This window comes from Bos mutus, chromosome 28 (assembly GCF_027580195.1).
Source record: "Bos mutus isolate GX-2022 chromosome 28, NWIPB_WYAK_1.1, whole genome shotgun sequence".
Lineage (NCBI taxonomy): Eukaryota > Metazoa > Chordata > Mammalia > Artiodactyla > Bovidae > Bos > Bos mutus.
The window spans coordinates 18,919,889-19,039,312 of NC_091644.1; the positions used below are offsets into that span (position 1 = coordinate 18,919,889).

General features: G+C 51.2%; 1 protein-coding gene across 17 annotated transcripts; it reads right to left on the reverse strand.

Annotated features, from left to right (window-relative positions):
* Positions 1–6,235: 6,235 nt before the first annotated feature.
* Positions 6,236–112,751, reverse strand: PALD1 (phosphatase domain containing paladin 1). Of its 17 annotated transcripts, XM_070364957.1 has the most exons (24): positions 89,888–90,243; positions 89,604–89,781; positions 84,136–84,244; positions 83,234–83,266; positions 63,133–63,306; positions 47,616–47,829; positions 44,955–45,057; positions 43,514–43,693; positions 42,346–42,510; positions 41,327–41,487; positions 41,050–41,125; positions 40,208–40,359; positions 39,765–39,864; positions 39,469–39,561; positions 37,479–37,574; positions 36,946–37,074; positions 36,351–36,467; positions 36,116–36,271; positions 35,624–35,806; positions 34,387–34,527; positions 34,074–34,145; positions 29,551–29,691; positions 9,873–10,028; positions 6,236–8,054 (listed from the first exon to the last, which is right to left on the reverse strand). In XM_070364957.1, the coding sequence occupies exons 6-24, from the start codon at positions 47,798–47,800 to the stop codon at positions 7,902–7,904; spliced, it is 2,559 nt and encodes an 852-aa protein (XP_070221058.1). In that variant the 5' UTR covers positions 47,801–47,829; positions 63,133–63,306; positions 83,234–83,266; positions 84,136–84,244; positions 89,604–89,781; positions 89,888–90,243; the 3' UTR covers positions 6,236–7,901. The 17 variants fall into 17 exon arrangements, with proteins under 17 accessions (XP_070221058.1, XP_070221059.1, XP_070221056.1 ...); XM_070364958.1 differs by lacking the exon at positions 83,234–83,266; XM_070364955.1 differs by lacking the exon at positions 63,133–63,306.
* Positions 112,752–119,424: the final 6,673 nt, after the last annotated feature.

Below are 119,424 nucleotides of genomic sequence, written 5' to 3' on the forward strand. Positions count from 1 at the left end.
TATCCAAGAGAAATGAAGACATATGTCCATACAAAGACCTCCACATGTTCCTAATAGCTTTACGTGTACTAGCTAAAACTGGAAACGACCCAAATACCCAGCAACAATTTGGATTAACCAACTGAAGGTACAGCTATATGATGGAATACTATGCAGCTGTAAAAAGAATGACCAATTGACATATATTAAACATAGATGATTTCAAAATAATCATGCTGAGTGAAAGAAGCCAGATAAGAGTACAGTTGATGATTCCATTTATATAAAACCCTGGAAAAGGCAAACAAATCTATGATTTCAAAAAGCAGATCAAAGTGTGCCTGGTGAGAGGGATGGGGAAGGGGGAATGGAGGAATAACAAATGGACCTGAGCAAACTTTGGGAGATGATGGATATTGTTCATTAACTTGACTTCATTAACCTGAGGATCATTCACAGGTGTGTATATATGTCAACTTAAAAAATTATATACTTTGTGGTTTAGTGTATGTCAATTATACCTCCATAAAGTTGTTTTTAAAAAACTTTATGGAAGTGTGAAAAAAGAAAGATTAGAGTATTTGTAAAAGAGTTTTAAAATGAACGATATTCTTCTCACCTATTTTGTGTATGCTAATTTACATAGGGGGTAGGGTACCTCAGAGTGAGAGATATAATTAGTAGTCACTTGACAAATCTTAATAAACTTTTCAAAGCATATTTTCCAGAAAAGAGAGAGTTAATGACTCCAATATCCAGGTAATAGATCCTTTTGCAATTCAGGTGTTTTCCAATTCTCTGCTTATAAAAAAAAAAATTACAGGAAGGCTTCCCCGGTGGCTCAGTGGTAAAGGATCCGCCTGTCAATGCAGAAGGCAGGGGTTCGATCCCTGATCCAAGAAGATCCCACCTGCCATGGCACAACAAAGCCTGTGCACCACCACAATTGAGCCCGTGCTCTAGAGCCCGGGAGCTGCAACTTCTGAGCCCCCATGCCTCAACTACTGAAGCCAAGAGCTCTATGGCCTCTGCTTTGCAACAAGAGAGGCCATTGCAATGAGAAGCCCACACAGTGCAACTAGAGTAGCGCCTGCTCGCCGCAACTAGAGAAAAGCCCATGCAACAGTGAAGATCCAGCATAACCAAAAATAAATGAACAAAATTATTTTTAAAAAAATTATAGGTGTACTCCCTTGATTGACAGCTAACGAAAAAAATTTTAATGTTTTAAAGAGATATCATGAGGTGATTTTTGGCATATTACTCAGAAGAGGTTCACAGAATCAAGCAGCATTACTGCAGCAAAAATTCACCTCTATTACTTTATGTGATCACAAACTCTCAGTGTTCACATTTATAGGAATGAAAATAGCTTATTTGAAAGCAACAATTCAATAGAAAAACCTGCAAATGTAACCAAGAAAAATATGTAAGATATTCATAAATATTAAAATTGAGAAAGAAGATAATCACAGATGAGACTCTTTGTGACCCCATGGACTACAGCCCACCAGGCTCATCCATCCATGGAAATCTCCAGTCAAGAATGCTGGAGTGGGTTGCCATTTCTTTCTCCAGGGTATCTTCCCAGCTCAGAGACTGAACCCAGTCTGAACCCAGACTGAACCTGCATTGCAGGCAGATTCTTTACCATCTGAGCCACTGGAGAAGCCCCACAGGAGGCTTTTAAATATTTAAGAGAATATTACATATGATTTTACATTAATAAATTCAAAATTCTTGACAGATGTCCATATGTTATTCTGGGGAAATGTTGGCATTTTATCAAAATGGACCCAAGAAAAAGTAAAAGGCCAGAAAAGAGTAATAAAGATTTAAAAAATTAAAAATCCAGTCAAGATTTTTTTTAATTAGAATGGAAAGTCAGAAATGGTGGCTAGATGATGAATGAATGCTACAGGCAAGGGCAACCACACGTCTATCGTATGGACCCATCAAATGACAAGGACTGCAGTTCAAGGAGTAGAGAATCTTGGCTACTCAATAAATTAACGTGGGCCGACTGGATACCCATTTCAAAAAAAATAAATTACATTCTGTACCTCATGTCACTCACAAACATTTATCCCAGGTCAATTAAAGAATGAAACATAAAGGACAATACTGTACAAGTGATCAAAGAAAACCAGAAAATAGATCAATAATCCTGGGTAGAGAAGGTCTGCTGACACAAAATACAAAAATTTGACAAAAGACACTCCAAAAGAATTACGAGACCAGATAAACTAGGAGAAAGAACTGGCTATAGATCTACCTACCTACAAACGAAGCAGATTATGTTAATATCTTACGCCTATTAATTTTTTAAAAAACCCAATAGAAAAATAAGCAAACATATAAAAGAGCAAATCCAAATGGCCAACAAAGGAATAAAAAGATGTTCCATCTCATTCGTAATTGGGAAAATCATATTAAGATAAAAATAAAACAGTTTTCTCCTTTATCAGATGGGCAAAAATTAAGAAGACTGGTGACCTCAAATGCTAGGGTGGGAATGGAGAAATGGGTGTTTTCATAAATTATTGGTGTCTAATTCAGCCCATAAGATGGTCTCATTTAGTTCAAAGAAAGAACGAAAATTACTTTCGGATAGCATGGCCACTCTGTCATGTATGGCATGTCAATGGGTGAGGTGGGCAGATGGTAGGGAAAAAATACGCTAAGGGGAGGCACAAAATGAAACTCAAAAGCCCCTGTCACAGATAATCTATCAGAGTGACTCATAGGAAACAAGCCCTTCTTGTGGGTGTTGAGGGGAACCTCTTGAAAGGACACAGGGTTTGAAAAGCATCAAGTCTGAGAACCGCAAGACCTCATGGGAGGGTTTTCAAAGAAATCATTCTTTCCTTCATCCCCCTCCCAACCCGCCCCAGCAAAGGCATGCTTCCAGAAGGACTGACGTTTCTCTCCTATCACTGAAAATGTCAGAGAGGATTCCAGTACCCAGAGCTGGCACCAATATCCATCTCTAAAATGAGCGCAGGCTTGGAGTCAGATACTCTCTGGGCACACAGATGAGTGGAACAGAACAGAGAACCTAGAAATAAGCTCATGCACTTATGATCAATTAGTCTTCAACAAAGGAGGCAAAACTATCCAATGGAGAAAAGACAGTCTCTTCGATAACAGTATGGACGGTCCTCAAAAAACTAAAAACAGAACTACCATATGATCCAGCAATTTCACCCCTGAATATATGTCCAGAAAAAGAACAAAAACACTAATTCAAACAAATGTACCCCAACGTTCATTGCAGCACTATTTACAACAGCCAATGCTGCTGCTGCTGCTAAGTCGCTTCAGTCGTGTCCGACTCTGTGCAACCCCATAGACGTCAGCCCACCAGGCTCCCCCGTCCCTGGGATTCTCCAGGCAAGAACACTGGAGTGGGTTGCCATTTCCTTCTCCAATGCAGGAAAGTGAAAAGTGAAAGTGAAGTCACTCAGTCATGTCCGACTCCTAGCAACCCCATGGACTGCAGCCCACCAGGCTCCTCCGTCCATGGGATTTTCCAGGCAAGAGTACTGGAGTGGGGTACCACTGCCTTCTCCAACAACAGCCAATATGTGGAGGCAATCCAAGTGCTCATCAACAGACAACCAGATAGAGAAGATGCAGTCCGTGTGTGTGTGTGTGTGTGTGTGTGTGTTTATACACACACACACACACAATGAAATATTACTCAACCATAAAACGAATGAAATTCTGCCATTTGCAGAAACATAGGTGGACCTAGAGAATATTATGCTTTGTGAAATAAATCAGATAAAGAAAGAAAAATAGAGTATGATACCATTTATATGTAGACTCTAAAAAATTACAACAAACCGGTGAATATAACAAAAAAAACAAAAGCTGACTCATGGACATAGAGAACAAACAAGTGTTGCCAGTGGGGAGAGGGAAGTGAGGAGGGGGAATACAAGGGTAGGAGAGTAAGAGGTACAATCTATTAGGTATAGAAAAAGCTACAAACATATATCGTACAACACAGAGAATATAGCCAATATTTTACAAGAACTCTAAGTGAAGTATAAGCTTTAAAAATTATGAAAACTAATATAACATTGTAAAGCAACTATACTTCAGTAAAAATTTATTTTAAAAATTATGAATCACTATATGTCTTAAGTGTATAATACCGTACAGCAACGATACTTCAATTTTAAAAATAAGTAAATATACAAAATATAAAATTAAACACGTATGAAATTCTATTTTGAGCTACAAAACTATCAAGAACTTTTTAAAAAAATGTAATAGACCTGGATGGGAGGGGAGCTTGGGGGAGAATGAAAACACATGTATTCATGTATGGCTGAGCCTCTTTGATGTTCACGTGAAACTATCACAACACTGTTAACTGGCTAAACCCCAAAATAAAATAAAGTTAAAAAAAAAAATGTAATAGCAGTGCTGGCCAGGCTGGAGAAATGCTAAGCTCATTAACTGCTATTTGAGACCATCAAATAGGACATTTCTGGAGGACAAATGAGGTACATCTTGAAAACCCCTTATAATGGGCATTCCCTTTATTTAGAAAATAATCAGAGGTTGGCACTGCCACATGCAGATTTGGGGGTATCCACCCAGATCACACTGAGTGCCTGAGTCCTGCCTTCCCCACCCCACCCTCATCTATACGGAAGATGAGCAATCATTTCCTGCCCTTCCGGCCACAGTCCACAGGCCCAGTGGCCCCACACTCAAGATGGAAGGGCAGAGCGATGCAAAGAAAGAGAAAGACAACTGATTCTGGCTGGAACTATACATATTAAGTTGGAAACCGGGCTGGTGGCTTCCCTAAGCAGTGCCAGAGAAGGCTGCCTTCACCAGAAAGAAGGACCAAGCAGCTGCCCAGAGAGACAAAGATGAGGGTGAGGATGTGTCACTGAGATCCTAGAGCATCAGACACTAGGGTGGGATTTGACTTGCAAGAGGTTTATTTGTGGAAACCCCTGTGAAGGATGAAGGAGGAAGCAGAAGAAGGCAGGAAGAGCCTACAGAACCACAATGCAGGTCTGACACCCATGAATAGAGAGGGGCAAGGAAGAGCCCCACATAGCAGGGTGGGTCTGAGGAACGCCCAGCCAGACCAGTGGGGAGGCTCCAGGCAAAGCTGCCACAGACAGAAACAGTGTAGCTAGTGGCTCAGAGTCCTGCTGGGCTCGGTCATCATCCGGGAGAGCCCGAGTGGGGAGAGTGCTGTACAGGATTGAAGCTGCAATGGCTGGAGGTTATGCCAACTGCTCTTGCAGCTGGTCCTCCTGGGGGGGGACCAGAGCAGTGTACCCCGTGGATGCTGCAGAGGGCTTCTGGGGCTCCCTGGGCAGTTTTCCAGTTCCCAATCCAGGTCGTCCCAAGAGCCTGCCGCATCTCTATCAAGGATCCCAGATTTTTGTACTGATCATATTTTTATAATCCCTTCATCCCAGTCAGAGAAGTGCAGAACCACCCCTCACACTTACACACACACACGTGGGTGTACACACCACTGCACTCACATTCAGAAGCCACACAGAGCATCCTTGGACTCAGGGTGCTGGGAAGTAACCCAGGAGGTCTCCCTTCACCCAGGCTGGGGAGAAAACCAACCCTAGCGCAGTAGGGGCTCTGGATTCCATTCTGACCTTGAAACTTTCATTCCAGCTGACCTCAGAAGCACAGCCCAGAGTTCTGATTCCCCCTAATCCTGGAAGAGCCTAGGGAGAAGACTGGGTCTGCACTCTGCCTGCCTCATTCTCCCTCCTGCCTCTTTACACATCCATTTCTCAACACAAATGTGTTCGAGCCTTTGGGGGCCTAAAGGGACCAAGAAGAGTCTGCAGGGATGAGAAAAGGAAGTAGAGGCTGAGGACCACCCTGCTTTCACTCTGCTTCATAGCCCATGAAATTCAATTTTGCTCCATTTCCCTAAATATAACAGTCCTTCCCTAAATATAACAGTCCTTCACACTTTAGTGTGAATTAGCCTGTTACATTACTTTCTTCAAGGAGAGGCTCCTCAGCACGTCAGCCCTGAGCATCCAGAACGAGATGGTCATACATGATTGGGGATGTGAAGGAAAGAGAATGATGTCCAGGAAAACCCACCTTCTCTGCGAATCAGGTGCACAAAGGGCAGGTGCTCTTGGCTCACCCTGCCCTCCCACCCTTACTCTGAGGGAACAGGGACCCCAGCTTGCACCAGTTCTGTAATACCTGCCCCACTAAAGACATTGGCAGCCAAACACACTTCACTTTTAGCCATTTTTAATGCTCAAAAGATCTGTTAAAAAAAAAAAAATCACAAATGAATCCTCACAACACCCCTGTGAGGTAGGTAGGCAAGTATTATTCTCCCATTTTACAGATGGGGAAACTGAGGCAGAGAGGTGATGTGACCAGCCAGTAGTCCCAGCACAGCTGAAAGTCAGGGCCAACCATGAGAACGCAAAGGATCCCTCCCAGTTCAGCCCTGATCTCTGACCCCTCATCTAGACCTTGTCTGCAGAGAAATTAACACTTTTTACTACATGCAAAAATAAAACCAAAAACAACAAATCTAAAAAGGTAGTGAAAAGACTTACAGTAGATTTGCAAAAGAATTCAGCCAAAATGGTCATATATTTTCCAATACTAGGTAGACGTGAACAACTTTGGCCTCATCTGCCTCTTCAAAATACCACGACCAGTGAGTGATACATCATCTGTTTTTCTGCCCAAGTGCTGGTGTCCAACCAAAAGAGGCCTGCCTGGCCCCAAGGAGCCAGGCCAGGGGGACAGAGTCCATACCCTTCAGCCCCTGCATTTTAGGGGGAGACCAGTCCCCAGAGGGAGCGCCACAGGCTCAGCTCAACACCTGCCTGCGTCTCCGAGCAACCTTCCCACCATCCACACAGTTGGTCCCAGCAGCTGCCAACTCGGCAGGCCTTGGCCTCTTCTGCTCCCATCACAAGGCAACTCGAGGGTGCTCAGCAAGGATGGCCTGCAATCCAAGTGCCCCCTCGTGCCATCCCTGGCCCACTCTCACACACCCCACTGCTCACTCCGGGTCACCCAGGAGTCCCCACGGCTCCTGCCACACCAGGTGGGGGCTCAGACCACTGTTGGGGGGCCAGGCAGAGCAGAGAGGAGGTCCTTCCCCAAACCTCCCCACCATGCTTCCAGGGAAATGGAGCAGGCCTCTCCCACAGGGTGGCATGCACCTTCTGGGAGCTCTTTCTTGCCCCCTCCAACCCCAAGAGGGGTTCCCTTTTGTTTTCAGCTCCATGGAAACCTCTACAGTCCTGCCAGCCCAGGGGAGGGGGCAAAGGCAGGAGGGGCAGAGGCCTCCACTGAACACACAGGGAATGTGGTTGTCTTTCTTCATGTCTTGAGGTTGAGACAAGGAATGAGAGGCAAGAACACTGCGGAAAACTGCCTTTAAGGTAACAAATCTAGCCAGAGTGAAGTCCATCTCCCAGGGAGCCCAGGGCCACCAGGGCAACGCCCAGGCAGCAAAAGGGGAGAAGCCATGTGGGAGAGCTGTGAGAGAAGGAACCAACACTGGCCAGGACTGCTCTAGGCCAGGGGCCATCAGAACTGCTCGGGGCAGAGGGGAGGACGGAAGTGGTGAGAGGTTTGGCTTGGCACCTTGGGGAGTGAGTGCCTTGGAGAGCTGATGCCACACCGGGCCTTCCTGCAGGCCCTCCAGGAGCAGCCATTCACGAGACATCACAGTGGCCACCTATGCTATAACAACTCTTTCAAAAAGGGGATCCCCACCCACCCTGGTCTCTGGGAAGCCGAGGAGTCGTTTCTCAGGGCCACTGCCACCGAAGAGCATCGGGTACCCCCAGACTACGTGGGGAGGGAGGTGGCCCTGCAGGAGGCGGTGATAGCAGAAGCAGGGGCAGCGTATCCCACAGGAAGCCCCCTTCCTACAGGAAGTCCCCTGATGCGGAGAGCTCAGGGCCACGGTTCTGCTCCTGCCACCGGCAGCGCAGCCTCGAGAAGGGCTGGTCCTCCACGGTCTCGAGCTCGGGGAAGCCCAGCTGGTTGAGGATCTCGTAGATGCCGGCCTTGGCTGCCACCTGGGGAGGACAGGAGAGACTGGGGCAGTGCTCGAGGGAAGGGAGAGTGTCATTTGGGTCCCGTGCCCTCCTCTGTCACACTCCTCACTGGGCTCCACTGACACATGTGTGAGTTTGGCCCAGCGCTGCCTCCCACCAGCTCAGCGACCTGCACAAGTTTGCATCTTGATTCCTATTAACTACTCCGAGCTTCCGTTTCCTTGTGATGGCAGAGCACAGCATGGAGGGCTGCGCTGCACAGAAAGCGCTCGGCAGGCAGTAAGGGCAGGTAGGAAGCGGAGAGCAGAGGGGGAGGCCAAGCACGCCCCATGCCTTCAGCCCCAATGCGCCCATGGGCGCACACAGGAGCACAAGCCCAGCTGCTCCTGGTGTTACAGCTGGGCCCGCGGGGAGCTCTGGGGAAGCCAGCGTGGAAGCAGCAGCCGGCAAGAGCTCTTTTGCTATGAGTTCCAACTGAGGACCCGGCAGGTCCACCCAGGGCCTCAGCTCAGGCAGGTTGACTGAGGCCTCCCTAGACATTCTCCATACAGCCATAGGGCCCAGGCCCTGGCCCTAGACTCAAACCACTCAACGACCAGCCTTCTTCTCTCCCCACCATCCTGGGGATGGGGAGGATGCAGGCTCCACTCCAAACTAACATCCGCAGGCAACCCTCACCCCCTGCCCCTCTGCTCATCCCCCGAGGCTAGAACCTCGACATCTCCCACGACCTACCACTCAGCTTCAGCTGGGGAGGGGATCAAGCTCCTTCCCCCTATTTCAGCTCTTCAAGCAGAAGTGTCCTAAGTCCCCTACTACCACCAAGAGGAAGCTGAGCCCAGGCCTGCTCAGGAGGGTGGCCCCACTGTGACCTTGGTGTGACCCACCCGCACCTCAGGACCACCCTGAAGGCCTGTCTTCGGCACAAACGCCCAGCAGCCACCCGTCCTGGCACCGGGCCCTGCAGGGGCCTCCCAGCCTCTGTCCCCTCGCAGCTCGGACCCCACCTGCACACCTCCCGAAGCCCCACACCCTTCTTACACCTATCACTCCTGCCTTCCCGTCCACCCTGCCCACGGGAGCTAATTCCAGCCTGGAGTCCAGATGCCAACCACCAGGACAGGCCGGTGAGGTCAGCAGGGGCCAGCGTCCCAGCGGAGGGGTAATTACAGGCCACTCTGCCAAGCAGGAAGGGAGACCTTTCTCCTACCCTAGAAGAGCCGAGGCGGCAGCTCTGCCTCTAAAACTAGCCAAGCCGGGAAGAGCCAAGCGGAGGGGAGAGAGGAGGGGGCCCGAGACATGTCTGTCCTAGGCCGGAAATGGTGGGCTCTGGAGCCAACCAACTGCTCTAGCGCTGACTATGGACATGGCACTGAACCCCTCTGCACCCGGACTCCTCCTCTAGAGCAGGAGCGTACAGCGGCCACGTGAGGCAGCCCTGCTGACACGAGCTGGGGCAGACGGCAGTGCACATACCTCACAGAATCCCCGCCACGCCTCCTGAGGTGGCGGCCCACTGAGCCAAGAGTACTTCCGTGGTAACTCTGAGGGCAGCGGCCCAGAGCGGCTACGTGCCTTGCTCATGGCTGGAGGGCGGCAGGGGCGCGGGAAGCCAGAGGGCACAGGCGAAGGATGAATACGGCCTGGGGCGTGAAGCACCCAGGCGACGTTGCCTGGGGACGCAGGGAGCAGGGGCTCAGCCCAGCCCCCACCAGGCTCTGTCTGCTCCTCGCATCCCCGGCTCACGGCCTGCCGAGCACAGACGCCGTGCTGGGCCCAGAGCTGAGCGAGACACGACCTCGGCCGCTCGGAGGAGCCTGTCCCCGGCCCCGCCCTCACCTCCCGCATCCAGGCGCTGAAGGGCCTCTGCCAGGAGCCGGCCTTCTCCAGGTGCAGGTAGGCGCTGAAGAGCACCAGGTAGATGTAGCGCTCCAGGTACTGCAGGCTCCGCAGCCGCAGCCTCCGGGCCTCCTGCTCCGACTTGGCCGCTTTCGCCTGCAGGACGGACGGCACGGGACGGGGGTCAGACTGGAGCTCATCCCCACCCCAGCACACTGCACACCCACACGCTCCAGACAGGCACACACGCACCACACACACCACACACGCTCCAGACAGGCACACACGCACCACACACACCCCACACGCTCCAGACAGGCACACACACACCACACTCACACACACACCACACACACCACACAGGCACTACACAGGCACACACTGCCCCCACTCACACCACACACGCTCCACACAGGCACACATGCCCCACACTCACACACACACCACACACGCTCCACACAGGCACACACGCCGCTCTATACAGGCACACACGCCGCCCCACACTCACACACACACCACACACGCCCCACACAGGCACACACGCCCCACACTCACACACACACCACACACGCCCCACACAGGTACACACGCCCCATACTCACACACACACCACATACACCACACAGGCACACACGCCCCCCCAGTCACACACACACCACACACACCACACATGCTCTACACAGGTACACATGCCCCACACTCACACATACACTACACACACCACACAGGCACTACACAGGCACACACTGCCCCCACTCACACCACACACGCTCCACACAGGCACACATGCCCCACATTCACACACACACCACACACGCTCCACACAGGCACACACGCCCCACACTCACACACACACCACACATGCTCCACACAGGTACACACGCCCACACTCACACACATACCACACACGCTACACAAGTACACATGCCCCACACACACACACACACCACACATGCTCTACACAGGTACACACGCCCCACACTCACACACACACGACACACGCCCCACACAGGCACACACGCCCCACACTCACACACACACACCACACACGCCCCACACAGGCAACATGCCCCCCACTCACACACACCACACATGCTCCACATAGGCACACACGAACCACACACACATGACACACACCACACACGCTCCACACAGGCACACACGCCCCACACTCACATACACACCACACACACCACACACGCTCTACGCACACACGCCCCCTACTCACACACACACCACACATACTCTACACAGGCACACACGTCCCACACTTGCACACACACACCACACACAGGCACACACTACACACATGCCCCACTACACACCACACACCCCACACAGGCACACACGGCACACACACACACACACATGACACACCACACACGCCCCACACAGGCACACACGCCCCACACTCACATACACACCACACAACCACACACACTCTACACAGGCACACACGCCCCCATTGACACCACACACGCTCCACACAGGCACGCATGCCCCAAACTCACACACACACCACACACGCTCCACACACGCACACACGCCCCACACTCACATACATGCCACACATACCACACACGCTCTACACAGGCACACACGCCCCCATTCACACCACACACGCTCTACACAGGCACACATGCCCCAAACTCACACACACACCACACATGCTCCACACAGGTACACACACCCCACACTCACACACACACCACACACACTCCACATAGGCACACATGCCCCCCCACTCGCACACACACCACACACACCACACATGCTCTACACAGGCACACACGACCCCCACTCACACACATACCACACATGCTCTACACAGGCACACACGCCCCCCACTCACACCACACATGCTGCACACAGGCACACATGCCCCAAACTCACACACACACACCACACACGCCCCACACAGGCACACACGCCCCCCACTCACACACATCACACATGCTCCACACAGGCACACACACACCATACACACACACCACACACACAACACACGCTCCACACAGGCACACATGCCCCACACTCACACACACACCACACATGCTCCACACAGGCACACAAGTCCCCCACTCACACACACCACACACGCTCCACATAGGCACACACATACCATACACACACACCACACACACCACACATGCTCCACACAGGCACACATGCCCCACACTCACATACACACCACACACACCACACACGCTCTACATATGTGCACACGCCCCACTCACACACACACACATGCTCTACACATGTACATATGCCCCACCACACACACCATACACATGTACACATGCCCTATCCTCACACACACACACTACTACATGTACACATGCCCCATTCTCACACACACACCACACACTCTACACATGTACACACACCCCATCCTCACAAACGCCACACACAATCACATACACCACACACTCACACATACCCCAGAGGAACTCAGTCACACACCCCACACACACTCACGAGCCTCACTATCACACACACCACATACACTCATACACACATACCATACACACTCTACACATGTACACACATCTTAATCTCACACACATACCACACACAGAGCCTCACAATCACACACACCATACATACACACACACCCCACACACACTCACAGACTCTCACAGTCATATATACCATACACTCCACACACACTCTACACATATACAAACACACCACTCACATACTCCACACCCACAGACTCTCATAATCACACACACCACACATACACTCACACACAGACCCCACTCACACACCACATTCTCATATACACACCACACACAGATCCTCACAATCACACACAACACACATACACTCATACATACACACCCCTCTTACACACCACATGCACCCAGTCACACATACCACACACACTCACGGACTCTCACAATCATATATACACTATACACACTCTACAGATATACAAACACACCACTCACATACTCCACACACACTCAGACTCTCATAATCACACACCCTACACACTCAACACACATACACACATCCCACACACAGAGACTCTCACAATTGTACACACCACACCCACACTCATACACATGTATGTATACACTCACAAATACCTCACTCACATACCAGACACCCTCACTCACACACCCTACACAACCAGAGTCACACACACACTGCACACGTACACACACACACACAATCTCTCTCACACACACACTCTCTCCAAGGCTGGGGACAGGTCATAGAAAGACCACAGAAACAGAATTAGCAAGAGGTGCAGCGCTTCAGGGAAGGAAGAGGCTGGGATGGGACACAGACCCTTTTAAAGAGTGATCCCCGAGCACATTCTAGAAGAGCACAAGGTCTCTGCTAAGGGGAGAAGAGACTGCCAAGGGATTAAAGATAGTTTCCCAGACAGCGTGGATGCAGCTGGACCGTGAGGGCTTCCGTGGACTTGGATGGACAGTAAGCACCAGAAGGGGAAGACAGAGGTGAGGGTGGTATGAGGCAGGTGGGCATCGGGAAGGTGCCAGCTTGGCTGGAAGGAGGGTGCAAAGGGATGGGTTAGCACCCACTGGCAGCTGCCCTGGGCTGAGACGGCCGCCCTCTAATCACCTGCCCTGCATGCAGATGCCTGGGCCCCACCCCAGGCCAGACGAGCGTCTCCACAGGCTGGGCCTGGGCCTTGGATTGTGAAAAGTTCCCTCGGCATCTACAGAGCTTGGGCTGAGACTTCAGCACTGGGGGGCCACTGAAGGTCTGAGAGTAGGGGTGACCTGTTAATGGAGGACTCAGGGCAGACTGATGCTCAGGAGGAAGGAGGCTTACTCGGGGGCCTCTCCAGCTTCTCCTCAGCATGGGGGTCAGCGGGCAGCCGGGGGCACAGGCCCAGGACAAATAGGGCCAGCTCCCTGCCATAGGGTGTCCACCCCAACACCTGAGTGTGCCCCTTAAGCCCACCACAGATGGATCGCCACCAGGGGGAGCCCCAAGGACTGAACACCCCACCTCACCTCGCACCCTCCCTCTTCTCACCACCGCGCCACTGTTCCAGGCCTGGCCACCATCCAGGGCCCACAGCAGCCCTCTCTGCTCCAGGAAGAGGGTGCGGCATAGCGGCTGTACCTTCAGGCACCGGGAGCACCCAGGGGAGGGCACAGATGACTCCCAGCCCCCAGGAACCAGGAAGGGCGGTCTCCTAACAGCTGGGCCACAGCTGGAAGCCTTCCCACGCAGGCACACAATGTCAGTCTCATGCATCTCCTTTGGGAAGGCTCCCAGACGGGCCCTTACCCCGGACGTGACACAACCCACAGCACCCTGAACAGCGAGCTGGAGGAGACAGGCTCGCGGGGCCTGTGGCCCCTCCCGCATCTGCCTCGGGTGATTCGGCCTTTGGGGCCTCTGTCATCATTGCTCCCAGGGTCGGGAGTGGACGATCACTTGCACAGCTGGCCCCTCCCATTACCTTCCAGAAGCATCTCTGGAGCTTTGGGAACGGAGCAGGAGTGGAAGGCGGACAGTGAACGGGGCCCTACTGGGGTGAGGGGACCACGGCCAATGCCTTGACTCCCTGGGAGACGGGACTGGGTTCCGGTCCCAGTTCTGCCATTTAAACTCAGCCCCACGTCGCCAGGGATCAGAGAGCTCAGTAAAGTATGGTACAAGGAAATACCTATAAGCCCTGGGGAGCCACACGGGTCCAGCCATTCATGGAACGGGGGGTGGGGGCCCGGCACAAAGGTGGGGCACACACAGGCCCTGCCCGCAGAGATGCCTGTGGTCTGGGGGAGGCAAAGGACAGCCGGCAAATACCCAGAGCAGCCGGATGGCGGGATCGAGGCAAGACGGGTAGCTGGAAGAGGAAGGGGCTCTGAGAGAAGGAGGATTTGAGGTGCATTAGGAAGAAGGGGGCAGGAAGGTGTCCTGAGAGGGGAGGAAAGGGTCAAAGAGTGAGGTGGGTTCAACGGAGGGAGTGGGGAGGAGTTTGTAGCAGCAAGGGACCTAGAGCCAGGGGAGCCCCGGACCCTACAGACAGAGGAGCCAGTGAAGGTTTCCGGTGGATGTGAGGGTGGGAATGGCCCCATGGCTGCTGCCTGGGTTAGATGACTGGGCAGGATCAGGGCAGGATGCCTGTTGTTTTAGGAGTCAGGCAACCCAGTGCTCAAAAAAAAAAAACAAAACTTTTTTTTGTTTAGAAATTAAGCAGTGAACCAAAAATTTAAAAAAATTTTTTTACCTAAATACAAACTGTGGCCAACACAGCACAATTCTGCCTGTCTCTAAGGATGAATACGTCATGCTGAGAAGCACTGGGCATCCACCACCCCATCCCTTACCCTGCTCCCCAATCTCCATCCAAAGGCCAGGAGCCTAGTTCAATACAGTTTCTTAGAGAGAAGGAAAGGAATTCACCCACTGTCCCACCAGGTGAGAGCCACTGCAAACTACTTTCGAGAGCTCAGAAGTAAGGTCCTGGGGTGTGAAGAGGCCCCAGCTCTGGGCGCAGCCCAGGGGCACCACTGCACCAGCCCTTATCCTCTTGGCACCCGCTGCGGCTGGGGGGACACAATCCTGACGTGCCCTGAAACTCCAGCAAGGATTCTGAGGACCATCTGGGGTGGAGAGGTCAAGTGATTCCTTCCGAGTCCTACTGGCAAGGTAGGGTAGAATTATCTCTAAATTCAGACCACCGGGTCAAGGTGACGCCTGACACCCGCCGGAAGGTTCCTTAGGTGCATCCTGCCAGACCGCAGTCTATGATTTGAGATAATGACCCACCTTCCTAGCAAAGCCCTGGTTTCCTCAAAATCACCCCATGTCAGCACTGTCTGGGGAGGAAGACAGGCCAGCTGCCTCCAGTAGATAAAAATAGTGGCTGTTTTTAAGTGGCCTGGCAGGCCAGGCTGTCATTAGCTGTGGCGGAGCAAAGGTTTCCTCATCCACTGGGGACTGAGCACGAAAATAGACAGGGCCCGGGAAAGGTGGCCCACGTGCTGGGGAGGTCAGGTTTCTCACGCCTCCATTCGACCCAGCATCAGCACGGGCCCAGCGGCGCCTGCAGTGGCTCCCCCGAAGCTCTGCTGCTCGCTGGACCACCTGGGAGAGCTCCACAGGGGCAGGGCCGGAAAGCCCCCCAGGTGTGCACAGGGCCCCTGAGCGCGGGTACTGGGTTGAGCATGTTCGTGCAGATCTGATGATGAGATTCTGATATGCCCTCCAGCAACCCCGTGAGGGAAGAGGGACATCTCATGTTGCAGATGGGGCTCAGCAAGGTCGCAGAGTTCTAAGCTGGGACATGAATTCCAAAACTCCAGCTTTCCTACCAGCACCCTAGCCCCCTTCACCACATTCGAGTTCAGCCACTCCCTGCCTCACTCTTGGAGCTGTACTTTTACCCTCTTTCTTCCTCCTGTCTGGAATGCTCTCCCTTCGCCCAGCCAGGTGATGTTCATCTTATCCCTCCAGGCCCTGGACAAGCCCTTGTTTTCCCAAGGCTCTGAACCATCCAGTCCCACAACCTGCCCTTCTTGGCTCCCATTCTCTGCACCAATTCGTTAACTACTACAATACATTCCATCATGAGGGTTTCTTTTTTTTTTCTTAGGCCATGTCATACAACATGCGGGATCTTAGTTCTCAGACCAGGGATTGATCGAATCCATGCCCCCTTCATTGGGAGCTCAGAGTCTTAACCACTGGGCCACCAGCAAGGTCCATCATGAAGGTTTCTGACTGCTTCTCCAAGGCATGACTGGTCTCCTCAAGACAACGATAAGTTGGGGCAGACGTCAGATTATAAGCAGTTTCCATCTCTGCCTCCCCACCACAGCCCCAAGTGTCTGACCAGGACCCGGTGTGCAGAGGGCGCCTGACTAGTCAATGGACACTCACTTCCTAGGTCATGTCACCCTTTCAGTGTCACCGGGGACCGAAAGTGCAGGCAGGACCCTGCGGACTCCCACACACACACCTGCATCGGGACTCAGACGTGCAACCACTGCTCATGAGCTCCACGGGGATACAGTTCAGACTCCACAATTCCACCCGCACCCCAAACGGACCTTGGGAGCCCTCCCCAAACCTGACCTGCCCATAACTTGCCCTCTTAGAGGAAATTCCATCCTTCCTGCTGCTTAGGCCCGAACTTGACATTCCTCCTCGACCTCTCCCTTTCTCAGCCCCAGTTTCGTTTAGTTCAGTCACCGAGTCATGTCTGACTCTTCAAGACCCCATGGACGGCAGCACGCCAGGCTTCCTGGTCCCTCACCATCTCCCAGAGTTTGCCCAAGTTCATGTCCATTGAGTTGGTGATGCCATACAACCACCTCATCCTCTGTCACCCTCTTCTCCTTCTGCCCTCAATCTTTCCCAGCACTGGGGTCTTTTCTAATGTGGGTCTCAGCCCCACATCCAACCAATAAGAAAATCCCACCGACTCTACATCAACAGACTCCCAGAAGTTGTTCCGGTAAAGCCACCACATCTCAGGGACAGCTCCTGCCGGCCTCCCTGCCACTGCCCTCACCCCCGTCCCTGCCGTCTCTTCTCCCCACAGCACCAGTGTGAGCCTGCAAGAACGTGGAGCCATTACTGGAGCCCCCTGCTGCCCTCTCCCTGCCTGCTCCCCAAGAACAAGCCCTCCTTTGGTAACCACTGCTCTCCAGTTGAAGCAGGGTTCAGATTGGTCAGGAGATTGACAGCACTCAAAGATAGTCAGTTTCTAGACTTCCCTGGTGGGCCAGTGGTTAAGACTCCAAGCTTCCAATGCAGGGGACATGGGTTCAATCCCTGGTCAGGGAACTAAGATCCAACATGCTGAAATATGCAGCCAAAATATTAAAAAAAAAAAAAAAAAAAGATGGCAGTTCCTAAGGGGCAGGGTTGCCAAATTCAGACCCCACCCTTCTTCTCAAAGTTCAATGCTACCCTCTCCTTGGGGGCTCCACATGAGTCCCTACAGACTCCATCCTCAGGCCTGTGGGGAAGAGGGGCCTCAAGCCCAAGGAAGCTTTCCACACCTAATCCCCAAGAAGGATTAGGCCCTCAGCCCAGACGTGGGTAACTGGCTTTCCGAAGATGTCATATTTTGATCAGCACTTTCAAAGCATGAAGGAGCTAAACTTGCCACCATGGGCTTCTCTGTGTCCTGTTCATTCAACAAACACTGTCACGCGTAGGCCAGGCTCTGGGATTCAGGGCCGACCAGATACGGTGCCAGCCTCAGGAGCCCACTGTCCCTGCACACGACCCAGGGAGTCTGCCTGGTGTCCCAGCTACCCTACAGCCCACTCCCACATCATCTGTACCCAGGCTGGTGCTCACCACCACCCCTCAAAGCAGGCCGGGCAGCAGCAGTGAACCCAAGCGACAGATGGAAAAACAGAGATCCAGGCAGGTCAAAGTGATGGGCCCGCAGCTGCACCGGAAGTTACCAGCAGAGCCTGGGCTAACACCCAGGTTACCAACCCCCACTAGGGCTGTCAGTCACTGGAGAAGAGCGTCCTCTCCTGGAGACCAACGATGTGGACAAAGAACCAAAAGGCACAGAGATGCTGGGGGCCAGTTTCCTGTTTAATCACGCAGTGACTATCCCCTCGTCCGCCTTCCATCCACTCATGGGCAGACGTTCATGGAGTCCTGCCCGAGCCAGGCAGGGTCTGAGTCAGGGTTTCAGGATGAGCCCTTGTGCATGGAACAGAGACGATCCAGCAAAAAGAGTCAACTCCAGTGACAACCACAAACTTGACAACAACAGCTGTGAGCACACAGGCTGGGTATCAGGCGAGGGGGGAATATGCTGGGGTTGAGATGTGGACCCCTTCTAAACCACTGAAAACCCCAAGTCTGATGGTGCCTGCTCGAAAACCATGCCTGGCACGCCATCCGTGCTCACTGGATGGACGCTGTTGAAGAAACCAGGCAAGTACACCCGGAGGATGGAAGCAGTTCCAGCTCAGCCATATGATGGGAAAGAAGGAAAAGCTAAGGAGGACTCAGACTGAGAGCATGAGCCTACTCACACTCATTCATGCATTCACGCTTACACACAGACCTACAGACACCCACCCCATCTGAAAGCTGCTCACCAATCCACTGGCTCTATTTTAGGCCGAGGTTAAAGAGCCTCAGGAAGGATCCTCTGTCGTGTTTTACGCGACAGCTCACAGCACTCCAGGACTGCTCTAACTGCCGACCTAAGACACTTTACCTACCGGGATGAGGTCTCCAAGGAACAACTCTGGCCAAGCCAGAGTCTTGGAGAGACCGAGAGAGACCCCATGTGGGGGTCAGGGCCAGAGCTGTCTCTCTCTACATTTTTCTTAAGAAATAATCTTAGTCCTTGGGGCGCTGAGCTGGACCTCTCTGACCTCTTAGCAATCCAGGGTGGTGCATCCAGGCTTCCTTGCCAACCCTTTTATTCTGCCACAAAAGAACTGTTCCCTGGGTTGTGGCAGTGAGGAAAGGAATGTGGGCCGAGGAGTTGGGAGACAGGTTCTGATCCTGCCTTCAGCTGGTCACAAAACTTCATTAGGCCTCAGTGTCTCCCTCAGGAAAATCGGTCTAATAAAACCCACCCTCGCCTCCTCCCCAGCTGTTCTGTGAACCCAAGGAAAGAGAAGGAAGTTCTCAGAAAACTCAAAAAGAACAGCTCAAAGTTAAAGCATCAGTCTATAAAATAAACCTCAACTTGAGACCAAGGGACATTTTACATCTCCCTCTGTGGCTACCTTCACCTCAGATTTTCCTCAACCTCTTTCTGAAGGGATGGAAGAGAGACAACCATACTGCTTTAAACACAGAACCAATACAGAATTTACATCACTAGCCAAGGCTAAGGAAAAGTACCCCTGGCATTAATGATTCTAACAGGACTTCCTGCAGGAGCCCTGACCTTGGTTTCTGTCACAAATATTTTCCCTTTCCAGGCCCAGCAGGAAACAACTCATCCACCAGATGGTGTCACCACGGTGGGCTGGTGGCCATCTTGGATTCTCCTCAGTCAGGGGCCCAGCCTTCTCACCTCTACCCCAACTTCATGGAGTGGCTTAGTTCAAAGCATTTTCCCTTTCATTTTTCCATTTGAGGTTTTTTTTTTAAACACCCTGAGCATTCTGGCCCCTTCACATACATGGGGTGATCGGGCCCAGACCCAATCTCACTGACAGTCTGGAATGGAGGAGGCATCATGAGCTGCAGCCCAGAGGCCCGGCAGCCTGAGGCAGGCCTCAGTGGAGAGAGGTGCCCAGGCTGCTATATCAGGGAAGGTCTGTCTCTATGGAAAATGTGTGTGCAGATTTGGTCCCACGCCCTTCTATAGCCATGACCTGAGTCTGAAATGGGTTCTTGTCTTCTGGCCCCCTTCCCCTACACAGGCTGGGAATACAAGGGCCAGGGCCGTGGTTTCCAGGTTGTACTGTTCTCCCAGTGGGGCTGGAGGTGGGCAAGGGAGGGAAAATGGTGCTTCTCCTCCTCGGCAGCAGTGTGGCGCAGCGGCCAGGGCCTGACCTGAGACTCAGGGGCTGGGGTCCCGCCCTCCTCCTGCTGTCATCTACCAGCTGTGTGTTCTTGGGCAAGCCCGGTGCCTCCCCTCCTCAACTGGAGGTAATGTTACAGGCTGCCTTGGTCGGGCACAGGCACACAGTGAAGACTGGGCCAGACCATGGATGTGAAAATGTATAGTCAGCTTGGCAAGGATACCTCCCAGTTGGCCAAGGACACATGGGGCCTGGGTCCTCCCACCTCCAGCAACTCCCAGCCTCCCATCCACCTCCCCTCTCTCAGACCACCCCCACCTAGTCAGCCCCAGACCCTCAACACAGACTCCAGTGCCATCCGGGTCTGCAGGAACATTAGGGCTCACCAAGTCCCTCCCTTCGGCTTCAGGGAAGCATCTCCCAAAGCTCCTCTGGGAATGGCAAATCTAGGGGAAAGCAAGCACTGGCCCTGCCTTCGTGTCCTCGCAGCATGTACGGGGAGTCCCTTTCTGGAAGCGCTGCAATCAATTAATGCAGAGGGAATGAGAGAGCCAAGATATCACCGTTTTGTAAACCCTGAATAAAATAAGGAATCCAGAAGATGAGCGCCAGAGGCTGCCAGCTCACAAGAGAGACCACAGGACCTTCCAGGGCCCTGCGGCAGCACACAGCATCACCCACAACTGTGCCGGCCAAACACCAAGCCAAACCTGATGGAGCCAGGGCTCTAGGTTTACAGGGAGCACAGGGACTGCGACACAGGCTCGACAAACCCTGTGGTGCAATCAGCAAGATCTGGACTACCGGGCGCCCAGGAAGATAACCGGTTACCTCATCACACTCACTTCAGGGGAGGAAAGGAGGGCGAATGTTCTATGTTCATTGAGACTTAAAGTCTCATCAGATAAATGCCACATGTGGATCTTTTGGGTTCTTATACAACTGCAGAAAGACCCTGGGAGACCAGTAAGAAAATCTAACACCAACTAGGTATTGCAGGGTGAGAAATCACTATTGTTTTAGGTGTGATAATGGCATTATGATGGTCTTTTTTAAAAGATCCCTTCTCTAATGTATATGCTGAAATATTTCAGAGAAAGTAATATTCAGTCTAGGACTTGCTTCAGAATAATCCAGAGAGGGTGGTGGGCAGCACTGGCAGGGCTTCAGATGAGAGAAGACTGGTCTTGATTCCTGAAGCTGGTAACACAAGGGTTCATGGAATTATTCTCCCTACTTTGACATTTTCCAAAATAATTACAAAAAATAAGTTCCTACTTTTCAATTCAGTCAATAATCCTACTTCTAAGAATCAGCCTACAGAACCAAGCCATGTGGATGAAAGAGCAGCACACGCCATGAGATCCACGGTACCATCACCTGCTCAGAGAACAACAGGAAGCAATCTCATGGGCCACCTCCACAGGAAGAGCAGGGGACGCTGGGACGTGCCCACTCCACCACGTTATCATGCCAACATTACATTTGGGGATATAAAGGGTATTCAACAGACAGGCTAAAAAGTCCACGAGCCCCAACTATTTATTTATGAGCCTCTCCTCATTCTCCTAGAAAGTAATCTCAGTGAAGCGTCACTCACTATTCCATCCCCAGACACAGGACAGGCACTCAGCAAGCAATGTGCTAACTGAGTACACGTTTCAATCCAAGAACATCATCCAGGTGAACACACAGGACAGCCCGGGCACCTATCACGATCCTCCTGTTAGAGGACATATGTGCACAGGAACACAGACTAGAAAGAGAAGGCAAGCTGAAACCATTCCTGGGAGACTGGGTAATGGTCTGATATCCTTCCCATAACCACAAAAAAAGCAACAAACAGTCCTCATCACTGTTATGTGGCCTCACGGTGCAGATGGAGACTCACACACGCTCTGAGCCCTCCTTCCTGATCCTCAACAGAGCAGCGACCTCCACACCCTCCCGCTTGTCTCCACCGAGGGCCCTGAAATGGTTCTACTGCCGGCAGAAGTGCACTTGCCGAGTTCCAGGAGTTGTTTTCTTACTTGCTTGTGATCAGGGTGTAAGCTGACTGTTGGGCCTGGCCGGGAAGGGAAATGCACTGTTTGAGGGTTCCGGGGTGCAGGGCAGGAAGCCGAGGAGCCGTGTGCTGCAGAGGGTTTCAGAATCCCAAGGCGGTGGGCTCCTGGGAGGAAACCTTGAGGTGAACAGAGTGCGGACTGGATCTGGAATGTTGCCAGGCAAGTGGACAGCTGATGTAGGTGGTACGCCCACTGCCAGGCAGAGGTTCTGGGGCTCTAGCTGGGCAAACAAGCGTATACGTGCAGCACTCTGGCCTGCTCTGAGCAGACGCTGCAGTCTCCATTGGAGAGCACCTCAGGGCTTCTGGCTTGAAACCAGAGGGCAGGGATCTACAAACACAGCCATGTACCAGAAGTGAGACACAGCTGCCAAATTCCAGAGGAGTCAGTCCATCGGGGGAAACGGGAGAGGGAACAGCTGCCTTCTGGAGCCTCAGCAAGCCCCCCGCAGCCCACTAGGGCAACAAGGACCAAGACCTGAGGTCAAGGGCATCAGGGGAGGGGCTCAGGGCTGGGAGGGAGGGTCTTTGCCTCTCACCTCTGCTCTGCCTATGATAACTCATGTGGGAGCCTGGGCATCCCATTCCTCTATTCATCTGTAAACAAAGCGGTCAGATGCTCTCTAAGTCCCCTGGGCACTAAATTCTGAGAGTCTGTTCAGGGGGTTAAAGCTAGGAAGAACATCACAGGATATGCTGCCCCACAAAGATCCTTGGGGCTCCCTTTCTGGAGCATTCACTTTGTACCAGCCAAGCCCTGTGCTTCCAGTCCCCTTGCCATTCCCACACACAGCCCTACCAGGAAGCTGCAAGAGTCCAGTCTGGCAGGTGGAGGACACAGGTGGCCAAAGAGGATGAAGGTGGCCCTGTCAGAACCCAGCTCCCTCCAGCTCCCACATCCTCATTCCTTGCGCCAGTCCACCCAGGACAACCTAACTTGCTTCCTTCTCATCCACACAGGGATTGACGATCATAATTAAGTCCATTCCAGGGTGCATGCACGCACGCACGCACGCACACACACACACACACGAGCAGGAGGCCAGATGCTCCTTCAAGTCTGGAAGCCGCTGGGACAGCTCAGGTCACCCTGCTCCCAGGCAGGACACAGACTCTGGGTCCAGTCAGGCCAGGGCAGGTACAGGGTGACCCTGGAGGAGGCATGCTGCCTTTCGAAGTAAACAGCAGCCACGTTGCCAAAAGCTGCAAGTCCCAAATCTAGGTTCATGACCAGTTCCCCATGTCCACAGGCATTTAGACATACAAATCTCTTCAAGGCCTGTCCTCTATTCTGAGAACACTCACTCTACTTTTCTGGTATTAAAATAACCTTTCTTTTATACAACACCAACCATGTTGGATAGTAGTTGGGTTTTTTCAGTTTTGCTCCTTTCCTTCCTTTCTTCCTTTAAAATGAACACATTTAACAACATCACATATTGGCAACCCTTGAAAGGTCCTTCCCTTTGTTTAATTTGGTGTGTGAAATAAGGAATAAGGTCTTCAGCTCCCGTCTTTGTTCTATAACAGCACTTCTGGGAGTCTATGATTAGATGGCCTCTGAGATTAGTGTCCTCATAAGAAAGGAGACCAGAGAGCCTCCTGCCTTCCCCCATCTCTGTACACACACACACACACACAGGCCATGTGAGGACACAGTGAGAAGGCAGCTGAATGGAAACCAGGATGAGAGCCCTCACTAGAAACCCAATCAGCCAGAATCTTGGTCTTGAACTTGCCAGCCGCCAGAACCGTGAGACAGGAAATTTCTCTTGGTTACGCCATGCCGTCTGTGGGATTCTGGTATGCCAGCCCGAGCTGACTAACACACTCAGGATACCCTCTCTCCCTCTCTAGGCTTCTGTATCCCTCTCTGTAAAAGTCAGAGGGTAACACTGTATGGGTGGCTTCCCTGGTGGCTCAGATGGTAAAGAGTCTGCCTGCAGTGAGGGAGACCTGGGTTCGATCCCTGAGTCAGGAAGATCCCCTGGAGAAGGAAATGGCAACCCACTCCAGTAGTCTTGTCTAGAGAATTCCACAGACTGAGGAGACTGGCAGGCTACAGTCCATGGAGTCACAGAGTCGGACATGACTAAGCAACTAACACACACACACACACACACACACACACCACTGTATGAGGCCAGCATCACCCTGATGCCAAACCACACAAACACATCATAGAAAAAGAAAACTATAGATCAGTAGCTTTTATGAATTTGATGCAAAAATCCTCAACAAACCAAACGCAGCAATACATAAGAAGATCATACATCATGACCAAGAAGGATTTATCCCACAGATGCAAGCTCGGTTTAACACCCAAAAATCAATTCCAATAATACACTCTACCAACAGAATAAGGGCAAAAGCCAAAGAATCATCTCAATGGAAAGAGAAAAGGCATTTGATAAAATTTAACATCTCTTCATTAAAAAAACACACTCAATAAACTAAGAATGCAGAGGAACTTCTTCAGTCTGACAAAGGATTTCTATGAAAAACCCACAGTTGACATCTTACTTAAAGGTGAGAGACAGAAAGCTTTCCTCTTAAGATCAGGAACAAGACAAAGATGTCTGTTCTTGCCACTTCTAGTCAACATTGTCCATGAAGACCTTGCCAGAGAAAATTTAATAAAAAGCATGCATATTGGAAAGACAAAAGTATCTATCTCTATTTGCTGATGACATGATCTTGTATACATAAAATTGGAGGAAATTCACTAATAAAAAGTATTAAAACTAATAAATGAGTTCTACAAGATTGTAAAATAGAAGATCCATATATAAATACCAGTTGTGTTTCTACACAGTAGCAATAAACATCCTCACTATTACTGGTGATTGGCCTTCTTTTTTTAATTAAAAAAATTATTTATTTGGCCATACTGCATGGCTTGTGGGATCTTAGGTCCCCAATCAGGGACTGAACCCACACATTCTGCAGTAAAAACATGAAGTCCTAACCACCGGACTGTCAGGAAATTCCCTGGAAACTGTCCTTTTTGAGTCTAGCCACCCATGATAGCTGTGGTCCAAATGATTAGGTGGCTTCTTACCTGGTCACTGAGGACTTCTGTGGGTGAAATAGGACCTGAGGTCCTTGCCTCCTGCATGGGAGACTGTGTATCTCTCTGCCCCTCTAGGAGGCAGTGGCTGGGTGCTCTGGCAGAGTGTGGAGTGATGGGTTTCCCTAAGGTCCCTGAGTGGGGGTCAAGCAGATCCAAGAGGAAGGGGAGGTGGGGTGCACTTGCTGACAGAGTCAATTGGGAAGAGGCAGGGAATCAGTTTGGGGAGTACTGCCATCTTAACAATAGTTACTCTTCTAACTCATGAAAATGAGGAGAGAGCAAGGAAACTCCAATGCATGAAAGTGAAAAGTGAAAGTGAAGTCGCTCAGTCGTGTCTGACTCTTAGTGACCCCATGGACTGCAGCCTACCAGGCTCCTCCGTCCATGGGATTTGCCAGGCAAGAGTACTGGAGTGGGTTGCCATTGCCTTCTCCGGAAAAATAATATATACATACATGTATAACTGAATCACCTTGCTAGGCACCTGAAATGCTTTAAGTGAACTATACTTCAATAAAATATATATATATATTTTTAAGCAAAGGAGAGAGCAAGAGGGCAAGACAGGACATGTTAGACCCCCCGTGTGGCCCCCGCCCAGGAGTAGCAGCAGCATCTAGGAGCTTGCTAGGCACCCGGACCTACAGAAGCAAAGGTCAGGCTGGGCCCAGAAACATGGATCTAACACCCTCCAGGTACTCCGGAACCTCCTAAAGCTGGGGGCCCTGGCTTAGAGTATGTAGTGCTCAACCTTAACCGCTCTTCAGAATTACCTAAGTTACTTTAGGAAAAGATCCATGCCCTGGCCACCCCCATCCCTAGTAGACCAATGGAATCAGACTCTCTGGGGATGGAGCTCAGGCATGGGCCTGTTTTAAAGCTCCCAGGTGAATCTATTGTACAGCCAGGGTGAGAATTGAATTGGAGGGTGTCTCAGGCCCCTCAGTCCTTCAGCTCTTTTCAGTTTAGCCCAAGCGCAGCTCACTGGGGCCACCTGGTGGCCACACTGGGGAATGACTCTGGACCCTGCTTCTGTCCCAGACCCTTATTCCCCCAATCACCAACACCAGGGATGGGGTTCAGGGGTTCTTCCCACAGCAGAGGTTGGCACCATCCTGGCCTTTGGAATAGGGGTAAGTGGCCAGATCTTATGGGGAGGGAACGAGAGTCCTCTGCTGGTTCTGTTTCCATTAAAACACGCCAAACTCCAAAGGCAGCCTGAGCATCTACTGCTCTTAGTCCCAGCCACCCCACCCTCCCCTCCCACTGCCAACAGAGCAGAGCCAGCTTACCCATCCAGGCTCATCTCTGACAATTTCCAACACAACTGTGTTCGTGGGCACCGAAGCACCTTCACCACCTCTGAACTCTCTGCACTTTTCCAGCTCCTGGCCTTTGCCCATGCAGTCCCTCCCATCCGAAGCAACTCCCCCTGGCTCTCATTACATCAGGACGGTTCAAGGGCTGCTCTGTGGGACCTTTCCTCTCTCCCCGAGGCTCATGCCCCCCTGCTGCCCCCTGCTGCACCCTCTGTGTGCCCCACAGTGAACATCCACGGCTGCAGAGCTCAGAGGAGGGGAGGGTCTATCAGCTTTCGTGGGGTGGGGAGACCCCTGGATTGCCCGAAGGCAGCGGAGAGCCAGCAGGGCCAGAAGGAAGAGGCTGTGAAGAGGGGTACTCTGACTGAGTGTGGTCAGCGTCGGGAGGGGACCTGCGGTACTTTGAAGCAGAGCTAGGCATTCCTTTCCTACTACTCAGGCCTCTAGCTTCAGAGAGAAGTGGAAGCGTGGTTCTCTGCGCTCTCAACGTCTCCTGAGCAGGAGGCGCTCAGGCTCTCGGCTCACTGCTGCCACCTGGTGGCAGAATACCAGATCGCCATGAGGGAGACCCACAGGCAACTCAAAGGGAGCTGCTGGCCGTGGGGAAAAACTACTCCATCTTTCAAAGCTCAGCAAAGTCTGAAACTCCTTAACCACTTTCCCCACCCCAAATTTGGTATCCCTTCCAACTGACCACTGACCCCGGGCATAACCCAGGTGGCCTGCCTCCAGCCAAACACCCTTTCCCCCAACCGTGATCTGATCCGTGACCCTGAGCAAAGGTTGGCCTGGATCAGCCATTCACAACGCGTGCCCAGTGCAGGCCGAGCGCGGGGCTGGCTCGGAGCCACCCCTTCTTGGGGACCGCTGCCCCACCACAGGTCAGCACCCAGGGGGGTGCTCACTCACTTGGGGCACAGTCTTCTCAAAGCTCCCGCTCCCTTCACAACTGTCCCCTCCCACGCCAGCACCCTCCTCTGCCCAGCAGACAGTCAAGTTCACTGGGTCAGAGAGGAACAGAATTAGACAGGTCGGACTGTGTGGATCACAATAAACTGTGGAAAATTCTGAAAGAGATGGGAATACCACACCACCTGACCTGCCTCTTCAGAAACCTATATGCAGGTCAGGAAACAACAGTTAGAACTGGACATGGAACAACAGACTGGTTCCAAACAGGAAAAGGAGTACGTCAAGGCTGTATATTGTCACCCTGCTTATTTAACTTATATGCAGAGTACATTACGAGAAACGCTGGGCTGGAAGAAGCACAAGCTGGAATCAAGATTGCCGGGTGAAATATCAATAACCTCAGATATGCAGATGACACCACCCTTATGGCAGAAAGTGAAGAGGAACAAAAAAGCCTCTTGATGAAAGTGAAAGAGGAGAGTGAAAAAGTTGGCTTAAAGCTCAACATTCAGAAAACAAAGATCATGGCATCTGGTCCCATCACTTCATGGCAAATAGATGGGGAAACAGTGGAAACAGTGTCAGACTTTATTTTTTGGGCTCCAAAATCACTGCAGATGGTGATTGCAGCCATGAAATTAAAAGACGCTTACTCCTTGGAAGGAAAGTTATGACCAACCTAGATAGCATATTGAAAAGCAGAGACATTACTTTGCCAACAAAGGTCCGTCTAGTCAAGGCTATGGTTTTTCCAGTGGTCATGTATGGATGTGAGAGTTGGAGTGTGAAGAAAGCTGAGCGCCGAAGAATTGATGCTTTTGAACTGTGGTGTTGGAGAAGACTCTTGAGAGTCCCTTGGACTGCAAGGAGATCCAACCCATCCATTCTGAAGGAGATCAGCCCTGGGATTTCTTTGGAGGGAATGATACTGAAGCTGAAACTCCAGTACTTTGGCCACCTCATGCAAAGAGTTGACTCATTGGAAAAGACTCTGATGCTGGGAGGGATTGGGAGCAGGAGGAGAAGGGGACAACAGAGGATGAGATGGCTGGATGGCATCACTGACTTGATGGATGTGAGTCTGAGTGAACTCCGGGAGTTGGTGATGGACAGGGAGGCCTGATGGGCTGCGATTCATGGGGTCACAAAAAGTCAGACACAACTGAGCGACTGAACTGAACTGATGCTCCACACAGAGACCAGAGGCCCCTGAGTCTGATGGCCAGAGCAGCCCTCGTGGGTTATGTGACTCCACCAGCTGGGCCACGTGCAACAGAGTGCCTGGGACCATGGCTGACTAAAGGGCTTGTTTTTTCTAGATCGGATAAAATTCTGAATTTTTATATGAAATCTGGACTTTTATAGAAAACTTCTGATGTGTATAATTGAATGCTTAGTCCCTCAGGCAGCATCAGCTGTGAAAACACTGGATGGCTTTCCTGCCGGATATTAAACAGCCGCTCCCCAGGACCCATCCACCCACCTGCCTCCTGCCCAGTACCCCCAGGGCCTCCCATGGCCCAGAAACTGGAGGGTGAATGCCTGGCACCACAGGGATCGAGGACAGGGTGTTCATCTGAGCAGTCACATCCTTGATGGGTCCCAGGGCCACAGCAGTTGCCGAATCCTCTGAACCTCACCCCTGCACACCCCACCAAGCACTGCGGAATCCAGCCGGGGAAAGTCAGGGCTGGGCGTGCTTCCATGGCAGGGATCACCTTGACTTCCAGGAGGCATAGAAGGGACTGAGAGCCCCTGAGGGTCCTGTGGGGCGCCCTAGCCGCCTCACACCCAGGTCAGCCCCCTCCTGGGCTGTGCACGCGGGGACGGCACGTGGGCCGGGGCTCACCTGGCGGAAGGTGCAAATGATGATCTCCCGCAGGTGGTAGTGCATGGGCGTCATGGTCTCGCTGACCGTGTCCAGCGCCGCGTCCACCTCCCTCTTCACCCGGTGCCCATCGGGCAGCAGCTGCACCACCTTCATCACCACCTGGGGCCAGAGGCAGGGGATGAGCCAAATGAAAACCAAGTCGGGGGCCTCCAGCGCCAGCAACTGGCTCGCCCACACTAAGGACCGCGCTGGCCCTGATGGCCACTCACTTCTCAGACAGGGACGGGACCCAAGGGCGTTCCCGGATATCTCGGAGGCCACGGCTCCCTAGGGGCTTATTTTTTCAAGCAATAGGAACCTTGCTTCAAATGGAACCTTATCCAGGACTCTAATCCATAAAACGGCTAGTTGTAGTGTAACTGGAGCTGGTGGGGTGAGCAGCGGGTGTATGATAAGCCTCAGGTGGGGCCCCACTGGCTCTTCGTCCACCCTGCAGGCACTTCGGGGACACCCAGCTCTGGGAAACCCAGTGTAGACAGCCTTCCCTTTACCTGGAGAGACTGAGGCCAGTTACGGTCACTCTGCAGTGCAGGGCTCCTCCCACCCTCCCAGTCACTTGCTGTGGATCTCGCTCTGACTCAGTCTACCCTGCACCCCACACCCTGCACCAGCAGCGATCCAGGCCTCCAGCACCCCCAACCCACTGGTAGCCAGAGAGGCCTTACAAGAGTATAAATGTGAGCGTTTCCTATTTGGGTAACTTCAGTCTCTTCCTGGCTCCCTTACACTCAACATAAAAACCAAAAGCTTCCCCATGTCTACAAGGCCACCCAGTGTCTCACCCCGCCTGCCTCCCAGCCTCACTCAGAACTCCTCCTATGGGCCCAATGCCTTCCTGGAGCCTTCTCGGTCTACCCACCCCAAAAGCCCACATAGTCCTTTCAGAGCCCTGAGGTCGACCGCCACCTACTCATCCATCTCACGCACCCATGTGTTCACCTGTTCACATCCATCCCCCACCAGACGAGGAGCTCCCTGACCCCCAAGAGCAAGAGATTTTCCACCTAGGAGGCATTCCGTGGGATGATGCTAAATGAACAAAAGACCAAAACCCGACTAACTCAGCTCTCCTCTCAATCTGACCCATCTCCACAGCTGCGTCCTAGCGGGATCATGGTGGTGGTTGGGTGGGGAGGTAGGTCTCCCTCACCCCTGTGTTTCTCAGAAGAACGGCCCTGAGCTGGCACACCGGCAGGGGTGGAGCTACAGCCCAGTGGGAGGAGAGGGCTCATCACCTGGGACGACCCTGGGCTAATCCACGCCTGGATTCCGAGCTCTGACACCTCACTGGAGAAGAGTACGGACCACCTGCAGGTCCCACCATGACCCAGGGGCAGCTCCCCAGCAGAGGGCTGCAGCTTTTTCAAATGCAAGGCACCAAACTCTTAGCCTCTCCTGGTAAATCGTTCCTCCCCTTCCTCTCCTCGGCTGTCTCCAGCACCAGCCGGAAACCCGAGGTCATCCTGCGGTCTTCCCTCTTTGCCCCAACACTAATGGTCCCCCAGACCGACCAGTGGGGACTGGGCTCCTGTTCTGGGCAGGCCCATCCTCACATAGGCCCCAGCTTCCCCTCTCCATGCCTTCCTCCACACACTGGCCCTCCAGCATAAGACTGATCCCAACCTCCCCTACTTCCCTACTGGCCTCAAGGTTAAGGTCAAACACACACTATGGCTCTCCAAGGTTCTCACAACCAGCGGCCCCCACCTCAAACCCTTCATTCTGCCCAACTGCAGCCTCCCTTAGCTCCTGCCCTTTCCAGACTCCCTCCTCTGCACACTTGATCCTCTCTGCATACTACCCCTCCCCACAGCCCCAGGCAGACTCATTTGTCCTAAAAATGCACTCAAATGTCACCTTCTCCACGAAGCCCTCCTGGACTCCCCCAAGCTTGACAGCCCTCAGCACCAATGTCTATTTCAGCCCTCTTCATACTCTATATTAAATGCTCCCCACTGGACTGTGGGCTTGACCAGATCTGAAGTAATCACAGAGGAAGCTGGTCTAGACATGAGGATCTAGAGAAGGTGAGGATGTGGGTATAGAGTATTCTTGGGTCACAGGATGTAACGTTAGAACACAGACTCAGAGGCTGACTTCCTGGCTGTGCTCTGGTCCCATCCCATCTCTGATGTGGTTCTAGGGTGATGAGCTTGGCTCCCTGCATCAGCTGGGAGTAGTCAGGGCACCTAACCCTTGGGAGCTGTGAAGGGTGGAGAAGGAAGCACATACAGAGCTCCTGGCACAGGACTGGGTGTGAATGGAGAGAGTTCTAACTATCACGTCTGAAGGACCGGCAGACTTGGAAATAAACCATCATGTATACGGTCAAAAATCTTTGCCAAACCGTTGATGGGGAAAGGACATTCTATTCAACAAGTGGTGCTGAGAATACTGGATATCCACATGCAAAAGAATAAACTTGGACCCTTAACCGTATACTATATACAAAAATTAATTCAAAATGGATCAAAGGCCTAAACTTCAGAGCTAAAGCCATAAAATTCTTAGAAGAAAAGCTTCATAATACTGCACTTAGCAATGACTTCTTGGACATGACATCAAAAGCACAGAAAACAAGAAAAAAATCTACTAATTTCATCAAAATTAAAAACTTTTGGGACTTCCTTGGCGGCCCAGTGGTTAAGGCTCTACACTTCCACCGCAGGGGTGGGGTGCGGATTTGACCCTTGGTTGGGGAACTAGGATCCCTCATGCTGCGTGGTGTGGGAAAAAAAAGAAAACTGAAAACTTTTGCATGAAAGGATACTGTCCACAGAGCAAAAAGGCAATCCACCAAACCATCACATATCTAAGAAGGAACTGATATCCAGAATAGAAAAAGAGTTCCTACAACTCAACACCAACAAAACAACTTAAATCAAAAATGGGTTGAACAGACATTTCTATGAAGAAGATGAGCCAACGGCCTTAAATGAAACAACATCCGACATCACTAATCACTGGGGAAAAACAAACCAACACTATAGTGAAGTATCGCTTCACACCTACTCGGAAGGCTATTAAAAAAACACACACACAGAAAACAGAAAACAACAAGTGTTGGAAAGAATGTGGAGGAACCGGAACCCTTGTACTTTGCTGGTGGGAATGTACATCTGCAGCTGCTGTGGAAAATAATACAGTTCCTCAACACTTGAGCAGTGAGTTACCAATTGATTCAGCAATTCCTCTTCTGGAATTGAAAGCAGAGACTCAAACAGATATGTGTACACCCATGCTCACAGCAGCATTACTCACAATAACCGAAAGGAGAGGACAACGTAGGTCTCCACAGACAGATAAAGCAGATAAATGAAACACGGTCAGTACTTACGATGGAATGTTATGTGGCCTTTTAAAATAGGAAATCGTGACACAAGCTACAACATGAGTGAACTTTGAAGATATCATGTCGAGTGAAATAAGCCAACCACAGAAGGACAAAAGCTGCATGATTCTCCTGATAGAAAGCACGTTAAACAGTCAAATTCATGGAGAGAGAAAGTAGAATGGTGGCTCCCAGAGGCTAGAGGAGGGATGATGGGGACTGAGGGAATATGGTGAATTTGGCCTGAGGAAAAAGTTCTGGAGATGGTGGTGAAGGCCATACAATAGCGTGAATGTACTTAACTCCAGAGAACCACACACTGAAAAATGGTTAAGAAGGCAGATTCTATGCTAAGTATATTTTACCACAATAAAAAAATAAAAGGAAAAGAATCTGTGAATCAGCCAGGAGAAAGAAGAGAGAAGCGGTCCAGGGCAAGGGAAAAGCATATGCAAAGGCCCAGAGGCCAAAAGCGCCTGGTGAGCTTGAGGTGCTGCACCGAGGCCCGGGTGTCAGGACGGCAGGGAGGGGCAGGGCGGGAGAGGGGCAGGGGCGAGGCTGGCCAGGTCGGCAGGAGCTGAGCACGACGCTGACACTGGGCAGCCCACTCCAACTCCTGAGTTCACATGCCCCGTCCGTCAGACAGGGAGGGACACTGCCACCTACCTGCAGGGTGTCAGGGAAGATGACACATGGCAGGGTACAGTACCTGGGTGGCTAAATGTGCACGGTTAGTGCGGTCCATCCAGGACCCTGGCCTGAAATGGGGGTGGGGTGGAGTATGGCCCTGCACCAGGCCACCAGCCACAGCTGGGCCCCAGGCGCCTGTGAGGTGGTCCTCAATGTTGCCCAGACCAGACAGTGGCCAGTGGCCTCACGAGGGCACACAGCCACCCAGCAGCAGGAGCAGGAAGAATGGGGAGGGGTCTGGCCCTCACTTCTCACAGACATCTGCCAGGGCCCAGAGCCAAGCTACCCTGTGCCCTGGTTTGCTCACCTGTGAAATGGAGACAGGGAAGTGCTGGTACAAGGAGGTGGAAGAAGGTGATGGCTTTGGGAGGAGCTTTGAACATCCCTCCAGGACTGCCAGAGAGACTCACCCTCTCTCTTCCCCCAGGTGTCCCCTGGGGACCCTAGGGGGCACACTCACCTCAAACTCGCCCTTGGTGAACTTGGCATCAGGCACGCTCACGAGCTCTTCCTCGCCCACCTCAGGGAAGCCCTGAGAGAAGACAGCCGCTGGGACTGGGAGCCCAGCTACCAGACTGCACCCTCCCCCAGACCCACGCCCAGAGCCCATGCTGGGGGGTCTGCCAGCCCACACGCCGTCTGCCCAGGGCTAACGGGAGGGGCCTCTGGGACCACACCAGGCACCAGCTCAGCCCCCCAGACCCTCCTGCCTTCGCCGGGGTCCCCAGGGACCAGCTGGCCCCCTGCCTGGGCAGACCCCTGTCCTCACATACTCTGATGTGCCAGAAGGCAAGCACAGCCACCACCATGGCGGTCGTGGTCCGGCCCTGGCCGCTGAGGCAGCTGAACACGAAGCCAGTCCCCGGGTCCTTGGCAAGGGCGGCCTGCAGGGCCCCCAGCAGCCAGTCGAAGTCCTGCACACGGAAACCGAGGTCGGAGTCAGTGGGTGCCCCTGCCGCACCGATTCCCAAGGCAACCCAGGCAGCTGCCCTGGGAGTGCCTGTCCACCCCGGTCGTGTCAGGCTCATAACCTGGTGTGTACACACTCAGCTCACTGAGGTACACACAAGACCTTGTGCGTGTAAACAATCATACCCCCATATAACCCCGCATTGGACGGGTGAGCGAACACAAGCACACACCTGAGGCCCCAGCTGCTACCACTTGCCAGGGAGAACATACATATTCCCATATGCTGTGTCCCCAGGCTACCTGTGGACCCCCAGCCCTACTGCCCACCCGAGGTGGACCCAACCCAGGCCCCAGCTTCAGGGCAGTTTGGACTTCAGCCAAGCACTGCAGCACATGACCACTAGAGGGCAACAAACCACAGGCAACCAGACCACAGAGCCAAGTGAGGGGGAAACAAGCCCATCACCACTCATCACAACAGGCACACAACAGGCCAGGTGCAGACACAGACATGCCCCCAAACAACCGACACATCACACAGTGACCCCCACACAATACATGCCAGGCACACACTCCACACAAACCTTAGAGACACAGACCACACAAGACACACACATGCACAAACCTATAGATAACACACGGACGCACAAAGCCCCTCCGTCACACAAAGCATCCTGCAGCATCCCCTCCACAAACTCCATACACACACCACCTCACAGCACTCCCCAAAACGTGCTCTCTATACGTCCCCTAGTAAAGACAAGCGGGACCTCACAGCCGCCAGACACAGACCCACCACATACACACACATACACACTCCACAATCACTCACAACTACTCTGAACACACACAGACTCCACCAACAGCACAGACATACTCACCCACCCCACAAACACATCACATAAAACACACAGGCGCGCACATACATGAACGCAAAGCCTGGAAGGCACGTGAATAAACCATGGAGGCCGCTCTGAAACCGTGCAGAACAAGCTCTTAGTCCCCCTGGGGAGCTGTGCCCACAGCCAAGACCCAGGCCCAAGGGAGACAGCTAGGGCGTCCTCCCCTCCCCGGAGGCCTCAGCCGCTCGGCCCTCACCTCCTCACGAGGGGCGCAGAAGTCTGGGACGGGGATGCGGTGGTAGGTGAGGCCGGGGCAGGCCCCGTGGTGCTGGCTGAAGACCTCCTGCATGGTGAGGCATGTCTGGAACCTGTGGGTCTGCGGGCCGTCGGCATCGGGGGGAGGCCTGGTCAGGTGGGCCTTCAGCTGGGTCTCCAGGTTCTAGGGGAGGGTGGGACAGAGGGCTCAGGCCACAAGGCAACCCCCAGGCCAGCCCTGAAAGACCAGAGCCGGCTATGGCCAGGCCAGTCCTGGCTTTGGGGCCTATCACTGCCCCTTCTTGAGCCTCCAGGTTTCTAACCAGACCCGGGGCTAGCATGACAGTCTTGAATCAGTCATTCCCTGAGATGCTCCTCTAGGGGCCCGTTTCTCCAACTGTACAACAGGAGCATACAAGCTTCTGAAGACCCTTTCAGGCCAGCTCCCCAGAAGGCCTCCAACGGAGGCGGGTACAAGGCAGGAGAGCCCCACCTCCAGCTGGTCAGGGGCCATGGGGGGCCCAGGCCACCGCAGACTGTGGGTTCGCCCGTCACACTCCAGCACAGCCTCCTCCCTCAGGTTGACCCACACGACTTGCTGCAGTTTCCTCTTGGAGTCGGTCAGGTAGGCCAGGATACTCCCCAGGGCCTGGGGGACAGGAAGGCCATCAGCAAAAGGGCTCAATCACCCTCCCTCTGCCCCACAAGTGTGCCCCCAGGGTGGTCACCTTGGCACTGGGCTGGGCCATGCCATAGATGGGCAAACGGGGCACCCGACGGAAGTTGGCCACGTCCATCTCTCTGATGGTGCTGAGTGCATCCGGGGAGACGAGGTCATCTGCCACCTGTCGGGACAGTAGCAAGCCTGGGACCCACAGCAGCCATTGAGGTTCAGAGCCTGGCCCCAGGTGGGCGTGGGGGATGGGGGATAAGACCAGCACTTGACAGTTTACAAAGCACTTTTGCACACTTGGAGCCTTATAACCACCCCGGCATGGACAAGAACGATGGTGCCCAATCTTCGGATAAGGAAGCGGAGACTCAAAGATGCAACACTGGAGGCAAAGCTACCAGAAACAGTTCTCCTCACTCCCTGCCCAGAGCAATTGGGTTTGAGAATGAAGAGCAGGTACTGAACAGTAACCAGAGCTGTAAGCACTTCTTAAGGCCTGAGAATGGCCCCATTTTGTTCACAGGCAGATTCCATCACCCATCATCACTGAGGGCAATGCTTAGCCCAACCCCACAGGAATCAGGGCTGTAACCAATCCCAGGGCCAGCCCACACCCACTCCCACTTCCCCAGTCAGTCAGGTACACTCACCAGGGAGCCCAGGGCGATGAGGTCCTTGGGGGCCACAGGCCCCGCTGAGCTTAGTATCACAGGCAGGCGGTACAGTTCAGGATGGACACACAGCCAGCGGCTGAAACTGAGGGCAAAAGCCAGCGGGTACTGCAGCCCGAGGCAGAGAGAGACGGGATTTCAGGGGCACGGGGCCAAAACTCTTCCTGCCTACCCTGTAGTGGGGGACCCGGGAGACACCCATCACAGCCCAGAGCAGGGGTAAGGGGGTGGAGAGAGAGTAACAGGCCCTGATGCCCTGGCTAAGGATACAGAGATGGACCCAGAGGAAAGAGAGATGGGGCCTCTCCTTGGCGGCCCTGCTCAGGGACTGTCCCTCTATCTGGGTCTCTCTTTGCTTCCTCCATTCCCCCCTTCCTCTGAAAGCAACAAACGTCCCCACTCCCCTCCCCAGCTCCACAGAGGTCCCCACCGACCCCATGCCAGTCACCGAGTGGGGAGACCGGAGGGGCCCCAGGAGAAGAGGTGTGTGTCCGCTCATCCCCCAGCCCCACCTGCTCATGGAGATAGTAGTTAAACAGGATCAGGTAGAAGTACCGCTCCAGGCTCTGAAGCGCCCTCTGCTGGACACCGTGCTGGCTGCTGCTTCCCTGAGAGGGAGGGACCCAGAAGGGCCAGCGGTAAAGATCGGGCAGCTCAGGTCACCCAACCTCATCCCTGGAAGTTAAGCCTCAGAAATTCCCAGAGGGCAATCTACCTGCCCTTCATAACACTGTTTTGCCAGGCTGGAAGTTCCTGCAAGCATCTAACTCTATCCCATTTGCTGTGGTTTATCCGCGTTCAGGGAGAGCTGCTGGTGACCAGAGCTGCTGCTGGACCAAGCATTCCAGTTCTCGATGAGGCTGTGCCCAGAGAGGCTGGGCCTCGCTGCATGGCCCCAGTGCCACCCACACAATCCATGCTGAAGCAGCAAGTGTACAAACACCCATCCCTGAGCCAAAGGCCCGGCCTAAGAGCTGTAACCTTCCCCGCCCCAGCATCCACTGGGCAGGGGGGCTGTCACAAAGAATTCCAAGGGTCCTTCTCTTCACCTGTGGATCTCAGGCTTCTTCTTCTGGGTCAGCATCACCTTCTGGAGGTCAAGTGAGATTTGTATAGGCCCGGAAAAAGAGGCCATGCCCTTGGATGAAGTTTAATCCCACCTCTGGGAATCTAGACCTGAGGTCAGCACACTTATTTCTATAAAAGTCCAGACAGTAAATATTCTAGGCTTGCAGGCTACCAGATCTGTGTTGCGACAGCTCGACACTGCCAAGGCAGCACGCGACCACCGTAGCCTGCACATAAATGGATGGGCGAGATCTCCTGTCAACAAAACTTATTTATCAAAACAGGTGGTGGGCTAGATTTGGCCTGTGGGCCATAGTCTGTCCAGTCCTAATCCAGACCTTATAAGGCGGAAAATCCTAAATACAAAACAGCCTCATTTGCATGAAGCAGTTCAATGCAAAGTAGGTTCACTGGTGACCCCACTGTGCAACAGGAAGGGGCCTGTACATGACAGCAGGGGATGCCCAGGAACAGCTGCTCTGTCGGGCTCCCTTCTGAGACCTTATGGCCTGAGCTCCCCTAACTCACAACAACCCTACGGAGAGTTATTGTATATGTGGGGAAACTGAGGCACAGAGCAGTGAAGGAGGTTGGCCAGGCCCACATGCCTGTAGGTGGCCGAGCTAGAAAACAGAAGCCCGGTAATCAGGCCAGAGCCCTGCTCCTAACCTACAGGCCAGGGAAAGCTGAGCCTCACAATGGCTTTGGTTCCACAGCAATAAATCTCAATGATGACAAGCAGGTATGACACGGAAAAGACAGGGCTACATGAAACAAACAGGATGCAAACATGCCCTGGACAAGCTGCAGAAGAACCCCAGAAGCACGAAAACTGAAGCAAGCCAGCCCAGAACGCTCATAGCAGCTGTGCTTGGGTGACGGGCAGTTTTACTTCTCTAATTTCTCAATTTTCCATAATATTGGTTTTACAAGATATTTCTTTAAGCATTAAAGCAGAAAAAGGCTCTGTGGGCTTTAGATTCTTTCCATGAGCTGTGTGCAAATACTGTCAAGCCAGCCTCCTCTCTCCAGAGCACGGGGACGGGCCTGCTGAGACAGCCCAGAGCGCATGGCTCTTCCAGAAGATGGGCTGGACCTAACCCCAGCCTTCCCAACGAAACAGCAAGCGTTTCAACTGCAGAGGGGGCCCGGAGCAGCCTGGAAAGCATCTGCAGTCAGAGGCCTCCAGCACCTCGCCAGCAGCCCCTTCCTCCATCCTGTTTATTCTGCAGTGAGGGGTCCTAATCAGGGAAAGTAAACTTCCTCCCTTCCTGCAGGCCCAGCTCCCTATCTCCCCTTCCTCTGAAAACTGCTCTCTACTCATGGAAGCAGCAGCAGCAATCAACAAAAGCCAGGCTGAAATGGGCCAGTCAACAGGCCTCACCCAACGAGGCTGCCAAGCTCCAGCGAAAGTAGCAGCTCTCCGCGCCTCACCTGTGCCCGGCTGCCTTCCAGCTCCCTCTGGCTTCCCAGGACTACTTCCTTCAGGTCGTGCAACTCTGCACAGGCAGCAATGGCTCTGTCCACCTGGTGTCAGGGACCGGGGCAGGGGAGAGAGGACAGAGGCAGGGAAGGAGCAGGGCCAAGGAAAGATGGCAGGAGGCAGAAGAGAAGGACAAAGAGAACAACTGGTTAGGAAGGGAGGGCTGGGGAGGAGAGCTCCTCAGCAAGGGCAGCGAGTGCTCCCCACTGCCCCCACCCCCAGCTCTTCACACAGTCCCCATGCTCACCTCTTCCACCATCCTCCTCCCCTCGGGCACCATGTGGAGAAAGCTCTGGACCACCTCGAGCTGCTCCATGGACAATGGCTTGGTCTTCATAGGAGCAGCCCTGACAGGCAGGGACAACAGCATAATCAGCACTCCCGAAGGCTGCCGTCAACACCCTCCCATTCACCTGGACTGCACTGGACTACAAGCTCAAGTTTCCCTTCCAAATCAGGCAGGGGAAACAACAGGCCTTTGCCCTGCTGGGGAAACCGAGGCCAGAAAGGTCAAGTGAATTTCTCCAGGTCACCCAGGGAAGTCTGTGCAAACCAGGAAAGGAGCTGCCGATGCCCAATATCCAACTGTACCTCTGGGTTTCTGATGTGTCCCCGGCCTCCTGGGGTAGCCCGCCCCCTCCTCCCCTGATCCCCGAGGCCCCTTGGGGCACTGGCTCTAATGCCACTCACTCTGGCCGCAAGGCGGTCCCACCACGGTGAAACAGGAGGAGTGTGCCCAGAACCATGCCCAGGCTGGCCCTGCCCACACCCGTCTGGCAGCTGAAGAGGAGAGCAGGGGGAGGCCCGTGGGCATCTTGGAGCAGCAGCAGGCTGGGGGTCTCCTGGGAAAGGACCGTGAAGAGCAGGGAATGGTGTGACCGGAGAGCCCTCAGTTGAGGACCAAGTTAGGATGCAGGTGGAGGGGCATCATGGTATTGATGCCTCCCCCTGGTCTGTGGCAAGATGGGGACAGACCAGCAGCCTCTGGAGCAATCCCACAGCTCGGTCTGCTCCACTGGCCCCAGGAGCACAGGCCCTGCCCCCTTCCCACACTCCAGGGGGCTCAGCGAGGCCCTGGAGGTGAGAACTACTCAGAGGGGACACAGGGCCACAGCTACATTGCTATGCAGTTTACACTGCGACTCAATAAGGCGACCTCCCGGGGGAGTACAGACCGCAACATGGGTTCTTAGGAAATATCAGCTGGAGACCCACGGGTAAGAAATTTTAGTTCTAATAAAGAAATGAGGAACCTGAGACCTAGAAAAGTTAGGAGATTCACCCAGGATCACACAACAAAGTGAGGAGCCAAGCCACAGCCAGAGAGCCCAGTCCTCCAGACGCCCCGTGCTGGGCTCTGCCATTAGACAGTATACAAGTACACACCCACACAGACACACACAACCCCCTCCGCCTTCCTCCAGGAGACACACCACCCAAGCATCTCCAAGGAGACAGGGCCTTGACAGACCCACTCTCCAAGCACCTGCGCACCCCACCAAGCTCCCACCACTCCTCCAGTCCCCACTCACCCGGAGGACACTGACAAAGGCATCGAACTGGGCTTCCAGGGGGGCCCCTTGCTCTGGCAGGGGCAGACGGTGGTACCTGCCGGGTGACAGGGAACAGCCCATCAGGTAAGCCACACACCCCATACCCCGGACATCCACCATTCCCGGGGGAGACACAGGCATGGGGGACTCAGCCCAACCTGCAGATGGTGAGACTGAGCCCGCACCAGGAGAGCAGGCCCAGAGAGCACCCATGCCCAGCACGCTGGGGCCTCCGCGCAGGCCTGGCCCCCAGTACCTGTAGGAGGGCTGCAGGAAGAGGGGCCTCTTAAACACCTCCTCAGTCACGTGCACATCGTCCTCGCCCCGGATGGCCACGGCGTGGGGCTCCCCCCGCAGGTCCTCAGTGTTGTGGTACACGTAGTACTTGTTCTCGCTCAGCTGGGCAAAGTCGTGGATCTAGATGGAGGCCAGGGGCCAGAGGGCCATGATGGACCTTGCTGGCTGAGCTCTGGAGGCACCTAAGCCACACGGAGGCCATGGACAGGCTGCTTGCCCTCCAGGGAGAACTACAGCCAGAGGTGCTTTCTGTGCCCTGGCAGTGCTGGAGGGCCCGGGGTGACCGCTGGCCCAAGGGCAGCCACCTGTGCCTCAGCTGCTGCGTCCCACACCACGGCCAGGCTGGGAGGGCTCTGCCCGGTGGGCAGCAGGAATTGGCCAAACCACCAGACTGAAGGACAGGAGGAAGCTGGTCAGCTGGGAGCTGGAGGGGACGAGGCCTGAGAAGGAGACGGGGAGACGACCACAGCCAGTGCGACCTCTGCTCCTGCCTGGGGGTGTCTCAGAGGAGGGGGGACACCATGACCCCTGCACACTATTTACACAGCTCTGTGGTGTGTGAACAGCCCCAGAGACCTGGACAAGTCCCCATGCTGTGAAGGAGGAGGTCAGAGGAACCTCAGAAACAGAGGCCCAGGGAGAGAAGCGGCCCAGCCCAGGCCTCACAGCTCACGAAGGCTGAACCTGGTCTTGGGACTTTCAGCTAAGTACTCTCTGCCCTCCACCAGACCCTTTTCTAAATAAGAATGCTGAGTTTGGAGGAGAAAAGCAGGGTGGGGAAAGACCAGAGGCAAACAGAGCTGAGAAGAGAAGTCCTCACCCTGGTGCCCCGTGAGCTGGCCTTGCAGCAGCCACTGGCCCAAGTGGGACAGCTTAGTGGGCAAGCATGAGCCGGTGAGAGCAGAGCGGGCTGGGGCTCAGCTCAGGTGCCCGAGGCTACCAGAAGGGCGGCCTCCCACCCACACAGGTGGCCCTCACCTCCTTCCGGATGGCCAGCTCCAAGCGCTCCGCCTGGACCCCTGGTCCAAGGCCCTGGAGGTTCTCATGAAGATTCTGCTTGTCTCGAGGCGTGTAGGGTATAAAGTCCTCAGCAGCTCGCAGAAACAGCACGGGTTCCTCCCGCACACAGAAGATGACACATTCCTGTCGGGCATCCAGGGAGGAAGGAGCCATCACCACTATCTGGCGTGGACACCCGCTCCACCGCCCTTTCCCCGGACCCCCTCGAGGGCCCATCACCCCACTCTGCCCCTGCAACCTGAATCTTACCCCAGAAACAAAGCTCAGGCCAAATGCCACCAGCTCCTGACCCTCCTTCCTCTCTACATCTTTCTCCCTTTGTGGACTACAGGGTCCTTGCAGGTAGAATCATGTCCTGGTCATTTTCATGTCCCCACAAAGCCTAGCATAGATCCCTGAGTAAATCAAGGGCTGATAAACATCAGCTTAAGACATGAATGCCCACCGCCACCATGCAATCACTCACTGAGCACCATACAGACAGAGGGAGCTGGTAGGCAGGCTCCGCCCTAGAGAACTTGCTGGGATGATGGAATGGGATCCATGCTCAGCTAACACCCCTTCTTCACTCTGGTTCACTAAAGCCTCTCCATCTTCACCCAGGTTAAATCAGACTGCCCGCTACGAGCCTGCAGTAACAGTGGACCCTCCACCTCTGTCCTGGAGACACTCAAAACCCCGTCTCCACAGCAGGCGGAGAGAGGAGTCATGTCAAGCAGACACATGGAGTCCAGAGGTCTGGGTCTGGGTCTTGGGACACCACTCAGGGGCCTCTTATCCTGTCTGGGCCTGTTTTCTCCTCTGTAAAATGGGACAATAGCTGCCCCACCCATGTAGGATCAACATGAGGATGTAAGTCTTAGCTGTAATCATCATCCTATGGGTGTATAGAGGGGCTGCTAACCTCGGGGCTCCCATGTCCATACAGGACAATGCAACAAACATTTGCCCAGAATTTCCCAGTCATGCTGAGCACAATGACCATCGACTTTCAGGGCCAGGCCCTGGTCACCAGTCACCACCTCCCCCATAATATGCCCAGGCCCTTCCAGAGCCTCTGCAGTTGCCCCTCCCATTTCCCCAGATTTGGGGGACTGGCCCCTGCCTGGGAAATGGCCATGCTTACCCGGTGTCCATCCTTCTGGAGTTTCTGGAGGACCTGCCTAAACCCCGAGAGGCTGGGCTGTCCCATGCCGAACACAGCGAGCCCGCCCTGCACCTGCCGGAAGTTGGGGGCCCCACAGCTCTGCAGGGTGCCCAGCGTGTCCATCTTCTCAGTAACATCCCGCACCAGGAAGTAGCGGCCCTGGCAGGGGAGAGCCACAGGGGTCACTCAGATGACGCAGGGACATCTTTTACAGACAAGGCTCTATCCCAGGCCCCAGAGGATGGGGCGCAGGGAGACGGGGTGGGGAACATGATCCTCAGGTTGTCTAAGACTCGTGGGAAAAGCAGAGAGAATACTTGTGATGCCAGGAGGGGTGTCACATAGTGTGGGAAGAGAGAAGACAACTCTTCCTGAAGGAGAATCAAAGACGGCTTCAGGCTGGAGGCGGCACCTGAGCCAGGACTTGAGGAAGCAGAGCAGGGAGAAGCATTACAGGGACCGGGAATGGAGACCAAAGCCGCCTGCAGGGCGCGCCTACAGCCCCCAGGGCAGAAAACAAACATCTCTCACCCAGAGGCGAAGCCCCATGGAGAAGGGGTTCAACAGGGAATTACAGCTGGGACACCAGCAACCAACTAGGAGAAAAGTGTGAGCCACTTCCCAGGGGCCTGCAGTCATGCGTATGGGCAGGTCTCTCCCTTCCCCAGCTGGGAACGCAGACCACAGAGAAAAGAGGGGTCAGGTGAGGGCAGGAGGAACTAGGAGATTTATTCCCGGGCAAAAAGAAACCATGAAGTCATCTCATCCACCCGTTCACCCACCTCCCCATCCACCACTACCTCCCACCCAAACCCTCTTTCAACAAATACAGTTTAATCATCATGACTACCATTAATTCATTCACTGACTGTTTTTGAACACCTACATGATTACCCAAGCACTGTTCTAGGACCTGGGACTATAGCAGTCACCAAGACACATGAAAACTCATCTGCCCTTGGAGACTTTACTTTCCAGGGGATATTTTAAGGTTAAAAAAAAAGATAGATCTGGATAGATATACATCTATGTCTACATCTCTATCTATGCACTAAAGAAGTCCTAAAACTTCAAAAGACAATGGGATGACGATTCCTAGCCTGAGAAGAGCAGTCTGGGGCCCCAAGCCCTTCAGGTTCCCATGTGCGTCTTCCTTGGTGCTCAGAGAGAGGGGTGTGGCCAGGCTGGGGCCAGGCAAGGGCCACATGGGGACAGAAGAGCAGGGTCCCCACAGGGCAGCAAGAACAGGTCCCAGGGTATCAGAGAGGGAGAGCAAGCGGGATCAGGGTCCCAGAGGATGGGGTGAGGCAGAGAAGGAGGCCACAGGGGAAGCAGGGGGAGATTAGGGAGGGAGCCTGCGAGGAAGGAGGGCTGGAGCAGTGGGAGGCAGGAAGGGAGAGAGGGGCAGGCCTGACCTCACCTGCACCAGGTAGTGCTCGGGGGTGGCATCAGAGAGCCGGCCCAGGGTGTAATGGGCTTTCAGCAGCTCATCGTGGATCTGGAACTCCTCCTTGCAGTTGTACCTGCCAGGGGCAGGATGCAGCTGGCCTCAGGCAAGCACAGTGGCCAGGATACACTCCACCCTCACCCGGCCCACAGCAGGGCCACCCCATCCCACACATGCATTTATGACAGACGCTGCCTGCTGTCCCCCAGTATCCACACTCCCCTTCTTCCTCAGCAACAGTTCCCTGAATTTGTGACGGGGCCATCCAGCTGAAAACTCTAAGTCCCAGCCTCCCTTGCACCTAGTGTGATCATGTGATTCAGTTCTGCCCAATGGGATGTGAGGAGAAGTATGCAACTTCTGGGCCATTCCCTTAAAGGAAAGAAGACGTATTCCTTCCTTCTCTCTGGCAAGCACCCAAAAGTGACGGCAGGAGGTAGATGCTGATGATGGCAGGGCAACAAAAGGAGGAGCCTGGCCGATTATGGAGCAGTCATTCCAGCCTGGAATACCTCCTGGACTTTTGTGTAGAGAGAAGCTGCCGTCTTGTTTAAAGCCTCCTTAAACAAGGCTTACTTTGGCCCCAGATGGTCCCTCCATCAGATGTGTCTAAGAACCCCACACTGACAATCCCACAGCACAGTGTAGTGGTTCAGGACACAGGCCTTGGGGCCAGGGTATGACTTGGACTCCACGGCTTTGAAGTTACGTGGTCTGTAGTGTCTCCAGTCACTCCCACCTCCTAAGGGCTGCTGTGAGAAGACAAAGCACTCATGAAGTAAGTGCACAGTGCCTCAGGGACTCTAATCATCTAGTAATCTAATTACTAGTAAAGTTCTACCTCCACCCAGGGCCGTTTCAAACAAAACACACAGATTTCTGAAGATGCTCAACCTGAGGGACGGCTGTGCATTACAGACCCAAAACGCGTCTGTGCTGATTACAGCAAAGAATCTGACACAGCCTCCCAGGGCTCATGATCTGGGGTCTGACATCTCTTTACCAAAGGATAAGGGTGATGGAATGAGTAGGGTGGGGAGCACTAGACAGGAGTCGTGAGACCTGGGGTCCCTCAGCCAGCTCTGCCTCCTTCTCACACATGACCCATGAAGGGCAAATCCTGCCTTCCCAGAACTCAGTTTCTATATCTAGGTCAGGTTTCATATCTGATCTAAAAAAGCTATTGATTAGATCAGGAGTCAGAAAACCTTTTCTATTAAGGACCAGATAGCAAACACTCCAGGCTTTGTGGGCCCCGCAGTCTGCCACAACTTCTCCACTCTACCACTGCAGCCTTAAGCATCCTTTGGTGATATGCAAATGAGGGGGCGTGGCTGTGTCACAACAGAGACTTATTTACCAAAACACGTGGTGACCTGATTTGGCCTGAAGGACACAGTTTGCCAGCCCGTTTTGGATGATCTTCTAAGGTCCCTCCTTCCACAAACAAGCTACAACGCAAGGAGCACTAGGTCACAGTTGGCTCTAGGAGGCATGCAGGATACCACTGAGGTGGGTTTTTACAGCAAGCCAGAGAATGTTCTGAGCCGTGCCATGCTTAAATTTTTTGAACCTCATCCCCACAGATCCTGATAAGGAAACTAAGCCCTTATGAGAGGGAAAAGGATTTGCCCAAGGTCACAGAGCAGGGGACAGGCAGAGCTGGGCACAGGATTTCCAACACTGTGCTCAAGACCCAAACCAAGTTCTGTCGTGCGCTAGTCAAAAAACTACATATCAGGTCCCTTTCATTTAACATCTCCTTCCTCCCCTTATGAGCAAAGTAATGTATTATGATTCCAGTTTTCCTGTCAGGCCCCAAAGCCAGCAGGCCGGATTTATCACTCCTTCAGTTTCCTTACACAGAGGCCCCATCTGCTAGGCCTCCGCCAACCGTCACTCCAGGAAACACATCCAGTTCTTAGCTAATCATGTCTACCTTCCTCCATCCTGAGGGGTCCCAAGGCAGGGAGCTCAGTGGGTGGATGCGAGGAAAAACAAGGCTTCCCAATCACCAGGAAACGGAGCCAATGTCCCTCTGGCTCCCTGGCCTCAAGCTCTCGGCACCCGCTCCTTCCCTGGGCCCACAGGACACATGCAGGGTATCCAGGTCTCTCAAAGGATGGGGCCAGAACAAACCCTCAGTAATCTCCAGAAAAGTCCCTGAAGGGCCCAATTAGGAAAGTTGACCAACAGCTTCCAGCTTTTTCAGCCCAAGGCCCTTTAACAGCCTGGTGTCAACCTCAGTTTTGAACCATAATTACAGATTGTGGGGGGGAAAAAACCTAAATTTTATGTATCTAAGTACATAAACTTCCTTTTAAAAAGTTCAGCAAAAAATTACTCTCAAAAGAGTGTCCCAACCTCCCCCCGGCCAGCCGCTCCTCCCATTCCTACACTCCTTGACAACCACGCCATGAAACGTAATAAGAGCTAAGAGAACCCCAAAAGACAGCAGCTCTGCCACCCACTTGCTGTGTGACTCCAGACACACTGCTTAACCTCTCTTGGCCTCAGTGTCTTCCTCAATGGAAGCAGATTGGAGACGTTAAGTGCTGTATGCCACCACCCCTCCAGGCAGCTCCCCCCAGCCATGTCTTCTGGGGACAGGGTCATACTTGTCCTGCCACTCACGTGATCACGACGGGGGCCACCTTGTTGGGGATGATGGACTTGGCCTTACTGTTGTGCAAGCCCGTGGTCTGGAAGGAGTGGACGCTGAGTGAGTGCCGACCATCCATCGAGCCACCGTCCTGGAGGCCCTCAAAGGGGGCGCTTGCCGAGACCGTCTGCTGGGCCGTGCTGGCTGTTGTACCCATAGTCTGCTGGCAGCCTCAGGACCCAAGACCTGTGGGGTAAGAGGAGATGCAATCAAGGAGGGGGTGGGAACAGTCACAGCAGGAAGGGACCCAGCCCACCCCTCACCTCTGCCCTGTGAACAAAGTTCTGAGGCCCAGAGAGGGCCTACTCTGCCTGCAGCTGTCACTCAGCAAAGCACGTCAACAGGCCTACCGCTATGCCTGGGCCCTCTGCCACTGCTCTGGGGAGAGTTATGGACATGGGCAGATAAGAAGATACAGCCCTGATCCCTTACAGTTTACCCCTCCCTAGTGAACATACGACAGTCAGAAAAGAGCCAGCCATCCCCACCAGGTCAGGACCCAAGGCTCCAAGTACCTAGGTCAGGCCACATGGAGATCAGGCCTTCCAGACCCGGAGAAAGGGAAGGCTGTCACCAGAGGGAGAACCAGAGGCAGAGGGAAGTCTGGAGATGGCTTTGAAGGGTTTGGATGGGAACAGAACATAGCTGTGAATGTCACAAAAGAGGCCAGGGAAGTCCAGACTGGGGGCGTTCTCAGCAGATCAAGGCCCCTGAACTCTACATCAACAACATCTACATCACCAATAACATCTCAACAGCCAAAGCTTTTGCCCGACATCCGGCACGCCAGGCATCCTTGTGGTCTCACAATTCCCACTGCAGGGCTCTCTCCTAGGGAAGTAGTGAAGGATGTGTGCAAAGAGTGGGCTACAAGGGTGTTTTGTTGATCACAATGCTATTTATAGTAACAAAACACTGGGAACAGCCTGCAACAGGGGATTTGCTGAATAAATTATGGGGCATCTCTAAGGTGGAATGTTAAACAGCCTTAAAAATATATTGACTGATGTGGAAAGATAGCTAGGCAACCAGAAGGGAAGAGGAACAGGCTGCAAAGCAAGCACAGGATATAATCCATTTTAATACATGAGCACAAATCAGGAGAAAAGTCTGGGAGGGCACACACCAAGATGCTAACCTGTCATCAGCTGGTGATGAGATTACAGACAGTTTTTACTTTCTCCTTTTTCCTTATGTGCATTTTCTGAACACTGGGTAGTAAAACCTACTTAAAACAAAAGAATGGCTGGAGAAGCAGGCCAGGAGAGCCACTAACAGCTGGCAGAGGGTGTGGGGAAGACTGGCTCAGGGGTCTGAGAACCCTGCGACGGGTTCAGGAACCTGAGAAGGGGCTGGGAATTCCATACACTCAAGAAGAGGGTGACAGACACAGGAGACAGAGGCTCACAGAACTTTCTCAGAGCCCAGTGGCAGCTGCTCCCCACGGCACTGATGGCCCAGGATCAGGAAGGGGAGAGAGTTCCCTGCCCGCTGGTTCCCACTCCCACCTGCACCCTGAGAGCGTCAGTCGCTCAGTTGGGTCCAACTCTTTGCAACCCCATGGACTATAGCCTGCCAGGCTCCTCTGTCCATGGGATTCTCCAGGCAAGAATACTGGAGTGGGTAGCCATTCCCTTCTCTAGGGGATCTTCCCAACCTAGAGACTGAGCCTGGGTCTTCTGCATTGACAGGCAAATTCTTTACCATCTGAGCCACTAGGGAAGCCCTCCATTCTGAAAGCACAGGGACGATACAGTCTTTAGAACCTGATGACTCCCCTCTGCTCCCCTGCCCAAGCTGCCCTAATCTGGGCATGAGCTGCTCCCCACCATCCACACACTCCCAGCCCTGCCCTCTCATAAGCAGCAGCAGCATCTCAGGAAGTGGATGGTGGGGCCAGGAGTCAGCACGAAGCCCGGGAAGTAGGTCACTCTGAAGGCTGAGCTCACCACGCCCTCCCTCCCCCAGGGGTCAGAGTTCCCAGGCAATGCTCCCCCAGCATTCCAGGGCGGTGCCCTCAGGCTCCCCTTCCCAGAGTCACCCAGACAGAATGACTGTTCATTCCGTCCCCCCCAGCACCCCAAACCACTGCCTCTCCTTTCCCAGTCTGGGAAGGGTCCCCTCTCTCTCCAGCTCAGCCTTGTCATCCTTGACAACTCCCAGCAGGCATGTGACAGCTCTGCTAACACGTACACCTTGTGTTTATAAGAGCCTTGTCACAGCTCTCCACACCCGGGCCAATCTCTCTCTTTTTTCTCTCTTTTCTTCTTTTTCTTGGTAGAAGGTGGAAGGACTAAGCCTTTATTTCCAAACAGAAACTCAGGCGCTCAGAGAAGGTGAGGGGCTCCACAGTGGATCTCCTGCTGACTGTCAGCAGAGCCAGAACCTTCTCTCCATGGCTCCCCAACATTCCCCAGACCTCTCTCAGCAGCCTGGGCCAAGGAGGCATTGGGCAGGGTGGGTGGGGGTGAAGGCAGGAACAGCTGCCTCCAAGAATGGGCTCGGCGGCTGTCCCAAAGGAGGGAGTGACGGACGGGACATGAGAAAGACCTGCAGGAGGCAACAGCTGGCTTCAGCTGCCAGGCCAAAGCCGAGCCCTGCTCCCACGGGGTGAGGCCGGGCCTGACACCTCCACCTCGCCGCCCCCACAGCTCCAGCTCTAGTGTCTCACAGGCTTCAGAGGCGATGACAGGCCCCAGCCGGTCCCTGAGAGGACAGCCCAGAGACAGTACAGATGAGCACAGCTGTAGGCTGCAGGAGTGGGGGAAGGACCGCCGCCTCTGAAAGTTGACCTGTCTCCGCAATGTCGACAGCAGGGGGAAACCCCAGGCTTCCCAGGTTTCTCACTCTGCAACTCTCCCCCAAAATCTCTTTCACCTCGGGCTAGAGTGAGCCTCGCCAGTACAGGGCCCTTCATCCTGCAGGCCCCATGCTCTGGGGCCGTCAGCAACTTACTTTTCCCCTCTGGGCCTCAGTGTCCCCGTCATAAAGTGACAGTGAGGGTGAGATAGTCTGCAGGCCACTCCCACATGGGCCTGGCTCCTAAGATTGGCAGTCCCGGCGGTGACACCACTGCTCTCCACGGCCAGGGCCAGGGGCCAGCAAGGGCAGAGTGGGGCAGGTCCCTACTGCTCAACCCTCTGCTAGAAGGAGAATCAGGGGTAGACTAGGATGAGACTGGACAGTAAGATAGGAGGGTCTATGAGCCCGGATGGTTTGCAAACATTTATGCCTTGTTTTCCTAACTTCTGACTAAAAGCAAGCATTTCCTTCAGTCACGAGTAAAGGCTGCCCCTGTCATGTCTCAGAGCCCAGGACACGGTCACCATTGAACTCAGAGACATTTTCACATCACACAGGGGCTCTGCAGGTATCTGGAAACGTGGTTTGCACTCATCACTCCCTTCATATCACCACATAATGATCAGACCCAGGACCACTCTGGTCTCAGTTTCTCCATCTCTAATTCAAACCACCACCTCCCCTCTATCCTTTGTCCTGGACATGATACAGAAACCATGATCTCCAGCTTGTCAAACCCTGTGAGCTCAGAAAAGATGAATGGTGGCTATTCTAAAGCAGAGTCTGGACCTCGCAACTGAAGCAGAAAGCTGGACATCTGCTCCTGAGGCAGCCATCACCCTGCCCCATTCCTTTCTTTGCCTTTCCTACCCACCAGACCCTCTTGCAAAATCCCAAGCCCTGCCGTAAGGAATGCTGTGACCACAAGAACCTCCACAAATGGCCATCACCAAAGCCACCAAGAGCAGAGATTCAGAGTAGCTATATCCCTGGAGTCAACTAGTCCAACCTTCCCTTTCTACAGATGAGGTAACTGAGGTCCAGAGAGGAAAAGTGATGAGCTCCAAGTCAAAAGGGAAGAGGTCATAAGGAAAGAAGGGGGACCCAAGGCTCCTAGCCCCCATCCCAAGTCCCCTGGCTGGGCGTGCTGACTCTAGCCTGAGGCAAAGCAGAGCCTTTGTTGTGAGCACAGGGAGATTGTACTGAGCAGACACCATACTGCTGGCCAAGTCAGGGGTTGTTGGTAAGTATGTGATTCCCAAGCCTAACTGGGGTGAACAGAAAGGGGAGGGCTTAACAGGTACCCGAGATAGCCAGTGATCTTGAGTACTGACCCAGGGGCATGCCAGGAGGACCAATGGGTGGACCTCTGACGGCAAAGCATCTAATATATCTCATTTATTCCCAACCCGATACAAAGAGCCGACTCATTGGAAAAGACCCTGATGCTGGGAAGGATTGAAAGCAAGAGAAGAAGGGGATGACAGAGAATGAGATGGTTGGATGTTTGAGCAAAGTCCAGGAGACAGTGAAGGACAGGGAAGCCTGACATGCTGCAGTCCACGGAGTCGCAAAGAGTCAGACATGACTTAGCGACTGAACAACAGCAGCAACAAAAAAGAGGTGCCAACTCTTACAACTCAATATTAAGTTAACAAAATATCCAATTTAAAATGGCAAAGGATTTGAAGGTACATACGGATGCCAAATAAGCATATATAAGTTGTTCAGCATCTTACATCATTAGCAAAATGCGCTAGAGTGACGAACGTGAAAAGACCGACAATACCAAGTGTTGGTAAAGCTGCGGAAGAACCGGAGACATGGTGCTTACGCGTAGCGTCGCAGACGTCTGCAAGACAGCTCTGGAGTTTCTTACAAATGTGAACAAACACTTACCACGCAACTCAGCACTTTCTACTCTCAGGTAGCTAAGTACCCAAGAGAAGTGAAACCATGTCAGCATGATTCATTATAGCCCCAACAGAAATCAACCCACAAGTCTATCAACTGGTGAACAGATGAAAAAAACGTGCACTTTTATAGAATGAAACTGCTGTTCAGTCGCTAAGTTGTGTGTGACACTTTTGCAACCCCATAGAGTAGCCCACCAGGCTCCTCTGTCCACAGGATTTCCCAGTCAAGAATACTGGAGTGGGGTGCCATTTCCTTCTCCAGGATATCTTCTCAACCTATGGACTGAACCCACGTCTCCTGCACTGGCGGGCAGATTCTTTACCACTGAGCCACCAGGAAAGCCCACAATGGAATACGATGCAGCAATTTTTAAAAAGGAAAAAGTAACTGATACACACATGACATGGGATGAACCTTGAAAACATCATACTAAGAGAAACACATCAAGCCTCAGAGACTTCAAACTATACAGTTTGACATTTGTATGACATCAAGCAAAGGTAAAACTCTAGGGGCAGAAAGCAGACGGATAGTTGTCAGGGACAGGGGAGTCCAATACGCAGGGGCTTGAGGGCACCTTTGGGAGAGGGAATTACTCCATGTATTGAATGTGGTGGTTACATAACTACATACATTAGCCAGTGCTGAACTGTACACTTAACATGGGTGAATCCTGTTGTATGAAGTTTACCTAAATAAATCTGTTAGAAACAAAGAGGAGCTTGCTCCTTCCCATCACCTCTTCCTCCTTAACTCCAGAACTCACCCACTGTGAAACCTCAGAGCTACCTCTCTGGACCTTAGTCGCCATGTCTGTGAAATGGGGCTGCCGTGACGGGTAAACAACAGAGCTGATCCCTGAACTACACGAGGGTTAGCAACGTTGACCCTCCGTGCCATCCACGGTGTGCACCGGCAGTTCCGAGTATAGGATCCAACCAACCACAGGCCGCGCAGCAGGGATCTATGACAAAAACTCACATATACGTGAACCTCGCAGTTCAAACCTGTGGGGTCAAGGCTCCACCGTGTAATTAGACAAGCCTGCAGAACAGGGCCTGGTCGGTGAGTGCTCCATAAAAATCAGCTGCTAGCATGCATGTCAGACTAACACGCATCAATCAGACTCTGGAGCTGCGCTGTGCAATACAGTAGCTGCCAACTGGGATGCACGGCAAGTGCAAAATAAACACTGGGTTCAAAGACTTAGCACCAAAAACGTGAAACATCTCAAACAAGTTAGTATCGTTGATGATATGGTTAGTTCAGTTGATTATATGTCAAAATTACAGTATTTTGATATTGGGGTTAAATAACATATGTTACTACAATTAAGTTCATCTATTCAGTTTTGCTTCTTTATGTGGCTATTTAAAATGACATGTGGGATTTCCCTGGTAGTCCAATGGTTATAACTCCGTGCTTTCACTGCAGGGGCCATGGGTTTGATCCCTGGTCAGGGAACTAAGACCCCCATATGCTGCATGGCACAGCCAAAAACTTAATCAATTTAAAAAAATGACACATATGATGAAACTATCACAGCATTATAAACCATTAATTGAAAAAACTTGTGGCTCACTTTATACAGGTATCCCCCATCTTTTTGAAAGTTCCCTTTATGCCACTTTGCTCTTCCAAAAGACCTACATTAATAACTGTTTTCACTAACCAAAGGAAATCCAGAGGATTTTGCTTTTACCAAAAAAAAAAAAGTGGAAGATAAAAATAGCATTGAGCATTTGTCTTGCAGGAGACACGACAGAGGCAGGTATGAATTTATAACCTTCTGTGTGGGGCATGAGAAAAACCCAGGAAGGCAGTGCTAGCATATCCATTCAACAGACAGAAAAGTGAGAACTCCCCAATATCCTCACACCTAGTTGGAGAAACAGTGATTTCAACTCAGTGTGATGCCTCAGACGGTCAAGAATCCACTTGCAAGGTGGGAGACCTGGGTTTGATCCCTGGGTCGGGAAGATCCCCTGGAGGAGGGCACGGCAACCTGCTCCAGTATTCTTGCCTGGAGAATTCCATGGACAGAGCAGCCTTGTGGGCTACGGTCCTTGGGGTCGCAAAGAGTCAGACACAGCTGAGCGACTAAGCACAGACACAGACAGATAACTTGATGTGAAAGGTGGACTCTGGGGCCGAAATTCCCATCCCTACCGCGTACTAGTCCTGTGGCACATGGCTTAACTTCTCTGAGACTCAGTTTCCCCAACTATAAACTCTATAACCCCAACTATAACTCTGCCTCCCTAACTGGATCATCTGGGGATGAAGTAAGTGAATGTATTTAAGGTGACACCTACCCAGCTCAACACACAACAAGGGCACAGCTCACTAGCTGCCCTTCATATCACCCCAGATCCCAGGCTCCCTGTACTCTCTCCCTACCTTCTCCATATCCCCTCCCTGTAACCACAGACTGGTACCAGATCTAACCCTCCCAGGCCAGGACCAGGGCCACATCTAGACACTGCCTATCAAAGGAAAGTCTGGAGGAATAAGTGGGCTCAGTAGTCCCCTGGCTGTCATCCTGGGCAAACAACAGGGCCCAGCGGGGCTGGGCCACAGCAGCTGCCCTGCTGTAGAAACACACAATTGTAAGTCTCCTCGTTTCACTGCTTTGGTAAGCCACTTAGGAAAGTTTCAATCTTCTGGTCTTGGTAAAAAACCAAGAGAGGGGATTCCCTGGTGGCTTAGTGGTAAAGAATCTGCCTGCCAACACAGGAGACATGGGTTTGATCCCTGGTCCAGGAGTAGTCCACAAGCTGTGGGGCAGCTAAGCCTGTGCACCACAACTGCTGCTGCTGCTGCTGCTGCTGCTAAGTCACTTCGGTTGTGTCCGACTCAAGCCATTATTCTAGAGCCCGGGAGCTGCACCTACTGAAGCCCACACGCCCTGGAGCCTGTGCTCTGCAATCAGAGAAGCCACTGCAATGAGAAGCCTGCACACCACAACTACAGAGCAGCCCTCACTCAGTGCAACTAGAGAGAGCCCACGTACAGCAATTCAGACCCAGCACAACCAATAAATTTTTCAAATAAAAAAATTATTAAAAAGAGAAAAGAACAAAGAGAGTCTAGCTCTTCTCTGGAGCCTTGGGCAAGTCCTCTCTTTGCTCTGAAAACCCACCCACATCTTTCGTTGGTCCAACTGCTCTGGTCACTGGCCCCTGACTAGTCCAACAATAGCAGCCTCCAGGAAAGAAGGCTTCCTCCTTCTCTCTGTCCCCCTGCAACCCATCCTCCAAGCAGCAGCCACAAGGATCTTTAAAGCCCTAAATCATATCGTCCGCCCTACTTAGCTGCTTCCTCTTCTGTAAAGTGGGAGTCATAAACCCTGTCTCGCCTCCCTTAAGGGTTGTTGTCAGTAGCACAGATAGAAAAGCCACAAAGACACAGAAAGGCCCCAGTAGTCTGCAGGAAAGGAATGATTACCATGGGAACACGGACGACCACAGGCAGAGGAAACTCAGGCGGAGGTCATGTCATTTCCGTCCATCATGCTGTGACATGCAAAGCCCTCACCCCAGCGGACAGGCCCCCGCCCCCTCCCCTTGCTCTGACGCTCCAGCCACAGGCCAAGTCCACCTCCTCCTTCCAACACCACAGGCCCCCTTCTCACGAGCACCCACCACTCCTCTGCCTGGGACACCCTCTAGCTTGTTCACGCGGCTGCCCCTTCCCCTGGTCGTGGCTCAAATGTCCCGCCTCAGAAGCCTCTCTGAGGTCCTGGCAATACTTGCTGTCAACACCCCACCCCTCAGCACTTCTCCTGCTCACGACCTCCTTTTACTTTTCAGTTGCCTCACGGATGGGATTATGTCTACAGCAGCAGCCTCTCCAACTTCCCAAGAGCTGGTCGGTGCCTAAAGTGCCCATAGCTTGGCCCCAGCACCAAATTGCACATGGGTCCCAGCATATGCTCAGGAAACGTTTCTGAGATGAACACGTGACGACTTGGGGGCATCTTTCAGGACCACAGAAGAGCGCCTGGCATCAAGGACCAGTCTCAGCCCACACAAGAGGGTATGGGGAAAGATGCTCCCACCCTAGACTCTCTCACCAGGACTGCCCTCCTCCCCACCCTTCCACATCCTACCTGCCAGCTCCTCCAGGAAGCTCTCCCTGACTACACACCCACCCCCATCTCTCAGCTCCCACTGCCCACTGTGAGCATCACAAAATGGGACTCTCCATTCTCTTCCACTGCATGCTGTTCCCAGCAGTGGGTATCCTACGTCCTGGGTCCTGCTGCCTGGCTCCAGGGAAAAGCCAGATACACACTTGCTGAGGGAACAAATCAGCTCCATCACTTCACCCTCTCACCCTGGCCAGCTCCTTGCTGATGGGACCAAGGATGATACTCCCCAAGCAGGCACAGAAGGTGGAAAGACGTCTAAACATTATAGTATTTATTTCTGAGCTGGGGGACTGAATATGGTTATTCATCTTCTTTTTTGCTTATTCACCACTTCTAAATCTCCTACAACAAACATTATTACTTTGGGAATGTTTTTAAGTATGGTTATTTGCAGTAGTTTCAAAGTTGGACAGCGGCCACAGCTCCCCACCCAGCGTACCCCTCCTCACCCACCGCTAACCCCCCAGTACACCCTCAGCTTGGTGCCTGTGCCACCCTGTGCCCTCTGCCTGTGGTCGTTCATGTTCCCATAATAATCATTCCATTCCTACAGCCTGGTGGGGTTTTCTGCCTTTGTTGTTTATCTTTGCTCCTGACAACAACCCTCAAGGGAGGTGAATAGGGTGTATGGCTCCCACTTTGCAGAAAGAAAACTGCTAAGCAGGGCCAGCTATGTGAATTTCCCCAGGCTATATGGCTTGGTAGAGGCAGAATTCCGGTTTCTGCTGCATGGCCCATCACCTCCTGTCTTTGACGGGTCACCCAGACCCACCCCTTCACACAATCTCTGCTCCTTAGCCTCTTTAAAACTAGGATGAGGTCAATTTTAAAAAAAAGTAAAAGGGGCTTCCCTGATCCAGTGACAAAGACTCCGCACTCCCAATGCAAGAGGCCGAGTTTCAATCCCTAATCAGGAAACTAGCTCCTGCGTGCCCCAACTAAAGATCCCACTGCTGCAACTAGACCCAGTGCAGCCAAATAAAGAAATAAATATTTTAATAAAATTAAATGAAGCTATCTGGGATCTGAGATTTCAGGAGACCTTCATCAGCTGAATATCTTTCTGAAATGTTTCCATTTTTTCTAAACTGAAAAAAAAAAAAGGTTAAAAATTAAAATCAGAAGGTGAATGCATGTTTAGAAATAATGCCCTGTGTTCAGCAGTGGGCTCCCTCTGTGTGGCAGGCCCTGAGTTCCAGACTTCGGCCTGCAAACAACGGGGAGCCCCAAGAGATGGAACTGGAGGTGGGACAAAGGCAGGCGGGGCAGAGCGACTGGGCAGCCAGCTGAGGAACTGCAGTGAGTGGGAGCCAAGGTCAGAGTAAGGGGATCACCCTGCAGGTGGACCCCTGGGCTGGGAGAAGCTGCAGGTGGAACAGCAGGCCCCCACTCTCATTGAAGGGTAAACGAGCCTCCTTCTCAGCTCACCTGACAGGTGGAGAACAGAGAGGGGACTCCTGCCTGCTCTGCAGCCAGCAAAGACCCTGGCACATGTCACCAGATGCTCCAGTGGGGCCTGCAGGCTCCTGGAATCTGGGACCCTCAGGAAGGAAAAGGGCCCTTTCCAACACCCCTCATTGTCTGCCTCCAGGTTTAGGGAGCTCCCTACCTCAGGAGCTCCCCATGGTGGCTCAGCTGTCCTGAGAGGAACTCTGCCTATGTGGTGGGACCTTAGATTGGAGATGGGGGCAGGGGGCTACAATGGACATTTTGAGGAAAAGTCAGAAAATCTGAACACAGATTATATTTTGTTGGATAAATAAGCTCAACTTCCTTGGATGCCATAATGAAATGTGGAAACAAGGAGAATGTCCTCATTCTTAGGAGATACAAGCTGAAGGGTTTACAGGTGCAGGATCCTAACATCTATGAATTTCATATGGTTTAGGGAGTAGGGGGCAGAGGGAACAAATACTAGCAACTGGTGAGGAGGGACTTGCGTTCTCTTCTTTCAACTTTTCAGTAGGTTTGAAATCTTTCAAAATAAAAAATTGGTATTTAAAGTATTTTTAAAATTAAAAAATGTTTAAAATTTAGCTACCCTTCCCATCACTTCATGGGAAATAGATGGGGAAACAGTGGAAACAGTGGCAGACTTTATTTTGGGGGGGCTCCAAAATCACTACAGATGGTGACTGCAGCCATGAAATTAAAAGACGCTTACTCCTTGGAAGGAAAAGTTATAACCAACCTAGATAGCATATTCAAAAGCAGAGACATTACTTTGCCAACAAAGGTTCGTCTAGTCAAGGCTATGGTTTTTTCCTGTGGTCATGTATGGATGTGAGAGTTGGACTGTGAAGAAAGCTGAGCACCGAAGAATTGATGCCTTTGAACTGTGGTGTTGGAGAAGACTCTTGAGAGTCCCTTGGACTGCAAGGAGATCCAACCAGTCCGTTCTGAAGGAGATCAGCCCTGGGATTTCTTTGGAAGGAATGATGCTAACGCTGAAACTCCAGTACTTTGGCCACCTCATGCGAAGAGTTGACTCATTGGAAAAGACTCTGATGCTGGGAGGGATTGGGGGCAGGAGGAGAAGGGGACGACAGAGGATGAGATGGCTGGATGGCATCACTGACTCGATGGACGTGAGTCTCAGTGAGCTCCGGGAGTTGGTGATGGACAGGGAGGCCTGGCGTGCTGCGATTCATGGGGTCACAAAGAGTCAGACACGACTGAGCGACTGAACTGAACTGTACTGTACCTTATAAGAAGCTACTTTCCCACACATTCCCCTCACTGAAGCCTCAGAGAAGGCAGCTCATCTGGAAGGAGAAAGTCTTCAGTCCACACAGGCAAAGTGCTTGAGCCCTGTGGTTTTGTTTCTTTCCATTCTCATTAGCTGCTAGGACCTGAAAGTCAAGGAATTTCAAATACAACTCCAGATCTCCAGAGAACCCAAATATGCCCAGCAACAGGGTGCTGTGGGACGCCCCTGGAGGGGCCCCTGCCACCCCCCAGGCCTGTGGGCCAGGTGGGGACAGTGCTCAAGTAGAGCCCTCGTCCTGGGCCAGCCCCACAAGCACCGTATGCGGTCCACCTGTGTCCCCGCCCCTGTGGGTCTTCCATCTTTCCCAAGCGTGTCCTCTTCCCTCAGGCCCTAGCAGCCCAGACAGGCCCCACTGTCTCAGCACACACCAACCCTCTGAGAATAGGGTGGCCCACCTCCCTCACTGTGACCACTCCATGGGGCTGGCTCCAGCCCCTGGAAAGCCTTTCTCTCTTGGGCTCAGCCCCTGCTTCCACTCCTGTCCTGGAGCATGTGGCTTTCTGGTCCCAAGGCAGGACTGGCCTCCTCCAGAGAAATCTCCCTGGTGGAGATTCTGCCACCTTTGAACCACTGGCTCAGCTTCTCAGCCTGAGAAAAACCTCCGGTAAATGCCCACAGTGGGGACTTCCCCAGTGGTCCTTTGGTTAAGATTCTGTGCTTTCACTGCAAGGGGCACAGGCTCAATTCCAGGCTGGGGAACTAAGATCCCATAAGATGCATAGCAGCCCCCCCCCAAAAAAAGGAAGGCCCACATCCCCTTCAGCCCCACTCCCTCCCTTCATCTGTATTAAACAAACCGGACGAGGGACAGGGCAGCTAGCTGAGCATGTGACTGCCTACAGCCAGGCCCAAACTCCTGATCTCCCCCGAAGCTACTTGGGCCAGGTGACTAATCCTAGCTAATGAAACATGAGGGGCAGTGTCCTTGGCAAATTCCGGATCCTTCCCTATGAGCCCCCTTTACTCCTTTCCTCCAGCCTGCTGCCTGGAACACAGGCATGAAGGCTGACATTTTGCAGCCATCTTGAGCTGTGAGCACATGAAGCCACACCCCGGGAATCTGTATAGCAGAATCACCATATCGTGGCCTGGACTGCAGAGCTCCGGGCTCGGACAGGACACAGAAATAAACTTCCATCTTGTGTAAACCACTGTCATTTGGCTTTTCCTACTACTCGCAGCCAAATCTAATCCTGACGAATGCACTCTGTTATTTTTAGGGATGGCCCTCAATGACCACAAGCTGCAAGGCACAACTTCCTTCTTCCTCCTTTCTCAGGAGAACATCAAGTTCCTTCTGGTCGTGCTCCGGCAGGTCAACACCACCAGGATCCCGTGAGTCCAGCCCACGCTGGAGCCACAGCGGCTCACGGAATACAGAAGACACTGTCCACAGCCACCAGGGCCCAAGGGGTAGCTAAGGATATGCACAAATGTCACGCCACGATTGACTGACAGACCATGTGATGCAGAAGCCTTCTCCAAGTCAGCTGCAGAAATCTAGAAGGTTCCAAGCTGCTAAATGTTTGTTCCACCCTATAGATAGAGGCTTGGGCTCCATTCCTCCAAAATGGAAGAGAGAGACCACAAGTCTCCCCATCTGGAGTCTCTCCGAGTCCCTCTCGAGGCCTTTCTGAGAACTCTGCAGAAAACAAGAAGGTATAATCTGGCTGGGAGGGACTCTGCCTATAGGTTCTGTCGAACAGGAGGGGAGTATCAACATCCCTAGGGAGGTGTCAGTCAACTCTGGGAAGGACATTCCTTCTGTGCCTGAAAGAGGCTGAAGCTCCTCTCCATCTAGGATTAGGAATAGTGGGAGGGCCTCAGAGAGAGCAGGGTTAGAAGCACCTGGACACCCCCACGCCCAGTGACGGTGCTCCAAGAAGCTGGCCACTGGGGCTTTTCTAGGCCAGCAGAGCCTACAGTCTCCTGACACCACACCTAGAGCCCTGACCCTGCCAACACTCTGCTGGCTGCTTCCAGGGACTGGGCTCCAAAGGGCCACTGGGAACTTACACTTGAACCCCATTCCTGACCTCCAGCAATGCCATAGGGACCTGAAGCATCATTTTAAGGAGCTGGGAAGAACGATGACCCAATTCTGCAGTTTGTCCCCATCCATCCCAGCCCTGTGGCCTCCAGTCTAGACTCCCTTGCCTGGCCTTCAAGCCTCCCGTTCCCACCCTCAGCATCCCCTATTTACCCTCCACACCCCTGCCACTCCAGGCAAAGCCAAATTCTCAGCTGCCCCATGGGATGGAGCAAGTCAAGCTCCAAGAGATGTTCCCCTCCAGCACAGGTTCTCTGAGAAGCCTCAAATTCAACCTAGCCCTCTGTGGGTCACACTTGATGTCCACCTAGGAAGTAGGAGGCCTGGTCAAGATTAGTAGGAGGAGATTTTAGCAGCTCAACCCTCTGCGCAAAATCAATCTTTCACAGAAGTTCAATGTATAAAACAACTAGAAGCAGAGCTGCTGCGCTGACCGCTAGCCCAGGAAGAGGGCTGCCAAGCTTTTGGTCCCCAGACCCACTGTGGGGCCCCTCCTAGGGAGGAGCACCGCCAGAGCTGCTAGCCAGAGATGCTCAAGGCCCTTGACTGCTGGAATCTCCCAGGATGCATCTGGCCCTTCCCTGTCTCCACGCCTCTGCCCTCCTGGTCCTACAACCAGGAATGCCATCCCTACCCTCACGCCTTCATCCCATCCATTACCATGCAGTGGAAATGTCCCTGTCCCCTCCAAATCTTCTAACACACAGGCTGGACCCCAAACGACCCTGACTTTGAACCCACTGGACTGGCATTTGGTAAGTAGACGCCTCATCTCCCCACTCTGGATCTGATGCTCCTCCGCACCGCCCCCACTCCAACCCCCCGCCCAGGGTAGAATCCCCAGTAGTCGTAGGTTCCAAATGTCTCTGTGCTAAACAAATTGCACATCTACCATCATTTCAGCTTCAGAACAACTCTATGAGAAAGGCAGACGCACACACTTTTGTGCCATTTAACAGATGGAAAAACTGAGGCTCAGAGAGTTCACCACACAACATAACAGAGCCAGGCCTCTGGTTCCGCAGCCTGGGCCCTTTCCACTGAACTGTCCACCTATCACTCTCCCATTTCTCCTGAAGCCAGCCTCACTTTCCCCAAAGACACTGGGAAGCTTAACCCAGGGACCTGCAGCAGGCAGAGAACAAGCTGGACCCAGGGAAGAGCACCCCTTCCAGGGCCACAGCCTCTCACGGACCGCTGGCAGCCAGATGCCTGGGGCGGGTAACAATGGAGCTAAAAATAGGGCAGGAGGCTGAGTGGCCAGCTGCAGGAAACATCTGTCTCAGCCACAGAACAAACACAGAGGAAGTCACCATGCTCCAGGATTCCCCTACTGTGGGTGGGGCCAGGGGAGAGCTGGGGAGGAGGGGAGAGAGCGGGGTTTCAGATTTTCAGCCTGGGCCCAGGGCAGGGGTTCACACCAGCCCACCCCCGGCCCTGGGGCTCATCCCCCAACATCCAGCACACACACACATGCAGACACGGGACAGGGTCTAAATTCCCCTTAAGCACCAATATGTATCTTAAGTTAGAGTCACACCCACCTCTGAGAGTCCAGTCTGTCCCTCTCATTTTACAGAAGAGCACACTGAGGTCCAGAGACCTGCTCAGTCACAGAGACAGTGGAAGAAAGAGCCAGGACCGGGGGCCTCCTACCCTTCTCCCTCACCTCCCTGTACATCTGGCTTCACTTTTCTGAGCAGGGAAGACCCTGACCAGGAAGAGCTCTTTTGCTCCAACGAATGAAGCACAGGGTCAAAGTGATCTCAGGTACTAAGCCATCACTGCCCTTCTCACCATGAGGAGCAAAGGCCACAGTGGGTGGAAGTGCTAGACACTCAGCAGGAGGCTCAGCAGTGGCCCCAGACTGGGCTGGTCGTCAATTGCGATGACAAAATACACCAGTGTCGCTTAAGGACGTCCTTGATAGAGCAGTGGAGTACATGTCTTTTCAATAATGCGGGTAATAACCTGGGAAGAAGCACATGGGCTAGTTACCAGCACACGACAGCTGTCTGCAAGATAAACCCTCGTAAACTGGTCTGCACTGTCGGCTGAAGCAGCCCCTTCATCCGTGGAGCATCCCTTTTATGCAAAAGAATGGCTGACAGACAAAAAAAATGTTATTCAGAACTGGGTATCTGGTAGACATTTTCTCCAAAACGAACAAAGTGAGCCTGTCCCTTCAAGGAAAATAACCGACAGCATTTGTTGCCAGTGATAAGTTTGAACATTTAAAGAAAAATCAGAATTCTAGAAAACCTGAATCAGTCACTGTGAATCTGAAAGCTTCCTAAAACATAAAGATTTTGCAATGATATGATTGATGATGCGAACACATGCAATTGTGGGATATGATGAAATGAACTGTCCCACATTTGGAAGATCCAAACTCACTGAACCAGTATTTTCCCAATCACTGATATATGTTACCAAACCACACCTGGTCAAAAAGCCATTGTAACAAAATATGTAACAAAATATGAAAAGTTCATCAATGTGTTTTCAGATTCTACATTCCCTTTAAGAAATTATTACTTTTATGCAGCATCAAAGGAAAACATCCTCAGGCTAACAAAATATTCCTGCCCTTTCCAATGACTTACCTGTGTGAAGCTAGATTTTCTTCCTATACTTCAACTGATCAACATATCATAACAGACCAAACGCAGGAACAGATATCAGAATCCAGCTGTCTTCTATTCAACCAGACATTAAAGAGATTTATAGATTGGCCAAACAATGCCACTTATCCCACTATATTTAAAACATAGTTATTTTTCAGAAAAAAAAAATTATTTATGTGTAACATATAATGGGTTTGCTATTGTTATTTTGAAATGAATGTATAAATATGTCTTTAAGTATACTGTTTTAATTCTTAACATGGTCAATATCAATTTATAAATATATCACCCACATAAACAAGAGGCTTCAATTTTTAAGAGTATAAAAAGGGTATTAAAGAAGGGTATAAAGAGTATAAAGGAAGCAGTATTGAGACTAAAAAGTTTGCAAATAGCCATGGTTTCACCCCCACCATAACCCAATGGTTATTGTGGCCTACCATCCCATTTTTTGCAGGTACAGACACGGAGGCACAGAGAGACTGCATAATCTGCCTAAGGGCACACAGGCGGCCAAAAGCCTCCAAGCGCACACAGGCTGTTAACCACCAAGCTGTCCCTCAGCTAACGTCAGGCTCCGAGGTAAGCAGAGAGGGATGAACAACGGCATACTACAAAGGGAACCCGGAAGCGGAAAAAGAGAACGTAAGTTAATACGTATATACTCTTGGGGCAGAAAAGGACTTTCTATGCAAAACGCCAGGGGATAAATATAGTAAAATATTGATGGAGCAGACTACATTATAAAATAGTCAGCTTTTCAACAAATTTGAGTCAGTTGAACCAAGGTGGACAGACCTAAGAGAAAAACAAATATGTTAGTGCGTATATATGGAATCTAGAAAAACGGCACTGATGAACCTATATGCAGGGGAGGAATAGAGACGGAGACAGAGAATGGACTTGTGGGCACAGCAGAGGAAGGAGAGAGCGGGACAAATTGAGAAACACGTTACCAAGGTGAAACAGGTAACAGGTGGGAGGCCTCTGTAGAAGGCAGGGAGCTCAGTTTGGAGCTCTGTGATGACTACTCGGTGGAACTGGGGGTGGGGAGGGAGACTCAAGGGGGGAGGGGATATATACATATACTTACGGCTGATTTGCACTGCTGTAGAGCAGAAACCACACAACGCTGGAACGCAATTATCCTCCAATTAAAAATTATTTTTTTAATGGTCAGGTTTCATCTAACACAGAAAAACCACAGTTGTATGACAACTGACAAATGGATAAAAATATTTTCAACATATTTTTATTATTTATCATTTTATATAGAGGGATTTTTTTAAATGAGAAAACAAGTATATAATAAAAGTAAAGCATACAAAAAAAAAACCCAAAGACACAACAAAGAAGAAATACAAATGACTGATAAATGTGAGAAAAGATATTCACCCTAAGCTGTAATTTTAAAACTGGGAGTGGCTGCCACGTGTTGCCTTTCATGGCCTCACAGGTTCAGCAGGGTGAAAACACCTGGTCTCTGCAAGGGTGCCAGGGATGGGCGCCCTCCTAAGGATGGGGCAAGGTGTAAACTGGCATGGCTCCCTGGAGGACAAACTGGCAATCATTCTAAATTTTGCAATCAGCAAATTTTCAATCGAGTCACAGGAAATACTCAAAGATATGGCCACAAAGGTGTTGGGTACAGCTTTGTTTACATTAGTCAAAGACTGGAAACATCTCTCACATCAACAGTGGTCGAAGTTGAACATACCACAGACGTCATCACATCATCATTCAAACAGATGGAACCTCAGATGACCGTCGCTAACAGACTGTGGAGCCAAAGAAGCCAAACTAAGCAAACACGATATGATTCCATTTGTCTAAAACTCAAAATCAAGCCAAACTGGTGCATGGTGCTGGAAGTCACGTCTGGAGCAGGAAGGAGGGGGTGGCGATGGGGTACAGGGCCAGGGTGCTGGAGGAATTATGTTCTTTGACCTGGTAAGGCTCCGAAGGCTGTGCTCAATTCAAGCTGTACATCTGTGATGTGTTGTTAAGCTCCAATGTAAGAGTTTCCAAAGAAAGAAGGAGCCCCTTATTTACTGATAGGAAAATATCTACTGTATGTTCAGTTGGGGGAGACACTAAACAGCAATTTAGAGCTTTGCCCTATTAAAAAGGAGAGAGGAATCCTGTACACAAGCACACGCACTCACACTACACAACGAAAAATGTCTGGAAGAACAAATCTCCAAACATGAATGGTTATCACTGTCGTTATCACCGGGAAGTGGGGCCATGGATGATTTTCCTAACCTTTCTGCATATCTTTTATTTCTTTGATTTTCCTATGTGAACAGAGACTATTTACAGAGAAAAAAAAAAATAGGGGGGATAAAAGAATATTCACACTACACTGATGCCAGGAACCAGGGTTCCGTGTCAACTCGACAGCCCAAGAAGACCACGATCCACAGGAAAAGGTCAGAAGAGTGAGGCTGTTCCTGAGTCGTCATTGAGGAAAAGCTAAATACCTTCCCTGGAAGATGGAAGAAACCAGGATTTTAGAGTCAGAAAGACCTGGCTAGACCCTCAGCACCATTCCCGACAAAGACCCAGGTCAGTTCCTGAACCTCCATGAGACTCAGGGTCCTGCAGCGAAGAGAGGGCTAAACAAGGTCAAGGATGTCCAGGGCTGACCAGATCAGTTCTAGAGGCAGATCTGACAGCAAGCTCCCCCAGCTTCCACAGAAGAAGAAAAGGAGGCCCAGGGAGGCCAAGCGACCTCCTCCCTTTACCCTGCAGGCCTGCGACCCCAGGGGAAACCCACAGAGGCCCTACAATTGCAGTGTGCTCCAGAGTCCTGACCTCAGGAAGTGCCCTGCCCTCCCTGGGTCTCAGTGCCCCCAGAATAAAAGGCATCAGCTGGACATTGAACTTGACCTCAGGTAGCCTCCCTTGGGCCCCACACCCATGATTCCTGTGAAACCCCCACATGCAAGGCTGTGGCAGGAAAAGTGGCTGGCTTATCCAGACAGGAAGTGACCTCGCCGGATGAATGACAGGCCAAACATTCCATGGGGAGCCCCACCTGCTGATGACCTTCAGGGTCATGGGAGCCAGGAGTGGGTGGGCACTCAGAAGTCCAGGAGGAAACAGGATTTACGGCGGAAAGCCAGGCACACGGCAGACCCCCAGGCAGGGAAGTGACTTCATTTCACATTCAGTCCTCCTTGCTTCCGCCCCTGACAGGGCAAGGAGTTAACCCTGAGGTGGCCACGCTTCACTGGCCCCAGCCACCTTTACAAAGGCCAGGGCATGAGAATGAAGGCTTTCTCCTCTCCCTCTGTCCTTGGATCCCCAACCCACAGATGCAAAGTGAGGCTCGGAGAGGCTGACAACAGAGCAGAGGCTCTGAGACCTTTCCCACTACCCTGAGCTGCATAGAGGAGGGAGATGCTAATTCAGAGTTGGGAACTCCGGGAAGACTTCCTGCAAGAGGAGGCCACTGAGCTGGGCCTTGAATGATGAGCAACACATGACAGATAAGAAAGTCATTCAGCACAGAGGGAACAGCATAGAGAGAGAGATGCCTGGCACTGTGCAGAGCCTCTAGGAAGTAATATTATTCTGGCCTTGTGAGGCCAGAATACAGGATAAGGTAAGGTTGATTTAAGTCCCAAGTGTCTTGAGGACCATGCCAGAGAGTTAGAATATTGCTCTGTGTGGTGAGATGTGTTGTCCAGGCCAAGGCAATAGGAGAGAGCCATGACAATGCCCTGTGTCAACCCAAAATGGCTGCATGGAGGAGGCAACCTAAAGGGAGCCAACTTAGCTAGGGGGAAGTCTGGGGCCTAGAACTCAGCTGGCTTTACTCCACCATGCCATCACACCCAGTTCAACTTGATTTCTCTGTAAAAGAGAAGGGAAAGGTATTCATACTACCTATAGTCCAGTGTTGACTCATTGGAAAAGATTGATGCTGGGAGGGATTGGGGGCAGGAGGAGAAGGGGACGACAGAGGATGAGATGGCTGGATGGCATCACTGACTCGATGGATGTGAGTCTGGGTGAACTCCGGGAGTTGGTGATGGACAGGGAGGCCTGGTGTGCTGCGATTCATGGGGTCGCAAAGAGTCAGACACGACTGAGCGACTGAACTGATCTGAACTGATAGTCCAGTGTGCCCAGGTCTGCACCAGATGCCAAACTGATAAAACAGCAGGGCCCTACATACACAGCCACTTAGGTTCCTGTGAGCTCCACCACCCCCACCTGTGTGACCTTGACAGAAACACTTGACCTCTCTGCTTCAACAGCTGTCACACAAAGACAAACCCCTGCCCCACTTTGAGGACTGTGAGGATTAACCGAGATGATAATCCTTGTACACGCCACTTGAGCACCCACAGCCCGTGTTCAATGCATATTCAGTTTGTTATCTCGGAGAAGGCAATGGCACCCCACTGCAGTACTCTTGCCTGGAAAATCCCATGGACGGAGGGGCCTGGTGGGCTGCAGTCCATGGGGTCGCTAGGAGTCAGACACAACTGAACGACTTCCCTTTCACTTTTCACTTTCATGCATTGGAGAAGGAAATGGCAACCCACTCCAGTGTTCTTGCCTGGAGAATCCCAGGGACGGGGGAGCCTGGTGGGCTGCCGTCTCTGGGGTCGCACAGAGTCGGACACGACTGAAGCGACTTAGCAGCAGCAGCAGCAGCAGCAGCAGTTTGTTATCTCTCCATTCTGACCCACAGTGAGGCAGAGTGAGTTAGCTTAGATCACATGCCAAAGACATAGCAGAGCCAAGATTCAAACCCAGGCCAGACCCAGGCTTAGCCCAGCCCATCAGGCAAAACAAAAACCTGAAACCCTAAGACCTAAAGCTTGCCGGCCTCGGCTCCCCAGCCTCAGCGTGGTTTCTGACAGGTGAACAACTCTACCACCTCAAATTTCCAGCGGCCAAAGAAAGAGCAGGGAGCAAACACCAGGGCACAGAAGGGGAAAAAAATATTTCTAAGCTTCTCCCTCTTCCTGTTTATCTATCCTCTCAAACCCAGAGCTCCTGGTAGCCATTCGTCCAGAGCAAGGTCTGCCAAGAGAGACATCCTGCTGGTGACTGCCCAGCCAGGCTTGTGCCGGATGAAGTGCAGGGGACACTGAGGCCCACACCCACCCCTGCAGCTCCGTCTGGCCCAAGAACGCTGCTTCACAAAGGGACTTTCAACAGAAGCCAGAGCCCAGGAAGAGGGACCCAGGCCAAGGAGGAGGGGCCGCGGCCACTGCCTCCTCAGCGCCAGCTGGCACCTGTTGGCTCCATACTCAGCTCCCATCAGCTGATGAGAAGGATTCAAGGGAACGACTCTAAGCCTGGGCTGGGCACTGCCCTGGGTGGTGGTGGGGACTCAGATCACAGGCTGTGCAGGCAGGCAGACTCAGCATCCAATCCCAGCTAACCAATGGCCTGCTGTGTGACCTTGGCCAAGCTAGTGAGCTTCTCTGAGCCTAATACCCTTATCTGTAGATTGAGGATAATATTAGTACCTATTCCATAAGGATATGGTGAGGATTACATGAGACAGCATAAGGGAAGGGCTGGCGCCTAGTAGATGTGAATAAATGTTATTTATTCCTCACTCGCACCGTCAAGTTGATCCCCTGACTCAATCCTGAAGATCTGAGGTGCCTTTAATATGTGCTCAAAAGAACAATTAAAGACTTCACAAGGAATGAAATTTTGACACATGCTCCAACCTGGATGAACCTTGAAGACATGCTAAGTGCATAAAAAGCCAGACACAAAAGGACAATTACAATGATTCCACTTGTATGAGGTACCTAGAGAAGTCAAATTCGCTGAGACAGAAAACAGCAAGGAGCCGCAGGGGATGGGGAGTTAGTGTTTCATAAGCGCAGTTTCTGTTTGGGAAAATTAAGAAGTTCTGGAGCCTAAGAAGTTCTGGATGGTGATGAGGGTTACACAACAATGTGAATTGCACACTTCGAAATGGTTAGAAGGGTACATTTTATGGTCTGTATATTTCACCTCAATAAAAAATTTAAGACCCATTAAGAACATTTTTTGTGAATGTTCATATTCCTTGGAGAGCTCAGGATCGAGAGCTGGAACAGGTATGTGAAAAGCTAAAGGCACCACCTGCCAGGAAGTTGGTAGCACCAACCTGAGTGGAGGAAGCTAAACAAAGAGACGAAAGGCTGCCTGGGAGGGCTGTGAGAGGAGGCAGCCCCAGCCAGGCCCCTTCCCATATAAACTGACCAACACGCACCATCGCTGGGAAGAAGCAGGCCAAGGGTCGAAAGTGGGTAAGACCACAGGTGAGAGGTCTTGGCGGGATGGGTGGATAGACTGAACTTCCCCCATAAGTCACCGTGTGACCTTGAGCAAGTCATTTCCCCTTCTGGATCTTCTGAAATCTCCTTCACTGCCTTCCTTGTAAAACCAGGATTCTACCCTACAAGCACCCCTGAATCTACATCCTAGAGAAGCGAGTGTTTGTGTCCACCAAGAGATGGCAAGAGTGTTCAACAGTTTTTCTCAGAATCCCTCCGAAACTGGAAACAAGACAAAAGTCCAGCTACAGAAAAAAAAAAAAAAAATATATATATATGTATATATAGTGATACACCCATATGATGGAATACTACACAGCGGTGTAAAGGAACAAGCTGCAGCATCACTGATGAATCACAGGGCTCACATTGAAAGGAAGAAGTCAGAAGAAGCCAGATAAAAATACCTCCTACCCTATGATTCCATTCACATAAAGTTCAAGAACAGACAAGACCAATCCTTGAAAGGCACTCAGAAGCATGGCCACTTGAGAGGAGGGGAGGGTCCAGTAACTGGCTGGGAAAGGAATCCAGGAACCTTCCAGGCCACTGACAATGTTCCACATCTTGATCCCGGTTGCACAGGAGATACACCTGTAACAATTCATCAAACTACACCCTGATTTACTGTCTGAAAATTATATCTCAATTTACAAAATAAAATACAAACAGCTAGTAACTCATACTCTGTCTTGAGAACTGCAGTGAGGTGACTCTGAGAAGCCAGATGTGGGAAGGTTATAGAAGTATTGCGTGGTGCGTAAGAACACGGGCTGGGATGTCATAAGGACCGGGGTTCAAGTGCTGATGCTCCCTCTGACTGAATATGATTTTTTTCTTTTGTGATTTTGTTGTTGTTGGCCAAACTTTTCATCATGAAATTTGTACTTAATGCCACAAGTCAAACAAGAACACGTAAAGAAAAAGTCTATGCCCTTCCCATCCCCTTCTAAGCCCAGCACTTAAGCATCCTTCTATAACAAGACTTTTTCCCTTAACATCACAACACAGAAACCCCTCCAATTAACTGCACAGATCTCCAACTCTGTTGTCTGTTTAATGGTGACAGGCCATTTCATTGTATCACTACTCATTCAGCAGATAGCTACTAACTATTGACCCTGTCAACCAGATAGGCATCTGAGAACAGACATTCCCACAACAGAGAAAAAGGATGGAAGGGAGGAAATTGACAAATAAATACAATAATGACACGCTGTGTACACTATGAGGGCTCCAAAGGCTGAGATGCTCAGCTAGAAAATAAGATAGGAAAAGATATATAGAGCTTCAACTTACAACAGGATTATGTCCCAATAAACCCATCAAAAGTTGAAACTATCACAAATCAAAAACACGCTTAAACACACCTAGCCACTACACATCGTAGCTTAGCCGAACCTACCTTAAATATGCTCAGAACATTTACATCAGCCTACAGCTGGGCAAAATCATCTAACACAAAGCCTATACATTTTATAACAATGTCGAATCCCAACTCCCTCATGTAATTTATTTAATAGGGCACTGAACGTGAAAAGCAGAAGGGTTGTGTGGATGCAGAATGATGTTACATGCAGGTAACATATGTATTGATTATTCACCCTCCTGAGGGCATGGCTGATGGACCTGCCGCTACTCATCACTCAGAAAACTAAGATCATGGCATCTGGTCCCATCCCTTCATGGGAAATAGATGGGGAAACCGTGGAAACAGTGTCAGACTTTATTTTGGGGGGGGGGCTCCAAAATCACTGCAGATGGTGACTGCAGCCATGAAATTAAAAGACGCTTACTCCTTGGAAGGAAAGTTATGACCAACCTAGATAGCATATTCAAAAGCAGAGACATTACTTTGCCAACAAAGGTCCATCTAGTCAAGGCTATGGTTTTTCCAGTGGTCATGTATGGATGTGAGAGTTGGACTGTGAAGAAAGCTGAGCGCCGAAGAATTGATGCTTTTGAACTGTGGTGTTGGAGAAGACTCTTGACAGTCCGTTGGACTGCAAGGAGATCCAACCAGTCCATTCTAAAGGAGATCAGTCCTGGGTGTTCTTTGGAAGGACTGATGCCAAAGCTGAAACTCCAATACTTTGGCCACTTCATGCAAAGAGTTGACTCATTGGAAAAGACTCTGATGCTGGGAGGGATTGGGGGCAGGAGGAGAAGGGGACGACAGAGGATGAGATGGCTGGATGGCATCACTGACTCGATGGACATGAGTCTGGGTGAACTCCGGGAGTTGGTGATGGACAGGGAGGCCTGGCGTGCTGCGATTCATGGGGTGGCAAAGAGTCGGACATGACTGAGCGACTGAACTGAACTGAACTGAGGGCGTGGCTGATGGACCTGCCGCTACTCAAAATCACAAGAAGAGTGCACTGCACATCGCTGGCCCAGAAAACAATCCGAACTCAAAATTCCAAATACAGTTTTCCATGGATGCATCGCTTTCACGCCATTATAAAGCCAAAAAACCCTAAGTCAAACCACCGTAAGTTGAGGACCGTCTATATTTGAGATATGATGGTCACAGAAGGCCTACGCTGGCATCCAAAGAACAGGGAGGTTCGGGCCACATGAAAACCAGGCCAGGCAGAGGATGCAGCCCGTGCCAGGGTCCTGCCGTGAGGAGGACACAGAAGTGAAAGGAGGCAGTGTGGTCTCTGGAGCAAAGTCTTATATTCTGATTGTTCTACTTCTTTAGGATAGGCTACCGAAATTTAGACTGCTCTGATGAAAAGGCATGTGAATTTTAAAAACTAGAGTAGATACTGCCATATTACTTTTCCATAAGGTTGTAGGACTCCATATAGCAACCAGGATCATTTAAGAGGGCCAGCTTCCCCACAGCCTCACTGGTTCAAAAAGTTACAGATCCTCTTCATTTTCGCTCACATGAAAGCTCTCTACTTCCACAGGAAAACTCTCCAGGCCCAATTCACAAGAAGGTAAACGACAAACCCTCCTCCTCAGGATGCTGTGAGGTTTAACTGAGAAATAAATCCACCAACCTGCTGAGCCCAGTGCCTAGCACAGAGTGAGCACTCAACAAATGGGGCCTGCTGTTCCATCACCTACACGAATGCCAACTCCATAGTCACCATGCTAACACAGGGAGCTTCTATGGGGAGCCTGGACGCCTCAAACCCCAGAGGCTTGGCATGGCTGTCCCTGGAAACAGGGCTACAGGGAAAGGAGGTGGAATTATGGCTCAGCAAAAGAGCACTGGGCTGGGAGTCAAGAGACTAGGTTCAAGTCAACGTTTCTGAGACTCAGCTTCCTCATCTATAAAATGGGCCAAATCACTCTCTCTTGATGTAGCCATTCTACCAACGTTTCTGGGGCATCTACAAGAGAAGACTCTACCCATAGACATCATCAGATAGTCAATACCAAAATCAGATTGATTATATTCTTTGCAGCCGAAGATGGAGAAGCTCTATACAGTCACCAACCACAAGACTGGGAGCTGACTGTGATCATGAAATCCTTATTGCCAAATTCAGACTTAAATTGAAGAAAGTAGGAAAACCACTAGACTATTCAGGTATGACCTAAATCAAACTCCTTACAGTGGAAGTGACAAATACAAATACAAGTGACAAATACAACTACAGCCACAAATACAAGTGACAAATACAGTGGAAGTAACAAACAGATTCAAGGGATTAGACAAGATAGACAGAGTGCCTGAAGAACTATGGACAGAGATTTGTAACACTGTACAAGAGGTGGTGGTCAAAACCATTCCCAAGAAAAAGAAACACAAGATGGTTGTCTGAGGAAAGAAGAGAAGTGAAAGGCAATGGAAAGATATACCCATTTGAATGCAGAGTTCCAAAGAATAGCAAGGAGAGATAAGAAAGCCTTTCTAAGTGATCAATGCAAAGAAAGAGAAAAAAATAATAGAATGGGAAAGACTAGAGATCTCTTCAAGAAAATTAGAGATACCAAGGGAACATTTCATGCAAAGATGGGCACAATAAAAGACAGAAATGGTATGGACCTAACAGAAGCAGATGTTAAGAAAAGATGGCAAGAATACACAGAAGAACTGTACAAAAAGATCTTCATGAACCAGATAACCACCATGGTGTGATCACTCAACCAGAGCCAGACAGACATCCTGAAATGCGAAGTGGGCCTTAGGAAGCATCACTACAAACAAAGCTAGTGGAGGTGATGGAATTCCAGCTTAACTATTTCAAATCCTAAAAGATGATGCTGTGAAAGTGCTGCACTCAATATGCCAGCAAATTTGGAAAACTCAGCAGTGGCCACAGGACTGGAAAAGGTCAGTTTGCATTCCAATCCCAAAGAAAGGCAATGCCAAAGAATGTTCAAACTACCACACAATTGCACGCATCTCACATGCTAGCAAAGTAATGCTTAAAATTCTCCAAGCTAGGCTTTAATAGTATGTGAACCGAGAACTTCCAGATGCTCAAGCTGGATTCAGAAAAGGCAGACGAACCAGAGATTAAACTGCCTACATCTGCTGGATCAACGAAAAAGCAAGAGAATTCCAGAAAAACATCTACTTCTGTTTCAATGACTACACTAAAGCCTTTGACTGTGTGAATCACAACAAACTATGGAAAATTCTTAAAGAAATGGGAATACCAGGCCACCTTACCTGCCTCCCGAGAAACCTGTATGCAGGTCAAGAAGCAACAGTTAGAAATGGACACAGAACAACGGACTGGTTCAAAACTGGGAAAGGAGTTCGTCAAGGCTGTATATTGTCACCCTGCTTATTTAACTTATATGCAGAGTACAACATGCGAAATGCTAGGCTGGATGAAGCACAAGCTGGAATCAAGATTGCCGGGAGAAATATCAATAACCTCAGATATGCAGATGACACCACCCTTATGGCAGAAAGTGAAGAGGAACTAAACAGCCTCTTGATGAAAGTGAAAAAGGAGAGTGAAAAAGTTGGCTTAAAACTCAACATTCAAAAAATGAAGATCATGGCATCCAGTCCCATCACTTTATGGCAAATAGATGGAGAAACAATGGAAACAGTGAGAGACTTTATTTTCTTGGGCTTTGAAATCACTGCAAATGGTGACTGCAGCCATGAAATTAAAAGATGCTTGCTCCAAGAAAGAAAAGCTATGACAAACCTAGACAGTATATTACAAAAGCAAAGACATTGCTTTGTCAACAAAGGTCCGTATTATAGTCAAAGCTATGGTTTTTCCAGTAGTCATGTATGGATGTGAGAGCTGAACCATAAAGAAGGCTGAGCGCCAAAGAATTGATGTTTCTGAACTGTGATATTGGAGAAGACTCTTGAGAGTCCCTTAGACTGCAAGGAGATCAAACCAGTCAATCCTAAAGAAAATCAACCTGAATGTTCATTGAAGGATTGATGCTGAAGCTGAAGATCCAATACTTTGGCCAGCTGGTGCTGGAAAAGACCCTGATGCTGGGAAAGACTGAAGGCAGGAAGAGAAGGGGACGACAGAGGATGAGATGGTTGGATGGTATAACCAATTCAATGGACATGAGTTTGAACAAGCTCCAGGAGAAGGTGAAGGACAGGGAAGCCTGGCGTGCTGCAGTGCATGGGGTCACAAAGAGTCAGACAGGACTGAGTGACCAAACAACAGCTACAATATGAAGGGCATTGTTCTAGGAGTTAACAATACAGAATAAAATTTCTGCTTCATACATGCTAGCTTGACACACAGAAATAAACTATAAATTAGTAAAATATATGGCATATCAGGGGCGATGAGTGATTTTAAAAAAAAGGCTCTGTGGATGAGGTATGAAATTTTAGTGCATCCAGGGCAGGCTTCACATTTGAGTAAAGAGGAGAAGGAAGTGACAAGGCAAGCTTTGTGACTCTGGGGAGGACAAGCATCCCTGCTCAGGGTCAGCCATGCAGATGCCCTGCGGTTGGGGTTCCCATTGTGTTGAAGAAGCCATGGGGCAGCCAGTCGGCTGGAGCCAGGTGGGAGCGAGCATGTGAGTACTAGATGGAGGCCACAGTAAGAACAGTGGCCTTCACTGCAGGTAAATGAGGAACTACTGGGGGCCTTGGGGCAGAGAACTGTTCTGATCAGACTTTGACATTCCAACAAGGTCACCCTGGGGCTGTATTAGAAGAGTCTTTTCGGCAGACAGGGCAGAAGAGAAAGGCAGAACCCAGCAGCCTATTAGGAGTCCACCACAACCATGCGGGAGATCCTGATGGCTCAGACCAGCAGTGTGGCTCTGGACCTATTCTGAAGGTGAAGCCAAGAGGGCTTACTGAGGTGTGACAGAAACAGAGGAACCATGGGCCACTTCAGGTTTGGCCTGGACAACTACAGGACAGGCCTGCCACTCCCTAAGACGAGACAAAGGGAAACCACGGGCAGTGAGGAGTGAGCGGACAGATAAGGGTGGGGGGCTGCAGTCTCTACTTCAGTCTCAGAAGGAAGCCACAGGGACCTGAAAAGAAAGAAGAGCTGATCCAGAGGCCTGTGTGGCTCCCTCTGGGAAGCAGTATGAAAGTCAGAGAGGGGAAAGGAGGCCAGAGGGAAATCACAGCAGCATGTATGACCCGCTACAGGCCTTGCTGCCCACAGAGCCTGGGCCACAGCCATGACTGGCTGCTCACGGACCCATTTCACAGGTGGGGAAACTGAGGGAACTGAGTTTCACAGTGAGTACCTCTCTTTTAGAAGCTGGAAAGGGCCAGGATGAGGTATGGCGGGGTGGCAGGCAGCTCACACCCACCATCCAATCAGGGACCAGGGGGCTGAACCCAGTGTCCCCACCAACCAGGAAGTCTGCAGGATCCCGAGAGGTGATAAGGACTCTGGGTTTCTCAGAGTTGAGACTAGGACTCAAATCCAGATTCCAAGGATATCTGCTTTGGGAGCCAGGAGCTCTTCCCTCCTTCACCCACTCCCTCATCAGAATTTAATTCATGCCCCATAAAGTTCACCCTTACAAAATATACAACTCAGGAACTGCCCCGGTGGTCTAGTAGCTAAGACTCTGTGCGCACAATGCAGGGGTTCAGTTCCTGGTCAGGGAACTAGATCCCACACACCACAGCTAAGAGTTCGCAGGACACAACTGAAAGATCCCACGTGCTGCAATGACAACAAAGACCCCCGTGCCACAGGTGAGACCTGGCGCGCACTCAGTCGCTCGTCGTGTCCAACTCTTTCAGACCCCGTGGACTGTAGCCCACCTGGCTCCTCTGTCCATAGCGATTCTCCAGGCAAGAATACTGGAGTGGCTTGACATGCCCTCCTCCAGGGGATCTTCCCAACCCAGGGATCAAACCCAGGTCTCCTGCGTTGCAGGCGGATTCTTTACCACTGAGTCACCAGGGAAGCCCTGGCATAGCCAGATAAATAAATAAAAATATTAAAACAAATAAATGAATTATACCACTCAGTGGTATTTAATACACTCACATTATTGTGCCACCATCACGGCTACCTAATCCCAGAACAGTGAAAGTGTTAGTCGCTCAGTCATGTCTGACTCTTTGTGACCCACCAGGCTCTTCTGTCCACGGGATTCTCCAGGCAAGAATACTGGAGTGGGTTGCCATTCCCTTCTCCAGGGTCCCTTCCTGACCCAAGGACTGAACCCAGGTCTCCCGTACTGCAGGCAGATTCTTTATTGTCTGAGCAAGCAAGGAAGCCCCAATTCAGGAATATCAAACCCAAAAAGTTAAACATACAATTATCATATGACCCAGCAATTCCATTCCTAGGCACATACCCAAAAGAACTGAAAACAGGTATCCAAACAAATACTTGTACACAAATGTTCTGGTTACAACAGCTGAAAGGTAGGAGCAATCCAAATGTCCATCAAATAATAACTGATAAACAAAGCATGGTATATCCATACATTACAATCCAAACGCAAAGAGTTGCATACTGTACGATTCTACTCGTATGAAAAGTCCAAAATAGGTAAAGCCATAGAGAGAGAATGCAGATTAGTGGTGCCAGGGGCTGGGGGAAGCGGGTCATCAGGAGTGACTGCTTTATAGATACAGAGTTTCCTTTGAGGTGATGAATATGTCTCAGATGTTGAACATTACTAATCATCCAGGAAATGCAGATCAAAAGCACAGTGAGATATCACCTCACACCTGTCAGGATGGCTATTATCAAAAAAAGAGACAACAAAACGTTGGCAAGGATGTGGAGAAATTGGAACCCTTGCACACTGTCGGTGGGAATGGAAAATAGCACAGAGGTTCCTAAAAATTAAAAATATTAATGGAACTTCCAGATGATCCAGCAATCCCACTTCTGGGTATTTATCCAAAAGAACTGAATCAGAATCTCAAAAGAGGTATCAGCACAACACCCATGCTCACTTCAGCACCGGACACAACAGCCAAGAGGTGGAAGCAGCCCAAATGTCCATTGTTGGAGGAGTGGATAAAGAAAATGTGGTGCATACGCACAACAGAATATTGTTCGTGTGTGCAAAGTCGCTTCAGTTACGACCGACTCTTTGTGACCCCATGGACTGTAGCCTCCAAGGCTCCTCTGTGGATGGAATTCTCTAGGCTAGAATACCGGAGTGTGTTGCCATGCCCCGCTCCAGGGGATCTCCCCGATCCAGGGATCAAACCTGCGTCTCTTACATCTCCTGCACTGGCAGGCGAGTTCTTTACCACTTTACCAAAGCCAGTTGGTGCTTCCCAATGGAATATTATTCAATCTTTAAAAAGAAGGAAATTCTGCAGTACGCTACGTGGACAAACCCTGAGGTTGTTATGCTAAGTAAAACAAGCTAGTCATAGAAAGACAAATACTACATGATTTCGCTTATGTGAGGTATCCAAAATAGTCAAATTCAGGACTTCCAGGGGTGGTACAGTGGATAAGAACCTGCCTGTCAATGCAGGGCACACGGGTTCGATCCCTAGTCGGGGAAGATTCCACACGCCGTGGGGCAATTAAGCCCTCGAGCCACAACTACTGAGCCCCTGCTCCACAACAAGAGGAGCCACGACAATGAGAAGCCTGTGCGCAGAAGGGTAGTCCCTGCTCACCTCAATGGAGAAAGCCCCCGCGCAGCCACAAAGCCTCAGCCCAGCCAAAAATAAATAAAATAAAATTGTTTTAAAATAGTCAAATTCATAAACTCAGAGTGGAATGGTGGTTGCCAGGCGCTGGACAGAGGCGGAAATGGGAAGTTACTAACGAACAGGCACGAAGTTCTGGTTAAGCAAGGAGAATAAGCTCTAGAGATCGGCTACACAACATTACCTTTATAGTCAAAAACGTTATTATACACTGAAAAATTTGTTAAGAGGGTAGTTCTCATGTTAAGTATTCTTACCACAATAAAATAAGAGATTTTTTTCAATGTTTTGGAGTTAGGTAGACATGACATTTGCACAATTTTGTGAATATACAAAATACCACTGAACTGCACACTCTGAAATAGTCGACTTTATGTTATATGAATTTCACCTCATAAAAAAAGTATTGAGAGCATGTCCATGCATCCAAATGACTCTCTCTCCCAAGCAAGTGCTACAGTGCAATCTAGGGCTCGAGCCCGCTCCTGCGTTCACGATTCAGTTCCTTCTTTGTGAATGCCAAATGACACCACTGCACAAACAAAGGTTGTGGTTCAAATAAGAGAAGGGGTGTAGGGTGGAGAACTGAGCCACCATAGCAGCCTGGACATGCCCAGTGCAAAAGCCTGGTCTCTTAGCAGTCAGGACTATGTTCATCCACGTGAACAGAGCAAAGCCCACCTCTGTGCCAAATTCCCACAAGAAGTGGGTTGAAGAGCCACAACATGCAGATTTTGATAACACCATTATTTCAGCCTTATCTTTGATCAAATGAGCCAGCGCTCCAGGTTATCAAGTGATGTTCTACTAGAACAGACAGTTGGGGATTACTCATTGGCAGTTCAGGCTCAAATGTTAGTACAGTCAGCCAGCCACATCTTTGGGTTCTGCATCCAAGGAAAATATTTGGGGAAAAAAAAAAACTCCTGAAAGTTACTAGAAACAAAATTTGAATTTGCTGTGTGCTGACAACTTTTTACATAGTATTTACATGGTATTTACAACTATTTACATAACATTTACATTATATTAGGTATTATAAGTAATCTAGAGAAGATTTAAAAGCCAGGGGAGGATATGTATAGGTCATATGCAAATACTATCTATGCCATTTTACATAAGGGCTTCAGCTTCTTTGACTTCAGAATCCAACTTTGGAATCCGTGGGGGTCCTGAAACCATTGCCACCGCCAAAGATGCTGCGGAGGGACAACTGTAATCAGAATTACCCCAAACCAGCCAGCCAGCCCCTTTTTTAAGGCCCCTCTGCGCAGCAGGCGCAAGAGACAGAAGCGGGGCAAACAGAAGGCGCCAGCTCTCTGCCATCAACCCAACAATGGCAATTTCGTTTCAGTTCACATCCTTCCAATTAAATTAACATTGTTCATTTGAAATGCGCTGGCTTTCTGGTTTTACTAGTTTTACTCTGGTTTCATTTCATGCTCGCTTTATAGTTATGTAAAAACCATGTAAACATGTCTAGGGCACTTATACTTAGTTTTATATTTGTACCTTTAAGTTATATTCTAAGAAAATTCAAATAAACAAGTGAGGCTTTTTTTCCTTTAAAGAGCCACAAAAAACCCACATACTTATGATTCCATTTATACGAAATGTCCAGAATAAGCAAATCTATAGAGACAAACAGTAAACTTGTAGGGTGGGGAGTGATGACTAATGGGTACGAGGTATCTTTCTGAGCTGATGAAAATATTGTAAAATGAGACTGTAGTGACAGATGTACCCCTCTGTGAATACATTGAAAGCTACTGAATTGTAAACCTTAAATGCCTGATTGTACAGCATGTGAGTTAAACCTCCATAAAGCTGTTTTTAAGAGTGGGGAGGGGAGTCGACCTATTACCCAGGTTTGAACAGCATTAAGCTAGAGAAATCACAGAGAAATGAACAAACCCACCTATTCATGGCTTCCCTGCCAGGCCCACTCCACATCTCCCTTCCCCTGTACTGTCCCCAAGGGCTCTGGAGCCAGAAGAGGCTAAGAGGGAACCCTAAGTCACAAGCTAAGCCCTCCCGGGGTGAGCAGGTGGCTACCCTGGGACATCACAACTCAGGATTCCTATCTCCTGAACAGTATTAAGGCACTGTTTTGAATTATTAAACTGGGAAAAACTTAAAAACAATGAATACAACCAATCAGTAAGTAAGCAGGGAATGTGATTCTTGTATACTTCAAAGGCAGCGTCAAGGGAGGATGCATGACAATAAAGATTCAGCACCCCAGTGACCCAACTGGCTGGGATTTGGGTAGAGGCAGGAGCACTCCGAAACTGAGCACAGGCAGCCCCGCTTCCTGGGGAGGCAGCTGCCATCCCCGCCCTCCACCCACACACGCCCAGCACAGCCTGCAGCGCAGGAGAGGGTCCCCACCCCAGCATGCTGCCTGCAGCCAGCCTCAGCAAGGGGCAACTCTGCTGCAACAAGAAGGGAGGCCTCAGTCCATCTTCTGTCCACCCAGCAAACCTCCCTCTCCTTCGGCCCTTCCAGCGACACTTCACAGAGACAGGAAGAGGAAGCCCCTGCTGGCAGCTGCTGCGTAGGAGGCGCTGGCTAGCGGGAGTGCACGTCTACCCATAACAGGCTGACCCCTTTTGTCCCAATGCCTTCCTCCTCTAGAAACCTGCCTGGAATTGACCACCTCCACAAAGCCTTCATTCTGTCTCCCGCAAAGGCTCATTGAGCCCCAGCTTGGAGCCAGAGGCGGGGGAGGAGTAGACACCTGTTTGCCTGGCCCAGGACCCCCACCTCTGGGCCCTCAGCTCAGGGATGGCTCCCAGGGAAGGTGGAGAACTTGGATAACTGTGCTGGCAACACCCCCAAGACAAAGCGCTAAGTGAAGTGGGCCCAGAGCCAGAGTCATGGAGCAAGTACAATTCTCTGTCCCCAAAGTAAAACTACACAAACGCATACAGAGGCACAGGAAAGATGACTAGGGGATGTCCACGAACTGCTGACAGGGACACCTCGGGCCAAGAGAGGAAGTAAGGAATGGCAGGGCTTTCACATTTCACTCCCTCTCTCTAGGAAGCTACTACCTGAATCCTTTGTAAAGATAACTACTTAATTTTTTTTTAACTGAAAACATTTTCAAAAGCAGGGTAGACATCCATCAATTGGGAACTCGGTAAGCAAGCTATGGGTCCTACACACACTGGGATACATACCCAGCAACGAAAAAAGGAATACACTCCCAGAACACATGACATGACACTCGAGAACATCACGTTGAGGACTTCTCTGGCAGCCCACTGATTAAGAATCTGCCTGCCATAGAGAATAGACTTACAGAGAGGGGGAGAGGGGAGGAGAGGGTGAGATGTGTGCAAAGAGTAACAAGGAAACTTACATTACCATATGTAAAATAGACAGCCAACGGGAATTTGCTGTAAGGCTCAGGAAACTCAAAGGGGCTCTGCATCAATCTAGAGTGGTGGGATGGGGAGGGAGATGGGAGGGAGTTTCAAAAGAGAGGGGATCTATGTATACCTATGGCTGATTCATGTTGAGGTTTGACAGAAAACAGCAAAATTCTGTAAAGCAATTATCCTTCAATAAAAAATAAATTAATTAAAAAAAAGAATCTGCCTGCCAGCGCAAGGGATAAGGATTCAACACCCGTCTGGGAAGATCCCATACGCCTTGGGGCACCTAGGCTCCAGCATCACAACTACTGAAGCCCTCAAACCTTGAGGCCGTGCTCCACAATAAGAGAAGTCACTGCGATGAGAAGCCCATGCACCACAGCTAGAGAGAATTCCGCATTTACTGCAACTAGAGAAAGCCCACACACAGCAAAGACGACCCAGTGCAGCCAAAAATAAATTGGAAAAAAAAAAAAGAACATCATGTTGAATAAACTAGGCAGAAATAAAAAATACCTGATAACTGGATGAGTCCACTTATGTGAAAATCTAGAAAAAAGCAAAAGCAGAGTGACAGGAGATAAGCGGCCTGGGGCCAGGCATGGGAGCAACCACGGACTGCAGGGGAGCCCCAGGAAACTTCTGGGTGACAGAAGTGTGCCCACATGGATGGGGTGGGGGCTGCATGCCCATGGATTCACCAACACTCAGCCAGCTGCACCTGTAGGCTGGGTGGATGTTATGGTGCACACACCTCAATAAAGGCAGGAGGAAGGGAGCCAGCACTTAATGGGGAAGGGGTCTCCCTTGGGGTGATGAAAATGTTCTGGAACTTGACGGAGGTGGTGCCACAACATTGTGAATAAACTCAATGCCACTTGTAGCTGTACTTCAAAATGGTTAATTTTATATCAAGTCAATTTCACCTCATTTTTTTTTAATTTTTAAGCAGACAAGGGAAACATTATTATGCCCATTTTGCAGATGGAAAAACTGGGCTCAGAGGAAGCAGTCAACTGCTAGTCCCGGGTTTATCCACCTGCACCTTAGACCTGATTTAGAGCCCAGGAGAGGCTAGAGAGTTGCTCCAGACTTCCCCAGAAGGCTCTGCAATGCTGGGCCTCTACCTCCAGGGAGGGCTCTGGGTCTTTTTCTCTAGGGTATTTGAAAATCAGAGCTTTCCCACAAACCCCAGAGTGAGCCAGCAGAGCGGCACCTGCAGGGACTCCTGAAGGCTGTGAACTCCATCAACAGACAGGGCTGCATCCGTGGCAGGGACCGAGCATCAGCAAGAAAGTGGTCAAACTAAGGCTAAAGCCAGGATGGGGATGGGGATGAGCCCAATCAGATCCAGGCTAGATGAGGTCTTCTGGGCCCTGCCAATCAGGGCCCTAGGGAAAAGAGGGGTCAGCACCAACCTCAGGGACCCAGGAGAAGGCCTCAGCAACTACAGGACGGCAGTCAGAGTAGACACATCCACCAGCCTCTTTGTGACTGGCAGGAGAGGGATTCACGTCTTCCTGAGCTCTGCAGGAAAAGAAGAGAGGAGGAGAGGTTCCCCTCTGTGCTTTCTAAACAGAATCTTCAAAAACACCCACTGGCCCTGTCCTCCACTCTGGGGAGGGCCCGGACAAAGGCCACCGCCTGCAGACAGCAGAGCCTAGGGCCCAGCAGCATGTAGAGGCCGGCAAAGCCCAGGGTCGTCTGAGGGCACCCACTTCTCTCCCCCCTAAATGCCCCTGCACCAGCCTCTTGGCAGTGGGGCCTGTTTCTCATGGGCGAGGGCGGGAAGCCCAGCCATGGACCCACAGCCGTCCTAGCACCACACCCTCCCTCTGCCTGGAATGTCCAAAAGCCCTGCTCCCTGGGAGCCCACAGGGTCAGGAGCGGCACACCCAGTTCCCAGATGCTCCTTATTGCCTGCCATGGGCATGAAGGTAACCCCAGATGCCCCATGTCTCTCCTTCATCAGCATGCTTCAGCTCCAGCCCAAGCAGGGGCTGAAAATCCAGTACACATGTCAGATACAGAAAATAAAACAGCTTCCAAGGTCCAGGAATTCCACTATTAGACATTCTCTCCTTAGGAGAGGTTTCAAAGGCCTCAGTTCATTCCTGAGAAAGGGGATCTGTTAACCTATAGGTATCTCAGCTAAGAGCAAAAATAGGCATGTTGATGCTGCAATGGGGGCAGTCTGGAGCCCCCAGCTCAAAAATGAGGGGTCCCAGGGAGGCCTGGCAGGGCTTCCCTGGTGGCTTAAATGGTAAAGAATCCACCTGCAATGCAGGAGACCCGGGTTCAATCCCTGGGTCGAGAAGATCTCCTGAAGAAGGGAATGGCCACCCACGCCAGTATTCTTGCCTGAAGAATCCCATGGACACAGGAGCCTGGAAGGCTACAGTCCATGAGGTCGCAGAGTTGGACACAACCAGACACAACAACTAATACACAGAGAGGGCTGGCAGGCCTTCATAAGAGGGCAGGGAGGTCCCCTGGAGAATGGAGAGACAGACAGCGAAAGCGATTCCTTAAAGTAAAAGGAGGGGCCTCTAGGCGTCTCATGTCCTAAGAGGGAGGCCAGGACTGCCTCTGAGCCCAGTGTAGGAGGAACAGCAGATCACAGGCCGGGAATGCTGAGCCTGGGCCCCACCCCAAGTCTGTGGATCTGCTCATGTTCCCTAGACATGCCAAGAGGCCACATCTCTGCATGGGTTGCTCATTCTGTTTGGGAAGCCCTTTTCATCCTTGCAAACTCTAGGCCATCCTTCAAAGCCCCCCGAAGCATCACCTCGTGCCCAGGCAAGCCCTTCCCTCCCTTCAGCTCTGACCATAGCAGACACGGCCCCCAGCAGGTACCAATGGTAGAATGTACACAGGTGCCTCCCTCACCTGGCAGGGACCAAGTCTCACTCACCTTGGGTCCTCTGCACCTCACACTGAACCTGGGGCATGAAAGGCCAGGAATTGGAGCCAAGATAGCATCCCGGGGCCCTCTCACCTTGAGGCACTGTGCAAACAGCCTGGCCTCTGTGGTTTCACAGGCCTGTCGCTCTGCTGAGATCACTGTAATCATGGTAAGAGCAGCACCGAATGTTTACTGAGCACTTACTATGAGCCACACGTTACTGCGAGGGCACTCCATAGGCTACCTCCTTTCATCTTTGTGACATTCTTCCAAGGGAGTTTCTATTATTAATCCTGTTACACAGGGAATCAGGCACAGAGAGGTTAAGTGAGTTGCCCAATGCCACAGAGCCAGTGAGGAAGGAAGCTAAAATTCAGACCCTAGTGATCTGGTTCTGGACCCAGTAATCTTAATCACTAAGATGTATTGCAGGTATGAAGATGGTCAGTTGTCAGGACAAGCTCTGAGTGGAAGAGGAACTCGGGGGTTTTAAATGCTGGTTCTCCCTGGGCCTTCTCTTTCCCTGGTCCCAGCAGAAGACTTAGGAAGAACAGCAAGGCCTCTGCCCAGATCCAGCCTGCTGCTCCCAAGCTCGACCCTGTGCTGAGTGCCAGTTACAAGAAACACAAAAGGCCCATCTGCCAGCCCCTTGGCCCAGACTGGGGAGGTACACAGCTGTCCGCTGGGAGGCAGAGCCATAATTTGGGGCTATTCTTAGGAAACCACTGGCTCCCCTCCCAGAGGCCAGCAGGCCAGGCCCAAGCTTCATACAGCCTCCTGCAAGCATGGAGAGGTCCCACAGGGGCTAAGGAGCAACTGCGGGGTGAGAGGTGAGAACAAAGCCCTCGAGCTTTCAAATCAGAGGTGCTGGGCTGCTCACCTTCCCAGGGCTTGGCCACCTGGCTGCTGACCAGCTCTGGGGGGTCCTGGCCACAGAGCAAGTCCCGTCACCAAAGTTCCACCAACAGGGCTTGCTTTGTGCCAGACCCTGGTCCACACACTTTCCATTCACATTAAACCCTCGCCACATCCCAAGGGTGAAGGATTACTGGCCCCATTTAAAGATGAGGGGTTGCACTTTAAAGATGAGTTAAGACATTGAGTAGCTTGCCCAGGTAACACAGTGAGTTAGTGTCAACTTTATTGCCCATCTCCAGGTTGGGCCAGAGCCAAATGGTGGGGCGGGGCCCTTCCCTGTCCAAGTCAAGGTTTGGGGGAGGGGCAGTCCACACTAGAGAGCAAAGGTCTCACCAAAGATCCAACTGCAAGTCTACTCTTTCTCTCCCCTCCCCCCGCTCCCACCCCCGGACTGTCCCTTCCCTGCAAGAAACCCTCAGGTTTGGGCTAAGAAGGGGAGTCCCCAGCAGGTTCCTCCCCTACCCTGGCCCTACAGTCTCACTTCAGGAAGTTGTACAAACCTAGAGGAGATGAACCTCAAAGTTCAAGGAGCCTCTGCCGGTGCTTAAGGCATGCGCCCAGCCCTTAGAGAATAGGGAGGTCAAAGAATTCTCAGGTTTAAACAGAGGCTCCTGAGCTCTTTGGGGTCTCCAAACCCCAAAGCAGGAGTCTAGAAATGAAGCCACACCACTCAGCACCTGCACAGCCACTATCCCAAACAAGTCAACTTTCAGGCACCGCTGCCACAGAGTCACAGGAAAAACTCAACAACGCCTGCCTTGGACTACATCTTGGTTGCTGCTATTTGGTCACTAAGTTCTGTTCAACTCGTTGTGACCCCATGGACTGCAGCACGCCAGGCTTCCCTGTCCTTCACTATCTCCTGGAGTTTGCTCTAACTCATGTCCATTGAGTCAATGATGCCATTAACCATCTCATCCTCTGTCACTCCCTTCTCCCCCTGTCCTCAATCTTTCCCAGCATCAGGGTCTTTTCCAATGAGTCAGCTCTTCATATCAGGTGGCCAAAGTAGTGGAGTTTCAGCTTCAGTATCAGTTGATTTCCTTTAGGATTAGCTGGTTTGATCTCCTTGCTGTCCAAGAGACTCTCAAGAGTCTTCTCCAGCACCACAGCTCTCGGTACCACCTCTGATTGTGTTCTGCCGTCTGCTGCCCGGTGACTCAGCAGGTCTAAGTGTCTGTATTTCAGGTGCTCACAGCCAACTCCATGTCTGCCCAGGGATTCAAGTCACATCCATGTGGCTCCCTGTCTCTCGACAGTGAATATCAGCTGACATCCCTGTCTGTGCTCGTCTGGGCCCACCAATACATCTGTCCACTTCTGCCAGCCAAGTCTCCACGATGGCACAGATCTGTCTGTACAGTACCTGCAGCCCATTCATTGTCCCCACTTGTGTGTTCACACCGTCTGCCCCTGCACATGTCTGTGCCCTGAGTTGCTTGCCCACCTCCACTGTCTTCCTGGGTCTGCTCTCATGTCCACTGTATCCAGTTCCTCACCGGCCAAGCCCACGCAGCCATAAACCTGAGCACGTTGGCACACATCTCTGCCCACACCCGCATTCCCCACCTGTTCCTGGGTGACCCTGTGGGCGCCACCTGTTTGGAAGCAGGTGGGTATGTGTTCACCCAAGTACTCACAGTGCCGGCCAAGGGCTAAAGAGTAAGCTCAGCAACTCCCACTCCCAGAACAGTGTCCAAGGCCACAGGCGTGAGTTCACTGCCACCTCTACAAAGTGTTCCAGGACATCTTGCCAGGGATGATGGGGGAGGGAGCAGAGCCTAAGGCACAGCAGAACCTCAGAGGTGAGGTCAGAGATGCCCCAGGTACCACTAACCTCAAGCCAGTTCTGCCGGGCCTGTCCACTTCCAACACCCCAATTCCAACCCCAATGGCCAAGGAGAGGAAGACTGTCCATCTGCGCTCACAGGAAACAGTGTCTGGCTCCAGCCTGCCAAGCTCATCTCCAGCCGCCACAGACAGAGGCTCTTCAGAAAGGAAGTGAGGACTTCCTCCTGTAAGGCTGGATCTAGACCCCAAACCTCAGAAGCCCCAGGGAAGCTAGGAAGGTCCTATGGTCAGCCTGACCCCAGAAACCAAACGTAATTCTCCTGAAGTCCAGAATAGCTTCAGTCAGCAGGAAAAAAAAAAAAAAAACTGGGAGTGGGGCTGGGGCACACTTCTGCTGCTCCCTGTCCCTGGAGGTGGTGAGAGGTCCTAAGCAGCAGGGTAATCAGAAAGGAGGGGTACGGAGGCAGAACAAGAATATCTCAAACATATTTGCATGGCTGCATGAGAATTGCATCCCAGCTTCCCTGGCAATTACAGCCTGTGTCCCTCATTCAGCAATTAATCATGTGTATTCTCTTGGTATTTCCAGTTACTATTAGTCCAGGACTGGTATGGAAACCCTATAGTAACGATATTTCTCTGTGTTTATGCCTTGTGTCCCACCCCTATCACCGCCCCCACCTGGCTGCACAGTGGGGCTAAGCCACCTAAGGGAAGAACCCTCCAACTCCTTCCACCACTCCCATCCTCCTTGGCAGAGCCCAGCGCCTGGCGTTTAAGAGATGCTGTCACTGGGTCCAGGCTGCTCTTCAGGAAGCCAAGGAGTTGTTGCTTGGAACTCTGGTGGAGAGAGCGAGAAGCTGGAAGCTTCCTGAAGTCAGGGGAGCTTTTCTTCCATTTCTGACTCCCTAAGAGGTCCTGGATGCTTTTAAGAGGCCAGGGCAGCAGTCTCCCTGACACTGCACTCTGCTTTCTGACAGGCCGCCTGCCCCTTCAAGAAAAACCTCTGAAGATGAAAAAAGGGTTCCCCTGTGAGACCCAGGCCTACAGAAGGAAAGAACCAGATGGGGCCCAACATCAAAGCTTGCACCCACTGGGATCTCTGGACTCTTCCCAGTTCCATGGACCTCAAGTGCCTAAAGAGGAACCCAGGGACCTCAGGTGTGGAACACGAGGCTGCTTGCCTCGCCGCAGCTGCACGGGAAGCCCAGCTCTCAGGTCTCGCCCGAGGACCAGCCATCAAGGGTGGAGGTGTCGTCATCCCACACCTACCCTAGTCGGAGAGAAAGCTCCTGGAGAAAGTGCGTAGCCCAGAATCGGACAGATAGAACGACTCAGTTACTCCTGTTTAATGTGTGGTTCCGCTTCTCTCCCAGGCACCGATCCCGTGCGGGTTTCGTTGGGGGGGCCAGGATCTCTCCTCTCCACAGAGCCCAGGGAGGCTTGTGATCTAGGGGATGGGGAGTGGATGGTCGGAGCAGCCCCGGCCCGGGAGTGCCGAGAAGAGTCCCTCATCAGCCCTCGCTCGCCCGCCCCGGGTCCTGACGCGTCGGTACCTGCCAGCCCGTGGCTCCGGGGGGCATCCGCGCTCCTGCGGCAGACGCGCGGCGCCCGAGCTGCGGGCGCCGAGTTAGGCAGCGGCGGGTCGCGCCGGGTACTGGCTCCGGCTCGCTCCTCCCAACTTCCCCAGCCCATCCGTGGGCAGAGGCGGCTCCGGAGGCTGGCAGGCCGGGCGCGACGAGGCGAGGGCACAAGCGCAGGAGGCCGCGCTCGCCTGAGTAGAGAGCCGCACACCCCAGCAGGAGCGCGCCGCTCGGCTCCCGGTGCCCCGCGACCCCCACGCCGAGGGCGGACCGGGCGGGGCCGCCAATCACCGCGCCCGCCGTAGTCCAGCCAGCCAGAGCCCGGGCCCCAGCCGCCGAGGGGGGCGGGGGTCTCGGATTTAAAGACACACTCACCAAGCAGCGTCCGGATTGGCATTCCAGAGCAGCTGTTGCCTGGGGGAGAGGGAACGGTTGGCCCCACCTTTCTCGGCCCCTCTTCCTCCCTCCCCCAGCCCACCCTCCGACTAGGAGGAAAAGTTTGGGGCGGGGGAGACCGCCTGGGAAACCAGTTCCGCTTCCCTTGTCATGAGTTCGGCTCTTTCTGGAAGAAGCCCAAACCCTACATCCAGCCTCCCTGGCAGGAGAAAGAAGCAAAAGCTCTCGGCGCCACACCCCGCCCAGACTCCAGCTCCCCGGGAGATCGGCGGGCCCTCGCCGCTCTCTGCTTTTTAAAGCCAAGCCAAGCCTCGGCGGGCGCCGGAAGAATCCTCCCTTGCTGTGCAACCTGGGCTAGGCGACTGCTCTCCCTGGACCTCGCCACCACAGGAGTCAACGGTTGAGCCCTTTAAGAGCAGACTGTCCGCTCAGTGGTGGGCTTCTCCCAAACCTTGGACAGCCTCAGTACCCGGAGACAAAGAGGGAAGAACCCGGCAGACACTTCGGAAGGGGAGAGGTCCCTTTGTCCCCACCCATGGCTGCCTGCAGTGACAGGCACAATCCTAACCCCCAGGAGGGCCTGTCCCCGGCTCCCCTGACGGGGGAAGCAGTCCAGCCTGGCCCCCGGAACGCCCAGCAGTCCCTGCCAGCCCTCGGCGGGTGCGCGCCTCCAAGTGAACGCTGGTGCGTTCACTCTCACCACTGTTTTTCTGAGGGAGACGAAATTGGTTGTGGTTAGTGAGTCACTTGCCCCTTCTCTCTGCCCTGCACTGGGGACCTGCGTCTTCCTCACCTGTCGCTGCCTGCCTCGCCCACAAGCAGGGATGGAGCGGGAGTCAGTGAAGTCCAAGTTTGCCCGGTGATGAAGGCAGTGCAGGCCTGCCCTCTCTCCAAAGTCAGGCCAGAAGGCACTGGGCTAGGGGAGGGACATGCAGGCCCTGCAGCCCCTGTGAGCCCAGGAACAAAGAAAGACAGGAGGAATGGCTGTTGTTTATGGTGCTCTTACCAGGCCTCCAGCACCTAGGTCTCAAGTACTTCACTGGGTGATTCTATGAGATGACTACTTTTATTACCCCTCTTTTAATGTGTGGGCTTCCTCCTGTCCCATCCAAGGTGTGTGAAGAGGAGAGGAGCAGAGGAAGCCCAGGAGTGGCCTTGGGAAGCAGATCTACCTTCAGAGACCAGTAGAGCAAGGCTCAGGCTGATACATACCTTACTGCCTGTATAGTCTGTGACATAATCTGTCTTCAAGTCCCTCAGCCAGAGGACAGCCTGTCCTCCTTCAAAGTGTTGACAAGTCAGGGAGCTGGGGCCTGTGATGCCCTGGTGTGGCGCGTGGCACACTGTGGCTCCATCCTTAGGCACTGCTCCCTTCCTAACTCTTCTGCACAACCTCACGACCCCCACCCCCCGCCCCTGCAGATTCCCCTCTGATGCCCTGCCATACTGAGGGTGCTGTTCCTGTTGTTCAGTGGCTAAGTCATATCTGACTCTTTATGACCCCATGGACTGCAGCGCGCCAGGCTTCCCTGTCCTTCACTATCTCCTGGAGTTTGCTCAAACCCATGTCCATTGAGTCGGTGATGCCATCCAACCATCTCATCCTCTGTTGCCCACTTCTTCTCCTGCCTTCAGTCTTTCCCAGCATCTAAGTCTTTTCCAGACTTTGCATCAGGCAGAGCGTGCTGAGTTCCAGGATAATGTGCCCTTGCGGCAAGGACCATGGTAGGGGTGCGCATGTGTACTAAGGCTGTGCTTAAGCGCACACCTTTACACATACACACATGCACACGCATCCCTCCTCCTCCCTCAGGTGCTGGGATCCGTGGCTGGCTGCCTCTCGAGACTGAGCTCCTGGAGGATAAAAGTCCATGTCTGAACTGTCTTTTGGTCCCTAGCACAGTGCCCGGCACATTGGTCATTCATTCCTTTGTGTTCACCATGCACACAGTAGGTGTTCTTGTTGAATCAAACAAAAAGCCCAGGACAGAGATGTCTCCAGAAAAGCCAGAATCACAGCCCTTCTGGCTCCTATGGACAGCCTCCGGGCTCAGCTGATAGACCCCAGAAGTAAAGGGATGAGGGTTTCAAGGTTATCTCAGAGACAAGTACAGATGGTGTCCAGTCCACAGTGTCCAGCCTCAGCAAGCCACCCTCAGCCTCTAAGCTTCTGCCAAGTCCCTGCTCAGAGCAGCATCCTAGGGGTTCCCCCCAACCACAAGAGAGCCTGCAGGCTGTCTTCCTTCCCCACCCCCTACCCCTGGCACCTGGGAGGGGGACGGGGACTGAATGTTGAAGAAGAGAAAAAGGAAAGGACACAGCAGCCCTAGGTATACCCAGAAGAAGCCACTCTGCCTTTGCTCTCCAACCCGAGGCAGAAGGGAAGAATCAATTCAGCCAATACTCTCAGTGCAGACTGCCACAGAAGCCCCTGGAGTGGTCTGGACACTCAGAGCAGAAGCCCAAAAGTTCCCAGATAAAGGATCAATGGTCCCAGAACAGGATCTCAGAAACTGGATGGCTCAAGACCCGCCCTTACTCACCCGGCACCCCCATCAGCACTGCCACCACCCACCCCCAGATGCACAAACACCCAGAACACCCCCTTATCATCTAAAGTGGGGGCCCTGCAACAACCGTGTGCTTGTCCACACATACGGACTTGTGTTGCTCATGTATGTTTACAGAGATGTGAATGAGAATGTGCATGTTTGTGTGGGTATGTCTAGTGGGCATGAGTGTGGATGTCCAAGTGAGCATGCGTGTGTATGTGGGCAAGTGTAGCACACACACAGACTCACCCACCACCATCCGAAACCAGGCAAGCTGCTACTGCAAAGGATAGTAAACCACCCCATTACTCACGCTTCCAAGAGAATCACCAGTGGCCATCCACAGCCCCTCTGCCCAGGCAAGCAAGTCCCAAATTCAGTCCCTGCGAAGAACCATAAGCTGTGCAAACATCCAGTTCCCTTGTGGGAACACTCAAGCCAAGAATTATTTCCTGACAGGCAGAAACAATTCGCTGGAAAGCAGAGGAGCTGGGTTCAAATCAACAGAGATGAGACTTGACAAAAGATGAGAAACAGGCCCTACTGCTCTTTCTGCTCCTCACTGCACGCCAAGCCTGCCACAGGCTGGGGGACACTGGGCCCAGGGAATGAACAAAGTCAGGGAGGGTGCTGTCCTGGCTCTGCTCCCCCTTATTGCCACGACTGGGACCCACGTGGGCCCTCCAGGACAGGTGTCTTGGAACCTGCATTCTTCCCTGAGAGCCACGTGGTCTCTGAGCCCCAACACAGAACCATTCCCCTTTGCCCTGGCTGCTCCTCCAGGCCCAGTGTCCCACCACCAGCATCCAGGAGCCCTCCGTTGTCCAGGCCCTTCCCTCTGCCATCAGGGCTGAAAGACCCAGGCTCTGAGGAGGGCTGACTTGCCCTGGACCTAACCTTGGCAGTTTTACCACTATGAGACCCCTACCCTAAAAGTCACCATATTTCACCAAGTCTTCTTTTCCTTGTTTGCAAGATGGTATGAAGAGCTATTCATGCCTCCAGAAAATGTCTGGAAGATTAAAGGAGTGCCTGGCACTCAGCCGGAGCTCACTGACTGAAGCTATTGTTACCATTATTGTTATTGCCACCTGAACTCACACTCTGACCCAGTCCCAAACCTGCCAGGGCCAAGGGGTTCTTCGAGGCTGAGTTCAGGTTCTTCCTCCTCCAGGCAGCCTTCCTTGTTTCCAGGATCTCAGTTTGCTCCGGACTCCTTCCCCATCACCTCTATGCAAGAAGCTGGGGCCTGAGCACTCCTGCTTGGCACAGGATACATGGCCAGTAATTGACATTATATTAATAATTATCAGCAGGATTATTAATTTCATTGGTTGGCTTTCATTTGGGTCTAGGTCCAAGGATAGCATCTCCTACCTCCCAAATTCACACACTAGGTTCAAACTTTTTTGACAGAGATTCAACGTAAAAAATACATTTTAGGGTATAAATCCAGAAAAATCAAAACTCTAATTTGAAAAGGTACATACACCCCAAGGTGCACAGCAGCACTGTTTACAACAGCCAAGACATGGAACCAACTCAAGTGCCCATCAACAAACATTTAGGGACTTCCCTCGTGGTCCAGTGATTAAGAATCCGCCTGCCAATATGAGGACATGGGTTCAATCTCTGGTACAGGAAGATCCCACAAGTTGTGGCACAACTAAGCCCTTGCACCATGGGTAGAGAAGCCCCAGCTCACTACAACAATGAAGACCCGTATGTGTGTGCTCAGTCGCTCAGTCATGTCTGACTTTTTGCAACCCGGTAGACTGTAACCCCGGAGAAGGCAATGGCACCCCACTCCAGTACTCTTGCCTGGAAAATCCCATGGACGGAGGAGCCTGGTAGGCTGCAGTCCATGGGGTCGCTAAGAGTCGGACACGACTGAGCGACTTCACTTTCACTTTTTACTTTCATGCATTGGAGAAGGAAATGGCAACCTGCTCCAGTGTTCTTGCCTGGAGAATCCCAGGGACGGTAGAGCCTGATGGGCTGCCGTCTATGGGGTCGAATAGAGTCGGACACAACTGAAACGACTTAGCAGCAGCAGCAGAAACAGGAGACTGTAACCCACAAGGCTCCTCTGTCCATGGAATTTTTCAGGCAAGAATCCTGCAGTGGGTTGCCATTTCCTCCTCTGGAGGAATCCCTCTTCCTGACCAAGAGACTGAACCAGAATCTTCTGCATCTCTTGCTTGGGCAGGAAGATTCTTTACTGTTGAGCCACCTGGGAAGCTCGACAAAGACCTAGCACAGTCATAAAATAAACTAAAAAAAATTTTTTTAAACAAACATTTGGCTTAAGAAGATGTACACTTATACAATGGAGTATTACTCAGCCGTAAAACAGAATGAATAATTGCCACTTGCAGCGATGTGGATGGAATGTTACACTAGGTGAAGTCAGAAAAAGACAGATACTGTGTAATACCACTTATACATGGAATCTGAACTATGACACAAGTGAAATCCATATGCAAAACAGAAACAGACTCACAGACATTGAAAACAAACTTATGGTGACCAAAGCGGGAGGGAGAGAGGGACACGTTAAGCATACGGGCTTAACAAATTCAAACTACTATACATAAAATAGATGAGCAACAAGATCTACTATATTCAACATCTTATAAGCTATAGTGGAATAGAATCTGAAAAAAAATATATATATAGCTGAATCACTTTGCTGTATTAACACAAGATTATCGTGGCCTATAACCAACACAATATTGTAAATCAATTAGACATATATATGCTGCTGCTGCTACTGCTAAGTCGCTTCAGTCGTGTCCGACTCTGTGCGACCCCATAGATGGCAGCCCACCAGGCTCCCCCGTCCCTGGGATTCTCCAGGCAAGAACACTGGAGTGGGTTGCCATTTCCTTCTCCAATGCATGAACGTGAAAAGTCAAAGTGAAGTCGCTCAGTCGTGTCCGACTCCCAGAGACCCCATGGACTGCAGCCCACCAGGCTCCTCCGTCCATAGGATTTTCCAGGCAAGAGCACTGGAGTGGGTTGCCATTTCCTTCTCCAATGCATGAACGTGAAAAGTCAAAGTGAAGTCGCTCAGTCGTGTCCGACTCCCAGAGACCCCATGGACTGCAGCCTACCAAGCTCCTCCGTCCATGGGATTTTCCAAGCAATACATATATATATATATACACATACAAATATATATACACATATCTATGTACTATATATATATATTTTTTTACTTTGGGACCACCAGCTATACAGAGACATAAATATATAAAAAATGCTTAGCTTTACTACATGTGATGCACGCTGATACTTTCTAATGTATCCTATCCTATTTCTTTTTGTTTTTACTGATTGCAGTGCACAAAACTGATTTTATCTGTGACCTGCAGTTCGAAAATGCTTCAAAGAACAGTGAGGTCCCGAGGGCAAGAGAACCTAGAGGCCTACCCCAGCACCACTCAGAGCATGACTAAAGAGTGCCCAGGACAAGTGGAAGGAGGGTGATTCTATCTCCAGAACATTCCTCAAGTACTACAAGGAGAGTGCTCCATCAGAAGAAAATGAGAGAAGGAATCTTGGTTCATCCATTCAACAGATATCCCATTCATTCACTGTCAATCAACAAACATTTACAGAGCCCCTTCTATAGTCCAAAACCTTGGCCTTGAGCAGTGAATGAGGCAGACAAGGTCCTGCCTTCATGAGGCTGACATTTTAGTAGAGTGGGGGCGGGGGATACAATAAAGAAGCAAATATTAATAACAACAGAAGCAAGATCATTCCTAAGTGACTTAGCTAGGAAGAAAATAATACAATAGAATAGTAAAGAAAAGTGTACTGGTGGGCCACTTTGGAAATGATGGGAGTCTCTAACCCTCAGGTTAGATGCACACCTCACTCACCTGAGCTGGTGGTTGGTTGAGGGACCTAAATGGGATGATGACTTCAAAGTACTTGGCACTGTCCTGGCACAGAACGGCTTTTATGCTCATCATTATTAGATGGATAACCGTGGTTGAAGGCAGGCTGTGATAATGTTCCACAAAGTGTAAGGTTGTACTGGGGTTCAGAGGAGGATGAGGGGACAGTGCTGACTACAGCACAAGCCCAGGACCCACGCATGTGTTGACCTGTCCCTCTGCACAGCTCAGCTGGCTTGTCTCTCCCCATTTCCCAAGCCACAGCTCCCTACTTCCACCTCCCCGCACAGTTCAGCCCAGCCCAGTTGGAGCTGTAACCTCTAAAAGTTGGGGCACTGAAAGAGTTAACTTCTTTCCTTCCCAAGCCACACAGGGACAGATACGTAGCAGCCTTCACCACCCTACCCTACACCTCTGTAGACTCCTGCTGATCAGGTCACACCTGCCCAGGGAACATGGGTGCTGACTCCCAGCAAGACAGCACAGGAGTAGAGATCTGGAGCCCAGCCCAGGAAATGCTGAAGGCTCTGGGTCTGCTCAGTGGGAGCAGAGAAGGCTCAGTGGCAGGACACTGTCTTCTGGTCCCCGCAGGGCTATCAGGGAGAGAGAGAGGATTTGCCTCAGGTGAGCTGCTCAAGCATCTGAGCTCCAAGCAGCAATGTTGAGTACCTACTATGTGCCTGAACCTGGGCTCAGGGAGAAGACCCCACTTTGCCAAAGGTGCTCACAGGTCTGTAGGGCAGGCAGACCAGTAAACTGATATTTCAAAATGATGTGTTTCCTGCAGGGTGGAGTGGGAACTGGGGTACTGGGGGATCAAGTTAGCTCTGAGTGGAAGTGGATGTCCCACCAGCTCAGTGATGTAAAGAGATCTGTTTTGACTTTGGCATCAGACAGACTTGAGTTTGAATTCCAGTTCTGCCACTTCTGAGCTATATGAACCCAGGCAAGTTTCTGAGCTTTTCTGAGCCTCTGTTTCCATATCTAGAAAATGAGGATTGGGACTTCCCTGGCAGTCCAATGTTTGGGACTTCCCTGGCAGTCCAATATTTGAGACTCCACACATCCACTACAGGAGACTCTGGTTAGATCCCTTGATTAGGAAGATCCCCTAGAGAAGGAAATGACAACCCACTCCAGTATTCTAGCCTGGAAAAGCCCATGGACAGAGGCGCCTGATGGACTACAGTCCATGGGGTTGCAAAGGGTCAGCCATGACTTAGCGGCTAAACAATAGGGAACTAAGATGCTGCATGTTGCATGGTGAGGCCAAAAAAAAAATCTTATAAAATCAGGATAGTCACACACACTTCGATAAGATTTTGAGATTAGGTTGGAGAAGGAAATGGCCACCCACTCCAGTACTCTCGCCTGGAAAATCCCACACCAGGTTCCTCTGGTAGATTACAGTCCATGGGGTCGCAAAGAGTCAGACATGACTAAGCAACTTCACTTAAGATTAGGTGAACTAACAAATTCAAAGCCCATATTTGCTGTCCAAGAAGAAGCTCAGTAACATAACAGTAGTTATGGCTGCTAGCATCATCAGAAGATCCCCTCCAAGGACTTCCCTGATGGTCCAGTGGTTAAGACTCTGAGCTCCCAAGGCAGGGGGCTCAGGTTTGATCCCTGGTCAGGGAACTAGATCTCATATGCTGCAACTAAAACCTAGCATAGCCAAGTAAATAAAAAATAAATATTAAAAAAGAGAGGGAGAAAAGAAGACCCCCTCCGAGGTGTCTCCCTCTGCCTTCACCGCCTCCCTTCTCCCCCTCCCCTATTTGCATAGTGCCTCCCAAACGCACAGAAAATCCCCTCCCCCACTGCTATCAGTAAGAAGTGCCCAGTGGCCTTCTGCTGGGTCTCACTGCAGAATCCCAGGCCCTGGACACTGAAACTAAAGAGGCAGGGTGGGATGGGGGCGGCGCGAGGGGGTCTGCCAAATCTTGCAGCAGGAAGACCATCCATCCCTGAATAAACAGGCTGTCACCCCTTCCCTCCCACTCTCCCTCTCCCTTAAATAACCCAGATCTGTTGCCCAGTTGTATCCAAGCAACACCACTCAGGCTCCCAAGGATGTCTCACTCTGACAGAGCCATTTATGAAGATGCTGCAGGGGAGGAGGGACAGGGCAGGGGTCAAGGGAGCCACAGCAGCCCAGCAGCGTCTTCCCAAGGCCTTCGTATGGCGACGAGACCCTGGTCCCCAGGAACAGAGCTCCTGGGCTGACCCCTCACCAGATCGGTGGGCAGGGAGGTGTCTTGCGTACCAGAAACATTCCAGAAGAGCCCAAGACCTTCCCGAACTTACAGGGAAGATCCCAGACTCCCTAAAGCTTGGGACACATGGGAACCAGTGAAGTGCCTTGGCAAGATAACTGCCCAGGCCCAGCCTTCTGAGGTCTAGTCTTGGTGCCAACATTCACAGGCTGTGTTTTTCTAACCAGGATAGGAAAGGGATGTGCTCACACTTTTTGATGGCATCTGTCCACATGACACATGCACAGACTCTTCGCCTCGGCAATTCCATTTCTAGGAATTTAGCCTAGAGATGTGCCCACACAACTGACAGATTAACAACCGCATAGAGTTACTCCTCGTTTGAGACGGTGCAAGATTGGAAACAAGCGATAAGTCTGTGGACAGAGAGATGCTAGGCTAGATAAACTCTGGAACACCCAGGAAACTGGAAATGCCATACAGATATCTGAAAACACGAGGCAGATGTATGTGGGCTGACAGAAAACGATCTCTAGAGCTGGGAGTGAAGTTTGGGAGTGGACACTGACAGACACAGTGGGGGGCACTGTGGTCTGGACAGTGGTGCCGGAGCCAGCCCTGGCACCCATCTCTAAGGGAATAGATAAGTCACACGGATTCCAGCCACGGAATCCCGTTCAACAGAAACACCCAACAATCCAGGTGCACACACAGAAATGTGGAACGAGCTTGAAAACAGTATCCTGTGATAAAATAATAGAGCTGGATTAGCCATACAATACCCATTGATGTAAAGTAACCACAGTCATACACAGAAAAATCACCATAGTTTTTTTTAATGAGAATGAGTGCATTATGCAAAAACGTTTATCAGACACGCTACCACAGGTGCCTATGAGAAAAAGGAATGCGATGAAGGGGAAATAAAGAGGACAATGTAAGAGAAAGGCCTTGCATGTACTGATGATGATATTTTAAGGAAATTTATTTACTCAACTCTGCAGCTGAGGTGAGAAGGAAGGAGAGAAGGGGGGAGGGAGGAGAGAAAATTGAAGGACAGAGTCTCTTATATTCTAGCACTTAAGGAGCTGTATAGATATTGTCCCTCAAGGTCCACTGGGATTGGTTCCAGGACCCATTGGGTATCAAAATCTGCAGATGCTCAAGTCCCTTATATAGTAACAGCCCTATCAGCTGTACATACAGTAGCATCAGCTCATGTGGATACGGAGGGTTGCCTATATATACATACAGACATGAACTACAGTTGACCATTGAAACAGGGGTCTGAACTGCAGGGCACCACTTACATGCAGATTTTTTTCCATGAATACATACTACAAGATTCATGGTTGGTTGAATCTGGAGATGGAGAACAGGGGATAGCGCTAGGGGCCGGCTATAAATTAAATGACATTACGATTTTTGAGATTTTTGACTGCATGGAGGTGGGCCCTCCTAACCTCTGCAATGTTCAAGAGTCAACTGTACATTAAATGTCTCTGAAGGACAGGTAAAAAATTGGTGATTTTAGTCACCTCCAGGGATCTGGGGCTTCCCAGATAGCTCAGTTGGTAAAGAATCAGCCTGCAGTTCAGGAGACCCAGTTAAATTCCTGGGTCAGGAAGATCTGCTGGAGAAGAATCTGCCTGCAATGCAGGAGACCTGGGTTCAATCCCTGTGTTGGGAAGATCCCCTGAAGAAGAGAAAGGCTACCCACTCCAGTATTTTGGCCTGGAGAATTTCATGGATTGTGTAGTTCATGGGTTGCAAAGAGTCGGACACAACTGAGCAACTTTCACTTTCTTTCCAGGGAACTGGGTGGCTGGAGGGAAACTTTTCACTGCACACCTTCTTGTGCATTTGAATTTTGTTCCACATGGATGTGTTATCCTACTTTTAAATAATGATGAGAATTCTCAGCTGATAGGCTTGTATACATGGGGTTAATCTCTGGACAGCTACCAAAGATGCTGGGAAGAAGGCTCAGCCCTCCTAGGATAGTTGAGGCCTGGAGAAGAGAAGCAGGAGGCTTGGGGAGGAGAATCAGACCTGCCCTCCACTCACTATCCTTTTGTACAGTTGTTTTTTTTTTTTTTTTAAACCCTTGGCATCTATGATAAAGTCTAATAATTGTCATTTTCATAAATTTTTTCTGTATGTGCCATGCAGCTAGTGGGATCTTAGTTCCAAGACCAGGGATCAAACCGGGACCTTGGCAGTGAGAGTACAGAGTTCTAATCACTAGATCATCAGGGAATTTCCTCATAAATGTCATTTTAAATTTTCATTTTGAATACTTTATAAATGCACAAAAGTAGAAAACAGCATAATCGACTCTATATACCCACTATCACATATGACAGTTATCAAGATTTTGCCACACTTGCTTCATTTACCATTAGTTTTTTTTTTTTCTCTTTTGGTTTTCTTTCTGGAGTATTTTAAAGCAACCCCCAGATATCACACAATTTCACTCCAACCTCCATCAGAATATGATGGATGTAATAAACACATCTTAAAGACATGACGTCTCAGAGGCCAGACCTAGAGGGACCCCCTGTACAAGATCTCTGAGGGCTAGTGGTCCCTGTCTCTGCTTGACTGTCCCCAGAGACGAGGAGCTCACTCCTGACCCAGTTTCCTTCTTTGTCCTGATGGCCTAGAGTTAGGCTTCTCAGAAGTGGCAGACACCTCCCCCCTCCACACTCCCTTTGTTGTCTGGGAGGCACCCAGGCATGAGCAGGAGCAGCTCGAAGCCACAGAGTAATAGCCCAGCTCATTAGAGTCCCTTCCTTTCCAAAACAAACTCAGAAGCATAATGGCATGCTATGCACAGTCCCGTTAACTGGAGGCCACTGAAGACCTGCTGGTTTAGAAGCCCTCTCCGGACACCCTCCCCACAACCGCCCCCACCAGGCCATCTGAGACAGACATTCACTGTCCGGGCAGTCAGGGGTAAAGCTGGGACCAGAACCAGGCAGTTGTTCCCAGCCAGCATACGTGTGCGTTTGAATCACCTGTGGGAGGGGCTCGACCACAGATTCCCAGGCACCACTCCCGCCCTCCTAAGCCAGGGTGCCCAGGGCTGGGGCCTGGGAAAGCCCCCTGGGTGGTTCTAAGGCAACAGTCAACCGTCTGGTGTTTGGGAACTACTGGGGCAAATGACTCCTAGGCTTTCTTCCACTTCCATGGGCCAATCCAACTCTTAGCAGCCTGCCTTTGTACCGAGATTCTGGCCTGCCCCCTGACCAAGCCATGGTGTAGTGTTCCCACCTGAATATGGCAGGGGACTAGGCGATGCCATCCACTCTCAAGAGTGTGCTGACCAAGGCTCAGAGGGGCACAGACAATCCCCCAAATCCAGAAGCACAGATTCAGAGATGGCAGTCGCCACCGTCCCTGCAAGGGAAACACTGAGTGTTTCCTTCGTGCCACAGTTCACATGCACAAACCCGCTGCAGCCTCACCCCGCCCCGTGAGGCAGCAGGCATCTTCTCCTCCTCCTTCCTTACCTCCTCAGCAGGTAAGGAAATGCAGGCTCTGGGAGCGGCAATGATCTGCCCCAGGGCACATGGCTGGTAAGCGACCAAGCTGGGATTCACAACAGGCAACCTGACTTCAAAGCTCCCCTTTCTAAGTGGAGATGTTTATATGACTAACTGATCTGCTTTGCTGTACAGCAGAAACTAACAACATTGCAAATCAACTATGTGCTAAGTCACTTCAGTCGTGTCCGACTCTTTGAGATCCAATGGACTGTAGCCCACTAGGCTCCTCTGTCCATGGGATTCTCCAAGCAAGAATACTGGGGTGGGTTGTCATTTCCCCTTCCAGGAGATCTTCCTAACCCAGGGACTGAATCCGCATCTCCTGTGTCTCCTGCATTGGCAGGCAAGTTCTTTACCACTAGCATCACACAGTCCATGAGGTTGCAAAGAGTTGGACATGACTGAGTGACTAACACACACACATACACCCCAATAAAAATTTTAAAAAATGGAGCTCCCCTTTCCTAACCACAACAAAAGCTCTGGGACCCCACTGGGCTCAGCCACTGACCAGGAGCCCAGGGAGGTGGTGGCCTCCATGTGAGAGCAGCAGTGGATCCCAAAAGCAGGGGGTGGGGAAGCGAGCTGAGGGCAGTCAGCTAACTGCATCCTGCAGCAAGTTCGCTGCAAGGAGCTCAGCGTGGCGCACCTCGAGGCTGCCACACCTGCATGGCCCATCAGCGTGCCTGTCCCCTCCATCACTAGGCAGTGAGCTTCCAGAGGGCAGAGGAACGCCCACCGTTCATCCCTGCGTTCCAGCCCAGGGCACGGCATATGCTGGGAGCTTAATAAGTGCTTGTATAACTGGCCAGGCCAACCCTGCAAACACTTCAGGGCAGCTGCTTCCACTGTGAGAGGTGGTCCTGGGCAGAGGAAGCAAGAAAGTCCAGTCCTCTGTACCACACCATGCTTGGACTCAAGTCTGCTCTGGGTTACAAAGGGCATACTCAGAATCACGGTGCTGGCTATTTTCAGGCACTCGGAGTGGTGATGTCACTCCCTCCCAGGGTGGCTCTCCTGACCCCAAAGCCTGCTGTGCCCCGTCCCCTGTAACAAGTCCACAAGAAGCCCTGGGCAGGGACCCCTCTGGGAGCAAGAGCAGGGAAAAGGGGAGTCCACACTTGGGCCTTGGGAAAAAAAGTTCCTTAACCTTGCCTGGTACCCCTCACCCCACCTTCTTTCCAGCAAGACAGGCAGGCGACCCCTCCAACTGAGTGGAACGTCTAGAGGCCAGGCTTGGTAAGGGCCATGACCGGGCAGGTGGGGTGGACTGGGCCCCGACCAGGCTTCTGGAGATTCAAGCCCTAATCGAGATACTGCTTTACCAAGTCAAGGAGCCTCTCTGGGCCTCAGTCTCCTCATCTGTAAAATGAGATAAATAATTCTTCCTGGCACATAAACACAGGTACTCTTCTCAGACCCCATCTGTAGTGAGGCAAATTGCCTATTTAGTGGCAAGTGACAAACCTCAGACAGCTCTCCGGCACTGACAGAAGGAACCCCACGGTCCTCCTTCCACAGCAAAGCAGGGCTGATGGGCTCTTTGTAGGGATTAACCCAACTCCCCACCTCACCCACAAGTGCTCCCCACAATACTCCAGTCCTTCACTGGCTGCTAAGTGCTAGGTCCTGTATTGGACTTCAGAGCCACAATCCCATGCCTCACTTTGGAAAAGCATATTCCACTACCATCCTCATTTTTTGAATGTAGCCACTGAGGCACAGAGAGGCTGAGGCCCAGTGTCCCCTAGTCATCTCTGACTCCAAAGCCCTTGAATTCAGCCTCCCAAGTACTGCCTGACTTTAATTGTCCCAGGGACGGGAGCTCATTCTCTAGGGAGACTTCTCTGCAGAGCTATGCTGACCTTAGAGCATCCCTCCTCCTCCTCCTAACATGAATCTGACCTCCACCTCCCAGCCAGTCCCCAACTGGTCCTGTCTCCCCAACCCTGGGACACCAGTACACAGGTACATGGCTCTTCCTTTCAAATATTTGAGAAATGCCATCTCAGACCCTGATCAGAGACTTCTCCAGCTAAACAACCCCAGGGCTTCCAAAGGTCCGTGGGAACTTCTGAGACCCAAAAAGGCCTTGGCTATTATTCTATCTCCATCCCCCACCCCAGGGCTTTTTCCCAAGGGAGTCCAGAAGAAAATGAAACCCTTCTCTCTCTCTCTCATCCCTCAGCAGCTCCCACCCATCCCCCCCATCCCAAAGCTGGTCTCCCTGCTCTGACTTCACACCAAGCTGACATCTGCGGCCAGAAACCTGCGGACAAGTCTCCTTCCGAGCCTCCCCTTCCCCGCACCTCCCAGCCTGTGACTGCCCTCTCCTTCAAATCTCTGAAGGGGGTGCAGCCTGAGCTGCTGCTGCCAGGAAGCAGTGAAGCAGTTAAAAATGCCCACTGTCTGTAGAGAGGGAGAGGGCAGGATGGGGGTGGTGCAAGCAGCTAGAGGCTGGTGGGAACAGGACGGTAGGATCAGGGCAGGCAGGGCAGGGTCTGCTCAGGCAGACGCCCCAGCTTCTGCCACAAATCCCTGCCTTCCCCACTCATTCGTTCCACGTTCTCTTTCTTCCTCTCACAGCTTCTCCCTGGTCACTCAGAGACGCTGACCTCCCAACTCCCCTCCAAAAACCACTATTCAAAATGTTAGTGTTTAACGAGTACGGAATTTCACTTGAAAGTGAGGTATTAGTCGATCTGTTGTGTCCGATTCTTTGCGACTCCATGAACTATAGCCCATCAGACTCCGTGCTTCTGTGAAATGAACATCTCTCCTGCCATATCAATATGCAAGAAATGTTGTGTTCCGTTCCTGGTCAGGGAACTAAGATCCCACATGCAGCGTGGCCAAAAAACAGTGGTTAAAATGGTTAATGTTATGTTATGTATACTTTACCACAATAATAATAAACACAGAATGGGGAAAATAATTGCCCCATCCCACCCCTTCCCCCGCCACACACACAAAAGGGCTCACCAAGAAGCTCGAGGTCATGATCTGAGTAGGAAGACCACTGTGTGGAGACAGAGACCCCCTGGGAAAAAGGGCACCTGTCAGGCCAGTGAAAGCCTGGAAACCCTGAGTCCCAACCCCCGGGCAGGGTTGGAAGTTGCCAGAGGCACCAAGAGGCAGTGCCTGGCCCAAGGTCACACAGCAAGATAACCATGAAGTTGGGCCTTGAGGTCCGGTGATCTGCCCTAACCCTGAGCTGTCCTCAGCAGGAAATGCGGGCCAACTGGGGTCTGGAGGGGGTTTAAAACAGAAGGCCCTAGGCTATTTCTCCCTACTGTTTCCCATCCTGCCTGGCACATCCTGCTGATGTGAGGAGCTCCCCAAGCTTCTCATTTCTGCAGGTTTTGCACTTGGCCTTTGCAGCCCTGCCTGGCACATAGAGCTTTCACCACTCTGGGTGGTGGGATGCCATGGAGGATTAGGGCTTCAGCATCAGACAAACCTGCCTGAGTCCTGATTCTACCTCTATATATATATGCTTCTAGACTAGGCCCCTCATCTGTAAAACGGCACAATAATGTCTAATTTGTGAGGTTCTTTTGAGAATTAGAATAGATGATATAATACATTTGAAGGGCCTAAAACATAGTATTCTTGCCACCTCTTCTTAATATCTTCTGCTTCTGTTAGGTCCATACCATTTCTGTCCTTCATCGAGCCCATCTTTGCATGAAATGTTCCCTTGGTATCTCTAATTTTCTTGAAGAGATCTCTAGTCTTTCCTATTCTGTTGTTTTCCTCTATTTCTTTGCATTGATCCCTGAGGAAGTCTTTTTTAGCTCTCCTTGAGATTCTTTGGAACTCTGCATTCAGATGCTTATATCTTTCCTTTTCTCCTTTGTTTTTCGCTTCTCTTCTTTTCACAGCTATTGGACTGCTAATTTTTACTAGTCCCAAACTACGTCTGTGAATGCCAGTTATTTGACTGCATGTCAGGTCATATGTCCTTTTAGGTCAGCTTGTCTTTTGGTGAGAATAGAAATGGAAGTGAACATCCAGCACGGCTGCTGAAACTGCTTTGACTGTGTGTCTGTATGGTTTTCATTTGCTAAAGAGAATAGAATATGTAATGAGACAGTAATGTTTGCTTCTTAATTTTTTCCAAAGATTTTTTTAAATGTTTGAACATTATTTGTCCTAAAAAAAAAAAAAAACCAGAGGAGAAAAGGAAAGATATAAGCATCTGAATGCAGAGTTCCAAAGAATAGCAAGGAGAGATAAGAAAGCCTTCCTCAGGGATCAATGCAAAGAAATAGAGGAAAACAACAGAATGGGAAAGACTAGAGATCTCTTCAAGAAAATTCGAGATACCAAGGGAACATTTCATGCAAAGATGGGCTCGATAAAGGACAGAAATGGTATGGACCTAACAGAAGCAGAAGATATTAAGAAGAGGTGGCAAGAATACACAGAACTGTACAAAAAAGATCTTCACGACCCAGATAATCACGATGGTGTGATCACTCACCTAGAGCCAGATATCCTGGAATGTGAAGTTAATTGGGCCTTAGAAAGCACCACTACGAACAAAGCTAGTGGAGGTGATGGAATTCCAGTTGAGCTATTCCAAATCCTGAAAGATGATGCTGTGAAAGTGCTGCACTCAATATGCCAGCAAATTTGGAAAACTCAGCAGTGGCCACAGGACTGGAAAAGGTCAGTTTTCATTCCAATCCCAAAGAAAGGCAATGCCAAAGAATGCTCAAACTACCACACAATTGCACTCATCTCACACGCTAGTAAAGTAATGCTCAAAATTCTCCAAGCCAGGCTTCAGCAATATGTGAACCGTGAACTTCCAGATGTTCAAGCTGGTTTTAGAAAAGGCAGAGGAACCAGAGATCAAATTGCCAACATCCGCTGGATCATGGAAAAAGCAAGAGAGTTCCAGAAAAACATCTATTTCTGCTTTACTGACTATGCCAAAGCGTTTGACTGTGTGAATCACAATAAACTGTGGAAAATTCTGAAAGAGATGGGAATACCAGACCACCTGACGTGCCTCTTGAGAAACCTGTATGCAGGTCAGGAAGCAACAGTTAGAACTGGACATGGAACAACAGACTGGTTCCAAATAGGAAAAGGAGTTCGTCAAGGCTTTATATTGTCACCCTGCTTACTTAACTTCTATGCAGAGTACATCATGAGAACAGGAAGAGGAAGAGGGCTGGAAGAGGAACAAGCTGGAATCAAGATTGCCGGGAGAAATATCAATAACCTCAGATATGCAGATGATACCACCCTTATGGCAGAAAGTGAAGAGAAACTAAAAAGCCTCTTGATGAAAGTGAAAGAGGAGAGTGAAAAAGTTGGCTTAAAGCTCAACATTCAGAAAACAAAGATCATGGCGTCTAGTCCCATCACTTCATGGGAAGTAGATGGGGAAACAGTGGAAACAGTGGCTGACTTTATTTTTGGGGGCTTCAAAATCACTGCAGATGGTGATTGCAGCCATGAAATTAAAAGATGCTTACTCCTTGGAAGAAAAGCTATGACCACCCTCGACAGCATATTCAAAAGCAGAGACATTACTTTGCCAACAAAGGTCCGTCTAGTCAAGGCTATGGTTTTTCCAGTGGTCATGTATGGATGTGAGAGTTGGAGTGTGAAGAAAGCTGAGCGCAGAAGAATTGATGCTTTTGAACTGTGGTGTTGGAGAAGACTCTTCAGAGTCCCTTGGACTGCAAGGAGATCCAACCAGTCCATTCTGAAGGAGATCAGCCCTGGGTGTTCTTTGGAAGGAATGATGCTAAAGCTGAAACTCCAGTACTTTGGCTACCTCATGCGAAGAGTTGACTCATTGGAAAAGACTCTGATGCTGTGAGGGATTGGGGGCAGGAGGAGAAGGGGAAGACCGAGGATGAAATGGCTGGATGGCATCACCGACTGGATGGACGTGAGTTTGAGTGAACTCTGGGAGTTGGTGATGGACAGGGAGGCCTGGTGTGCTGCAATTCATGGGGTCGCGAAGAGTCAGACACGACTGAGCGACTGAACTGAAAACACAGTAGGTGCTTAAAAAATATTTTTTCTCTCCTCTTCCCCACCAGGGGCCCAGAACCTTCTGCTTAGAACAAGTGGTACAGAAACGGTCAGCAGTAGGACTTCCCTGGTGGTCCAGTGGCTAAGACTGTGCTGTCAGTGCAGGGAGCCTGGGTTCAATCCCTGGTTAGAGAACTAGATTCCACATGCTGCAACTAAGAGTTTACACGCTGCAACTAAGATCCAGTGTGGCTAAATAAATATTTTAAAAATAAATAAAGCTACCCTTAAACAAAAAAAATAGCGAGCAGCATTCCCCACCCACCCACCCTCACACTGATTGCCTGGGTAACCTGGCAGGTCCATTCCCTTCTCTGGGCCTGTTTCTCCACCAGCAAAAATGAAAGAGCTCGCTGACCCTTCGCCAGTGTACACGACATCCCGAAAAGATGTATATAATACCCGGTTGGGCATGCCATTTACAAGAATGTTCTCAGCAGCATTATTCAGGATAGCCCCAAATATTCATATGTAAACAACTCCAATGTCCATCAAGAGAAGAGTGGATGAATTGTGGTGTGATGGCATAATGAAGACTTCTAACAAATAAAATGAATGATCTCCTGATACAGCAGCAGCATGAACGAACATCAGACTTGAGAGTGAAAGGAGCTAGATCAAATGAAAAACGTAGCATGAGATTCCATTGTTTGGACAAACTCCTAGGACAGGCAAAACTAGCCTATGATGATCAAGGGCAGAGGGGTGGCCACCTCTGGGTAAAGGTCAGCAGTGTCTGGGTGGTGGCCTGCGGGAACCTTCTGGGCGCTGGGAATGTTCCATGTCTTGATCTGGATAGGGGTTACACAGATGTGTACATCTGTGAAAACTCATCCAGTTATGACTTCAAATCAGCGCACTTTAAGTATTATGTTTCATCATCCCCTTCACCCACTAAGTTCCAGCCTAACTTCTTTCAGTTCCTCAGACTAGCCAGCTGTGGTCCCTCCTCTGGATTTTTGCACTCACTGATCCCTCTTCCTAGGATTCTTCCTCCCAGTCTTCCTTCCTTCCACTTAGGTCTTTGCTCACCTATCATCTCTTTGGAAAGGCCGCCCCTGTCGCCTGCACCTAGAGCAACCTCTCATTCTCTTGCTATTTCATCCCCCTGTTAAAATTCTCAGCACAGCACCCATCACTGATACTTTCCCTGTTCTGGCTGTTTGTTTATTGGCTTTCTTTCCCGACTAGGATGTCAGCGCCTGACAGTAAGAACGTGTCTATCTGGGTTCAAATCTTGGTTCCATCCAGAGCAATGGCTGGCACACAGTAGGTACTAAAATTTGTGGGATGAACAGGCCATTTTTAGAGAGGGTCAGATTATGTCTCAAAATTTTACCCTTCAAGGTGGTGAGAGGGAATTCACTTTTGTGTGTTTTGTTTCACCCCACAAACAGAGAGAAGCCAATGAGGTGCTGGCACGACCCTCCAGGGCTTCTGAGGGAAGACCCAGAGTGAGCGGCTGGCTTAGCCTCCAGTTCCCAGGGCAAGCAGACTGGTGGGCTCTGGATGTGGCCATGGCTGCTCATGCCAGCTGAACGTCTGAGCAGCAGGAGAGCCTGTGCTTTGGCAGGAAGCCACCCCCTTTAAAGAGCCAGAGAGCTCAGCCAGAGCCCAGCCACTGTCCCTGACTGCAGGCCTGGTCACCTGCTGCCATGGCAACTGTCCTGCCAAGCCACTGGCACTGAATGCAGGAGGCAGAGTGCCAGGAAGGTGACAGGGCATCTGCTGGGCTCCCCTGTCCTGGCAAAGGAGGCACCGTGGCCTGCCTGAGCCCACAGCTGGAAGAGGTGTGTGGTGTTGTTGTGTTTTTCCCTGCATATATGTGTGTGTGTGTGCGCGCTATGCACAAGCACAGGCAGTCTCTCCCACATCTGGAATGGGGATTCCATAGTGGGTAAAGAATTGTTCAATAGTAAAAACTGTCATTCACTGATCATTTACTACACACAGGTACCATCCTAAATACTTGCCATGTATTTCCTCATTCTAGTCTCAAAACACCCTATGAGGCAGGACCTAGTCCCATTTTTACAGAGGAAGAAAATAAGGCACAAAGTGGTTAAGTAGTCCACCCAAAGTCTCACATTAGTAAGCAGTAGAGCAAGCACTGGAATCCAGAAATCAGGTGCCAAAACCTTAACTTCCCAGGTGGCACTAGTGGTAAAGAACCAGCCTGTCAGTGCAGGAGGCATAAGAGACGTGGGTTCGTTTCCTAAGTCAGGAAGATCCCCTGGAGGAAGGCACGACAACCTGCCCCATTATTCTTGCCTGGAGAATCCCATGGACAGAGGAGCCTGGCAGGCTACAGCCCACAGGGCCAACTGAAGCAATCTGGAACGGCACGAGTCAGGCTCCAAGCCTTAATGTTCACCTCCAGGGGCCCCCTCTCTCCATGAGACTGAGTCATTGTCTTTCCCACTGGTCATTCAGTTTTCTGAGTTCTGCATAGGCACCATGGAAAAAGAAAGGGGTTTGACTGGCCTCTGCAGGAGAGGTCTCTGCAGGTGAGTTGCCACTAGCCCCCTGTAGGAGATGAGGGCAAACATAACCATGATGTGCAACCTCAAGACTCAAAGACGTGAGCAGAGTGCAGAGGGCTCCGAGGCAGCGGGTGGGAGGAGGTTGGAGAATGGAAGGCGGGGAGCCCTCCTGGAGTCAGGGGACGGATGAAGTTCGGCCCTGGAACGCCACCTGCTGGAAATATGGCAGCAGGACAGCCTCCGCACTGGCCTCTTTTCTTCACAACAGTTATTTCTCTAGCACCATGCTAAGCGCAGGGATGCAGAATAACCCAGATGTTAAACCCAACACCCTTGGTGGTGCTTTCAGTCTTCTGAGAGAGGCAGACATGAACCAACAACCCCCCAAGTAAAGGTGTAACCATAACTGACAATAAGCACTCTGAAGGAAAAATACAGGGCGCTCTGAGGAAGTGTGAGGTCACCTTTAGATAGGATGGCAGGGGAAGGTTTCTCCAAGGAGGTTATATTTAAGCAAAGACTTGAAGGCTATTCGGTGTTTGCCAGGAAGAGTGGGAGAAAGGACATTAGGGCAGAGGGGATGGTGAGGGCAAAGGCTCATCAGATTCTAGCAACTCAAAGAGGGCTGAAGGCAGCTCAGGTTGAGGGCAAGGGGGCCTGAGACCCAGGCTTCAGGAGCTTGTATCTGATCCCAAGGCAGCGGGGGCTCTGGGGATTTTATTGAGGGAGCTGCAGTCCTGTGCGCACCTCTGCCGCTCCGGGGAGGAGTGGACCGTGGGAACCATCCAGGAGGCCCAGGTGAGAGATGAGCCCAATCCTCCACCCCCACCGCCCTGGGCAGTGTGGCAGAGGAAGCAGACAGACCAGGTACCCAGGAAAGACCACTTGTTATGGGGCCTGAACCTTAAACGGTCAGGGGACGGGGTTTTGATGGAAAGAACACAAAAATACAAATACAGCTGAGGCCTGGGGACCTTGGAAGCGTGTGCGACTTACTCTTCCTTAGTTTCAAGGTAACTCAACTCCAGCTGCCTTCCCCTCTCAGCACCGGTACCTGCCCTGCACTAAATGAGGTAACCGTGCAAAGTGTTCTGTTGGTGGGTCTCCAGGTGCGCTCTGACAAACTGTGGTGGTAGCTGCTGTTAACTGGGCTCCCCTGGGGTCGGGAGTCTCAGACACACTGTGAGGGGACAAGACGGTGGTGGCGACCCACCCCACTGGTCTCACTCCCACCCCAGAGCCAGCCTGGCACCAAGTAGGGGCTGTGCAGACGTCGCTGAGCCATAACTTCCTTCCAGGGCCCCCAGCTTAGAGAGTGGGCACATGCCGCCCCCCAACCCCCACCCCCACCCCCAAAGCAGGAGAATTAGGCCCAGAGAAGGGACGGGATAGATGGGAAGAGGACACATCCCGCTGACCCTCGAGCCTCGACCACTAGGCCCAGGTGGGGGCTCACTCCGGAGGGGCTCCTGTCCGGGCTCACTGTCCGGGCTCACTCTTTCGCGGGGCTCCTGTCCGGGACCCCAGGATGCACAGAGCCGCGGAGCTGCCGCAGAAGCGGCGCCAAGTGGTGGACCCGAGGCGCTCAGATCCGGGCCTAGGGAGGGGGCGCCCCGCTGCTCGGCTCACTTCCGCTCACTCACCGCTGCCCGCGGTCTCCTTTCTCTTCCCTCAAGCCACAGCCTCCTCTGCCGCGCTGCTCACTGGCTGCCGAGCCCTCCTCCCAGACGCCTCCGCTGGCTTTCCCACGAGGGCGGGCGCAGCGGCCAGACTAGCCGGCAAGACTGGGCACCGCCCCGCACACATCCCTTTAGGACTGTCCTCCACGAACAAGAGAGCAAAACCAGAGGCAGGCACCCACGGTAAAGGGCACGGCTTCGAACCCAAGTCCAGTGCTCCTTTCCTTTGCCTCAGCCACCTCCCAGTGACAGCAAGCAACCTGTCTGGGAAAGCAAGTTCTATTAGGAAAAGTACTGTTTTTCAGTCCCATCTATTAGCACCTGTTGAACACCGGGCACTGAACGCAGGGGTCCAGAGGAGACTTCTGTCCCCTGCTGCTGCTGCTGCTAAGTCGTTTCAGTCGTGTTTCAGTCGGGTCCGACTCTGTGCGACCCCATAGACGGCAGCCCACCAGGCTCCCCCGTCCCTGGGATTCTCCAGGCAAGAACACTGGAATGGATTGCCATTTCCTTCTCCAAGAAGCTCATAATCTAAGAGGAGGTGGGTAATAGGGGCCATGATATGAGGGTCCCGAGAGAGGGCTGATAGGACTGGAGAAATCTCAGCTGGCTTCTTGGTGGAGGCAGTCTTTTAAAATAAGCAATATTTATTTCTAGATAGTGATGAAGGATGCCTATTGGCCTAAAAAGACGTTCAGGTTACATGAAAGAAGCTGTTTACAGAACAGAATAGTTCACACAGTGGATTGTTCTAAGTAAAAGATGTATGTGTACATAAACGCCTGAGGTGGGGGTGGGGTGGAGCAGGACAGGAAGGATATACCCAGAATACTAACCAGGGTTACATGCGGATTACAGGATAAGAGAGGATTTTTCTTTTTCTCTATGTACTGTTATGTAGTAAATTTTCTTTAGTGAATATACATTATATTAATGTATATTACAAGCATATATAAGAACTATATATAAGCATATATAAGAACTAAGGGGAAAATTTTTGTTAACATTTCATCAACCGGTTAGGATGAAGAGAGGAGGAAGAAGCTGCAAAGCCCACCTGGGCAGGACCTGAATGTCAGGAAACACTTTCACCCACTGGGCTCAAAGCTCCACCAGGTCCAGGATGGCCAAGTGGGGGACAGAGCCAGGGGCCATCCCAGATGTAGAAACTGAGGCTCAGTGAGGCCACCTGGCCATGCGGCGTGGCCAGGGTCACATGCTGGTCCTGCTTGAGCTGAGAGGAGGACCTAGTGCCCCCCTCCACACACACACACACACCCGCTCCTGTCAAGTCTAACTGGTACTGACTTAGACCAACAACCTCTCCCCCTCCCACCCTGCTCTTTGGGAGTTTTCTTGACTGATCTTCCAGTCTGGGCAGGGCCCTCTTACCAGTGAGAAGGAACACGGTTCTGAGAGGTACAGTCCACAGGGAGGATGGAAAAGGGGAGCTGAGGGCTGGGGTGGGAGTGGGGAGGGCAAAGTGCTGGGATCCAGGAGTAGGCTGGGAAGGGGCATTGGGCCAGGGTCTCCCTGGGAGGGGAATCAGTGTGGCCAAGACTGGATCTGGGGAGGCAGAGCCTCTCCTAAGCCACATGGCCCTGGTCCTCAGGCTCTGAAACAGCAGCGGGTGGGGGGAGTTGTCAGCTCTCTGTCGAGGGTGACTGGGGTATGGAGGATGGAGAGAAGAGCCACAGGATAAGGTAGGGGCATGGGGGGGATAGGGGAGCTTGTGGACATAACATCTCAAATCATGGGCACACTCTCTCAGCACTGGATTGCCCAGTCAGTCCCTGTTCTCAAGATGTGAGTGTGGTAAGTGGGCAAACCAAGAGCACTCTCTACACCTCCTGTGGAGGAAAGATGAGAAGAACACCTGGGGCCGCAGCTATTTGTTCTCCTCTGAAGGACAGGGGGGAGAATGAAGGTTAAAGTCAAAACAGATCTGGACTCCAATTCCAGCTCAGCTGCTTGGCACCAACTTGACCCTGGGCAAGTGTTTAACCCAGGTGGCACTGGTGGTAAAGAACCTGCCTGCCAATGCAGGAGACATAAGAGACTTGGGTTTGATCCCTGGGTCAGGAAGATCCCCTGGAGAAGGAAATGGCAACCCAGTCCAGTATTCTTGCCTGGAGAATTCCATGGACAGAGGAGCCCGGCGGGCTACAGTCCATGGGGTTGCAAGAGTTGGATACGACTTAGATACTAAACTATCACCATACCTACAGAACACAGTGTGAAAAGAATTCCTTAGAGCTGTGCATCAGGCATGGGTCCACAGCATTTAGCACTATGCCAGGAACAAAGGTAACAGCTGGCTTTTGACGTGGTTTTCCCTCTGTGAAATGGACACATAATCTGGCACAGTCCCCAACTCACCCCCAATTCCCAGGTGTCTGGAGGTTCTGTCAGTAGCCATAGAATGAAAGGCTTGAGGGTGAGAATGGATTCAAACTGCTTCCATTGAATTATCTGCTTCGTGAAAACTCAACCTGCCCCATTGGGTCTCTAGTTAATCATATTAGCTCTCTGGGGCTCCCCTGCATGCCCAGCCAGGTATGTGCATCTCCCTCCAAGCTGCCTTTGAAGTCTGGGGTTCTTTGATGTGAATGGGGGATGGACCAGCCTTGGATCCCTCCAACCCTGAGGTCAGTGGCTAAATGATTCCTTATACCCAGTTGTATATACAACTACCACTCTAATCAAGATGATGATTATATGATTGGAATTGTTTTAATTAAAAATATATCACTAAATTCACAAAACTAAAGTGTAAAAGGAATTTTTAAAATTAAACTATTAATCGATGATTTTTGTTAGTTTCTATCATTTAGACTTTTGAGGCTATTACAGCTTAAAAGAGCACTAAAAATAGTACATGATGCCTTTTGGACTCCCTTTACTTTTAATAAGTGCCCCAGGGGATTATTAAGGTCAAGCGATTTGGAGAGACACTGAGCTCATAGTGCACATACATGCTGGAGCAGAATCAGTACTTGGGCAGCTCTAAGTACTCCCCAAGCACTCCTTACTCCCACAGTAAGCACTCCCTGTTTGTTCTTAGTTGGGATTCTTTTCCTTGCCCTCTATACACACATACACACACACATGTGTGCACATAGGCACAGAGCCTTCTCCCAGCACAGGCTCAGCTGGGTCAGCAAAGTCAGTAGCCTTGAGTGTCCATGGAAGGGTAATCGGGCGGTGGGAAGGCAGAGTGGGCGGCGGACTGTGCTGTGGGAATCTCTGAGAAGCTCCTGGTGGTCTCTCTGTTTGTTTCCCAGGGCAGGCTGAGCCTTCACCTCCTGACCCTGTGGGAAGCACAAGTTGGGCCTGGGCTCCACCCAGGAAGGGGCCTCCAGGAAGGGGCCAGGGACGAGAGTCTGGTCACGGGAGCTGAAGGGAGCAGAAGATTCAGGCCTGGCCCCTACCAGCTCCACCATCTACAGCCAGTCACTCTCTCAGAGGGTTTGACCAGCCTGCAAGGATCAGGGGAAAGGATGGAGGCCAAAGGGCAGCATGAGCAACGTACAAAAAGGGTGTGATGATGTGAGTTGCGTTCATAAGGAGCCCGGAGCGCTAGGGAAGCGTTCTCTCGCTGATGTCAAGACATCTGCATGCCAGAGCAGGTGGACTGAGCACTTATTGAGCACCTACTATGTACCCCACATGCATACAGGAGAGTGAAGAACTTGAAACCAGAGAAAGCTGGTAACCCGCAGGGCTCACATTGTCTTGGTGGCCACTGAATGGAGAAAGAACTCTCCTTCGTACCTCCATGTCCCCCAGTCCAGGGACTGGGTTAAAAGTATTCATTCAACAGATACATACCGAGTTCTTGTATTGAGAACTGAGCTAAGCATTGGGAATTCAGTGTTGAACTGAACAGACAGGAGTCTGGCTGAAAGCCCAGTCCTGGGGGAGGGGAACAGACAAAAAAATCAACAAACAGTACCAAAGTAAACAATGTAATTTCCAGCCATGGAAGTGCTGTGAAAGAAATGAGTGCGGTGACGTGACAGAGGGCAGGAGGTCCATTTAGACAGGGGAAAGGCCTCACCGTGAGAGGGAGGTGATAAACGACCATGTTGGGACATGGTAATATCCGGTGTGGCTTCCAAAGTAAGATTGACTTAGTTTCCACCACAGCCTTACCATTTGCAAGGCACTCCATCCTGGGCAAGGTGCCGAGCTCCTCAGAGCCTCAGTTTTCACACCTGTAAAATGGGAGTAAATATCCAATCTGCTTAGTGGGAGTGATAGGAAGGGTAAATTAGATAATTAAACAATTATGGGAAATATTTTTAAATAATAGATTATTTCTATTTCATCCAGCTTGGGATAAAACCCAATCCACGATCCATGGGTTAGTCCCTGTGGAAAAGGACAATGAGGTGGACTACTCCCGAGTCTGAAATTCCAAACTGATTCTGGACTGTCTTTCTCTCATCCAACATATAGCAGGGGTCTCAAAGTAACTTGTCTTTAGGCCAGGCACATGGGTGCGGTATGTTAAGGAACGGTGGGGGGACTTCCCTGGTGGTCCAGTGGTGAAGAATCTGCCTGCCAATGCAGGGGACATGGGTTTGATCCCTAGTCCAGGAAGATTCCACATGCCATGGGGCAACTCAGCCCATGTGCCACAAGTACTGAAGCCCATGTGCTCTCTGCACACGGCAATGAAGACCCAGCACAGCCTAAATAAATAAATGAAATGATAAGAAAAGAAAAGAAAACAGGCGTGGTGGGGACTGTGGAACTCTTTAGAGAACAGACCCTGCCTAAATGAAGTAGCTCCTATTCTACTTAAGGGAATACTTGCCTTGATAAAATGAGCCTAGACCTTTCCATCTTTTAAATGATGAAAACAAACTATTGGGTTCGTCAAAAAACTCGTTTGGGTTTTTCCCTAAGATGTAATGGACAAACTCGAACAAAATTTTTGGCTAACTCAATATTTTTTGCAAAATCTTATGAACATGTATGGATGTAAGAGTTGGACTGTGAAGAAAGCTGAGCGCTGAAGAATTGATGTTTTTGAACTGTGGTGTTGGAGAAGACTCTTCAGAGTCCCTTGGACTGCAAGGAGATCCAACCAGTCCATTCTGAAGGAGATCAGCCCTGGGATTTCTTTGGAAGGAATGATGCTGAAGCTGAAACTCCAGTACTTTGGCCACCTCATGCGAAGAGTTGACTCATTGGAAAAGACTCTGATGCTGTGAGGGATTGGGGGCAGGAGGAGAAGGGGACGACAGAGGATGAGATGGCTGGATGGTATCGCCGACTGGATGGACGTGAGTTTGAGTGAACTCCGGGAGTTGGTGGGAGGCCTGGCATGCTGCAATTCATGGGGTCGCAAAGAGTCGGAGACAACTGAGCAACTGAACTGAACTGATGAACTTTCAGCACTGGTGATTTAAATAAAAAACTTTTCAGGGCTTCCCTGGTGGTCCAGTAGTTAAGAATCCACCTTGCAATGCAAGGGACATTGGTTCAATCCCTGGTCTGGGAAGGTCCCACATGCCTATAGCAACTAAGCCCATTATGCCACAACTACTGAAGCCCTCACACCTATAGCCTGTGCTCTGCAACAAGAGATGCCACCACAATGAGGAGCCTGCACATTGCAATGAAGAGTAGCCCCTGCTTGCCACAACTAGAGAAAGCCCACATGTAGCAATGAAGATCCACCACGGCCAAAAATTAAATAAAATTTTAAAACTAAATAAAAACCTTTCAAAACACTCTTATGAGCAGGTAAAACACTGCAGATCAGCCAAGGTGGTTTGGTGGCAGATTTACAAGCTCCGTCTACCAAGGCCAGGCCCTTGGCTGAGCACTGCAGAATACAGAGCCAGCTTACAGCAGGTTCCTGGTGGAAAACTCCTAGGGCCTCCAGGAACCAGAGCCTAAAGGGGGAAGGAGACCATGTAGAAGAGGAGATCCTTGAGCTGGATTCTCTGGGGTAACTAGGTGTACCTTGTGTGAAGGAAGAGGAGGTAGAAGCATCCTGGGCAGAGGAAGAACAGCTTTGAACTTAGGAGAAGGGCAGGCATTTCCATGGGGCCAAGGAAATGGCAACCAACTCCAGTGTTCTTGCCTGGAGAATCCCAGGGACAGGGGAGCCTGGTGGTCTGCCGTCTATGGGGTCGCACAGAGTTGGACACGACTGAAGCAACTTAGCAGCAGCAGCAGGGTGCTCTTGGGGTACAAGGGAATTGTAGCAGAGAGCTGAGGTCTTCAGATCACAGAGAGACAGCCAAGTGTGCCCACAGAGGCACCTAGACTGTCCCTCCAAGACCAGCAGTGTGGGGTCCAGAAAGTACCGGAGACAAGTACTAGGGGTGGAGGCCAGGCATCTGTGCTTAGTCCCACCTCCACCATTTGCAGGACTCCATCCATTCATTTAAGCCGAGGATCACAGCAAGCAATGGTCAATCAGGAACCAGGAACCGGAGCTTCAGAGAGTCAGGAGTCATCCTGCTCACAGAAGCTCACAGCCTGGTGGCAGCTACTCACGAGAGCTTGGACAACTGCTCCATGAAGTTAGAAGAGGACTCTGCCAAAACCTGGGGAGCTAGTGACAGGTTTGTAAAGGAGGTGACAATGTTTAAGCCGTGTCTTGATAGGTGAGAAGGAGTTTATCGGGGAGATAACAGTGA

Excerpts from the sequence above, each read along its gene's own strand:
- PALD1 (XM_070364969.1), bottom strand. The coding sequence starts at position 47,800 with ATGGGTACAACAGCCAGCACGGCCCAGCAGACGGTCTCGGCAAGCGCC. Across the intron at positions 34,528-35,623 it reads TCTGCGCCCCTCGTGAGGAG|GACTTCGACTGGCTGCTGGG; the intron begins GTGAGGGCCGAG and ends TTCCGTGTGCAG. Across the intron at positions 29,692-34,073 it reads TCACCAAGGGCGAGTTTGAG|GTGGTGATGAAGGTGGTGCA; the intron begins GTGAGTGTGCCC and ends CTCTGGCCCCAG.